The sequence below is a fragment of the Magallana gigas genome, chromosome 10, assembly GCF_963853765.1.
Source record: "Magallana gigas chromosome 10, xbMagGiga1.1, whole genome shotgun sequence".
NCBI classification, from domain to species: Eukaryota; Metazoa; Mollusca; class Bivalvia; order Ostreida; family Ostreidae; genus Magallana; species Magallana gigas.
In genome coordinates this window covers 28,009,821-28,153,999 of record NC_088862.1, presented here as the reverse complement: position 1 = coordinate 28,153,999, position 144,179 = coordinate 28,009,821, and the positions used below count along the sequence as shown (strand labels likewise).

At 30.8% G+C, this 144,179-nt stretch overlaps 5 protein-coding genes and 7 long non-coding RNA genes across 20 annotated transcripts; 1 reads left to right on the top strand and 11 right to left on the bottom strand.

Annotated features, from left to right (window-relative positions):
• Positions 1-27,718: 27,718 nt before the first annotated feature.
• Positions 27,719-30,517, bottom strand: LOC136272365 (uncharacterized). The gene is made up of 2 exons (XR_010710353.1): positions 30,214-30,517; positions 27,719-30,028 (listed from the first exon to the last, which is right to left on the bottom strand). It is a non-coding gene; the product is annotated as an uncharacterized lncRNA (long non-coding RNA).
• A 6,453-nt stretch (positions 30,518-36,970) lies between these two features.
• Positions 36,971-40,464, bottom strand: LOC136272029 (multiple epidermal growth factor-like domains protein 10). The gene is made up of 4 exons (XM_066072723.1): positions 40,122-40,464; positions 39,972-40,033; positions 39,409-39,546; positions 36,971-37,750 (listed from the first exon to the last, which is right to left on the bottom strand). Exons 1-4 carry the CDS (start codon positions 40,202-40,204, stop codon positions 37,542-37,544), a joined length of 492 nt encoding a protein of 163 aa, XP_065928795.1. The 5' UTR covers positions 40,205-40,464; the 3' UTR covers positions 36,971-37,541.
• Positions 40,465-43,453: 2,989 nt separating this feature from the next.
• On the bottom strand, positions 43,454-44,340 carry LOC136272051 (uncharacterized). Its single transcript, XR_010709932.1, has 3 exons — positions 43,916-44,340; positions 43,763-43,821; positions 43,454-43,657 (listed from the first exon to the last, which is right to left on the bottom strand). It is a non-coding gene; the product is annotated as an uncharacterized lncRNA (long non-coding RNA).
• Positions 44,341-52,869: 8,529 nt separating this feature from the next.
• Positions 52,870-58,082, bottom strand: LOC105339294 (uncharacterized). The gene is made up of 4 exons (XR_004597509.2): positions 57,891-58,082; positions 57,742-57,803; positions 57,472-57,609; positions 52,870-55,802 (listed from the first exon to the last, which is right to left on the bottom strand). It is a non-coding gene; the product is annotated as an uncharacterized lncRNA (long non-coding RNA).
• A 601-nt stretch (positions 58,083-58,683) lies between these two features.
• Positions 58,684-95,056, bottom strand: LOC105339293 (uncharacterized). Of its 5 annotated transcripts, XM_066073806.1 has the most exons (8): positions 94,635-95,056; positions 94,033-94,088; positions 93,638-93,684; positions 91,145-93,125; positions 90,971-91,032; positions 90,717-90,854; positions 90,455-90,535; positions 88,848-89,300 (listed from the first exon to the last, which is right to left on the bottom strand). In XM_066073806.1, the coding sequence occupies exons 4-8, from the start codon at positions 91,225-91,227 to the stop codon at positions 89,101-89,103; spliced, it is 564 nt and encodes a 187-aa protein (XP_065929878.1). In that variant the 5' UTR covers positions 91,228-93,125; positions 93,638-93,684; positions 94,033-94,088; positions 94,635-95,056; the 3' UTR covers positions 88,848-89,100. The 5 variants fall into 5 exon arrangements, with proteins under 5 accessions (XP_065929876.1, XP_065929877.1, XP_065929878.1 ...); XM_066073804.1 differs by lacking the exons at positions 88,848-89,300; positions 93,638-93,684 and adding an exon at positions 58,684-60,268 and having other exon boundaries at positions 94,635-94,943; XM_066073803.1 differs by lacking the exon at positions 93,638-93,684.
• LOC136272275 (uncharacterized) lies at positions 66,902-67,417 on the bottom strand. Its single transcript, XR_010710231.1, has 3 exons — positions 67,295-67,417; positions 67,157-67,218; positions 66,902-67,016 (listed from the first exon to the last, which is right to left on the bottom strand). It is a non-coding gene; the product is annotated as an uncharacterized lncRNA (long non-coding RNA).
• On the bottom strand, positions 69,431-73,567 carry LOC117683510 (uncharacterized). Its single transcript, XR_010710395.1, has 4 exons — positions 72,439-73,567; positions 72,289-72,350; positions 72,041-72,178; positions 69,431-70,171 (listed from the first exon to the last, which is right to left on the bottom strand). It is a non-coding gene; the product is annotated as an uncharacterized lncRNA (long non-coding RNA).
• Positions 74,356-78,196, bottom strand: LOC117683502 (uncharacterized). The gene is made up of 6 exons (XM_066073397.1): positions 76,749-78,196; positions 76,165-76,272; positions 75,998-76,059; positions 75,758-75,895; positions 75,293-75,376; positions 74,356-74,688 (listed from the first exon to the last, which is right to left on the bottom strand). The coding sequence occupies exons 2-6, from the start codon at positions 76,239-76,241 to the stop codon at positions 74,489-74,491; spliced, it is 561 nt and encodes a 186-aa protein (XP_065929469.1). The 5' UTR covers positions 76,242-76,272; positions 76,749-78,196; the 3' UTR covers positions 74,356-74,488.
• Positions 95,057-99,430: 4,374 nt separating the features above from the next.
• Positions 99,431-104,401, bottom strand: LOC109620119 (multiple epidermal growth factor-like domains protein 10). 2 transcript variants are annotated; one of them, XM_066073608.1, is made up of 7 exons: positions 103,146-104,401; positions 103,002-103,063; positions 102,156-102,293; positions 101,982-102,065; positions 101,363-101,518; positions 100,626-100,706; positions 99,431-100,497 (listed from the first exon to the last, which is right to left on the bottom strand). In XM_066073608.1, the coding sequence occupies exons 1-7, from the start codon at positions 103,226-103,228 to the stop codon at positions 100,352-100,354; spliced, it is 750 nt and encodes a 249-aa protein (XP_065929680.1). In that variant the 5' UTR covers positions 103,229-104,401; the 3' UTR covers positions 99,431-100,351. The 2 variants fall into 2 exon arrangements, with proteins under 2 accessions (XP_065929680.1, XP_065929679.1); XM_066073607.1 differs by having other exon boundaries at positions 101,982-102,080; positions 103,146-104,397.
• A 1,817-nt stretch (positions 104,402-106,218) lies between these two features.
• On the bottom strand, positions 106,219-107,669 carry LOC136272080 (uncharacterized). Its single transcript, XR_010709974.1, has 4 exons — positions 107,606-107,669; positions 107,372-107,509; positions 107,069-107,149; positions 106,219-106,380 (listed from the first exon to the last, which is right to left on the bottom strand). It is a non-coding gene; the product is annotated as an uncharacterized lncRNA (long non-coding RNA).
• Positions 107,670-110,472: 2,803 nt separating this feature from the next.
• On the bottom strand, positions 110,473-114,288 carry LOC136272083 (uncharacterized). Its single transcript, XR_010709985.1, has 5 exons — positions 114,144-114,288; positions 113,994-114,055; positions 113,445-113,585; positions 113,260-113,343; positions 110,473-110,615 (listed from the first exon to the last, which is right to left on the bottom strand). It is a non-coding gene; the product is annotated as an uncharacterized lncRNA (long non-coding RNA).
• Positions 114,289-119,595: 5,307 nt separating this feature from the next.
• On the top strand, positions 119,596-124,955 carry LOC136272228 (uncharacterized). 4 transcript variants are annotated; one of them, XM_066073465.1, is made up of 3 exons: positions 119,596-120,461; positions 121,183-121,609; positions 121,882-124,955. In XM_066073465.1, exons 2-3 carry the CDS (start codon positions 121,186-121,188, stop codon positions 121,893-121,895), a joined length of 438 nt encoding a protein of 145 aa, XP_065929537.1. In that variant the 5' UTR covers positions 119,596-120,461; positions 121,183-121,185; the 3' UTR covers positions 121,896-124,955. The 4 variants fall into 4 exon arrangements, with proteins under 4 accessions (XP_065929537.1, XP_065929534.1, XP_065929535.1 ...); XM_066073462.1 differs by having other exon boundaries at positions 121,183-124,955; XM_066073463.1 differs by having other exon boundaries at positions 119,597-120,409; positions 121,183-124,955.
• Positions 124,956-144,179: the final 19,224 nt, after the last annotated feature.

Below are 144,179 nucleotides of genomic sequence, written 5' to 3'. Positions count from 1 at the left end.
AATGCTTCTTTTATATGTATACTTTTGTTCCAAAACATGCATGTGCTTATGTGTATATCTAATAAATATTCATTATTGATGTGTGTTTTGGATGTAAATGTAATAGAAATGAACATGTCCAAATTATAATTTGATAAATGTGTAATTCATCATATTTTTTTAAGAAATGAATTTTTCATTTACATTATGGCATATCATGCAATAAAACAATATATTTAATTATCGGATGATAATCGGATGATAATTACCATTACATACCTATAAGCACACTCCTGTCTCATGTAAACATACTTTGGAAACAACATACTCGATGAATTTGATGAATTTGCAAATTCATATCCTGTTCGGGGTCATTTTCGATTTGTTAACAAGTGGAATTTAAACAAAATATATTAAAAGCCGTTTGGCCGTTTTACTTCACATACCATCGTTATACATGTACAACTACGAGTCATATCATTAGAATTGTATGCAGTGTATATTGGTAATAGGTTTGGATTCATGTTTAATATCTACCTAATTTTAGTTTTTTTTAATCTATTTACATGTATCATATTTTGATTTATCAGATTTAGTTTTTAAAAGCTCCTGGAACGATATTCCAAAGTATTATTAACCACACATATATAGGCCTGCTGAGAGGTGTTTGCAAGTCACTGTTTATAAGGTACTTTATGTTTACAATAAAGAAATATCGCAGTGTTTTGACGATAATAGTTTTGTGTAGTTACACAACTTTATGTATATTATCTAGCTACAGTTGTATCAGAAAATAATTAATACAAAATACCCCAAAAATTAATTTAATTTAAGAGCATGTCTACGAGAAAACCATGCAAAAGGTGGTGGGAGCAAGGTTCTCTGATCAACTTCATATTTTGTGTGTAACAATGTGCATCTATATGAATTAATTTGCCACAAATTTTTTTTGATGTGGTCAGTCTAAACTTGGTTCTGCAGCACTGTTACTAAAAATAGCATTTTGAACCTTTTAAGAATAACATTTTGTATAATTTACCAAATTAATGTTAAGAATTCCGAGTTTAGTTTAAATATGAATTCAAAAAGTCATTTAGAGTTAACACTAATAAGGTACACTTGTGTAATTCATTTTGTGAGAATTCCCATATATTCTTTCTGTTAAGTGCAGATAGGTCACGAATCTGGCATGTTTCCAACTTTTTGTAAAATTGTGAAAATATACATTTTTTAAATGCTTAAAAGTCAGAAAATGGCACTTTAAATTCACTAAATCTGTTTCTATTTATAAAAGGACATTTATCTTTACAATATATCAAAAATCTGTCTTTGGACTCTCAATAATATTGCAAATATATTGTCTTAAAGTTGGACATTTTTCTACTTTTAAAACTCTCCAGAATCTGTAGTTTGGCATAAGCTTTACATTGTAACATGTATATTATGGGGAAAAAACCAGACATATTCGCGAGCCAAACAATATTTTACTGAACTGAAGGATTGCTTCAACACATTTCATTTTTTTTTTAAATCAATGCCATTAAAACACGAGAAATCATGGGAAAATGGGAATTTGAATATACATGTAAGCTGAATTGGACTTATTTGCCAGTGCTACACATTCACTGGCGTCGGAAGCAAATTGAAAGTGGGGGGGGGGCTTGACTAATTCTTAGAAATATTGGGGAAAAAAACTAATTCCCCAAATCATGGAAATCCTAATCCGTGGGGGGGGGGGGGGTATACCTATACAAATCTTACCTACCAAAATGTTTTTCCCCAAATCATGAAATTCCTAATCCGGGGAGGGGGGGGGGGGGGGACTAGTATGCCTGTGACTCCAACTTCTCAATCGTTCAAGGTAAATGTAGGAACAATTATCTTTTCTGCTAGAAAAAGTGTGTGTGGGGGGGGGGGGGGCTGAATCCTCTATGATGCGATGTTCATAATGTTTAGGTCTAACTTTGCAGAAAAAGTGGGGGGGGGTGCTAAGCCCCCCCCCCCCCCTAGACCCCCCCCCCCCCCCGGTTCCGACGCCTATGACATTAAGACAAGCAGAGTGCCCATTAGATACACAAATGAATAATTACAGGGGCAAAACTACAAAATTCAAAGTACTGAAATACTTAGAGCCGGGCTCTTTTGGTGTGTAATTTTACATATTGTTTACCACAGATTGACAATCTCTCCTCCCTCTCTCTCTCTCTCTCTCTCTCTCTCTCTCTCTCTCTCTCTCTCTCTGTGTGTGCATGTATTATGTATTGATCATTTCATTTTTTATACTTGAACTAGTGATTTTTTAATTCAGGAAGTAGGACCAAATTTCAACCCCCCCCACCCCCCCCCAAAAAAAAACAAGCAAACAAACAAAAACAAAAAACAAAAGGATCACCTCCATGAAAAAATGATTAAACATATCTTTGTTGAATTTAACAGAATGTTTTTAAAAATGTGGAAGTGGTGTGGTATCAATTGCCAATGAATGTCCATCACATTAAATGATCATAGAATAAGGTAGATTTGGTAATTATTTTTGTCCGACAGTATAAAGGATTGAACTTTTATTGTTTGAGGGGTAGAGGGATCCGATATCAAGCCTGAAAAAATGTTTATAAAAAATATGATACATCATAAATTACACTTAAAATTAGTAAATATCAGCAGAATATCCGCGTAATATAATATAGACACCATTTTATTAGCATTTCATTTTTTCAATTTTTTTTAATCACAAGACAATAAGAGAGTGTAAAAATTTTGACTTTTTTATTAGACTGCTTCATAACTCTGGGACCAGGTCTTCTTATGATGGGTTATAATTAAATAACATCCCAAATAACAATCCCACAAAAACAAGTTATGATGTCTATTTTAATATTTGGGATAACTTTTTTATACCGGTAGTTTATGTTTGTATTCATCTGTGGTTTTCGCAGGTTGAGATCCCCGGGGGAAAGGGTAACCTAACACATCATTTTTTCCTTTACACCTATATTTTAATTTTAAGAAAACATACAAACTTTCATTTTTTCCAAGAGGAGATCAATTGCTTATAGAGAGGTAGGGAGTAGACCTCTCTATTAATTTCAGATGTACTTACTGTGTTACATTCTCAAGAACTTAAAAAACCCTGGCCCCCTCCCCGTCATTTCAAGATTCCATGAAGTCTAACCTTAACATCTAAAGGGTAATTTTTAGATGGCCAGTGAAATGTACACGAATAGAAATGTGATGTCTATTGCAACAGACTCCGATGATAACGATGAAAAATTGCACGAGGCATTCCTTGTGAATTCCGAATTATTTCAACATAGAAAGAATAATCTTAGCGTGACCAGGCTACGCTCAGGTCATACCCCATTATAAATTAAATCTTTGTAAGAAATCAGTTCTCGTTTTTGTGGATTTTTTCGAGCAAAATATGATAATCTGTGAATGAGATTATCTTGGAAAATTTCCCCTTCATCTATTTTAATTGTACTTCTATCACAAGTTTGTATATTTTGATTAAAATTCGTCCAAATGTGCTGCTTAATTATATTGGGACAGAAAATAGCAGTTTATAGACTAGATACAAGTCTCCATCAAACTGTGATATAGTGAATAACACTAACAAGATGGGGCAATTTTTGTGCAATTAAAATCATTCAATATCATAACATATATTAACAACACTCACAGCATTTCTCAATACTTACACATGTAGCCTGAACTTGAACTTGAATAGCTTTGTCAACATTCTGACTAGTTTACCTTCTCTACAGAAGAGCGCAACAGGGGAGACAATTCTAACAGTAGTAATGAAATGCAAATGTAATGAAAAAGAATTCTATGAGAAACAATGGTATCCACTAATTTTTTTTTAATTAAAAGCAAAATAGGGTGGTTTTTTCATGTTTAATTACAAATATTGACTTCAGTGGATTAAAATCACTTGTAAAATAAAATTTCAAAAACCAAAATGTTTTTTATTTTATTTGAAAATGGGATGTTTTTGTTAATTTATTACTTTTTAGTCCTTGAGAGTCCAAAGATGGATTTTATATATTTGTAACATTACATCAAACAGTTTCTTATTAACACAAAATTTCAAAAAATAATATGCCATTTTCTGAGAAATTCTTTCTGAAAAATTGACAAAAATGTATAATTATCATTTCTTGGCATCCTGCCAACATTTACACCCTTGGGACTTCATTGTGTAAATAGATATATGAAAAAAAATATGCAACGATTAAAGGTTTGAACTTCCTCTTTAAGAATATAGTCTTATTTTTTTCAAACATTGTTTATACATTTTGTAATTAATTACTGAATTTGACAATTTTTCTCTTAACTTTTTTAGATTTTAGAGGCTAATTAACCAGAATGCAATACTGGCCGTTACTATAAATAGAAACATCCAGTGCAAAAACAAACATCATATATCTGACTCTAGATGGGTATCCTTTAAATCTATGATAAAATTCTGTTCATTCTTGAGACTTGCTGCCGCAGCTTTTTTCCATATTTGCATGGTTTTCTCGTAGACATGCTCTTAAATAAACATTGTATTTAATGATGGCCACAATTTATCTTACCATTAAAGCTGTGATCATGCTCATTGAGTTCTGTTGTTTTAACATTGTTGTTTGAACCGATTGTAAAATTATATGGTTGATCTGAAATGATATACAAATAAAAACACGTAATGTATATGTAAGGTAGCAATTAATGTGTGTTAGCTTTCAGCTTAAGATACTCGAAACAAATAAAAGTTATTTAAACAGCATCATATTTGTCATTGATGAAGATAATAATACTAACTGTTTTAGATAAAAGATACTTTCTAGGAAAAAATACCTTTTGTTAATTGCCTACATCCGCTGATGTAATCACAGTCTTTGTTGGAACAGTTGCATTGTGACTGACATCCCAATCCAAAAAATGGGGGTGGGCATTTGGCGTCACAATTCTTACCTTGATATCCCTTTTTACATTCTTAAAATGTTTAACATAAAACATAAAAATATTGATCTAAATGTATAATAATTTGTTTTTCAAAATTTCATGAAATAAAGACATTTAAGTTACATCTACAGTATATGTAACAAGAATGTGACATACGTTTACACATTGATTGGTTCTGATCCCACTCGTAACCGAAACAACACATCGTTCCGTTCGGTCTACAATATATATATATATATATATATATATATATATATATATATATATATATATATATATATATATATATATATATATATATATATATATAGACATCAATATCTATTCATAAGTGTAGGTGTTTTTGAATTCATATTCAATATTTCCATTAAAAGGAGGTAAAATCCTACTACAATGCTACTCACCCTTGACAAATCTGCATATGTGCAACTTCAAAACTGTCCAGCAATAGCATTATCACAAAGTCAATCCTCACGTTATATTTCATGTTTTCTGATTCTATGTCTAGAGTTGCTAAGACAGATTTAGCTCAATTTGCTCTCTGATATGTTTCTTCCTTCTACCCATGTTAATGAGAAACTTATATATTTTGACAAAACATATTATAAGAGGAAATAGAATTTAATTTCAATTAGATACATCATGCATGTATTTGAATTCGGATTTTGATGCTAAATTGCAGACATGATAAGAATTTCATAATATTTACACTGCTTTCCATGTTTTATAGAGTCTCCTCCTTTAGGCGTGTTTTAAAGAAGTACATACATTGTTTTTAGCAATTGTAGCAGGTTAAGCATGAAAGAAGGAAAAACAGCAGCAAAGGTAATAAAGGTATTGAAGGTGTAAGGGAAAGATGTTTGGCTTATATACCTGTACGGCAAACATAGAGAAAGTTTTAAGACAGAAAACATGATGCGAGGGTTTTTTCAGCGCGTATTGGTATTTACCTTATCTTTTTAATATGCCAAAACACTTATACACCGAATGAATGTTTTCATTATGCATACACATGTATTCAGACTATCATATTTTTATTTATGAAAAACATCTTTAAAGTGAAAATTCATATATCCAAATACATGTATAAGGAAATTGACCTCAGCACATATGAATTCTTATATTCAGTATGTCATTCTGTATTTAGATTAAGCGCTAATCGAACAGGACGAAGCCCAATCACGATTTTTTAATTCTCTGATCTTATTGTGATTGGTATACATGTTAAGCTATTTGTTGTTTTTCGTTTTAAAACTCTTTTCTTCATTTCTGCGAAGCAAATTAAGCCACATGAAAAAAAATGTTAGGTTATCTGTCCACAAAACATTATTTTGTTTTTCAAAGATTGTAAAGTCTAGTGTTTTACAACTAAAATACCTTGCCATTAACTTTTTTCAGTGTATATTTGTTAAAATGCAACTGGTATTTTTTTCTTAGAGGTTTTGGCATAAACATCTTTTTTTACAATTAATCTTTTTTATATCTTCTACATATATTTTGTGAATAAAATTGCTTGTGTGACATAAATCTTGGTATGTCTTCCCAGTGTTTTCTTGTGAGGGGGGGGGGGGGGTACAACTCAAATCAACACCATTATATAGATAACATGTGCACGAGAAAATTTTAATTGTGTGAGGTTTTAATTGCCTTAAGATTTAAATTTGACCATATCCACTTCCTCTTCCCGTGTAAAAAATATTTACCTGGTATTCTTTTTATAAGAGGTTTTGGCGTGAACTTTTCTTCACAATTAATCTTTTTTAAAATCTTCTTCATATTTTTAATTGAAATTGCTTGTCTAACATAAATTTATCCTGGCTTGTCTTCCAGTGTTTTCTTCTGAGGGAGTACAACCCATATCCACACAGTCATATACTAGTTAAATTTTAACTGCCTTGATTGATTTGAATCAGGTTTAAATTTGACCATATATATTTTCTTTTCCAATTAGACACTTGTGACGTTAATAATACACTGATTGTTATTGTAGATTCATACTGTAACAAACTATAATATGCGCATAAAGATGGTATTTTAAATTTAAAAACATGACGTAAACTGACAGTGTTTTGATCCTGTTTTAGGTCCCCGTTCACAGCAATCAATGGCCTTCCCTGTATACTGATGAGGTCCCATTATCTGGTTTTATTTTTTGAATATCGTATTAAAAATAACAATACTGATGTTTGTTAATGATAATAATAATAGAGTGCATTAATGTTTGACATTTTGCAACAATTTTGCACACGGGTATAAATATATATCATACAAATAATTATTGACACTACTAAAAGTCCAATTATGATAATTTCAGTAGTATAGATGTTGCAACCACCTGTAAACGATTACCCTATCTATATCAACTGTTTAAAGAGGTTTTAAAATTGAAGATGAATTTCTAATAATACATACTATCTGAACTTACAATACTACAAAGGCTGATATTTAAAACAAATTGTAACAACGAATAAACAACTTATTCTTTAAAATGGTAATTACAAATATTAAAAATGGGAACTTATAATGTTGAATTGACCTTACTATTTTTGGAATTAACTACTGAATTTACTATTTAAAAAAAATAAAAATCAGGATTTGAATCTAGAAGAACCAAATTCCCTGGGTGTAATCAAAAGTTTGATTCAAGCTAAAATATATATATATATATACATATATATATACATTTCACATATATTTTGCATGGAAAGCTACTGCAGATGTAGCACCGTAACACAGACAGGGTACTAAAAGGTTAAATCACGAGTTTTAATTGTCACGTCACAAACGTTGAACGCTGATAAATACAACGTCACAAGCGAAAATCAAATATCACGCTTGTGGCTGTTACTGTGGCTCTTCCATTAATTTGAACTTACCCATAGGATAATACAGTAATTTGAGGTATAATTCGCATTTGCGTCCAAGGCAAGAAGGTAAAAAAATGTAAATATAAGTATTAAATCCTTATTTTTTGAAAGATATAGTCTCATAACTGCAACGCGCGTTATTCAATTTGTATGCACACACCGTTGCAGTTATGAGACTATATCTTTCAAAAAATAAGGATTCAATACTTAAAATATATATATATATATATATATATATATATATATATATATGCGTGTACATTAGTAAAATATATACAAAAAATAAGCCCTTCAAGTAGATACAGCACACTCACCAATTTTGATCCTAGAAATAAAATTTAAAAAAAATTTGGTTTGACTATATCATTTTCTTATTGTCGAACTCAATATACATGTGTATAATACAAAAATATACATAATATTTTTTTTTATTCCAGATATTAATAAGTAAACCTTCCTTTTCTAGCATTATGACTTTTGCTGGCAATTTATGATTTTGTAAGCTACAATTTAAATAAACAATGGTTATAATATTCAACTGGACTCATTCTGCAACATACGCTAAAACCAACAACCATTAAGGGTATCATAAAAGAACCGCAACGGTTCTTGTATGATTATATGAAATGTTAACTCAGAGTCAACGAAATATACATTACCACCTGCTGACCGCACACATCCGCTAGCGTGATCACTTTGTCAATACAGCCGTATTGTTTTCGCCAATCAAGTCAATACGAAGAACAAGGACACATTGTCTCACCGTTTGTTCAGTTATATCCCTTTTCACAGACTAAACAAATGTGAATTCTAAAACAACGATGATTTATATTATTTTGAAGTGCTTGTACATGCGAGTCCAGAAAATACTGCGTGATGTGTAAAAAAAATTCCGATCATTTCATCTACTTCATTAAGATGTGAAAAAGAACTTCACAATAATGTTAGAAATAAGAAAACATATTTGTTATAGCATAGATGTACATACGCAAGTTAAATAAAATCATTAAATCTGATATGGTTATAAATTTATCATTTAAATGTTCGAGGTAAATATTTTTAAAAATGAAAGAAAATATTAAAATTGCTTTAAAAAAAAAATAAACTGTAAACAGTCGTTTGTTTTAACTCAAATAACTAGCGTGACAATACAGTTCCATAAAGCCAGATTGTTTGTTGTGTTTATATGCATTTATATTTTAATGCACTGCAAATTTAAATAATCAAGTAAGTTTTGGTAATGTGTCATATCGAAAAGGGGGCTCGTCTATTTGCAAGTATCTCTTCGGAACACAAGGAGTATTACGCTGAATACGCATATTTGTCATTATTCCAGTTTCTTGTTGATTGTTGTCTTAACTTGAATGCCGTGCTTCCGTTGGTTTTTTTAATTATGTTTTGATTGTTTATGCACGGCGTGGATGTTTAAAAGTCTCACTCTATTGATAATGCAAACATTTTCCCAAAACGTCTATGTAAAGTACCTAAATTTAGATATTTAGATTGCAATGTAATGCTGTTTAAAAAGTCGAAATGTAAGTGTTTTGAATGTATCCAGGAAGCAAACTGTCAAACCATCGATAAATGACCTTTTCTGCACTTGCTATCCATTTTACAAACAAATCATATACATGTATATGTTTTAAATTGAAATTTATCATTTCTAGTGGACGTACTTTTATCCTCATCATTTTTTCGATCATTCATGGTGTATGGTTCTGCTAGATGTTCTACAGGAAGCAAATATTACTAAATATAAATTATTTTAATCAATGTACATGTACATTGAATTGATCTAAAAATCCATTTTACTTTTTGCAATCATGTCTTCAGATTCCAATAGACCTGTATTTATCGTCTTGGAATTCCAGCCTAATGAAGAAGTCATTTGATATCCTGAAATGAGTGATAGACACATAGGTTTGTATAGTGTACATTGTACAATAGCGTACTATATATTTATGTGAGAAAAATCTGCGTACCTGTTGTCGGTCGTTTACAGCCATTGACATGATCACAATCTTCGTTGATGCAGTCACATTTCATCTGACAGTCAACTCCATACGATGGAAAAGGACACTTCATTTCACAGTTAGGCACCGTATAACCCTTGTCGCATGCTATAAAAAACAATTATTGAAAACTGATTCAATTGGTGACGTACTAGCTTCATAATTTATATGACAAATACCTACTTTAACATGCTGTATCTAATATACTCATACTAGATAACGAAAAGTGAGTTAGATACAGTATTTACTAGTAAGCGATCAGTTACGAGTTCTCGAACTAAAGAGAATGTTTACATTTAATTTAATCTTAATAAGAATATTGCAAGAAATGCATTCATTAGCAAATTGACATGGGGTCTCTAAAACTTTTATTTCATTAAAAAAAACTATAAAACATGTTTATTAGTTCTATTTGCACATTAAAATGTAACATCTAATCTTAAATAATGTTTAAGATGAAACATTTAAATCGAAAATAAACCCCAATTATTTTATAAATTTAAACCAATAGTTTAGAACTGTTGTATATTTACGTATACACTTCTTTTGTGTATGATCCCACTTGAACCCGGCGCAACATGATGTTCCGTTTATCCTTCAATTATAATAGAACCATTTATCGCTATGAGTAAAAAACATTCTCAAAATGACAAGCTTAGCAACACAGATTACTTACCCGATACATATTCCTGTAGGCAAAGCTTGGGGAGACTGAAATAATGTTATATATGTTACACAAAAAAGTCACTCTATTTTCCATTTTTCTCTCCTGTATTTATTTTAATGATACGAGTGTTCTCTAGACATGAGGCTCCTAAAATTGAATCATGTTCCTGTTTATTTGTTTTGCGTTTATCTTATTCTGTCACCGCTTATAATCATAAAAATGAATTGTTCGCAGTGTTTTTAATTGAATACTGAAAACAATCTGCATACAATTACATCATTTTCTATAAACTACAATAAAGATAGTTTAATAATTTTAATGATTTTAAGCATAGTCATGTTAATTCATCAAAAAAATATTGTTAAAATCGTGTTTTTATAACCAAGGATTTATATATGCATATTAAAAAAACAATAAAAAATCCCAAAACCCCAAAAACATTTGGTAAGAAAAGAAAACTTTTAAGTAAATATAACATGCATAATAAACTGTTTACTTTCTAAGCTGATCATGATCAGGAGACCTTAAACATATTTTATTTCCATTTTACAAAAATTAAATCAAGGAAGGGCAGCACAAAAAACGTCAACATACTACTTAATTGAAAGTATGATGTGGAAATGATAATTGTTTTTGATACATGTACCACTGGCCCTTTAAGTATTTAGAGAAGTATTTTACCTCGATCCTAGCTGCAGGGCTGTTGCTACCGGTCTGAAGAAAAAAATCGGATTGACGACCTGAAAACTACAGTGTCTCCCATGATAGTAAAAAATACAAGGGTGTGCCAGTTTTGAACTGATTAACCTTATTTCCGAACATAGGCTATACAAATTTCATTCTAAAAATCCTTCAGACATTTTACTGCAGAAATCATCACCTTACTAGCCTCTGATACTATTTTAAACATCATCAATTGACCCGGAGAGTAAAGTGGTGCAGTTTGTTTGAATGGAAAAATAGCGTCATTCGATCTTGACAAAATCGACTTTTTTTTAGCGTGGTCAAATATCTGCCCCCCCCCCCCCCATGTTAACCCTTTTTTTAGTAGGGTGGTATGAAAGTCAAATCTTCATAAATCATTGTACAATGGATGCCTATTCTTTAATCTTGATTTTAGTCATCATTGCTCAGTCGCTATCTATCTATGACGTCTGTCACAATTAACGTCCATGCTTATTTTCCATACATTTTGTGCAATGTTTATAATATTACTAATTTATCACAGAGTTGTTTTTCAGAGTTTAAAGTTCATTCAGCTGGTTTTCACTTGGCGGGGTTTTAATCCGTGCATTTAGGAATTCAGTCTGGGCGTAGCAATTGCAGAGAGCAGACTTTTTTAACCAGTCCCTTTTTTATAAAGCATTTATTCATGTAACATATAAGTATTACTGACCAGAGTCAAACTGTTCTGGGTAAGTTTGTTTTTATTTCATTGAGACATATTTAATGCCGTATTTATTCCATAAATGGCCAGATAACCTTGTTTTATTTTTTCCGGAAGTAATTTAGAAGCATTTTGTAGTAAAGTGTGATAATGAGTATTTGCTCATATGAAAACATATTTAGTATAAAGTAAATGTATGTGTATTGTTGTACATTTGTAATGTTAACATATATTGTATGTATTTCAATGTAAGGCGCGTGAAATAGCTAAAAAGTCATCAATTCAGGTAACATTGATATTATACTTTCAGGAGCATTCACAGAGACCGGCGTTTGAAACTATATATATATATATATATATATATATATATATATATATATATATATATATATATATATATATATATATATATATATATATATATATATATGAAATATAAGTGATACACTTTTTTAAGATCGCTTAGAACTTAGTTTTGATTTATCGTTTGTTGCAATTTGTTTGGTAAATCATATTATATTATCAGTACTAAGCTTAGGATTTTAATTTACTGCATACACGTATCACAGATATATAATTTGCAATTTTATTTAATTTGATTATACAAAATAACTTTTTTTATCACCGCATTTTTGAATGAGAAGAACACTTAAATTATACTGTTATATGTGAAGTATTGTACACTGATGGGCTTTATTGCCCAGGGTTGAATATCTGAATAAATAACTATTATAAATATTTGTAATGTGGAAGTTTGTATTGTTTGCATTTCAGTTTGACAGCAGCAGCAAATTATTTTGATGTCAATACCTGTTGAGGAAATGAACATTATGTTTTAAAAACACAGTTATATTCTCATTGTTTGTTTTCTACAGCTTGGAAATAGGAGTAAAAAAAAATAATATATAACAATTTTTTTTACGTAGCTAAGCAGTTTAGTCATTTAACAAATGACCTAAAACAAGATTTCGAAATATGTTACATGTACAAAAAATATACTATTTAAATGAATGAGAAAAGTTAATAAATGAAAGTAATGCTTAACATGTGCAATGAGCCAGAATCACAAGCTCTTCATAACGCGCTATCGTTTATTGCAAACAACATAAATTGCTAGCTCTAACACTGCATACATGTATATAACTATGATCTTTGATTGCGCAGGTGACTTAATTTTTTTTTTTTAAATATTCAGTTAAAAAAAAGAACAGAACATACATGTTTTAAGACATAATGAATCAATATTATTAATAACATTAATCAAATAACAATTAAAAAATGTTCATGCTGTACTAGTACTAAATTCGTGCACAGCCTTTACATGTACATATAACATCATAATATATGTTTCTCCAAAAAGTTTGCTGTGAGCACAATACCTTCGGTGTTACTAGAAATGTTGTCAGTTTTCAACAATATAAGCGACACGTAAAATCTGAAAACTGGCATTTTGCAATCAAATACAGCCATACAGCTCTGCTAAGTGCACACAAATTTATAACAGCGACATGTCCGGATGGTCGAAATAAATTTAAAATATTTAAGGAATGAATTTAATTTTGACGTATATTGTACGATATAACATAACTTGGGACAGTTTACGATTTTTTATATACCGCTTCGCTTACGCTTACGCTAAGCTTTTTTAAAAACAGCTTCGCGGTTTATAAAGCGTAAACTGTTATGTTATATCGTATAACATACGTCAAAAATAAATTTATTTCTTATAATTTAATACTTCACACAAAACTAACTCTATGTACCATTGTCATGCTTTTGTTTTAACCGTAAATGACATTCTAAACTACCCGTGCATTAGTACAACATCCTTAGTAACATGTGACCCAGATAAGAACGAAGCGAGGGGTGGCGGCCATATTTGAATTTGGTGTTTGGACGCTGGTTCGCATCTTCACAGTTTACTTCTCAAAGTTAAAGGAACAGTTGATAAAAGTTTAATTAGACATAAAGTGCGAAAGAGTGGAGATTGCAGGGGCAGTCCTTTTGGGGCTTTTGATGAAACACGCGTCAAGTCCATGTTCAGAGATCGACTCGGTTATTAGGAGCGGTGTGTGTAAAACGACCGAGCATGCTGAAAGTGGATTGTTTGTATTTTCCCACTCTACATTAAGTACATATACACTCAGAAAGTCGCTCATTTGTTTTCTCTGAGCCATCAAGATTGTTACTGTTAACAGAGGATTCATATTTACAGTTTATGACTTATATCCCGACATAAATTATTTAACCTGTTAACAGTCTTTAGTAATGGGGGGAGGGGGCTAGCTCAATCACATGGAAATCTGCTCGCCACATGTTATTACGAAAGGAGGCAGCTGAATATTAAAACCACACCAAAATACCACCATAAACCTAGATAGTTTAAAAGTAAATGTCTCTTAAAAGACAAATTTGGGTGCAAATCCCATTCTGGGTTAAAATTTTGTGTTTTGGTAAATAAGGCGCTTATTTTTACTATGGTGTAAACTTTATTGATATTTGTTTATTCATCCTTTCCATACCTTGAAAAAGATTCCCACTCTCCCTGAAGTTTTGTGCTCCTTTTCTGAGAAATTCAATTTCATTTGTCTTGAAGTTGTTTCAGCTCCATTTGTAACACATTTTAAAATCGTTTTTAACATTTTTCAATTTGGAAAGATTGCAGCATAGTATTTTTAAAAATAAAGTTATAATAAACAAATGAAAAGAGATAAACTTGTTCAAATTCTATTTATTTACTATTATATACACATGTATGCAAGTGTACAGGTAAGGTTTACATGTAAAAAAAAAATAGTTCCGGATAGATGTTGTCAATTGGGTGTGTCTCCATACCAAGGTATGTTATACAAAATAATACATGTCCCTCCATCTGTTTCAGCCCATCAAATGAGACGTTATAACCGAAATTAAATTATTTGATATTGAGTCAAGTTTTAATTAAGTACTTGGTTACATATATAATCGTTGGAAACGATTTGACAATTGTAGTGAAAATCACAGTTTCAAGGATACGTACATTATTTACCAATAATACTACCAATAATTTTTTTTTATTAGAAATGTTGTTGTAATGAGCATTCAATTTCGTGGACAAACTCCATTTTTTTGTGTTTAGAATTGGTATGGACCGAATATTGATGACACGACATCATTATGTGTTTGCATGGAAGTGGTTTTGAAGATAAAACTTTTAATATACTTCAAATATAATATTTAATTACAAAAAAAATTTTGAAGTCGCGTTCACACATTTAGGGTTACCTTTTTAGTAAACTTTTCAATTTAAAGACATACTAAACTGCTTCAGTACATTCCAGTCGTAAAAGCTAGTATGCAGATAGTTACGTTCCTGTTTTCACTTCAAGTTTGAACTTTGTCATATTAATCAGAAAATGACTGGTATTGAGCTACATGGCTTTTCGTAAAAAAAAAAAACCCATAACAATATCTTAATCCTAAGCAGTCTATGGCTATAGTTGTCATTTATGCCATTTTACTAGTAGTACATGTAGGTTGAAAGTTTGATAGGCTATAGTTTGAGCACTAGTTTGATAACATATTATTAAAATATTGTAAAACAATGATTTGATCGTTTTCCTAATAATCATGCGTGGTTTGCAAGTTTTTCGACTGAAATATTATTTTAAATATTGACCTTCAAAAACAAATATTTTGTCACAAATACAAAATGAAGCAGTCATCCTCTAAAGTTGGTTTACAAAATTAAGTTTTACAAATTTTTTACAATTCATTTTTAAAATTAAAAAAAATCAGTGTGAATAAGATAACACACATAGATAAAGAATATGATTTCAATATTATTATATGATTGTCAAGAATCATAAGTCTTGTATCTTTTTTAACACAAAATATATTATTTTCCTAAAAGTTGAAAAAGAAATATAAAAATCAGAAGGACACGCCGTTTAGTTTTGTTAAAAAGGGATGAAAAGACTTTTGCAGATGATTTGCCCCCCCCCCCTCCCAACATAAATCGCTAAAATCACGCAGAATAAACAATGTCATAAAGTAATCTGTAAGGTGTAGGAAAGATGAATAAAATATGAATGAATAACATAGCTTTCTCATTTATTCACCTTTACAGACATTTGATTTAGAATTTAGTTGCCTGAATGGCAGACTTTTATCATGTGAATATGCTAGTATTTGTTTGACGTTTTTCTAGCATTCGTGTGTAAAAATACACTATATATAACATAACAGACACTGATGTTAGTCCAATTACTGCAAACATTAGACTGTGAATCCTACTTGAGTTCTTATTATAGCATGAAGAAGTGTGGTATTCCGTTGTATTGATCGTAACACTGGAAGTACCTATAAAATATCACAAATAAAATAAATAAATAAACAAATATAAACGATAGACAAGGTTGTTTTAATTTATAAAAAAAAGATTTGCTTTCGATACCTTAACAAAGATTTTATAAAAATAATTAGATATGTAATGGATAATTCCAGACCAAAAACGTCTGTTTTTGTTGTAAATATTGTTAGAGACACGTACGTATAAAGAATCATAAACATGTAAATGTAGACTATAATTACTACAAATATCATTAATAGATGTACTTATCCACTAGATATGTCATATATGAAATATAACACAAAATATATAATATAAACATCAATTTTATAAAAGGCATCTTTGATATAATGCTAATTAATAATTAATGTTGTCATATCTGATGCACATACAATGTGAAACTCTTTAGCGTTATTGAATATTTATTGTTATTATTTGGGGAATAGAAACCAGCATCTCTTTCTTCTCACCTAATTATTTGTTGTTATAAAATGGACTAAAGACGCCTTCCTGTTTTACTCGGAGGTAAAACAGTGTAAGGACCAAACCACAAATCATCATCGCTGACAAAACGTAGTACTTAAGAATAATCGATAAATTCGATTTAATGTAATTAGAGGCAGTATGTTCCAGAAAATTTACTTATACATACCTTTGCTTTGAAACACCTTTGCAAAAATATTTCGCTAACTGACAGACTATATACGTAGAGTGTGACAGCGTTATTGTACCTTGGATTTCTTGTCAGAAAAGCCCGATAATTCATGTAAGAAAACAATGTGCGTAATAATTCAAATACAGCTAAGAAAGTACTTGCCATGCGAAACATGTCAATTTTAAAATAAATAATAATCAATAAAATCAACTCCCGTCCGTATTCCAGTTCTTTGCATTCCAATCAAATCGCATAATAAAAGAGTATACTGTTTATAAGTTTAAAAAAAACCCATTCACTGTGGGGTCTCTGTATCACAAAAAAACCTGACGGAACGTGGTTCGACAAATTTGTGCACGGTGCTTACGAGACAAAAGCGGTATTATAATCTCTAAAACGGTGGCGCAACAAAACAATTCGGATTACATCTGAACATAACACCGGATATCGGAAAAATTCATAAGCAGATGTTATTGGAAACTTAAACCATATAATTGTGAATATTTAAAAATATAATAAGATGTCGTATTTCGAACTTAGCATTTCTCTAGTAGGTCTGTACACAGATATAGAATAATTAACAGAACAGAAGTTGCTGCTAGTACGATGATTGAGTATACAGCACCATTTATTTTGAATGGTTCCTCTTCTTTTTTGCTCATAACCGTCACAAATTCATCTAAATATTCAGTGGTGGTTACATTTGCTGTAAAAAAAAGTGTTTGATATGATTTTAAGTATAATAATAGCATTTCTGTTATAAAATGATTAAAATAATGTAATTACATACATGGGAATAGAGAGACAGATACAACTATTTTATTTGATTCCTCTTTGCTGGGTTTTTATACTATACTTGCTTTTAAAGAAAATATATCTTAATTCAGACAAATTAACCAGTATGAAATTTTGCTGTCAAGGAAAACGATCTGCTCACATTTGAATGTATTAACTTTTGCAAGAGTTTTCAAATGCATTGATTAACTAAATAATTTTCAGATTTGATAAAGTGCAGTACTGACCAGACCCAACCTAACACAAGAACAGACCCCAACTAAACCCCAAGTTTACTTCTGGGGTTTACTTGGGGTTTAATCTGGGTCTTGGAGTTTCGTTTGGGTTTGTGCGGGATCTAATTTTGGGGTCGACTGTGTACGCACTGAAGTGTGAATCAGACCCGTCTTTTATCTTATCATCTTACTGCCTGTAATTCCTGTCCTTGTATATTTCAAATACACGTGTAGTGTCTGCTTTAAAACTACTTCCGATCAGTGCTTTAGCTAAAATAAACGATTTTTAAATTGCTTTATGATATCGATTTTGTACTTGCTAACTTTGTGTACATTTTTTAGTTGTTGATCAAAAAAGAAGCTACAATGGGATAATGCAGTAAGCTTTACGGACTTGCAAGTAGTTATGGCTACAACAATATATTTTTTGTATATGTACAGTCGGTTCAAGCATATATTTTACAACATACACCATAGCATAGCATAGCATTGAAATCTCATAGCATAGCATTGGAATCTCATACCATAGCATACAATCTCATAGAATCGCATTCGTCATATCATACCATAGCATACCATAGCATAGCATACAACATTCTTTTAACTCGGTTTTAAATGTTTTTATTTTAAAAAATTAATGTTTACATAATAGATTTGTGGTAAACTTTGGCTTCTTATTATTTTACTTCGAAATGTGTGGAACTCTTCTGTGTATGGAGGCGTTTTTGTTCAAATCTCATAGCATACCATAGCATAGCATAGCATACCATATCATTCAGCCCTTCATTTCAATTTCTCATTGCATAGCATACAAATCTCATAGCATAGCATACAAATCTCATAGCATATAATTAAAGTCGCATACCATAGCATAGCATAAATTTGGAAAAGATATGCATGAAATGACTGTATCAAAAAATCTGTCCGTCTGTATTAAATGCTGACAAACAATTATGATACCAAGTTTCTTTTTTCTTTTTGTCATTGAGTGAAATCAATGGTTTAAAAGTAGATGAACTTATGAAAAGGTAAATCATTTCTTTTGTGTTCCATGCGTTCTATGAAGGTATTAATCAATGCAGAAAAACATACACATCCCGCTGAAAAGATTGTATTCTGCACAGCTCGATACCCTCTAAACTTTAATAGAACAGATATACACATGCAATTAAAATATCCTTGGTTTGATGAGGTATATGTTGATATATGTAAAATTAAAAGATGTGAATACAGTAGGAAATAAAAAAAATACAATACCTTCTTCAGACTTTACACAACCGTAGACATGGTGACAGTTGATTGCAGAACAGTTACAGTTTAACATACAGTTTACTCCATACCATGGAAAGAGGCACTTAGAGCTACAGTTACTTCCATTGTATCCCTCATCACACGCTAGTAAAAAAGATTAAAATGTTTAAGAAAAATAAAAGTATAAAAAAAATATAAATAAAATTATGTTTTTATCTCTAAATGTAAAATTAAAGCAAATAGTAAAGGCAGCAGAATAAATGTAATTGTACTTACGTAAACAATTCCCATGTACATCATTCCATTTGAATCCAATACAACATTTTTTACCATTTTCTCTTAAATATTAAACTTGAATGTTAGACAAATGTTGATGCCCCCCCCCCCAAATTGCTAAGTTTCAAGCAGTCAACATAAAATATCTTACCCTGGACACAGATCAGATTGAATTAGAAATATTTGATTTAGCAAAACAAAGCAAAACTTTTGTGTTGCCATTGTTTTGCCGAAGAAAAATTTGAAAAAAAAACTTTTACTTGTTTAAAATGAAAACTGGAATCTTTTATGTTTATAGTATAAAACCCAATCCTCATTTCCCTTATACTTGTATAACTTTGTGATTTTATAAACATCTCGAGGGGAAAAAGAGCAAATTAGTTGTAACATTCCAAAATGGTACTATTGGTATTTTAGTTTGTTTATGTACTTTTATTCATATCAATAAGTATTGTATTTCCTCGTTTGAAATCTTTTAAATTTCCTCTTGTATATTACATTACACATTTAACTTATAAATTTAGATAAACTTTTACTTCCTGTAGTTTCATCGTTATATCAATATGCAATCAATTTTTGGTTTCGTGTCTCCATACTTTTAAGTTTCTTACACAACAACAAATAGATTTTATAGATTTCCTGTAAATAAGTTCTATTTTGCCATAACAAATTTAATATCAGATAGCACATAGTCCTATGTACATGCACTTACCCATTGTCTGTTGCTCATAAGAAGCATTCTTTTTTTAAAAATAAATTGTCAATATGATAGATACAATTCGCAATGAGCATAACAGAGCTTTCTAAAAAGATATACGAGTATTAAAAAATTTACCCTTGTGTGATAAATACTGAAATTTTAGAGTACATTACACAAGTAAACACACGTTTGACAAATTAACACCCTTTATTTCATTCCATAACTTAAATATATGTCATATAAGAAATTATGCTTCACTCTACAATATTTGAAATACATTTTGTTTGGTAGTTACATGTAATATGATCTTATGTTTTAGGAAAAGCTATAACAAATCTTATTTCACTTTATCATTTTTTACAGGATTGACTTTGGTCGTTTGATAAATGAATGATAGCCAAACTGTCTTGAAAGGTGACTGAATGGCACAGCTTAGTTATGCAGACAATCTGAAGTAACTTTTAGTGGACTTTCACCTGATTATTAATGTCAGTGCTGTATCCTTTTTGAATTTGTGATATTTTGATATTCCTTCTAAAATACTTTAACTCTGATGTAATCACTAACATATTATGTGAAAACAAAAGTGATCTTAAAAAATGAATTGTCCTACATATGTGAATGTCGACTATTGTCCCAAGGTATACCAAATCTATGCTTTGATTTTTGTCTCTTTATTATACTTTAAAAGACAGATTAATAACAATTGAGTTAAGACTTGACGATAAAGATACATGTACCAATGCAATCACTGCAGATACCCCTCAGTCATCATCGCGGTCAATTGTCGCTTATCAAATAGCTGTGTGTAAAAAAATCAACTAATATTATGATGAGCACAGCAACAATTACAATCAGTGAAAACAAAAGAATGATTGTTGGCAGATGGTACACATTTTACAAAAAAGGTTGTAGTGTTGTAAATAAATTCGTTGTGATTTGATGATAAATCAATTGTAACATCTATTACACCTGAAAAATTTATTACTAAGCTTAGTAATTTTCTTTAAAACAATAAGTGTGGTGTGATATGTTTGTAATTATGCACAGCATGACTATTTTCACTTCTTTCTGCTACATCTCGTTGGTACCGTTTCCTTACTATTTTGTCTCGACAGTTAGGTTAACAATTCTGTATATACTTTTCCTGATTAAATATCTTATCAATAATCAAGTAAAACACATAGAATGAACACAGTTTAGATATCAGTTTATTATAAAAATCAAAATGATATAATAATTATTTTTACATTCGACTTTTTTTAATTCTAAAAATATGACATGTAATAAGTTGTTTACAATTAATAGGTTTCTTCAAATTCAAAAATTTAAACATGGAATCTGATATTAGGAATGTTAATCTTAATGAGCATCATACAAACATTATCAAGCTTTACATTGCAATACAGAATAATAGAAATGGAACAAAATCTTTTTTTGTCACTCCGTAGTATTTGTGTCACTTAAAATGATCAGAGAGAGATTATCTTAAGTTGGAATAAAAATAAGTTGAAAAATATTGATACATAAAAGTTGTAAGCATTGGTACATCATTTACAATGTAGCACCATCTTAAATAAAATAAAAAGCAAAACATCCAGGTATCAAACTGTGCTAGTAAAATTTTTACGCTTCTCTAGTTGACAAGTGTATATATAAGTAAGTGTTATCAAAACAGCCGCCACTGAAAGTCCGATCGTTGCATACATTAAACGCTTAGATTGATAATGAGCCGTGTCCTTGGATGTGAGTACAGTCTGCATTATCATTGTTCTGTCTTTAAATAGAGTATTTGGTTTCTCTGAAAATAAATTATATTACGCTATAAATTCAGTATGAAATATATTAATTATTGAAGTTAAAAATAATCTTTTTGATTTGATTATTTTAATAAAAAAAATACATTAATATGTATATTTTTGTTCCAAAACATGCTTGGTTTGTGTGTATATCTAATGAACATTTATTAATGATGTGTGTTTTTGGGATGTAAACGTACTAGAAACAACATGTCCAAATTCCGAGTTGATATTTGTATGATTAATATTTTTTAAAAATGCATTTTTCATTTAATTATGGCATATACGAGGGTTGTCCCAAAATAATGTAGACAGGACACATAATTTATAATCTGTTCACTGCACTTTCATTAGACTTCTATGTTTTCTCCAATGACCCTTTGGCAAACAATGCTGAAAAGTTCAAATCTGTACTTTATTTCTTTCTCGAGAAAATGAATAATTAGTAACATCAAGTTTTGTCAGGCGGCGCAATGTGCGACGTCGAAAATTTCCAGTTTTACGTTGTTGCTAAACCCTCCACATCGTTTACAATAACATTTACGTTTTATTTCCGAAAATGTCTTAGATTATATATTATCTTTGAACATGTACCCTGCGTGCACATTCAATAAATATTTCTAGTTTTTTTTTTTTTTTTTTTTTAAACATTTTCTAAGTACAAAGGATCTGTCGGCTCCAAACTTGCCCTGTATTACTTGTTGTCTGACGTCCGTCTTACCGAAATGTGTCGTTTAACATTTTGACGTCCATTGATATCGTTCGGGGTTTCTTTTTTCCACTTATTGTCTCATACTTGTTCAAATATTTTTAATGTTGTTTAACTACTTATTCACAAAACGCATATCTCATCGATTTTGTTAATTTCATTTAATTCCAAAACCGCTCAGGATTATTTTCATGGTCTTTACAAAATTGCATCAGTTACTGCTGCGCCGCCTTAAACGCTGACAACGTCATTTTATTACCAGATAACTTTTCAACTTGTCACAAAACGCGCTTTAAATAATTTAAAAGTTTTGTTATAGCCAAAACATTTTCTGAGTAAATAATAGAACTATTATAAAATATCAGTGTATGTTTTATTTGAATTTTTTTCATTCGAAAAGAACTTTTCCGCCCAATTTTCAATTCATTAAGTTGATTTTAACTTTTTGTTTTTGACATTGCGCCGCTTGTCGAATTTCTGATATAACATGCTTTCATTTAACTAATTTAATCTCAAGCAATATTCGATTTTAAAACATTATTTTAATGCAACTTTCTTGAAACCTTTGTGGCACAAATTTCATCTTCCTTTGTCTTCGATTAACTGAATAACGCCAATTGTCTACGCTATTTTGGGACAACCCTCGTAATGCAATATTACCATTACATACATACAGTCGGTTCAAGCATATCTTTTACAACATACACCATAGCATAGCATTGAAATCTCATAGCATAGCTTTGAAATCTCATAGCATAGCATTGTTATCTCATACCATAGCATATAATCTCATAGAATCGCATTCGTCATATCATACCATAGCATAGCATACAGCATTCTCTTAACTCGGTGTTAAATATTTTCATTTGAAAAAAAAAATTCCATAATAGATTTGTGGTAAACTTTGGCTTCTTATTATTTTACTTCGAAATGTGTGGAACTCCTCTGTGTATGGAGGCGTTTTTGTTCAAATCTCATAGCATACCATAGCATAGCATAGCACACCATATCATTAAGCCCTTCATTTCAATTTCTCATAGCATAGCATACAAATCTCATAGCATAGCAAACACATCTCATAGCATATCATTAAAATCGCATACCATAGCATAGCATCAATTTGTAAAAGATATGCATGAAATGACTTTATAAGCACACTCCTGTCTCATGTAAACATACTTTAGAAACAACATGCTTGATGTATTTATAAATGCGTATCTTGTTCGAGGTCATTTCTGTTTTGTTAACAAGTTGAATTTAATAATTTTTTTTAAAGCTGTTTGGCCTTTTTTAATCTTCACATGCCATCATTGTACAACTACGAGTCATATCATAAGAATGGCATGTAGCGTATAGTGATTATAGGTTTGGACTCATTTTTGATGTCCACTAATTTTTGTTTTGATCTATTTACATGTGTCATATTTTGATTTATGAGGCTGAGTTTTTAAAAGCTCCTATATAAATGGAACGATATTCCAAAGAGTTGATAAACAAATATCTGTGGAAGAGGTACAATAAAAATTATAATAGAAAATATGTCAAAAGATAATTTCAATCAAACATTATCATTTTATCTCTGGGAAAAATTCACAGAAACATATATATTGTGGTTTCATCAATATTTGTTGAATTCAAATTTTAGTGGATTTCGTTGTTAAGTTGATCCACACAATAACAAGTTCTTGAAGTGCATTTTCTATTAACATTTGTGTATTGATTGGGTCATTGGCCACGAATTGACTTATCATTGAATTGGTGATTTTCAATTTATCCACGAAAACTGATACCCTTGATTATTAATGAAACCACAGTAGGCCTGCTGAAAGGTGTTTTCAAGTAACTGTTAATACCGCACCTTATGTCTACAATAAAGAAATATTGCAGTATTTTGACGATAATAGTCCTTTGTAGTTATTCAACTAGAATACATGTATTAGAAAACAACTAAAACAAAAGTATACCTCCAAAAATTAATTTAAACAAACATTAAATTAAATAATGGTCACATTTTATCTTACCATTAAAGCTGTGTTCATAATCATTAAATTCTTCTTTTTTTTTTTTTTATTTATGTTTTTTATTCATGACTTTCACAGCTTTCTTACATAATACATTTCTTTTGGAATCTCAACATTTTTTTACATACAATATACATGCAAGAATAGATATATAATAGTTCACAATGGTGTGAAAGTTTGATTTTTATGTTTTTAGTGGGGGTGAGAAAGGACAGAAAACATTGAGTGAAATAATATGCATATAAACACAAACAAAAGAAACAAAAGAAGAAAAGCAAATAAAAAATATAACATGCACACCAACTTATAAATTGACAGCTCTAAATTTAAGGATTTTCCAATATGTGATTATAATATACACAAACACCAGCATGAACATAATATTTAGCACGTACATGTACATATATTTATTTATAAGAGAAAAGAAGGCGGAGAGAAAAAAGCTGACGGGGCAATGGTTGCTTTGCAGCATAGCTGTCTATTAGGGTTTGCTTATCAAAAAGATTTATTTAGATATTTTAAAAAAGCATCATACATTCTTTTAACAAATAGTTGGGGATATAGTAAATACTTGCTAAATTCTTTCAATAATATTCTCCAAGTGTCTCTCAAATTTTTCAAATTCACAGTTCTTTAAAAGTAAATATTTTTCCACAAGAAGCCTGTTTTCAATTTTCCTTTTGAGTTCCAACACATTTAAAGTTGGGTAAGTTTTAAGTCTACAAGTGAAAATATACTGTTTTACAATATAACTTAACAGGTTTTGTATTCTATACATATGGTAGTTTTTATATTTACCAAAAAGTATACTTTGCTTATCAAACATTAGGGACACCCTGTAGTTTCTTAAAAATAACTCTTCAATGTCACTCCATAGTTCTTTTACAAATGGGCATTCCACAAAAAGATGGCTGATTGTTTCAGAATCTTGTTTACAAAAAGAACATTTAGGGGATTCAATAAGTTTAAGCTTATGCAAGTAATAATTTGTTGGTAATATCCTGTGTAAAATTTGGAATTGTAACCAATGGAATTTAGATTCTTGGGTTGTCTTAAAAGGAAGTTCAAATATTTTATACCAATCATTCTCATTAAATATTGTGTCATTCTCTTCCCATTTTAGTATTGCTTTATTTTGGACCCTCTTTTCCCTTATCAATATATTATACATATCTTTACATCCTTTTCTATTTTTGTAGAATATGGCTAATGTGTTTGGGATATATGGTCCAACTGTTGGTTTAATTTCTTTTATATTGCATTCACCTATTCGTTTTAATATACTCTTTTTTAGACCATTATATTCAACAAAGTTAGTCTTAATACCAAGTTCAATTAAAGATTCAAAACTTCTAAAGTCACCATCTATATCAAAAAGGTCAATGATGCAAACAAAACCAGCATTAAAAAAACTTCTCAAAAATATACTTTCCTTGTTTATCTTTACCCTTGGGTTATACCATATGTGTTCAAAAAGTGGATTGGTGTTTTGGGAGATTGTCTCACTTATTTTTATGTAACTTAGGAACACCTCTGACCAAAATTTGTTACCTATACTTTTACTGTGTTTAAGTACAATATTTTTTTTTATTTTGTGGACTTTGCCACCCCATAGGAAATAATATAGTTCTTTATCAATTTCTTTTAACATTTCATTGTTGGGATTTGGTAAGGTAAGAATAAGGTGGTTAAATTTTGGAATAATTAAAGTTTTCAAAACCACTAATCGTCCAAAAGGTGTTAGTTTTCTGCGTTTCCATTGTTTCAAAGTACTTTGAATTTTTTGAAATATTGGGTTGTAATTTAAATCAATCATTTCAGTAAGATTTATGGAGAATTTAATTCCTAACAAGTCAAAAGTGTTATTTCCCCATTCTAACTTCCATCTTGAATGATGAAAAACCTCTTTTGAAAATTTTTTGCTCCCAATCCAAACAAGTTTTGTTTTAGAAAAATTTATTTTTAGTCCTGATAAGTCAGCAAAAAAATCTAGTTCTCTTAGAATTCCATCTAATGATTCTGGGGATCCATCTGAAAACAGAGTAGTATCATCTGCATACTGTGAAAGTTTATATTCTTCTCCTTCTATAATTATACCTTTAATATCTTTGTTATTTCTTATAAGAATCCCTAAAACTTCTGCACATAAAAGAAAAAGATATGGTGAAATTGGGTCACCCTGTCTACAGCCCCTTTGAGGGTAAAAATAATCTGACGCTATCCCATTTTGGATAACACATGACTTGATTCCACTATAGAAAGTTTTTACCCAATCTTTAATTGAATCACCAAAATTAAATAGATCAAGGGTCTGGTAAATAAATCTCCAAGATATGGAATCAAATGCTTTTTCAAAGTCTATCAACATTAATAATCCTGGTATTTGGTTTTGTTCAGTATAGTTCATTAAATCATACACTAGTCTAATATTTTCTCCTATGAATTTTTAAAAATCCTGTTTGGTCACTACTGATTAGTTTGTCTAAGACTTTTTTTAATCGTTCAGCTATACATCCAGAGGCTAATTTATAGACAACATTTAATAGACTTATTGGGCGCCAATTTTTTAAATATTGCTTAGGTTTTCCTTCTTTGGGAATACAGGTAATAATTCCTAATTTATTAGTTTCGGAAAAGTTTAACAATTCATATGAGTTATTTATTGCCCGTGTTATAAAGGAACCCAAGTCTTTCCAAAAAAATTTAAAAAACTCGCTAGAGAAACCATCCGGTCCAGGACTTTTATCATTCTTCATTTTTTTAAGAAAGTTTAATACTTCTGTTTTAATTAATGGGCCTTCAATGCATTGCAATTCCTTAGTATCTAATTTTGGAAAGTCAAACTGATTTATTTTTTCTTTAACAAAATTTTCTCCAGCTTCCTGTGTTTTTTTACTATACAGCTTCTCATAGAAGTTTTTTGTTTCATTTAAAATTTCATCTTGATCATATATTATTGTTTCGTCTTCTTGCACTAGTTTTGGTATTTGCTTATTGATAAAGTTTTTAGATTCTAAAGAAGTAAAGTACTTAGAAGGCTTTTCACCTTCCTCTATCCATTTGCTTCTTGACCGTAAACACTGTCCTTTAAGCCTTTCTTTTCTAATATTCTCAAGTTCATTTTGTTTACTGGTAATATCAGGCAAGGATTGTTCTCCTAAGTTTTGTTCCAGAATTAGTATTTCTTTTTCTAATTGTGATTCTCGCTTACTTGCATTTTTCTTCTTAAAAGTAGAGTATGAGATTGTTTTTCCTCTTATTTCCATTAACAAGATGTCTAGAAATATTTGGTCATTTATTGTAAAAGATATTATGTCATTGTCTATCTCTGGGATTAATTCTCTATTATAGACTAAACAGGCATATTGTAGCTTAACCTTGCAAATCTTTTCCTTAATTAGTTTAACATAATCCTTGTCTGTTAGTAGTGAATTATTAAATTTCCAAAAACCTTTACCCCTCTTAAATTCATTTGTTTTAAAAATTAATACTACTGGTGAATGGTCTGATCGATAACTATTTTCAAACTTTATTTGTGGAGCCAGAGATAAAAAAGATTGTGAGATCAAAAAAAAAATCAAGTCTTCCCTGTTTAATTGGGTTTCTTTTTCTCCAGGTGTATCTTCTTAATGTGGGAGTATTTTCTCTAAAAATATCAATTAAGTCAAGAGTCTCCATGAGTTTATGAACTTCTACTTGTGCCTTAGGATTATTTATTCTTTTATAGTTCATTGTATCTAGGTCTTGATTCAATACTAAGTTAAAATCCCCACCTATTATAACATATTGGCCTGAGTAAATTTCTTCTATCTTTCCTAACAATTGGGAATAAAACTCTGGGGTATCAGAATTTGGGCCATATAAGTTGACTAGTAAAAATTGTAGGTTGTCGATTGTAGCCTCTAAAATAAGATAATTTCCATTTTCATCTCTGTAATTTTTATGTACTTTAACTTCACAATTATCATTAAAGAGAATTGCAATTCCCCTTGAATTTGACTTATATGAACTAAAAAAGACCTCATGACCCCACATTGTTTCTATATAATTTTCTTCTTCAGTTGTAAAATGTGTATCTTGAATAAAATAAACATTATATTTTTTCAGTTTTAAATTCATTAAAACATCTTGACATTTTCTTTTATCCCCTAGTCCTTGACAATTTACAGAGATGATTTTCAGTTGGTTGGTCATATAATCATCTGTTAATTTAACCATTGTCAAACACAAAATACATAACAAATATCATGCCCCGATAGAGAGAAGAGAGGGATATTATGTTCCCTATTGAAAATAAAAGGCTGTGCATATTAGAAAAGGTACATATTGCGCAGACTGGCAAATGCATGGTAGTTTATTTTAACTAGTTTTTAACATGACCCTGTACTTGGTTATACACATATATGAAAAAAGATTGTAATATTAGCTTTAAAATAGGGACGTTTGAAGAGACAGCAGTGCTTATCCTCATGTACAGTTATGTTTAGAAGTTAATTGTGAGGATGTAATTCAATTGGAGAATTACTTATTATTTGTAAAATTAAACGCATAATTACATCCTCCCGACTCATGTACATAAGCATGTAATAAAGAACAGAATCACGTCTAAAAGTAACACTTACTCTTTAAAGGATAACGCACGCATATCTCTCAGGTGTTGTCAAAGTGTTGTGACTTTATATAAAAACAAAAAAGGGGGAAAAACGGAAAAGAACAGAGAAAAGATCCATTCTCTGATTCCCAGCTGTTAAACCGGATACGACTCTGCTGATACTAAATATAAAACCCGAATTGTACACTGAGAAATTCCGGCGTAACATACACAATGAAAGAAAATTGGCGGACGATAGCGCATTATTAATAACACTTTAAACAGAATAAAATAGGGAAAAATGCAGAAAAAATGGAAAAATCATAGAAAATTTACAAATCAGGTAGATTGAAGGTAATCATGAAAAAGGTCATACAATTGTGAGAACAATAAAGTAAAAAAAAGTCTCTTTTTAAATATATATATTATATATCCATAAGAGGAAAATGGTCATTAAGTTACACAGGGAAATACCGTATTTTGTTCTTCGCCACCACTATTGTTTACCCGGAGTCAGTATTGATGTTTTTCACTGCGCTCAATCCGACATCCTTTATATGAACGAATCTGCGTGCACCTATTTTGCTTCCATACCATCTTGATACTACGACAGTTACATTTAGATGTTCATTGTCGACAAGGGATCTCAGCAAGGCTCTCCCTGCCCCGTGTTCTCCGTCGTCGTCCGCCCCCTCGTGAATGGTTCCGTCGTTACTCTTAAATCGATAGGCAAACACATTGTGGCTCGCACTTGACACTGTAATCATTAAATTCTGGTGTTTTGACGTTGTAGTTTAAACCGATTGTAAAAGTATTTGGTTGTTCTGAAATGATATACAATCAAACACTTTATCATGTATATTAAAGGTAGGAATTATTTTGTGTTAACTCTCAGCCTAAAAAAAACTCAAAAAAATAATGAAAGTTATTTAAACAGCATAATATTTTTCTTTGATAAAGACAATTTGCTAATTGTTCTAAATAAAAATTACTTTCTTAGAAAAAGTACCTTCTGTTAATTGCCTACATCCGCTGATGTAATCACAGTCTTTGTCGGAACAGTTGCATTGCGACTGACATCCTAATCCAAAAAATAGGGGTGGGCATTTGGCGTCACAATTCTTACCATGATATCCCTTTTTACAAGCTTAAAATGTTTAACATAAAAGTATTGATCTAAATTTATGATAATTTTTTTTTCAAAATTTCATGAAATAAAGACATTTAAGTTACATCTACAGTATATGTAACAAGAATGTAACACATACGTATACACATTGATTGGTTCTGATCCCACTCGTAACCGAAACAACACATCGTTCAGTCTACAATATATGTATTTAAACATCTCTATCTATTCACCAGTGTAAGTGTTTTTGAATTCATATTCAATATTTCCATTAAAAGGAGGTAAAATCCTACTACAATACTACTCACCCTTGACAAATCTGCATATGTGCAACTTCAAAACTGTCCAGCAATAGCATTATTACAAAGTCAATCCTCACGTTATATTTCATGTTTTCTGATTCTATGTCTAGAGTTGCTAAGACAGATTTAGCTTAATGTACACTCTGTTATTTTTCTTCCTTCTATACATGTTAATGAGGAACTTATATATTTTGACAAACATATTATAAGAGGAAATATAATTTGATTTCAATAAGATACATCCTGTATGTATTTAAATTTGGATCTTGATGCTAAATTGCAGACATGATAATGATTGCATAATATCTACACTGCGTTCCATGTTTTATAGAGTCTCCTCTTTCAGGCGTGTTTTAAAGAAGTACATACATCGTTTTTAGCAATTTTAACAGGTTAAACATGTAAGAAAGAAAAACAGCAGCAAAGGTAAAAAAGTAATGAAGGTGTAAAAAAAAAAGGTGTTTGGGTAATATACATGTACGGCAAACATAGAGAAAGCTTCAAGACAGAAAACATGATGCAAGAGGGTTTTTTTTCAGCGCTTATCAGTATATACCTTATCATTTTGATATACCAAATGAATTTTTTCATTGTGCGGATACATGTATTCAGAATATCATATCTTTATTTATGAAAAAATCTTTTTCATCATATCTTTTATTTATGAAAATTCATGTCTCCAAATACATGTATAAGGACATCGACCTCAGCACATATGCATTTTTATATTCAGTACGTCATTCTGTGCTTAGATTAAGTGCTAATCGAATAAGACGAAGCCCAATCACGATTTTTTGATTCTCTGATCTTTATTGTGATTGCTATACATGTTAAGCTATTTGTTTTAAAGATTGTTTTTTTGTTGTTAAACTCTTTTCTTCATTCCTGCGAAACCACATGAAAATTTTGTTTTAGGTTATCTGTCCACTAAACATCATTTTGTTTTTCAAAGATTGTAAAATTCTTGTGATTTAATTAAACGTAAGTTTTGTTCTTCAAACCGGATGCACAACAAATGAATCCGGATAATATCTGCACACAACAAACAATTCCAGAATGATCCAAGAACAGATACTACCGGAAACATAAATCATACAAATACGTCAAAAAGGAGATCATGTTTTGCACATAGCATTTCTTTAGTATGTGTGTACAAAGATAGAAAGTTATAAATAGAAAAAAGCGGCTGCAAATCCGATTATTGAGTACACAACACCATGAATTTTGAATGGTTCCTCTTCTCTTATTCTGATAACCGTCACAAATCCATCTATATCGTCAATGAGGGTGCCATTTGCTTTTAAAACGAGTGTTAGATATGATGTTACATATTTAAAGTACATTAATTTTGGGTTTATACAAACTGACAGGTAAAACCCCTGTCAAACCGGAGCTGCGTCCTCACGGCGATCCCGCTGCGTCCTTCAATGATGTAAAACGCCAAGGTAAACGCAGTAGAGTCTCCTACAGCGCCGTAAGAATGCAACAGCATTTTCGTCCGTCGCGGTGGGATCGCCTTGAACATTGAAGAACGCCATGCGACGGCGCGCACTTTGAACATGCAAAAAGTACGCGCCGTGGCTCGGCGTTCTGATAAACACGCCGTAGAAGCGTAGTGAGATCGCCGTGACAACGCCGTAAGATCTCCAACAGTGCCACGAAAGCTCCGTCGGCGCGCTCAAGGAACGCAGCTAATCGCAGTGTAGACGCAGTGATAAGTCAATTGCGCTTTCAAGGAAACCTCACGGAGTCCTTTGAGATCCAACTGCGTCTCTATCGCGCTCTCGCTGCGCTCTCACTGCGCATCCACAGCGTTTGAACAAGCTGTTTTCCATTTGGATGCGTTCACACAGCGACCCAAAGAGATGTTGCTGCGTTCATCGCGCTCTCGTGACATTTCTTCTGCGTCTTTACCGCGCTCCCACGGCGTTTCTACTTCGTTGTCATCAAGACCACGAAAACTAAAAATAATTGCTGTTGTACAATAGCAAGCGATGTAATAAATATCAAACTGGATGTAGATGACTATTTAAAAAGTAGAATTTACTAATATTCCAAGACCTATCAATGGACGTAGATGCAATTAATGCCATATACATTTGTAGTTATGATGTTTTCAAATCTTTTCTATGTTTTCTAACAACGAATAACGGATCTTTCTTGTAGACCAGACTACTGAGAGTTTAATCCTAGTCCTTCACAAATTGTTTAAAAGTAACTTTGTTTCAATTACAATGTACCTTTTCACAAAATCAAAACAATGTTTTAATCATTTGTTTACTAGTTGTAAATTCTTGTTTGTTTCCCACTTCCCATTCAATTGTACAACATATTAACCTACCAAGAAGTAAAGAACGTCTTGTGAACGCAGTCAGCATGCAGAGTACGCCGTGGACGCGCGGTAAAATCTCCTAGCACGCCATGAGCGCGCGGCGGAGACTCAGTGAGAGGGCAGTTAATCGCCAAGTAGAACTCCGTGGAAACGCAGTTACACGCAGTGTGAGCTCCGTAAGAACGCCTCGGTCGCCGTCAGGACGCCGTGACAACTCCACTTGTAAATTTTTCAAATAAAACTGTACATTTTTTCTTAATTTTCCTTGCGATCCTACGGCGATTCAATGAATTTTACAACGCCGTAAACACGCCGCGGGGACGCGGTTGGTGTGACAGGGCCTTAATCGACATAAATAACGTAAACAAACCGAAGGCTTTGTTTATCTAAATTATTGTCAACTTAAAGAATTTAGCTATAACTGAAAAAATGTTAAATTTGTGTGTATTTTTTATCGGTCGAAAATAAAGCTTAAATAATACAATTGTTATAGACTTTGCACATATGGAAAAGACTGAACCTAGAATTGCCAGTAGTCGTAGATATTAGGGTGTTTATCATATTTATAAAAAAAAATGTAATATTTTTCCTCTGTGATGCTGATCAACAATAATTACAAATGCACTTGTCTTTTATGGATGCTTGTATTTGACCAAACGATTTTTAAAACCTAAGTAATACGTAGAAAAGGAAAGTGTTTTCTTTTGTGTTTTATACGGTGTAAGAACGCAACAATCATTGCAAAAATACACATCTCACTAAGTTAGCTAGTTTTAATTTTCAGCAATAAACGCCAAAGCGTTATCAACAGCAGATATATTATACACCGATGTCAGTGTTTTTGTTTTAAAACTTCAGACAAAGACAATTATCATGTTTTATAAAGTAAAGTTTTAAGACGAGGTAAATTTAAGTAAAATTTAAAGATTTAAATCCTGTACGAAATGAGAAAAGGTAATACGGAATGTATACCTTCATTAGACATTAAACAACCGTACACACGATTACAGTCGTTCTCAGAGCAGTTACAGTTTGATATACAGTGCAGTCCATACAGAGGAAAGCTGCACTCCGAGCTACAGTTAATTCCATAATATCCGCTAACACATGCTGGCAATGTAATAAAACGTTTAAATAAAATGTGTAGTAGTTGTAATAATAATAAATGAATGAAACACTCATTCGTTATATATAACTAAAGACCAAAACAAATATAATTTAAAGAAAACAACTAGAAAAATTAGTGTACTTACGTAAACATTTTTTTTGTGTATCGTTCCATCTAAATCCAACACAGCAATGTTTTCCGGATTCACTTTAATATTGAACGTATAAGTAAAACAAGCCGTTTAATTATAAAAGACAATAAACTATTACAATAAAAAAGAAAAATCTTACCCAAGACAAATTTCAGATTGAAAGAGAGAAATCTGATGAACCAGCAAAACAAAGCAAATCAATTGTTGTGTCATTATTTCAACGCAAACGATGGCAAAGACAATACACGACTTGTTCTTATTTTGAATGAAATTAAGAATGTTTATATTATTTAACTTAATAATTATAATGGAATGCAGTTGTTAATAAAATATCATATATCGTGATAAGGAAAAATTAATACCCATTAAATGCCTTTTAAACATTTTGATTCATTACTATTGATTGTTTAAGTTTTTCCTTCAATTTTTAATATTTGAAACCCAACTACATTTCCCCGTTTAAAATCTTTCATCTTTTCAAAACAAAACAAAACAACAAAAATAACCAAATGACGTTCGGTTAAATTTTAATGACTTGAAGGTTGACCGTTATACTAAGATTGCTTCTTGTTTTACAACTACAACTATTAACTCAAAATTCACATTTCGTTCATCTTGATTATATCCTAAATTTATTATTGCATCCACATACCTCCACTTATATCAGGCGTAAAAGCCACTGCGTGGGATAAAAGAATGAGATTAACCTACAGAGTCTTCAAGAAAAAAATTGATGGCTACAATGGTAGCATTCCTACTAGCTCTATTAGTGCTAAGCCCCAAAAGACTGGCCTTTTCGTCATACAGCATAAAGTTGCTCAATTCCTCCATGGCACCTGATCCTACCTCTAAATTAGAGGTCTGTGTTTGCCCTGCTTTTATTTCGTATATTGCTTTGTACTTTTGATGTTGAACACTGTTTGTGTTTACCAAATGTCCTGCACATGTAACCAACGGCTCTGTAGACTTTGAAGACTCAACTCGAGGATCGCACAAGCTTTGGTAAGAACAAAAAAATATACTACGCCCCAGTGCCATTCTCCTTTCGTAAACAAAACAAAAAAAGTTTGTTTGACTTCAAAGTTATCTCGGGCTATGTTTTCCGCTATACATTTAGATGTTAGTCGTCGAACATCTGTTCTACGTGATACGTGTAAAAACTACTCGCTTGATATAGTGATATATTTAAAGATGTATACAGTCATTTCATGCACATATTTTACAAATTAATGCTATGCTATGGTATGCGATTTTAATGATATTCTATGAGATTTGTATGCTATGTTATGAGATTTGTATGCTTTGCTGAGAAATTGAACTGAAGGGCTTAATGATATGGTATGCTATGGTATGCCATGTGATTTGAACAAAAACGCCCCCATACACAGAAGAGTTCCATACATTTCGAAGTAAAATAATAAGAAGCCAAAGTTTACCACAAATCTATCATGTAAACATTTATTTTTTCAAATAAAAACATTTAAAACCGAGTTAAAATAATGTTGTATGCAATGCTTTGGTATGTTATGGTATGATATGACGAATGCAGTTCTATGAGATCGTATGCTATGGTATGAGATTCCAATGCTATGCTATGAGATTTCAATGCTTTGCTATGCTATGGTGTATGTTGTAAAAGATATGCTTGAACTGACTGTAATTTCTTCTAGCTATAATTTGCATATCTTACAAGTGTGAAAAATATGCATGCTGCCCTTTATTCCATAACTTTACTATATCTTGTATAAGAAAACTTACTTTACTGACAATATTCATTTGGTAATTCTTGTTGTGTAGGCAATGCTATTTTTGAAGGCAAGTGCATAACACAATATAAGACTTGATTTGTAACATTCATATACACAATGCATACTATATATGTAATAATAGACCAAAATAAAATAATCAGAATAGTTTTCCTTCATATATTTCATATCTTAAAGTGCTAGTTTTTATAGAGTTAGCGTATACATTTTCTTGTATGTTATCCTCGATAGAGGCGATAATAAAAGACATGTATTTGATTGATAAAAATTATGAAGTTATCAAAAGGTTACGACTAATTTCTTAAATTGGATATAATTATCTGTTTTGAAAATACAGTACCGATCAGACCCGATCTTACAGAAAGTAAACTTCAAGTAAACCCTGGGTTTACTTTCTGGGTTTACTCTAGGTTTACTTCGCGTTTACTAGAGTGGACCCAGTGTAAACCCATAGTAAACCCAGAGTGGACACAGAGAGTACACCCAGTCAGAAATATACCCCTTAAACACACGCTAACTGTGTATTCGGAGTATACAAGGGGCAGAAATTACAGGCAGTAGGATGATTACATAAAAGACGGGTCTGCTTCACACTTCAGTGCGTACAGTTGACCTCAAAAGCAATATCCTAGTAAACCCAAAGTAAACCCCGACTGAACCCAAAGTAAACCCTGAGTGGACCCACATTTTCAAAAATAAACCCAGAGTAAACCCAAAGTAAACCCCAAAGGTAAACCCGGGGTTTAGTTGGGGTTTACTCTGGTGTTAGATTGGGTCTGATCGGTACTATACATGTTATACCCTTTATGAAATATAAGTGCAAACAACTGAATTTTTTGATCTTCTTATTTCCAGAATAAATATGCATGAACTCGAATAAAATGCATCGACAACGGTTAGTTTTTTTTTAATCCAATAGTTTGTCAAATTGATCACCAAGAAGTTTAAAATATACATATATAGCTATATACCTATATTTAGGTATCAATTTACGGATAGTGAGCTACAACAACAAGACTTATTTTCTTAAAGTTGTGACATTGCATTTAATCATGGACAGAATTGACTTCTCTTGCAAAACTAAAAAAAAAATATTGCATGTAATTTCACTTTTCAATTTATATCCAATTTGGGATTTTATATCCATAACAAGAGACTGTGGTATCCTTGTAGTTTGAGAGAGATAAATTCGTCGATTGTGGATTCTTTTGTTATTCCTTAGGAATCCGATGTTATTTCCTGGATGCATTGGTTTTTGGTTTCAGTAAGATAACTAAAAACTCGATTAAAGTTTGTTTTCCACGGAGATGTAAGTTCGCTGAGGAGGGCTACCCACAAATACAACAAAAACTGAGCCATCATGAATTCTAACGATTCAACAGTAATATAATCCATGGTTGATGATCACTTACAAGTCTACGTGCCATTTTTTCTCGATTATCTCTCCTCCCTTTAAAAAAATACTTTAAGCTGGGTAGGACAATAGTGAAGTTAAGTAAGTTAAAAATACGAAAAAGCTTGACTATAAAGATAAAAATAGTGTAGTCGGTCACAAATTAGCGACAACTCGTCGCTTTTCAAATAGCTGAGTGTAAAGGAAAATAACAAATATGATGATTAACACTGCAATAACTACAATCATAGAAAATAAGAAGGAACGACTGTTGGCAGATGGTTCACGTTTTGGAGTAATGTTTGGGGTATTGGAGACTGATTTGTTGAATCTTGGTGATTTGTTTGTTGTATGATTTAACACATCTACAAAAATAAAAGGAAAATGTATTTTATTTAGTTTTTGTTATCATTATAGACATTGTTTTATATGGAACATCACTGCTTTTATAGATTAAAATCCAGCGTTACATCACATTATTTGCTCCTCTTTCATACTTTGTCACAGTGTTTGGAATTAAAGAAAAGCAGCATGTGTTATTTAAGACAGTTTTATTGTTAAGTTAAACTACAAAACTTTGCAAAATGCTGATCTCTTTTTCCTTTCAATTGTAACTGTAAAAATGTAGAAAGTTAAAGTGTATTTTACATGTAACTATCACAACTGGTATCTGTATATTATTTGCGATTAATAAAACATGATTTCATACATGATGAAAATGTATTGTAAAAGTTGAAGATTTTCTTTTAACATTTCTTCAAAATCGTTTCCTTACGTGAATTATTTCAGATCGAATAGTACGTTAAATTTTAGGAAAACATTCTATGTAATCTTCATTTCAGATTGAGTATCTAGTATGTTTACGTAATTAATAATAGACTCATTATTTAAATCTCAAATTAAGTTTAATTACATGAACTTAATATTTTAATGACTTCATTTTCTCTCTTTGTCTTTCTCTCTCTCTCTCTCTCTCTCTCTCTCTCTCTCTCTCTCTCTCTCTCTCTCTCTCTCTCTCTCTCTCATATTGTTTTGAATAATTACAAAGTACAATAAGGGTTGTATCATCAATTGTGATATCCTTATTTTACGAATATTAACTGGGTACGGAGTTGACATTTGTTGGACTTTTAGACAGATATGTTGGCTTCAGCCTTTGATCATCGGTAAAAATTTTACAGCATTGATGTAGGAAGGTCCCATACATCATATAATGTCGTAACCCCATTCATTAACTTTTTGGTATATACATGTATAGTGAATAATATATCAAGTAACAAACTGCTGTTAAAGTCCTTTATAACTGGCTTTTCAGCTATTTTTACTTCGTTTTACCATTTAACAAAATGTGTTTACCGGTTGAATCACCATTCTGTCTTTTAACAGACAGGTACAAAGTACAAGGTATCGTCGGAAACTGTTTAATAATAGCAAAAGTGTCCTCACAAACATGGTTTCATATTTAAAACCAAAAAAATGTTTTATGAGTATATGCATAGCTACTTATTTTTCTTACTTAATGCATCTGGTTCTCTTGTCGATATATTGATAATTAAACAGCTTCTAGTGAAAGTCTTATGAAATGGATCTTTTCGTTACGGTAAAAAGAATGAAAAACCTATCCTGTTACATGTTTTCTGAAACATTGTTTTACCTTCACATGTATATGTTTACATCTACCAAGTATGGTCCCCTCTATTTCTCACGGAAACCTATTGTAATTCATAGTAATGAAAAAAAAAACACTGACAGAACTGAAATCTACTCGTCCCATTTAATGATTGGTTAAAATCTTCACCGACCTAAAACAACTACGGATTGTGCAAATAATAACGAGGATATCAGACTCAAATTTCAAAAATACGATTTGTTTATTTCTTTAAGCTAATTATAACGAGCTGAGGTACACTAACAATAATTAAGTTAATAACAGTTTGAAAAAATTGAACATAAATTTGTTGCAAGAAGAAAAAATTACCAAATGAGATGAAAAGATTGTCAATGAAAACAGTTTAATACATACCTCCAGCAAGATGTTTACATCCAGTGACATAATTACAGTCTTCATCAGTACATCTGCATGTCGACTGACAGTTTAGTCCATATGAAGGGAAAGGACATGCAATTGTACAGTGTATTCCTGTATATCCTTCTTTACAATCTGAAGAAAAAACCGTAGAAGTTCATTAAGTGTGTGTTTGAATAGAATAAAATGGTAAGATATAACTAAAGATACTATATAAATAGTGCCTGTTTGGGAGGGTTACTGTTGAAATTGACACCCCAAAACAACCATTGTCAACCGACGCGAAGCAGGCACTTTTTATTTTATTATTCTGAATGTCTTAATTTTAAAGAACATTTTACTGCTTTTATATAGAAATGAAGTGAATTTTACGGTGAACCGTACGCGCATAATTTACGCGCATGTAACAATTTGTTGTATTACCCGTTGCCAAGTGTGTTGCAAACGCTGAGGGTAATAGAACGGATTACCAACTGCGTCTAAACCAATCAGATTTCAGTATTAAACATAAGTATAATAATTATTATTATCACATATATGTATATTACATTGGCACTTACTTATGCACTGTTCTTTCAAGGAATCCCACATGTACCCAGCACAACATCTGGTTCCATTTATGCTACAACAATGACACAGCCAGCATTATATACAAATATACATATTATAAATGTTTTTGTGAATGTTTTGTTTTAATTAATAACTTCTACCTATCACAGTTGTTTGTTGAGTTCTTTCCAAAACGTCCAAGAACTGTCACTGTTGCAATGCACAACGTCAATAAAGTTTCCATTTTAACTTTTTCTTGTGGTTTCAATAAGATTGAGTTCCTTGAGGCATTGTGTTAATCATTTGACTTAATGTGTCCGTTTCCTTGTATAATACAATTTTAAAATAAAAATGACTTTGGTGTTATTAAAATAAGGAAATGAGAGTTCAGTTAAATAGATGGTTCATTGATAATGATTATAATATATCAATATCATAATAATTTACATCAGATTTCAAAGATAGCAAACGTGATAATTGCCATTTATAAAAGAATTAAGGATTCGCTTAATCAAGATTATGTAATAGTAAAAAATATAATTCCCTATTTACTTCCCCCAAAAAGTAAGTACAGTATGACCTACATAAGCCTAAAACGTGTGTTGTTTTAAATATAATTGATGAATTTGCCTATTGTCTACATTCTTGTGAACATTTGTGTTTCAGGTATAAAAAAGTCGAAAACCAAATTCCATCTTCTATCTTCAATGTCGACAGATACACGCACATCTACCTTAACCTTAGAAAGAAGAAATGTTTAATGTTCTCTAGATTTGTATATATGTATTTAGAAGTCTCTTCTTCTGCTAATGAATAGTTTTTCTTTGCACGGTAGTGATTAGGCGGATAAAGGGTCAATATATGGCTTGGTATTTAAAATGGGATGCTGACTTAATAAATTGTTGACAATGATATGCATCAATCTTTGCACATCATATGTATCAATCAATCCATTATTTTAAAATATTTTAATTTTTGTTCAATATGTAAACAAATACATGTATCATACTTGTAATCAATTTGATTCGATTTATTTTTATTAATATATAAATTATTTTGACTACATTCTGTAATTAGTTCTGAAATCTGAAAATTGGTTTTGTAAATTTACTCGTGACCTAATAAGATCTTATTTACAATATGATACAAAAATTGGTACATGTACATGTATAATGTACAATAAATCTTTTATAGACTTAAGACCTCACAAATGAAACGTATAGCAGGGTGTTGACTATTACTTATTAGGTTAGTTACTGACTCACTACGGAAATATTTCCGTAGCGAGTCAGTAACTAACATAATAAGTGTTTTGTTTTCACAAGGACTATCAAGCGACATATTTATTCACAAATAGCGATAATCTACGCAAAGCCATGTCCAAGATGCTTTACATCTCGTCCAATTTAACTCATTTAAACTCTTCAAAATTTTCAATCTCATCTTTCAAATACTCTTTAAAATTTTTTGCTTCACCCATGTTTACTTACAATGGTTTGTTGCTATTCAATTTTACATGTTTTCTCCCTTTCCTCTGCAGAGATTTGAGCAAATTTCGAAGCTGTCATTTTTTTCTGCTCCAGACAAAACAATGTGACGTCAATATTCTTAGAGCAACTACTCTAATTTTTCAGAATTTCAAAGGGCAACTACTAAAAATACTTTAAGAACTTACGGCAGGCGGTTTATGTATTAAATACTATGAAATGTCGAAATGAGTAAGCGAAGCGTCGGTTTTGAAGGCCATATTGCCTAATACTATTTCTCACCGAACAAATCAAGTGCTATGTGTAAACCAATTAAGGTGTGACTTTTCAGTCCAAGGGAAAACAATATAAGATATGGAAAGGATTTATGATAAAAATTTTATCTATCAGGCGCTTGAGTGGAAACATGCCTACTACATGAAGCCAACGGAAGGTATTTTTATTACTATTAAACTGATTGCGTAACTGTTCCGCTATAAAAGGTCGTGTGAGAATTACTAATATTTACGTTCTTGATAAAACATCTCCTAGGTTTGTGATTTAATTGCAATAGAAATCATAATATAGAAACAATTAATTATAGATATTCAAATTAATCAAATACAGGCATTATGCTTTATTTTAAAGTTATACCTGAAAGATTAATAAGCTAATTTTAGCGTCAATTATCATCAGAAAAATGAATGGATTTATAACACAGTACATGTACCACCTTTAATTTCATTGCATAAATTAAACTGCGTAAGTGGTTAATTTACGCTTCTCTACTCTCCGTGTGTATATGTATATTACAGTTATTATAACAGTTGTCACTGAAAGTCCGACTGTTGGATAAATTAAACGTTTTGCTTCATAAGGTGCTCTCTCCATGGTTTTGAGATCCATCTGTAAATCTTTTGCACCGCCTTTAACTACGGTTACTTTGAAACTCTCTGTAAAATAAGTCTTACATCAGTATATTTGATTTTAAACATTTAATGTTATACAAATCAAGAAAACATGTTTAACAAAAGGTCAAAGTATGCGCCAAAATTATATAATTGTATCTTATGTGAAACGCAAAAATCTGATTGTCTTTGGATATTTCGAAAATAATACTTACTAGATAAAAGGAACAGAAGTGAACATACCTGCTACGCCCGGAACCGTTATTTGTTTCAAAAAATAACTTTTATTACAATATGCTTGATTTTTTTCTTTGAAATCAGGGTATATAAATACACCTGTTCAAGTATTACTTGTACACATTTTGCGATTAATTTCCTTTCAAAAAATAACTTTACATTGTGCTTGATTGTTTTTTTCTGTAAAATCAGGTGTATATAAATACACCTGTTCAAGTATTACTTGAACACATTTTGCGATTAATTTCCTGTGCTTTTTCAAGCCATTTTATTTCAAATGTTGCAAATAAAGAAGACCTATTAATCAATAGATGAAAATTTCATCAAATAAATTTTTGTTGATCTAAATACGTTTTATGATTGCAATTGACATTTTGAAATTATGATAAAGGCTTGTTTTGTTATCAAGACGTCGGTCCAGCCCCTTCATTAAAAATAATAACAAAATATAAAGAAAATAATATCAATTTCAGATAAAGATTACATTAGATGTTTGAGGGATTTCAACTTACTTTTATGATTGCCAATGGTATCTTGTGTTGTGATGATCGCTTTGAAGTTGAACTTTCTGTATATAGACGAAGAACGTGGATGTTCTAAGGGAAAAAATGAAAATAGTAAGAAAGATATAGATGAAAATGTATTGGTGTTTTGAAAAAAAAATCCAATATTGTCTGTTATGAAATAATCAATATAATATGATGAAACGATATTAAATGCGGTTTCGTCCTTTTTTCATTATTCAGTCAAAAAATGTCACAGACACACACGTTTGTTTGGTACATGTATCAGAATTTCAATTTCAAAATATATAAATGAAAAAAAAAATGTTTTTTCTCCCTAGAAATGTGACATCTTTAAAGTATGTATGTTTAAGATCCTAGTCAGATAATACATATAAATTAGCATATATTTCGATTGGTATATTCGGATATACATAAAACATACCTTTTGTTGAATGTCTACATCCGTTGACATTATCACAGTTTTTCTCCGAACAATTACATTTTGACTGGCAGTCCAATCCATAATAAGGGAAAGGACATCTTACGGTACAGTCAATTCCAATATATCCTATGTTACAACCTAACGAATATTGAATAAAGATAGATCTAACTATAAATGATTTTGTGCTGAATTGATCAGTTTAGATATACAGTTGCGATCTGTATTTATTGTAGTGTCACATACGTATACGCATAGCTTGGTCCTGGTCCCACTTGAATCCTGAACAACACGGTGAATTAATTCTACAATGTTGGTACATTTGTCCATTAATAAAGCAAGGAATGCAATATTAAAATGAAAATTATAGCGCCTGTATCAGAGTAAATAAATACTCACCCTTTACACATGTCTTTGCAGGTATACTCATACATACTATGCAACATCACTACAACATTGATTATTTTCACTTTTACTGTCATATTTTCTGATTCCGAGTTATTAAAAGATCTGTTTAATTTATCTACTTGTATAAACACACAACGAATTCCCCCTCTAAATATTAAATAAAATGACAGCAATATGGGGAATCAAACGTTTAATTAAAATTGTAATTAAGAGGAAATAAAACATTGTTTTCCACCCAATGCATCCCGTATTTATATTGATGATATCAATAATACTGTCTAAAAAATTTGATATTGTGCTTTCATATTTTTGACTGCCACTTACATGCTTGTAAAAATCCTGATCAGTAAAATTTTCAAACGCGACCACTGTTACTTTTATGTGAGAAGAAGAAGAAGAAGAAGAAGAACAAGAAGAAGAAGAAGAACAAGAAGAACAAGAAGAAGAACAAGAACAAGAACAAGAAGAACAAGAAGAAGAAGAAGAAGGGATAGAGAGAGATATGGAGGAAGACAGGGAGGGAGGTGATAGATAGAAGATTGACATGACCACCGTACGTAACACAAGAGTAACATATTTTTTATTCCATAGCATCACCTGGCATAAGAGATAATGATAACATAGTTGTAAACGTTTGATCATCCTTGCATGTAAAAAAAATTATTACGATACGCAATTACCCGATGATGCAAACGCCAGGTCAATCTTTGATAAAGCACAAGTATAAAATTCATTTTAAAAAAATACAAAAAACCCCCAAAAAACAAAAAAAAAAACAAAAACACGTCCGTTTAGATCTGTTCTATACGAAAGCCGAGAAGGATCATTCGAGATTCGAGATTCAAAATACGAGATTCGAAATACGAGATTCGAGATTCGAAATTCGAGATTCAATATCTAAATTAACCAATCAAATCATGGATCTGAAACCTGTATCCTAGCAACATCAAACTGTTCTAAATAAGGATTATTCGTACATGCTCTTTCCTACAAATAAATGTCTTAATAGCTCTTGATAAATGCTATGTTCACTTCTCCCTACCTAACTAAATAATTATGTGTATTTACTTTTACACAGAATATCTAAGTAGACTAGTAATAATGCAGTGTGCTTCGCGGATCTAAGTGATTTTGTTTGCCCTGGTGCATTTCCACCTGATGCGTTTGAACCCTGGGGTATTTCACGACCAGCAATAGTTTAAAACCCGGGTTTATTCACCTCTTTTGTGTAAAAATGCGGTTATGGTAGAGAACTTCATAAGCGTAGCTAATTTTTTCTGTAGGGGGTCCTAGGCCAATTTTAAAAAAATTACTATGTAAATTTAATAAGCTCCAATTTTCCCGAGAAGGGGGTCCAGATCCCCTGACCCCCTCCTTTCTAGATCCCCGCATGAAGATTAGTACATGTATCTAAATAATCTAAATATAAATAATCTGTCCTGTTTCACTAATAAATATAAGCATTACTTATCGTTTTTATGTATGCATACAGTGATACACTAGTACTATGATTATAAACAAATCATTGAGATATTATCACATCATACGGAATTATTAATAAATACAATTTTTTTCCTTTTCCTCAGTAAACAACTTATTATGAGTCTTACTTTTGGAATTGTTTTTAATATAGAAGGATACCTACTCTCTACAATTAAAGGTAGGGATGATAGGGTGCCAATTTGTTCACATTGCCGATTTCTTGTGCAGAGAACAGTAAAACTTTTTAAAAATTTGATTGTGCATGAATATTTCAAAATTAATTATTGTACATGTATTTTGTTTTAATTCATTCATTGATATATCAACAAGAAAGAATAAAAGCATATGTTTCACAGCCAATTTAAGTTTCTCTGTAGTTTCCTACCCCCCCCCCCCCCCCCCCCCCCACACACACCAAAATTGACAATAATTACATATAAGTCATACAAATGTTTACTTTTTTTGTAAGTAAATCTCTAAAGATGTAAATAAGCACTGCAAACAAAGATGTGTGTATTTAATATACTACTACATTACACTTAGCCAGATAAAATGTAATCAGGATGAAGCTACAAGGGGTGAGTGGTGCAAAGTTACCAATTTGTCGCCATACACACAGAACACCAAATAAAGAAACTGTGAGTGGTGTGTGGAACGAATAAAAGATGGCGGCAAATTATCTCAAATAATCAGTGCAAAAACCAACAAATAGACTGTTATTTGTTACATATCCTGCAAAAACATTGATAAAAAATGGTATCGTCCCATAACATAGCCGATTATGTTAATGTGTACATATGGTCAACGTACATGTAATTCTAATATACAAGAAGGCTGACGTATTAGGCGGGGATCCAGAAAATTAAATTTCAAAAATGATTGGTTGAATTACATTAAATGCTTTGAAAATTGTTTTAAACTATCGCACGGGTCAAAATGCATGATAGAAGCTATGTACAGTGTAATTGGAAACTTTCATTTTATATCAATATGTAGTATTACCTATTATAACAAATGAGAGTATAGCACAACTGCCACAAGCAATACATGTCCTTTACCGGCACCACCTCCCTCCCCATAAAAAATGAAACAATTGTCGTTTTATTTGCTAAAATGTGTGTGGTTCAAGATTGTTCTAAAGGACATACCCGATTAGAATTGAAAAAGAGTCGTACGTTTAAAACTAATTTTGTCATATTTTTTAGATTCATTTGGTTATATTTTGGTCCATTTGGGTAAATAGATGCACCAGCGCAGCTCTTATTTATATATAATCAGGCCATAAATTCAAAATATTTTCAAACATTAATAGCTTTAAATCCAGTGGATGATAAAAAGGAAAGCAAGTTGAACTCGATGAGTGCTAATATCTGTGTTGAATGAATGGTACAGTAGGATATGCGCAAAAAAGTCCCGTCTACTCTTTCCTATCCTATATTTATTGGAATATTAAATCCGATTATAAGAGTCAAATTAAAATCAAGTACGGATATGTACCTGTTTATCAAAGGTAAAACTACTCATAATTTATCTACAGTGCATCGTTATGGAGCTACACAGAAAGTTTTATATTAATTTGCCGAGCCAAATAAAAAAAACCTGGAAAACGAATTATTATTGGAGTACAACATCCGCACACAATTTAAAGAAAATTTCATGTTTTTTTTTTTATCATTTTCGCTAGCTATTGTAAGACATCACAATGAATGATCCTTCTCGGCTTTCGTAGTTTTAAGCAAGATCTGTTTCACGTGTACTCAAGGTAGCAGAGTTTTCCACACATCCAACATATATTAAACTATAAATGAGTGACTGCATGTAACAACAGTTATTAACAGTTATTGATAAATATATAATTCTACATACCCAAAGATATGTATTCATTACAAACATTTTCATCAAATCACAGATTATTGATATCGAACATTTACGAATTAGGTAAATCGACGCACCGTATTACATATCGTTGACATTTACATAACCAAGCTTTAAGACTACAAAATGCTATTAATTTCACTACACTCTGCTTAGTTAGAAAAATCGAACTGTCTCGGAACAGGCCTTCACCTAATTTAGGATGCCAACCATATACCCGTAATGTAGCAAAAAAATGCAGAATCGCTCCGAAACGATTATGGAGAAAATTAATGGGGCTGCATTGAAAAAAAGAGTCAAATTTTCATCTTAAAATTTAGTTCATCTTAATGAAGAAATCAACACTATTTCACCACCGTTTTTTCTCGCTTCGAATTTACACACCATGTTGACATTCGGAACTTTTGCGATATTTCATATTAAATGCACTGAGTTAGAGATATCTCCTGTATTCCTTTGATGAACAGAATATAAGACAAATGTTCAATGAAAATTTACATGTACTTGTAATTATCCGTGCAAATTTGATATTGTGGAAACATAAACTAAAGAGCCTCCCGTGATTTAGCGTGAATGTAATGCGCATATGCAAGATTGTAAAATCAAAAAAATTCAGATTATTTCCGGATTTTTAAAATGAATTTTCGTTATTAATTTGCAAAGCTTGATTGAGAAAAAATAAAGATAAATTGGTAATCTTAAAGTACCAATGATGTTTAAATTATATAAGACAAAGGACAGTACTCTTCCAATTTCTCGGTATTAAAGCCTAAAACATTCGAGTCAATTATTATGATATAGTAGTATAGATGTACAAGAGTGAATTACTCTTCTCATAGAATGGATACGCCGGTCTTTGTGCGTTTTCAAATACAAAAAAGATATATATTTGTAATATTGGAGTTTGGGTTTTTTGAATTTTAGTTTGAAAGAAGCTGAAAATTCTTTTTTTTTTCAATACTTTAGGGTAAATTACTGTTATGCTTTAAACAATAAACAATGAATTCCTAACTGTTGTTTCTTTTAGCTTGAAAATATAAGTAAATGAGAAAGTATCAGATTTTTAAGTGAAGCATTTTGAACGTTAGATAATGATATAAACAAGATTTTTAGTATTTGTTAAAGGTACAGGGATATATTATTTAAAGAAAATAAAACTCAAACCGATGTATTACATGTACAATGAGCACAGAATCCCCATCACGCGCTACCGTTTATAGCCTACAATACATATTTCTAGCTCTAACACATTATATACAACAATGAATATTGATTATTTAATTTTTTCATGAAAATTTAATTTAAAAACAAGAACAGTACATTCATGTATAAAAACATTGATCCAAAAGTTGATAAAATTAAATCAAATAACAAAAAAAGAACAGTTCATGCTTTACTAAATCCGTGCACAGAAAATGATTTTGTATATAGTTATAACAACTAAAACGAAAATTAAGGCAAACAAAGTTTACTTTTCATACATGTTTATATTATAATGAATTAATCTATCCAAAAGGTGTCTTATAAGCGCAACACCTTTTTTGTCTCAATGCATGAATGTCAGTTTCAAACAATTTAGCGACACATTGAATCGCAAAAACACAATTCGCAATCAGATACAGTCATACAGTCTTGGTAAGAGCACGCAAAGTTTATAACGGCGACCTTTTCGGAAAATAGGAAGAAATCTAAGATATTTAAGATTGTGTCAAGTTCAGACTGAGCACCGTGGTTACACTGGTATTCGTGGATGTCAATTTTAAGAAATTTAGATAAAATCACAGTTTAAGGATACGAAAATTCCTTGCCAATAATTATATTTTTACAATGCGATATTAGAAATAACGTTTCAATGATCAATTAATTCTAGGTATTAACTCCAAACAAAATCCGCTAAAATTGGTTTACAACTTACATTGATGACTGAACAGCATTATATGTATGCACGGAAATGGTTCTGAAGATAATACATTTTTTCGGAATAAACTTGTATCATACTTCAAATATAATATCTAATTACAAAAATATAAATTCACGTTCACACGTTAACTTCTTTTTAATAGACGTTCTTAGGATTTGTATTAAACTGCTTCAGTACAATGTAGCAGTAGTTGGCCATAATTTAGTTCCCAAAATGGCCGCCGTAACATTTTTTTCCCCTGTAAGATACATTTTAAAAGGAAATAAAGCATCTATTTCTTTGATGGCCAGAATTAAAAAAGTGCCAAGTGATTTTACGACTTTTTTTCTGCTTTTGTCAATTTAATTTTTGTAGTTATTCCCCTTTGGTAAACATTTATCATCTGCAAAACAACATTGCGACGAACCACAGAAAAAGTCTAGGAAGACAGAAACAAGTCGTAATACAGATGTCAGATTTGGGACTTTTACATAAATAAAACTGGAAGGATCAACTGAATAAACAGCCGACACAGTTATGCAAAGCTTAAAAATACAGAAGACCGGAATAATGGTAAAATCGTAACTCGAACTGGAAGTTGTAAGATTAGGTAACCACGAGATGACTGAATCCCATTTCAATGTCCCCAGACCCAACCCAAAACATGCTTTCAAAAATCAAACAGCTTGATTAACAGCAAGACCAAAGTATAATGTGATGAATAAAACAGAAAGACAGTATCAACACAGATTTGGCTTACATACTGTTCAGACATTAATATCTTTGAAATTATATGAAAAATGCTAATAATACGGTTTCAAAGGTCAAAAATGAAATCCGAATTTTCCATGACCTAGAAAAAGTTGTAGTTGACATTTCGTGTAGTCTCACTTTATATTGAATGCGAGCCTTTACATCGTTAAACGAGTACAATTGCAAGAATATTTCATATCCTAGGATATAATACAAAGTAATATATATGTTTGCCTAGTCATTTTTACTTTGTTGTTAGGAGTAGTTAGCCAAAAAACTTCAGGTGATATGAAGAGATCTACGTTAACATCGGCCATTTTGGGAATATACTTATGGCCAACTACTGTAGTTGTAAAAGAAAATATGCGTAAAGTCAAGATCATGTTTCACTCCAAGTTTGAATTTCATGTCACATTTATTAGGAAACTACTTTGATGATAAGCTACGTGACGTTTAAATAAAAAGCCAAAAAAATCATCTACATTCAAAGCAGGCCTGTTATGCCATTCTACTAGTTGTAATTCTAATGATTGCAATCGATGTTAAGTTTGAGTACTAGTTTTATATCATATTATTTGAATAATAAAATAAAACGAAATATTTCGCGTGGTTTGTAAGATTTGTTTTCGACGTAAAACTTACCTTAAATGTTGACCACAAACCAAAATACTTTAACATTAATATAAGAAACTGCATACAATTCGATCGCTTGAGAATAAAAAAAAGTGAAGCAGTCACCAACAAAAGTTGGTTTACAACATATTGTGTCATAATTTTTTACTTCATTTTAAAAACCAGAAAAACTTTAAGAGAAAAAGGATATCATAATAATATTATTATGGAAGCCAAGTACTGGCCATTTAATAAACAAAAAAATTAAAATAACGTTTAATGGATCAAAATCGTTGCCGTTTGTCAAGTAATCAATTTTGTATCTTGTTTAACATAGAGATACATCATTTACCTTAAAGTTGAAATCAATACTTAAATCAATTGGACACGTTACTCTTTTTTAATTTGGTTAAAAAAAGCTAAACAAAAAAATTCGGACCATTTAGAAAAAATTGTCCGCAAAAATCATATTGAATAAAACAACAGCAAGGTGTCTTAAAGGTAAATAAAACGTGATTTAATAGCATAATTTTGCCATTTGATAAACTTCACAGACATTAAATTGAGTATTCAGTTGACTGAATAATAGACTTTCATCCTAAGAATGTGCGATTATTTGTTTGACGCTTTCCTAGTACTCGTGTGTAAATATACACCATATAAATGATAAAAGACACTGATGTAAGTCCAAATACTGCAAACATTAAACTGTGAACCCTACTGGATTCCGTCTCCTTATTATAGCATGAAAAAGTGTAGGTTTTTGCTGTATTGTCCATAACATTGGAAGTACCTGAAAAATACCACAAATAAAAAAAAACATACATAAACATAAACATTTGACATGGTTAATTTGTAAAGTCAGATTAACATTGCATGCCAAAAGAGGATTTTGTTAAAGTATGTAAGCATTTTATAGATAATTTCACACCGAAAACGAATGGTCTCATTGACAATTTTTTTTAAGACATGTATACAGAAATGTACGAATATGTGAATGTAGTCTATAATTACTAAAAATATCATTAATGAATGTACAAATGCCGTACCGATGTCATATATTAAATATACCATTAAATGTACAATGCAAATCATTATATAAAAGGTATATTATGATATAATGATACTTGATGTTATCATATATGATGCACAAACAAAAAGAAACTGTTCAGCATTATTGCATTTTATATTGTTAGTATTTGGGGAATACAAACCAGCCTCTTTTTGTTCTCACCTAATTATTTATTGTTACAAAATGGATTAAAGACGAATTTCACAGTACAATTTCTATTAGTAATTATATGATACGTTGTTATAGTCATGTAAATTGTATGAGTGTAAGACACACATAAGCATTAATTAAAATCAAAGTATAAGAGATAAAAAATAATTCTACCACTAGGAGTGATATTTAAAAACATATAATGACATTTCGTAACGCTTTCTTGTACAAGTTGTTGTAACCAGGGAATGTGTGTCTTTCTGTCTGTCACATGCACGTGTCCTCGTTAAGCAGTATAACTCTGCCGTTCCAAATAGGCACAAAACAAACACATCAAATAATATTTGACTTATGCAGAATAGTACTTACTTTCACCATTAATGACGTTATCTTTCACAGTCATCATAAGTTCTTTAGTGGCATTCTTGTAGTTTATGTGAATTGTAGATTGGATCTGATGATCTACAACAAAAAAGTGTTTATGCCAAAAAAAACAAAAAAAAACCAAACAAAAAACAAACAAAAACAAAAATAAAACCAAATCACACTTTTTACATACAATTATTCTTTATATTCTTCACAGAAATTTAAAAAAAAATATATTTTTGTACATCAGATCAGTACATCAAATACTATTAAAAAACAAGAATATATTGCTATAATAAGACAATTGTATAAAATCCTCAATTTTATTGTTATTATTTGAAATCACATTTCAAATAGTGCTTAATGGAAAATACTGGTATGGAATCTTACTTTCTGAAGCATTAATACAACCATTGACACAATCACAAACTGTAGCATTACAGTCACACAAAGACTGACAGCCTTGTCCATACGTAGGATATTGACACTTGGTGACACAGTTTATTCAAGTAAATCCGTTATCACATGCTTAGTAAACGATAATAAAGTTCAGTGAATTTGTAATAATGTGGACATGTTTCATGATATACAGTTAATCAATCATACATTCAATTAATTTTCCTCTTGAAGATACTGTAAAAGGCTCTCTGGAAAACGTTTACGCTTGGGAATTAAATAAAATGCCCCTGATTCTTTAGCATACTTGTATGAAATAGAAAAGAACATACATATACATGTATTTTGTGCACGATCCAACTTGTACCCTTGGTAACAACTCAATGTTCCATCTATGCTACAAAGTTGAGAAATACAGTTGTGAGTGATTAAATTAAACACAAATATTCTGAAACAGTAATTGAAAAAAATGTAGTTTTGACTTACTTGCCACATAAATGCAAGGACCCAACTACAAAAATTTGAAACAATATTACAAAAAACAGTGCAAATCGTCATTATATTCGTAGCTGTCGCTGAATATTTCTTTGTGTACATTTTATTCCGCATGAAAGAAAAACTTGTATAAACCTTTCACATTGATTATTATGTTCAATATGTATGTTATTTATCCTTATTCCTTGTCTGTAATATCGACTGAAATGAATTGTTTTGATGTAAATACTTAAATTCGGATATAATTAATGATGATACCAAACAATTAATTTGAAACATGAGTTATGCAATTGCATTGATTAAGCCGAAAAACAAGTAATATCGCTGGAACTTTGAACGACAGAGCACCAAGAGATCTAATAAAACACTCGTTTGAATAACGCTTATGTCAGTATAAAATGAGAAATAAGGGTTTTAATGTGAAGAGTCATTTACTCTATATGTTATAAACGTAATACTATAAGTAATGAAAGAGTAAACATTGTGATTAAAAGTTATCTCGTCGTCTTCAAAATTTTTTTTACATATGTAAGTTAAACACAACAAAATACTTGCTCTATAGTTATGTGTTGGTTGGAGCATATTTCATTAAACTGTTTACTGAATAGAGACTGTTTTTACTTTTTGTGTGATTCGTATTTTAAAGTAATACTTCTAAAGAACAGTTTACCAATAGATGAAATTTATAGTTTAACTCTTCAAGAAAACTGTTTCTGTAGCAATGGAGTGGACGATAGAATAGCTTAAGGTATGATCAAGATCTTTGCCCAATAACGAATGTTTTAATATTTTTCGAAGCAAATTACAAATCTGACAAATTGTGCAGACTTTACGCTTTAAAATAATTTAGTATTTTCTGAAAGTCTTGTGAAAATTTGCACTTACGTGCTTTATTTTAAAAAGACTCATTTACATTGTTACATTTGTTACATTCATTAAAATTAACATTAGTAAAACGATTCAACAGACAAAAACAATATTATAAAAAACCAACATAAAAACAACTAAATGATAAAAAAAATAATGATACATAACACTGTAAAAGGCAACAATTGCCTCCAGAGATTGAAATACTTAGGTGTGTAATGACTGCAATATTAAAAAACATGAACTCTAAAAGTATTATTATTAGCTTCACCAAGATCGATAACTATTTACTAAATGCCACACTTAAACACAAAACATCACATTTAATTAATACAGAAAGATGTTGAAAACAAACCCTACAAAAAAAGTTGTTTTTATGATATGCATAGATAAAAAAAAAAATAATCAATTTAAAATCAGATTACTCAATTTCCTATGTCGGGTTTTTTAGTGGACGAAAGAAGATGTTATTAATCGCATGATTTTCATGGTTCATTTATATATAATCAATTCTTAAACAAGGAACTTAAACAATGATCCATATTGCAGATATATGGTCATACAGCATATCGGAGTGACCTATTTTAACTAGAGACGATTTTAGAATAACAATTTCACTAAACACAATAGTTTTTTTTTTTATTTCGCAAGTTGTAAGATGATTTGTTGCATTGCAAAACAGTAATGGGAAAGTTGTTTAGAATATTTCACTGTTATATATGTCAGCTGTATATTTATACAAAAGAAAAAAAAATGTATTTCATATCAAAAAATAACTGTGTTATCAATTATCATTTTACATTCTAGTTAGAATATTTGGTAATATCATTATATCAGTCTACTTCTATTTAACCTAGACAAAACAGGGAAATGCGTGAACGGGTAACTTAATAATTAAAACAAAATTGACAATTAATAAGTTTTTATTGATTAATAAACTTGGTTTAATTTTGAGGAGTTGATTTTAATCAACTCTCCCATGCAGTTACATGTACTCTGGCAAACCGGAAGTAAAAAAGTGTTTGGACCAAACCACAAATCATCACCGCTGACGAAACGTAGTACTTAAGAATAATCGATAAATTCGATTTCATGTATTTAGAGGCAGTGTGTTCCAGAAATTTTACTCATAAATAACTTTGCTTTGATACACTTGTGCAAAAAAATTTTGGTAACTGACACACTATATACGTAGAGTGTGACAGCGTTATTGTACCTTTGAATATTACACAACGTAACTTACAGTGTATTTTTTGGCTATAGCTCGAAATCCATGTCAGAATAGTCCGATAATTCAAATAAGAAAACAATTTAAATTAATAATGAATCAAGTACAGCTAAGAAAGTACTTGCCATGCGAAACATGTTCCTATCAAAATAAATAATAATCAATTAAATCAACTCCCTTAGTACATCAGTACTTTGTATACCAATTAAATCGCATAATAAAGGAGTATACCGTTTATCAGTTTTTAAGTTATATGAAAAATACAAAAAAACATACACTGGGGTCTCTGTATCACACAAAATAACTGACGGAAAAATGGTTCGACAAATTTTGCACGGTGCTTACGAAGTGAAAGCTGTATTATAATCTCAAAAAAGGTTGTGCAGCAATTAAATCCGGATTATATCTGGACATAACAAACAATTCCGAAAAAATTCAATAGCAGATGCTATTGGAAACTTAATTCATATAATTATAAATGTTTAAGAATATAAAAAGATGTTTTATTTTTAAACTTAGTATTTCTCTAGTAGGTGTGAACACAGATATAGAATTATCAACAGAACAGAAATTGCTGCGAGTCCGATGATGGAGTACACAACACCATTAGTTTTGAATGGTTCCTTTTCTTTTTCAGTGAGCAGTGTCAATTCATCTAAATAGTCAGTGGTGGTTACATTTGCTGTAAAAAAGGTGTTGGATATGATAATATGTATAATAATAGCATTTCTGTTATAAAATGATTAAAATAATGTAATAACATACATGGGAATAGAGAGACAGATACAACTATTTTATTTTATTCCTCTTTGGTGGGTTTTTATACTATTATTGCCTTTATAGAAAATATATCTTAATTCATACAAACTAATCAGTATCAAATTTTGCTGTAAAGGAAAACGATCTGCTCAAAGAACTATATATGATATGAGTTAAATTTTGCCCCCGTTATTTGCCATTTTTTAAAGTGTTTCGGGTACAATAAAATGTTATGTCATTTTTTAGAAGAGTTTATGTAAAATATATTTTTCACATATTAATTTGATTTAATTGCACTTAGTGGCAGTATATGACGTCAGAAGTGACGCTATTTCTATAATTTAATCAAAATTAGTCAAAAATTGACATTTTTCTTATATTTTTATGAATGGGAAATAAAGAGCGCATGCTTGAACAAGAAAAATATTTTTGTCACTTATAAGTCTTGGCTAAATACATCACTGATTAAAGTATTTTGTTTGTTCAAGAATGCGCTCTTTGTTTTCTGAAAGAAAAACTGCTTGAAAACAAGCTGTTTTATGCTAAAAATGCAAAAATGGCGGGAAAAGATTGTCTTTACGATGTAATATTTCTAAATTATGGGCAGTTGAATCAAAATGAACATTATGTAAAAACATCACAAATATATTTACAAATCACAAATATATATTTTAGGGGGCATTTTAGGCCGATATCATATATAGTCCTTTGAATGTACTTACTTTTTTGACTAAATGATTTTCAGATTTGATAAAGTGCAGTGCTGACCAGACCCAACCTAACACCAGAACAGATCCCAACTAAACCCGAAGTTTACTTTCGGGGTTTACTTGGGGTTTAATTTGGGTCAGCTTTTTGAAAATTTGCGTCCACTGGGTTTTTTAGGTCCACTTTGGGTTTCGTTTGGGTTTGTTAGGATTTACTTTAGGGGTCGAGCTTGAACGCACTTAAGTGTAAAGCAGACCCGTCTTTTATCTTATTATCTTGCTGCCTGTAATTCCTGCCCCTTGTATATTTCAAATACACATGTAGTGTCTTCTTTTAAAACTACTTCTGACCATTAATGTAGCTACAATAAACGATTTTTAAATTGCTTAATGATATTGATTTTGTACTTGCTAACTTTGTGTACATTTTTCGTTGTCAATAAAAAATGAAGCTACAATGGGATAATGCGGTAAGCTTTACGGACTTGCAAGTAGTTATGGATGCAACAATCTATTTTTTTATATTTATCAAAAAATACGATTCCTTCTGTCTTAAATGCTGATAGACAATTATGATACCAAGTTCTTTTTTTTCTGTCATTAATTTAAATTAATGATTTAAAAGTAGATGAACATATGAAAAGATAAATCATTTCTTTTGTGTTCCATGCGTACTATGAAGGTATTAATCAATGCAGAAAAACATACACATCCCTCTGAAAAGAGTTACCTGTATTCTGCAAAGCGCGATACCTTCAAAACTTTAATACGACAGATATACACGTGCAATTAAATAATCCTTTGCTTAATGAGGTATATGTTGATATATGTAAAGTTAAAAAATGTGACTACAGTAGGACATAAAAAATAGAAAGAATGTAATACCTTCTTCAGACTTTACACAACCGTAGACATGGTGACAGTTGATTGCAGAACAGTTACAGGTTGACATACAGTTTACTCCATACATAGGAAAACGGCACTTTGAGCTACAGTTACTCCCATAATATCCCTCATCACACGCTAATAAAAAGGATAAAAATGTTAAAGAAAAATAAGTGTATGAATAATATATAAATACAATTTGGTTTGTATCTCTAAATGTAACATTAAAACAAATAGTAAGGACAGCATACTACATGTAATTGTACTTACGTAAACAATTCCCGTGTGCATCATTCCATTTGAATCCAATACAACATTTTTTACCATTTTCTCTTAAATATTAAACTTGAATGTTATACAAACGTTGATGTCCCCCCCAAAATTGCTAAGTTTGAAGCGGCCAAAATAAAATATCTTACCCTGGACACAGATCAGATTGAATTAGAAATATTTGATTTAGCAAAACAAAGCAAAACGTTTGTGTTGCCATTGTTTTGCCGAAGAAAAATTTGTAAAAAAAAACTTCTACTTGTTTAAAATGAAAACTGGAATCTTTTATGTTTATAGTATAAAACCCAATCCTCATTTCCCTTATACTTGTATAACTTTGTGATTTTATAAACATCTCGAGGGGAAAAAGAGCAAATTAATTGTAACATTCCAAAATGGTACTATTGGTATTTTAGTTTGTTTATGTACTTTTATTCATATCAATAAGTATTGTATTTCCTCGTTTGCAATCTTTTAAATTTCCTCTTGTATATTACATTACACATTTAACTTACAAATTTAGATAAACTTTTACTTCCCGTAGTTTCATCGTTGTATCAATATGCAATCAATTTTTGGTTTCGTGTCTCCATACTTTTAAATTTCTTCCACAACAACAAAATAGATTTTATAGATTTCCTGTAAATAAGTTCTATTTTGCCATAACAAATTTAATATCAGATAGCACATAGTCTGATAATATAACTTGATCCTATGTACATGCACTTACCCATTGTCTGTTGCTCATAAGAAGCATTCTTTTTTTAAAAATAAATTTTCAATATGATAGATACAATTCGCAATGAGCATAACAGAGCTTTCTAAAAAGATATACGAGTATTAAAAAATTTACCCTTGTGTGATAAATACTGAAATTTTAGAGTACATTACACAAGTAAACACACGTTTGACAAATTAACACCCTTTATTTCATTACATAACTTAAATATATGTCATATAAGAAATTATGCTTCACTTTACAATATTTGAAATACATTTTTTTTTGTAGTTACATGTAATATGATCTTATGTTTTAGGAAAAGCTATAATAAATCTTATTTCACTTAGTCTGTCATAATTTACAGGATTGACTTTGGTCGTTTAATAAATGAATGATAGCCAAACTGACTTGAAAGGTGACTGAATGGCACAGCTTAGTTATGCAGACACTCTGAAGTAACTTTTAGTGGACTTTCACCTGATTATTAATGTCAGTGCTATATCCGTTTTGAATTTGTGATAATTTGATATTCCTTCTAAAATACTTTTACTTTGATGTAATCACTAACAGATAATGTGAAAACAAAAGTGATCTTAAAAAATGAATTGTCCTACATATGTGAATGTCGACTATTGTCCCAAGGTATACCAAATCTATGCTTTGATTTTTGTCTCTTTATTACTTTAAAAGACAGATTAATAGCAAATGAGTTAAGACTTGACGATAAAGATACATGTACAAATGCAGTCACTGCAGATACCCCTCAGTCATCATCGCGGTCAATTGTCGCTAATCAAATAGCTGTGTGTAAAAAAATCAACTAATATTATGATGAGCACAACAACAATTGCAATCAGTGAAAAAAATAAGAATGATTGTTGACAGATGGTACACATTTTACAAAAAAGGTTTTAGTGTTGTAAATAAATTCGTTGTAATTTGATGATAAATCAACTGTAACATCTATTACACCTGAAAAATTTATTACTAAGCTTAGTAATTTTCTTTAAAACAATAAGTATGGTGTGATATGTTTTGTAATAATGCACAACATGACTATTTTCTTTTCTTTCTGTTTCATCTCGTTGGTACCGTTTCCTTAATATTTTGTCTCGACAGTTAGGTTAACAATTCTGTATATACTTTTCCTGATTAAATATCTTATCAATAATCAAGTAAAACATATAGAATGAACACAATTTCGATATCAGTTCATTATAAAAATCAAAATAATATATGATGATTATTTTTACATTCGACTTTTTTTTAAGTCTAAAAATATGACATGTAATAAGTTGTTTACAATTAATATGTTTCTTCAAATTCAAAAATTTAAACATGAAATCTGATATTAGGAATGTTAATCTTAATGAGCATTATACAAACATTATCAAGCTTTACATTGCAATACAGAATAATAGAAATGGATCAAAATCTTTTTTGTCACTCCGTAGTATTTGTGTCACTTAAAATGATCAGAGAGAGATTATCTTAAGTTGGAATAAAAATAAGTTGAAAAATATTGATACATAAAAGTTGTAAGCATTGGTACATCATTTACAATGTAGCACCATCTTAAAAAAAATAAAAAGCAAAATTCCAGGTATCAAACTGTGCTAGTAAAAATTTTACGCTTCTCTAGTTGACAAGTGTATATATAAGTAATTGTTATCAAAACAGCAGCCACTGAAAGTCCGAAAATAGCATACATTAAACGCTTCGATTGATAATGAGCCGTGTCCTTGGATGTGAGTACGGTCTGCATTATTATCGTTCTGTCTTTAAATAGAGTATCGTTGTGTTTCTCTGAAAATAAATTATATTACTGTATAAATTAAGTATGAAATATATTGCTTATTGAAGTTAAATATGATCCTTTTGATTTGATTATTTTAATAAAAAAATACATTAATATGTATATTTTTGTTCCAAAACATGCTTGGTTTGTGTGTATATCTAATAAACATTTATTAATGATGTGTGTTTTTGGGATGTAAACGTACTAGAAACAACATGTCCAAATTCCAAGTTGATATTTGTATGATTAATATTTTTAAAAAATGCATTTTTCATTTAATTATGGCATATAATGCAATATTACCATTACATACATACAGTCGGTTCAAGCATATCTTTTACAACATACACCATAGCATAGCATTGAAATCTCATAGCATAGCTTTGAAATCTCATAGCATAGCATTGTTATCTCATACCATAGCATATAATCTCATAGAATCGCATTCGTCATATCATACCATAGCATAGCATACAGCATTCTCTTAACTCGGTTTTAAATATTTTCATTTGAAAAAAAAAAAAATTCCATAATAGATTAACGCGGGGGTGTTAAGGAAGCATATGGGCAATTTAGCGTCTTATTTTGACTGTTATATTCAAAATCGTGAAATTAAATAACTATTTTGAATACGATCAAAAACTTTGTATTATCCTTTGAAATAGATGTCAGTGCAATAAAATCGGGTAGTACATTACTGCCACATTGGTGCATGATCACGTGACAACTATAAATAGCTTACGTATATTCCTTAACATAAAATGAGATAGAACAACACTACCCCGCAGTTTCCAAAATAAAATAAACATACTAAGTGAAGGCAAAACATCTCAGTTTAATCAAAACTGCTGCTAGAATCCTATGTTTTTCTTGATTCAATAGTTATTCATCCGGTTCTCGTAAAACCTTCCCAACTTTAATAAAGTTTGTACGGAAAACGGCAGGTTGCATCAAAACAACACACAACATGGGATTCTAGCAGCATTTTTCAATTCAAGCATTGATCAAACTAACGATACATATAAAATTCTAAGTTCAATATATGCGGGGTAGTGTTGTTCTAGTCGGATTTTTATATCGTAAACAACGACAGAGGAAAGCCTGGCCGAGAAATAAAAGCAAATTTACATACCTTTTAGCGAATGATTGATAAAACTATTATCTCTCCCAGTATTCTTATGTTCCATTCTCAATAAATCACACCACAATATTTTATTAGAGTTCTTAGATTAGTTATTTTTTGAATATGTTTACAATGCCTTCCGATCAAATTCACACGACATTCAACTTTTAGTCATGACGTCATCAATGTGTAAATCTACGTAATACAAACTAATTTCTGAAAAAAAAATTGACCTCAGTATTTTTATTTGCTTTTGTTCTACGTTTCGTTGCTTAGATAATTAAATATGTACATAATAACTAAGATTTGTGATTTCACAAAATTACATGTAACTCAGAATCCATATGCTTCCTTAACACCCCCGCGAATTTGTGGTAAACTTTGGCTTCTTATTATTTTACTTCGAAATGTGTGGAACTCCTCTGTGTATGGAGCCGTTTTTGTTCAAATCTCATAGCATACCATAGCATAGCATAGCATACCATATCATTAAGCCCTTCATTTCAATTTCTCATAGCATAGCATACAAATCTCATAGCATAGCATACACATCTCATAGCATATCATTAAAATCGCATACCATAGCATAGCATCAATTTGTAAAAGATATGCATAAAATGACTTTATAAGCACACTCCTGTCTCATGTAAACATACTTTAGAAACAACATGCTTGATGTATTTACAAATGCGTATCTTGTTCGAGGTCATTTCTGTTTTGTTAACAAGTTGAATTTAATAAAAAAATTTAAAGCTGTTTGGCCTTTTTTAATCTCCACATGCCATCATTGTACAACTACGAGTCATATCATAAGAATGGCATGTAGCGTATAGTGATTAAAGGTTTGGACTCATTTTTGATGTCCACTAATTTTTGTTTCGATCTATTTACATGTGTCATATTTTGATTTATGAGGCTGAGTTTTTAAAAGCTCCTATATAAATGGAACGATATTCCAAAGAGTTGATAAACAAATATCTGTGGAAGAGGTACAATAAAAATTATAATAGAAAATATGTCAAAGATAATTTCAATCAAACATTATCATTTTATTTCTGGGAAAAATTCACAGAAACATATATATTGTGGTTTCATCAATATTTGTTGAATTCAAATTTTAGTGGATTTCGTTGTTAAGTTGATCCACACAATTACAAGTTCTTGAAGTGCATTTTCTATTAACATTTGTGTATTGATTGGGTCATTGGCCACGAATTGACTTATCATTGAATTGGTGATTTTCAATTTATCCACGAAAACTGATACCCTTGATTATTAATGAAACCACAGTAGGCCTGATGAAAGGTGTTTTCAAGTAACTGTTAATACCGCACCTTATGTCTACAATAAAGAAATATTGCAGTATTTTGACGATAATAGTCCTTTGTAGTTATTCAACTAGAATACATGTATTAGAAAACAACTAAAACAAAAGTATACCTCCAAAAATTAATTTAAACAAACATTAAATTAAATAATGGTCACATTTTATCTTACCATTAAAGCTGTGATCATAATCATTAAATTCTGGTGTTTTGACGTTGTAGTTTAAACCGATTGTAAAAGTATTTGGTTGTTCTGAAATGATATACAATCAAACACTTTATCATGTATATTTAAGGTAGGAATTATTTTGTGTTAACTCTCAGCCTAAAAAAAACTCAAAATAATAATGAAAGTTATTTAAACAGCATAATATTTTTCTTTGATAAAGACAATTTGCGAATTGTTTTAAATAAAAATTACTTTCTTAGAAAAAATACCTTCTGTTAATTGCCTACATCCGCTGATGTAATCACAGTCTTTGTCGGAACAGTTGCATTGCGACTGACATCCCAATCCAAAAAATAGGGGTGGGCATTTGGCGTCACAATTCTTACCATGATATCCCTTTTTACAAGCTTAAAATGTTTAACATAAAAGTATTGATCTAAATGTATGATAATTTTTTTTTTCAAAATTTCATGAAATAAAGACATTTAAGTTACATCTACAGTATATGTAACAAGAATGTAACACATACGTATACACATTGATTGGTTCTGATCCCACTCGTAACCGAAACAACACATCGTTCCGTTCAGTCTACAATATATGTATTTAAACATCTCTATCTATTCACCAGTGTAAGTGTTTTTGAATTCATATTCAATATTTCCATTAAAAGGAGGTAAAATCCTACTACAATACTACTCACCCTTGACAAATCTGCATATGTGCAACTTCAAAACTGTCCAGCAATAGCATTATTACAAAGTCAATCCTCACGTTATATTTCATGTTTTCTGATTCTATGTCTAGAGTTGCTAAGACAGATATAACTTAATGTACACTCTGATATTTTTCTTCCTTCTATACATGTTAATGAGGAACTTATATATTTTGACAAACATATTATAAGAGGAAATATAATTTGATTTCAATAAGATACATCCTGTATATATTTAAATTTGGATCTTGATGCTAAATTGCAGACATGATAATGATTGCATAATATCTACACTGCGTTCCATGTTTTATAGAGTCTCCTCTTTCAGGCGTGTTTTAAAGAAGTACATACATCGTTTTTAGCAATTTTAACAGGTTAAACATGTAAGAAAGAAAAACAGCAGCAAAGGTAAAAAAGTAATGAAGGTGTAAAAAAAAAGGTGTCTGGGTAATATACATGTACGGCAAACATAGAGAAAGCTTCAAGACAGAAAACATGATGCAAGAGGTTTTTTTTCAGCGCTTATCAGTATATACCTTATCATTTTGATATAGCAAATGAATGTTTTCATTGTGCGGATACATGTATTCAGAATATCATATCTTTATTTATGAAAAAATCTTTTTCATCATATCTTTTATTTATGAAAATCCATGTCTCCAAATACATGTATAAGGACATCGACCTCAGCACATATACATTTTTATATTCAGTACGTCATTCTGTGCTTAGATTAAGTGCTAATCGAATAAGACGAAGCCCAATCACGATTTTTTGATTCTCCGATCTTTATTGTGATTGCTATACATGTTAAGCTATTTGTTTTAAAGATTGTTTTTTTGTTGTTAAACTCTTTTCTTCATTCCTGCGAAACCACATGAAAATTTTGTTTTAGGTTATCTGTCCACTAAACATCATTTTGTTTTTCAAAGATTGTAAATTCTTGTGATTTAATTAAGCGTAAGTTTTGTTCTTCAAACCGGATGCACAACAAATGAATCCGGATAATATCTGCACACAACAAACAATTCCAGAATGATCCCAGAACAGATACTACCGGAAACATAAATCATACAAATACGTCAAAAAGGAGATCATGTTTTGCACATAGCATTTCTTTAGTATGTGTGTACAAAGATATAAAGTTATAAATAGAAAAAAGCGGCTGCAAATCCGATTATTGAGTACACAACACCATGAATTTTGAATGGTTCCTCTTCTCTTATTCTGATAACCGTCACAAATCCATCTATATCGTCAATGAGGGTGCCATTTGCTTTTAAAACGAGTGTTAGATATGATGTTACATATTTAAAGTACATTAATTTTGGGTTTATACAAACTGACAGGTAAAACCCCTGTCACACCGGAGCTGCGTCCTCACGGCGATCCCGCTGCGTCCTTCAATAATGTAAAACGCCAAGGTAAACGCAGTAGAGTCTCCTACAGCGCCGTAAGAATGCAACAGCATTTTCGTCCGTCGCGGTGGGATCGCCTTGAACATTGAAGAACGCCATGCGACGGCGCGCACTTTGAACATGCACAAAGTACGCGCCGTGGCTCGGCGTTCTGATAAACACGCCGTAGAAGCGTAGTGAGATCGCCGTGACAACGCCGTAAGATCTCCAACAGTGCCACGAGAGCTCCGTCGGCGCGCTCAAGGAACGCAGCTAATCGCAGTGTAGACGCAGTGATAAGTCAATTGCGCTTTCAAAGAAACCTCACGGAGTCCTTTGAGATCCAACTGCGTCTCTATCGCGCTCTCGCTGCGCTCTCACTGCGCATCCACAGCGTTTGAACAAGCTGTTTTCCATTTGGATGCGTTCACATAGCGACCCAAAGAGATGTTGCTGCGTTCATCGCGCTCTCGTGACATTTCTTCTGCGTCTTTACCGCGGTCCCACGGCGTTTCTACTTCGTTGTCATCAAGACCACGAAAACTAAAAATAATTGCTGTTGTACAATAGCAAGCGATGTAATAAATATCAAACTGGATGTAGATGACTATTTAAAAAGTAGAATTTACTAATATTCCAAGACCTATCAATGGACGTAGATGCAATTAATGCCATATACATTTGTAGTTATGATGTTTTCAAATCTTTTCTATGTTTTCTAACAACGAATAACGGATCTTTCTTGTAGACCAGACTACTGAGAGTTTAATCCTAGTCCTTCACAAATTGTTTAAAAGTAACTTTGTTTCAATTACAATGTACCTTTTCACAAAATCAAAACAATGTTTTAATCATTTGCTTACTAGTTGTAAATTCTTGTTTGTTTACCACTTCCCATTCAATTGTACAACATATTAACCTACCAAGAAGTAAAGAACGTCTTGTGCACGCAGTCAGCATGCAGAGTACGCCGTGGACGCGCGGTAAAATCTCCTAGCACGCCATGAGCGCGCGGCGGAGACTCAGTGAGAGGGCAGTTAATCGCCAAGTAGAACTCCGTGGAAACGCAGTTACACGCAGTGTGAGCTCCGTAAGAACGCCTCGGTCGCCGTCAGGACGCCGTGACAACTCCACTTGTAAATTTTTCAAATAAAACTGTACATTTTTTCTTAATTTTCCTTGCGATCCTACAGCGATTCAATGAATTTTACAACGCCGTAAACACGCCGCGGGGACGCGGTTGGTGTGACAGGGCCTTAAACGACATAAATAACGTAAACAAACCGAAGGCTTTGTTTATCTAAATTATTGTCAACTTAAAGAATTTAGCCATAACTGAAAAAATGTTAAATTTGTGTGTATTTTTTATCGGTCGAAAATAAAGCTAAGATAATACAATTGTTATAGACTTTGCACATATTAAAAGACTGAACCTAGAATTGCCAGTAGTCGTAGATATTAGGGTGTTTATCATATTTATAAAAAAAAAATGTAATATTTTTCCTCTGTGATGCTGATCAACAATAATTACAAATGCACTTGTCTTTTATGGATGCTTGTATTTGACCAAACGATTTTTAAAACCTAAGTTATACGTATAAAAAGGAAAGTGTTTTCTTTTGTGTTTAATACGGTGTAAGAACGCAACAATCATTGCAAAAATACACATCTCACTAAGTTAGCTAGTTTTAATTTTCAGCAATAAACGCCAAAGCGTTATCAACAGCAGATATATTATACACGGATGTCAGTGTTTTTGTTTTAAAACTTCAGACAAAGACAAGTATCATGTTTTATAAAGTGAAATTTTAAGACGTGAGGTAAATTTAAGTAAAATGCAAAGATTTATATTCTGTACCAAATGAGAAAAGTAAAAACGGAATTTATACCTTCATTAGACTTTAAACAATCGTACACACGATCACAGTCGTTCTCAGAGCAGTTACGGTTTGACATACAGTTCATTCCATACAGAGGAAATATGCAATCCGAGCTACAGTTAATTCCATAATATCCGCTAACACATGCTGGTGATGTAATAAAATGTTTAGTTAAAACATCATTGTAATAGTAACGAATGAATGAAACACTCATTCGTTAAATATAACTTTTAACCAAAACAAATATAATTTAAAGAAGAAAAAAAAAGAAAAATTATTATACTTACGTAAACATATCTTTTGTGTATCGTTCCATCTAAATCCAACACAGCAATGTTTTCCGGATTCACTTTAATATTGAACGTATAAGTAAAAAAATCCGTTTAATTATAAAAGACAATTACAATAACAAAGAAAAATCTTACCCAAGACAAATTTCAGACTGAAAGAGAGAAATCTGAACCAGCAAAACAAAGCAAAGCAAATGTTTTGTCATTATTTCAACGCAAACGATGGCAAAGACAATACACGACTTGTTCTTATTTTGAATGAAATTAAAAATGTTTATATTATTTAACTTAATACATATAATTGAGTACAGTTGTTTATAAAATATAAAGTATCGTGATAAGGAAAACATAATACCCATTAAATGCCTTTTAAACATTTTGATTCATTACTATTGATATTTTAGGTTTTTCCTTCAATTTTTAATATTTGAAACCAAACTACATTTCCCCGTTTAAAATCTTTCATCTTTTCAAAGCAAAACAAAACAACCCAACCCCCCAACCCCCCGAAAAAAAAACAAAAAAAACAACAAACCAAGAACCCCCCCCCAAAAAAAAAAAAAACCAAAAAAAAAAACAAACGAATGATGTTCGGTTAAATTTTCATGACCGTTATACTAAGATTGTTTCTATTCCACTTATCTCAGGCTTAAAAGCCAGTGCGTGGGATAAAAGAATGAGATTAAACTACAGATTCTTCAGGAAAAAAAAAATGATGGCTGCAATGGTAGCATTCCTACTAGCTCTTGTAGTGCTAAGCCCCAAAAGACTGGCCTTTTCATCATACAACATACAGTTGCTCACTCCTCCATGGCACCTGACCCTACCCCTAAATTAGAGGTCCATGTTTGCTCTGCTCTTATTTTTTCTTTTTTGTTTGGACTTTTGATGTCGAACATTGTTCGTTTTTACCACATGTCCTGTACATGTAATTAACGGATCTGTAAACTTTGAAGACTCAACTTGAGTATTGCACAAGCTTTGGTAAGAACCAAAAAATCTACTACGCCCCAGTGCCATTCTCCTTTTGTACAAAAAAAAGAAGTTTATGTTTGACTTCAAAGTTATCCCGGGCTATATTTTCCGCGGTAAATTTAGATGTTAGTCGTCCAACATCTGTTCTACGTGATACGTGTAAAAACTACTCGCTTGATATAATTATATTTTTAAAAATGTATAATTCCTTCTAGCTATAGTGTGCATATCTTACAAGTGTGAAAAATATGCATGCTGTCCTTTATTCCATAACTTTACTATATCTTGTATAAGAAGACTTACTTCACTGACAATATTCATTTGGTAATTCTTGTTGTGTAGGCAATGATATTTCTGAAGGCAAGTGCATTACACAATATAAGACTTGATTTGTAACATTCATAGACACAATGCATACTATATATGTAATAAAAGACCAAAAAAAATAATCTGAATAGTTTTCCTTCATATATTTCATATCTTTAAAAAGTGCTAGTTTTTATAGAGTTAGCGTATACATGTTCTTGTATGTTATCCTCGATAGAGGCGATAAAGAAAGACATGTATTTGATTGATAAAAATTATTAAGTTATCAAAAGGTTACGACCAATCTCTTAAATTGGATATAATTATCTGTTGTGGATATACAGTACCGATCAGACCCAACTTAACAGAAAGTAAACCCTTGGTTTACTTTCTGGGTTTACTCCGCGTTTACTAGAGTGGACCCAATGTAAACCCAAAGTAAACCCAGAGTGGAAACAGAGAGTACACCCAGTCAGAAGTATACCCCTTAAACAGACGCTAACTGTGTATTCGGAGTATACAAGGGGCAGAAATTACAGGTAGTAGGATGATTACATAAAAGACGGGTCTGCTTCACACTTAAGTGCGTACAGTTGACCTCAAAAGCAATATCCTAGTAAACCCAAAGTAAACCCCGACTAAACCCAAAGTAAACCCTGAGTGGACCCAAATTTTCAAAAAATAAACCTAGAGTAAACCCAAAGTAAACCCTAAAAGTAAACCCGGGGTTTAGTTGGGGTTTACTCTGGTGTTAGATTGGGTCTGATCGGTATTATACATGTTATACCCTTTATGAAATATAAATGCAAACAAATAAATTTTTTGATCTTCTTATTTCCAGAATAAATATGCATAAACTCGAATCAAATGCGTCGACAATGAGTTAGTTTTTTTTAATCCAGAAGTTTGTCAAATTGATCACCAAGAAGTTTGAAATATACATATATAGCTATATACCTATATTTAGGTATCAATTTACGGATAGTAAGCTACAACAACAAGACTTATTTTCTTAAAGTTGTGACATTGCATTTAATCATAGACAGAATTGACTTCTCTTGCAAAACTAAAAAAAAAATATTGCATGTAATTTCACTTTTCAATTTATATCCAATTTGGGATTTTATATCCATAACAAGTGACTGTGGTATCCTTGTAGTTTGAGAGAGATAAATTCGTGGATTGTGGATTCTTTTGTTATTCCTTAGGAATCCGATGTTATTTCGTGGATGCATTGGTTTTTGGTTTCAGTAAGATAACTAAAAACTCTTTTAAAGTTTGTTTTCCTCGGAGATGTAAGTTCGTTGAGTAGGGCTATTCACAAATACAACAAAAACTGAGCCACCATGAATTCTAACGATTCCACAGTAATATAATCCATGGTTGATGGTCATTTACAAGTCTACGTGCCATTTTTTCTCGATTATCTCTCCTCCCTCGTCCCTGGGTAGGACGTTATTGAAGTTAAGTAAGTTAAAATTACGGAATAGCTTGACTATGAAGATAAAAATATTATAGTTGGTCACAAATTAGCGACAACTCGTCGCTTTTCAAATAGCTGAGTGTTAAGGAAAATAACAAATATGATGATTAGCACTGCAATAACTACAATCATTGAAAATAAAAAGAAACGATTGTTGGCAGATGGTTCACGTTTTGGAGTAATGTTTGGAATATTGGAGACTGATTTGTTGAATCTTGATGATTTGTCTGTTGTATGATATAACAAATCTACAAAAATGAAAGGAAAATTGTATTTAGGTTTTGTTATCATTACATATATTGTATAGACATTGTTTTATAAAGAACATGACTGGTTCAATAAATTACAATCCAGCATTACATTACATTATTTGCGTCTCTTTCATACTTTATTTGTCACAGTGTTTGGAATTAAAGAAAAGCAGCATGTGTTGTTTTAGACAATTGTATTGTTAAGTTAACTTACGAAACTTTGCAAAATGATGATCTCTTTTTCCTTTCAATCGTAACTATAAAAATGTAAGAAGTTAAAGTGTATTTTACATTTAACTATCAAAACTGGTACCTGTATATTATTTGCGATCAATAAAACATGATTTCATACATGATGAAAATGTATTGTAAAAATTGAATATTTTCTTCTAACATTTCTGCTAATTTCTTTGTGTACGTGATTTATTTCACATCGAATAATGCGTGGAATTTTACGAAAATATTCTTTGTAATCTTTATTTCAGATTGAGTGTCTAGTACGTTTACGTATTTTATAGTAGAGTCATTATTTAAATTACAAAGGACTATGTGCGGTATCATGCATTTTTTGCCCCCCAATATTAAAGTTTCATAACGAGCTTTAAAAACAAGGAGGAAGATAGTTGAAATCATATTGAAAATAAGGGTGTAAAAGGTTATCACAACACTGACGTCATAATGTAGAAATGACGTCATGAAGATGCCTTATTTTGATAAATTGATGTTTTGTAGCAAAAAGTGGGTGTTTTCCGATGGTTTTCCGACTTGCTCAAGTACCGGTTTTTAGCATAAGGTGTATATTTATCTGGAGATAAACATATGTTAAAATCGTACTTGAGCAGATCTGCGCTCTATATATCTGAATGCAAAATATAAAGCAAAAATGAGAAAATTTTCATTTGTTTGAAAATTTGCGGGAATTAGGTCATTTGGGTGACGTCATAGAAAAACAGCGAATGAGCAATGATGACTAAATCAAGATTAAAGATAGGCGTCCACTGTACAATTATTTATGACGATTTGATCTTAGAACGATACTATTTAGATATTGGTTAAAATTGGGGGCAGATATTTGACCATACCCCACATAGTCCTTTAGTTTAATTTCACGCTCTTAATAAATGTTTAATGACTTCATTTTTTTCGTAACACACAAACTCTCTCTCTCTCTCTCTCTCTCTCTCTCTCTCTCTCTCTCTCTCTCTCTCTCTCTCTCTCTCTCTCTCTCTCTCTCTCTCTCTGATAGTGTTCTGAAAAGTTACATAGTACAATAAGGGTTGTAACATCAATAGCGATATCCATCCTTTTTTACAATTATTAACTGGGTACGAAGATAACATTTGTTGGACTTTTAGACAGAAATGTTGGCTTCGGCCTTTAACGACTGGGAACAATTTTACAGCATTGATGTATGAAGGTCCCATACATCATAAAATGTAATCCCATTCATCAACGTTTTGGTATATTTTCACCCCAAATGCAAGTATGATATAAGTAGCAAACTGCTGTTAAAGTCCAAGTGTGATCCCTTCTATTTCTTACGGAAACTTATTGTAATTCATAGTAATGAAAAAAAGTAAAACCTTGATAGATCTAAAATCTACTCGTCCTGTTTATTGATTGGTCAAAGCCTACACCAACCTAAAACAACCACGGACTGTGCAAAATAATCATGATGATATCATACTCAAATTGTCAAAATATGATATGTTTGTTTTTTAAGCAAATGAGCCGAGGTTAATGTACACTAACAATAATTAGGTTAATAACATTTTGAAGATATTGAACAAAGAGAAATTTGTTCTGGGAAGAAAACATTACCAAATGAGATGAAAAGATTGTCAATGAAAACATTTTAATAGATACCTCCAGCATGATATTTACATCCGGTGACATAATTACAGTCTTCATCAGTACAACTACATGTCGACTGACAGTTCAGTCCATATGAAGGTAAAGGACATGCAATTGAACAGTGTATTCCTGTATATCCTTCTTTACAATCTGAAAAAAACCCGTAGAAGTTCATTAAGTGTGTGTTTGAATAGAATAAAATGGTAATATATAACTAAAGATACTTATTATTATCACATGCATATTGCATTGGCACTTACTTATGCACTGTTCTTTCAAGGAATCCCACATGTACCCAGAGCAACATCTGGTTCCATTTATGCTACAATAATGACACAGTCAACATTATATACAAATATACATATTATAAATGTTTTCGTGAATTTTTTGTTTTAATTAATAACTTCTACCTATCACAGTTGTTTGTCGAGTTATTTCCAAATAGTCCCAGAACTGTCACTGTTGCAATGCACAACGTCAATAAAGTTTCCATTTTAACTTTTTCTTGTGGTTTCAAAAAGATTGAGTTCCTTGAGGCATTGGTTTAATTATTTTGATTTAATGTGTCCGTTTCCTTGTATACAATTTAAAAAAAATGACTTTGTTATTATCAAAATAAGGAAATGAGAATTCAGTTAAATAGATGTATTCATTGATAATGATTATAATATATCAACATCATAATAATTTACACCAGATTTCATAGATAGCAAACGTGATAATTGCAATTTATAAAAGAACTAAGGATTCGCTTAATCAAGATTATGTAATAGTAAAAAATATAATTCCCTTCCTACTACCCAAAAAAATAAGTACAGTATGACCTACATAAGCATAAAACGTGCATTGTTTTAAATATAATTGATGAATTTGCCTGGTGTCTATAGTCTTGTGAACATTTGTGTTTAAGGTATAAAAAAAGTCGAAAACCAAATTCCATCTACTATTTTCAATGTCGACAAATACACGAACATCTGCCTTAACCTTAGAAAGAAGAAATGTTTAATGTTCATTAGATTTGTATATAGGTATTTAGAAGTCTCTTCTTCTGCTAGTTTTTCTTGGCACGGTAGTGATTTAGTCGGATAAATGGTCAATATATGGCTTGGTATTTAAAACGGGATATTGACGTAAAGAATTGTTGATAGTGACATGCATCAATCTTTGCACGTCATATGTATCAATCAATCCATTATTTTAAAATGTGTTAAATTGTTTTCAATATGTTAACAAATACATGCATTATACTTATCAATTTATATCGATTAATTTTTATTAATATCTAAATTAGTTGACTACATTCCGTAATTAGTTCTGAAATCTGAAAATTGGTTTTGTAAATACTCATGACCTAATAATATCTTAATTACAATATGGTACAAAAATTGGTACATGTATAATGTACTATAAATCTTTTATAGACTTACGACCTCACAAATGAAACGTATATCAGGGTTTTGACTATTACTTATTAGGTTAGTTACTGACTCACTACGGAAATATGTCCGTAGTGAGTCAGTAACTAACCTTATAAGTGTTTTGTTTTCCAAAGGACTATCAAGCGACATATTTATTCACAAATAGCGATAATCTTCGCAAAGCCATTCACAAGATGCTTAATATCTCGTTCAATCTTACTCATTTAAACTCTTCAACATTTTCAATTTCACTTTTCAAATACTCTTTAAATTGTTTTGCTTCACCCATGTTTACTTACAATGGTTTGTTGCTATTCGATTTTAAATATTTTCTCCCTTTCCTTTGCAGCGATTTGAGCAAATTTTGAGCAAAGTTCTGCTCCAGACAAAACAATGTGACGTCAATATTCTTAGGGCAACTACTCTAATTTTTTAGAATTTCAAAGGGCAACTACTCCAAACACTTTAAGAACTTACGGCAGGCGGTTTATGTATTAAATTCTATGAAATGTCAAAATGAGTAACCGAAGCGTCGGCCAATGACGGCCATATTGCCTAATATTATTTCTCACCGAACAAATAAAGAGATATATGAGGCAATCAAGTGCTATGTGTAAACCAATGAAAGTGAGACATTTCAGTCCAAGGGAAAACAATATAAGATATGGGATGGATTTATGATAGCAATTTTATCTACCACGCGCTTCTGTGGAAATATTGGTACTATATGTAGCTAAAGGACGATATTTCTATTACTATTAAACTGATTGCGTAACTGTTCCGCTACAATAGGTCGTGTGAGAATTACTAATATTTACGTTCTTGATAAAACATCTCCTTGGTTTGTGATTCAATTGCAACAGAAAACACAATATAGAAACAATTAATTATAGAAATTCAAATTAATAAAATACAGGAATTATGCTTTATTTTAAAGTTATGCCTGAAAGATCAATAAGCTAATTTTAGCGTCAATCATCATCATAAAAATAAATGGATTTATAACACAATACATGTACAAACTTTAATTTCATTGCATAAATTAAACTGAGTAAGTGTGTAATCTACGCTTCTCTACTCTCCATGTGTATATGTATAATACAGTTATTATAACAGCTGTCACTGAAAGTCCGACTATTGGATAAATTAAACTATTTGCTTCATAAGGTGCTGTCTCCGTGGTTTTGAGATCCATCTGTAAATCTTTTGCACCGCCTTTAACTACGGTTACGTTGAAACTCTCTGTAAAATAAATCTTACATCAGTATATTTGATGTTAAACATTTAATGTTATACAAATCAAGAAAACATGTTTAACAATATGCTAAAGTATGGGCCAAAATTATGTAATAGTATCTTATGCGAAACACAAAATTCTGATTGTCGTTGGATATTTTGATAAGAAATACTTACTAGATAAAGGGAACAGAAGTTAACATACCTGCTACGTCCGGACTCTTTTTTTTTCAAAAAGAACTTTTTTTACAATATGCTTGTTTTTATTTTAATCTGTGAAATCAGACGTTTATATATACATCTGTTCAAGTATAACTTGTACACATTTTGAGATTATTTTCCTGTGCTTTTTTTAATCCTTTTTATTTCAAATTTTGCAAATAAAAAAAAACAAACTATTAATCAGTAAGTGTTAATTTTATCGAACATATGTTTGTTTATCTAAATACGTTTTATGATTGCAATTAAGATTTTGATATTATGATAAAGGTTTGTTTTGTTATTAAGACGTTAGTCCAACCCTTTCGTCTAAAATAATAACAAAATATGAAGAAAACAATATCAATACAAGATAAAGATTACATTAGATGTTAGAGGGATTTCAATTTACTTTTATGATTGCCAATGGTATATTGTGTTGTTATGATAGCTATGAAGTTGAACTCCCTGTATCTAGACGAAGAAGGTGGATGTTCTAGGGGAAAAAAATGAAAACAGTAAGAAAGATATAGATAACAATGTATTGGTGTATTGAATAAAACAATCATGTCTGTGTTATGAAATTGTCCATATAATATTAATGAAAAGATTATAAAATGTGTTTTTGTCCTTTTTTTCATTAACCAGTCCAAAATTGGCACAGAAACACACACCTTGTTTGGTACATGTATTATGATCTTGATTTCAAAACCTCTAAATCGAAAAAAAATTGAACGTTATTGGTTTCCATTCATTGCATGTTTCCTAGAAATGTAACATTTTGAAATTATGTATGTTTATAAAATCCCAGTCAGAAGATAAATTAACATATATTTGGATTGGTACAATCAGTCATACATAAAACATACACATCTACCTTTTGTTGAATGTGTACATCCGTTGACATTATCACAGATTTTCTCCAAACAATTACATTTTGACTGGCAGTCCAATCCATAATAAGGGAAAGGGCATCTTATGGCACAGTTTATTCCAACATATCCTATGTTACAACCTAAGGAACATTGTATAAGATAGAAGTAACTATAAAACAATTTCATTTAATAATGTGTTTTATATATTGGTATTAATCTGTATAAATGGTAGTATAACATACGTGTACACATTGCTTGATCCTGGTCCCACTTGTATCCAGAACAACACAGTGTTCCATTTATTCTACAATATTCGTACATTTCTCTATTTATAGAATCAACATTTGTAAAACTTAATTGAAAAATTAAAAGAAATTGCGTTAGTAACACAATGTACAAATTAACCTACCCTTTACACAGGTCCAGGCATGCATACTCATACATGAACACACAATGCAACATAACTACAACATTGATTGTTTTCATTTTTTCTGTTATATTTTCTGATCCCGAGACTCTAAAAAATATGTTTAAATTATCTAGTCGTATTAACATACAACGAATTCCCCTCTAAATATTAAATAGAATGACAGCGATATGGGGAATTGCAAGTTTTAATTAAAATTGTAATAAAGAGGAAATAAAACATTGTTTTCACCCAATGCATCCTGTATCTATATTGATGATATCAATAATACTGTCTGAAAAATATAATATTTTGCTTACATATTTTTGACTGCCATTTACATGCTTGTGAAAATCCTGATCAGTAAAATTTTCAAACGCAACCACTGTTATCTTTATGTGAGAAGAAGAAGAAGAAGAAGAAGAAGAAGAAGAAGAAGAAGAAGAAGAAGAAGAAGAAGAAGAAGAAGAAGAAGAAGAAGAAGAAGAAGAAGAAGAAGAAGAAGAAGAAGAAAAAAGAGAGAGGAGAGAGGAAGAGACAGAGGAGATAGATAGAGGAAGGGAGATTGACATGACTAATATACGTACATGTTACACGAGAGTTACACATTTTTATTCAATTGCATCACCTGGCATAAAATATATTGAAAACAAAAGTCTAATCGTTTGGACAACCATGTATGCAAAAAAAAAACCCATAACGATTTGCAATAAACTGATGATGCAAACATCAGGAAACCCTTGATGTTGCACATGTAAGTAATTTATAAAAAAAAACCCATTTACAACGTACATTTACATCTGTTTTGTGCAAGGTCTGTCTCACCCTAACCCTAATCTAAACCATGGTACATGTAGCAGGATTTACCCTCATATTCAAACATAAATTAAGCTATAACGGAGAGACTTTGTGTTTCAAAATTTTTTAACAATTTTTGATATAATCAATATGAATATTTTATTTATTCACCCTAAAATATATATTCACTTCAAGCATGTCCATCAAATCACAGATTCAATTCAAAACGACGATATTTTCTATTGCATCTAAATTTTGTTATACATGTACAGTGTATGTACAAGAGTTTGAATTACTTTTCAAAATTGTGGAATTGATTTTCTTTCTTTAAATCATATTCCGGTCTCTGACAACGTTTCTTTTAAATGAGTATCAGAGTTACCTGTATTAAATGACTTTTATGGCTATTTAATACGATTGACAAGTGCTTTTTTCTCTTAAAACGTTTTTTTTTTTACAGATGTCCCGAACAAATGACATAACATTGTGAAACATTGAGTTGCACTGTATCACTAAAGATACTATAAAACAAACTAACAATGTATCATAAATGTATCATAAATGTAGCATAAAATGAAAAAAAAAGTTGATGAAAAGAGAATTTTGAATACTTCTTACAGTAATAGTGAAAGTTATGTCGATATGTATGTCGTGTGATTAAAGTATACCTACTTAACTGTATTTTTTAGAATCAAGACTTGTAATATATGATCGGTTTATTATGATATATATATTTGACTTGACCATGTTATATTTATAAGATATCAAATACAACAGCATAGCAAGTCAAAAAGTGATACCTTTTTTGGAAACGGTTAGAACTTGTATTCATTTATCATTTGTTCACCTGTTTTTAATTGAGCAATCCGTTTGGTATGTTTTATTCTTTTATTATTAATAAGAAGCTTCAGATTGTTAATTACATACTGGCATTGCAGATATAAAAATTGGAAGTTTAATCTTATTCTAATTTGTTCAAAAATATCTTGGAACATACCGATACTTCCTGTTTTTCTGTGCGTGTTCAAATGAGTGGCAAATACACTAAAATGGCATATATTTGTAATGCGGGAGATTGGTTTGTGTGAATTTTAGTTTGATTGAAGATGCAAATTATTTTTATTTCAATGCATTTTGCGTAAACTACCATTTTGTTTTAAAAAACAATGATATCCCTTTTTTTTTTGCTTTAGCATGAAAAACGAAGAACACGAGAATGTATAACAATCTACACGCAGTTAAGCATTTTGACCTAAACAAGATTTTTAATATTAGTTAAATGTACATGTAATACACGATTAAAGCAATATGAGCTGTATTTTTTGAAATTTATTTTGCTGCAATAAATTATAACCTGCTACATGTAGTATGATAAGTCTGCATGTAACTTAAACTTTTATGATATTCAAGACTTTTATAAATCATTAATTTTTGTGAAAAGGGAGATTTCTCCTCTTAGGAACATATAGTAGATCAATTTTTGTACAGGACGACAATAATTTAGTTTTGCTTTCATTAAACATTCTTAAAGGCTTTCCCCACAAAATTATGGTTAACAGAAATTTTTAAGACCATAACATTTTTTGTCATGTTAGTAAAAAAATAACATTTTCGTAAAAGAAAATCAGCATTAAAAAAGGCAGCTTATATTGCTTTAAAATAAAAGAAATATCAAACCGATGCATAACATGTTCAATGAGCACGAATCAAATACCCCCATCATGCGCTACCGTTTATTGCCTACAATATAAATTTCTAGCTTTCAAACTGTATATACATGTACAAATATTAATATTGATTACTTCAATTTTTTTTTAATGAAAATTTAATCTTAATAAGAAAAGGAAGTGTACAAACATATATAGAGATATTAATCCATTAGATGATTAAAATAAATAAAAAAACAAATGAAGCAAAGTTCACACTATACTTAATCCGATCACAGAAAATGATTTGGTATTTTGGTTTAAGAACTATTAATTCAAATTTAATTAATAAAGTTAGATTAAATCAAAGCAAATTAAAGGAAGGTAACCTTACATGCATATTTATAATACCATGATATATGCTTCTAAAAAGAGTCTCTTGTGAGCACAATACCTTTTTTGTGTCAATACATGTTTGTCGGTTTCATTTTCAACCAATTTAGCGACACATAAAATCGCAAAACTGCCATTTCGCAATCAGATACAGTCATACAGTCCAGGTAAGAGCACGAACAATTCATAACGGCGACATTTTCGGAAAACAGAAAGAAATCTAAGATATCTGAGATTATGTCAAGTTTAGACTGAGCACTGTGGTTACACTGATATTCGTCAATTTTAAGAAATTTAGATAAAATCACAGTTTTAAAGATACGAAAACTCCTTGCCAACAATTCTCTTAATACAATGCGCTATTAAAAATAACGATTCAATGATCAATTAATTCGAGGGATAAACTCCAAACAAAATCCGCTAAAATTGGTCCACAAATTACATTGGTGACTGAACAGCGTTATATGTTTGAACGGAAGTTGTTCTGGAGATAATACATTTTCTCGGAATAAACTCGTATCGTACATCAAATATGATATTTTATTGCAAAAATCTAAATTCATGTTCACACGTTAACTTCTTTTTAGTAGACGTTTTAATTAGGATACATATTAGACTGCTTCAGTACAATGTAGTTGTAAAACAAAATATGCATAAAGTCAAGATCATGTTTTCACTCCCAGTTTGAATTTCATGTCACATTTATCAGGAAATTACTATGATATTAAGCTACATGACTTAAAAAAAATATTTATCTAGAACCAATCTTTTTATCTTTTTATGCCATTGTACTAGCAGTAAATAACATGATTCCAATAGATGTTTAGTTTGAGTACTACATGTAGTTTTATACCATATTATTTGAATATTGTAAAATCATCTTTTGATCGTTTGCCGATATATCACGAGTGGTTTGCAAGATTTGTTTTTGTCGTGAAACTTACCTTGAATGTTGACCACAAACCGAAATACTTTGACACGAATATAAAAAACTGCATACAATTCGATCGCTTGAGAATAAAAAAAGGAAGCAGTCACCAATAACAGTTGGTTTACAACATATTGTTTCGTAATTTTTTACTTCATTTTTAAAATCAGCAAATCAGTGTAAGATATCTTCCGGAGAAAAAGGATATCATATCAATATTATTAAGAAAGTCAAGTACTGGCCGTTTAATAAGCAAAAAAAAAAATATATATAATATAACGTTCAATGGCTCAAAATCGTTGTCGTTTGTAAAGTAATCAATTTTGTATCTTGTTTAACACACATAAATATGATTTACCTTGAAGTTGAAATCAAAACTTCAATCAATTGGACACGTTGCTTTTTTTTATTTGCTTAAAAAGGCAAAAATTGTTTCGGACCATTTAAAAACGTATTACGCAAAAATCACACGGAATAAAACAACTGCAAGCTGTCTAAAAGGTAAATAAAATGTGATTGAATAGCATAACTTTGCCATTTAATAAATTTCACAGACAGATAATTGAGCATTCAGTTGACTGAGTGACAGACTTTCATCCTTCGAATGCGCTAGTATTTGTTTGACGTTTTCCTAGTACTCGTGTGTAAATATACACCATATAAATGATAAAAGACACTGATGTTAGTCCAATTACTGCAAACATTAATCTGTGAACCCTACTAGATTCCGTTTCCTTATAGCACGAAGAAGTGTCGTTTTTTGCTGTATTGTCCGTAACATTGGAAGTACCTAAAAAAATACCACAAATAAAAAAAACCCATAAATATTAACGGTCGATATGTTTATTTCAATTTGTAAAGTCAAGATTGGCATGCATACCTAAAAAGGATTTTTCAAAAGTATTTAAGCATTTCATGGATAATTTCACACCGAAAACATCTGGTCTCATTGTAAATATTTTTAAAAGACACTTACGTATTCAGAAATATGAATATGTGAATGTAGTCTATAATTACTAAAAATATCATTAATGAATGTATAAATGCTGTACCGATATCATATATGACGTATAACATTAGATATACAATACAAACAATTCTATTAACAGTATGTTTTGATATAACGATACTTGATGTAATCATATCTTATGCACATATAATAAGAAACTCTTTAGCATTAATACATTTTATATTCAATTTGTTAGTATTTGGGGAATAGAAACCAGCCTCTCTTTGTTCTCACCTAATTCTTTAATGTTATAAATGGATTAAAGACGACTTTCACAGAAAAATTATTATTAGTAATTAAATGATACGCTGTTATAGTTGATCATATACTTTGTATGAGTGTAACACACACATACACTTTAATTATAATCAAAGTATATATATATAAAATAATTCTACCCCGAGGAGTGATATTGAAAAATGTCATGAAATTTCGCAACGCTTTCTTGTACAAGTTGTTGTAGCCAGGGAATGCGTGTCTTTCTAAATCTGTCACATGTATGTGTTCTCGTTCAGTAGTAATACTCTGCCGTTCAAAATAGGCAAAATACAGACAAATTTAAAAAATTAAATGATATTTGACTAATGCAGAATAGTACCTACTTTGACCATTATTGACATTATCTTTCATAGTAATCATAAGTTCTTTTGTGGCATTCTTGTAGTTTATGTGTATTGTAGATTGAATCTGATGATCTACAATATAAATAACACGCTTTTATGCAAAACAATCATAATTTCTTACACAGAATTATTTTTATCTTTGTTACATCACAGGAATTGCAAAACAATTATTCTTTATGTACAACAAATATTATGGGGGAAAAAAAGGATAGATTGCTATTATACGCAAACGTATGAAATCCTCAACTTTATTATTATTATTTGAAATCATGTGTCAAATAGAGCTCAATGGATAATACTGATATGGAATCTTACTTTCTGAAGCATTAATACAACCATTGACAGAATCACAAACTGTAGCATTACAGTCACACAAAGACTGACAGCCTTGTCCATACGAAGGATATTGACACTTGGTGACACAGTTTATTCCAGTAAATCCGTTATCACATGCTAAATCAAATGACAATAATGTTCAATGAATTTGTTATAATGTTGACATGTTTCATGAAATACGTTTAATTAATAATATATTCAATCAATTTTCCTGTTCAAGATGCTGTTCATGTGAAAGGCTCTTAAGAAAATGTTTACGCTTTGGAATTAGATAGATTACCCCTGATTATTTAGCATATTTGTATGGAATAAAAAAACCATACGTATACATCTTGTTTGTGCATGATCCAACTTGTACGCTTGGCAACAACTCAACGTTCCATCTGTGCTACAAAGTTGTAAAAAATACAGTTGTGAGTAGTTAGGTTAAACACAATTCTGAAATAGTCATTAAAAAAGTAATTTTTACTCACTTGCTGCATAAGTGCAAGGACCCAACTACAAAGATTTGAAACAGTATAACAAAAACAGTGTAAATCGTCCTCATATTTGTTACTGGTTCTGAATATTTCTTCTTGTCCATTTTAATCCATATGAAAGAAAACGTTGATAAACCGTTCACGTGGATTAGTGATATTTAATATTACGCTCTTTGTCCTTGTTCATTGTTATAATATTGACTGAAACAAATTGTTTTAATGTAAATACTTAAAAGCGGAAATAGGTAATGATGATACTTCATTAAACTTTTAAATTGACACATGTGTTATGCAATTGCATTTATAAAGCCGAAGAAACGAATAATATCGCTGGAAATATTCTCAACTTTAAACAACAGAACACTAAGAGCTTTAATAAAAAAAAAACTCTTTAAAATAACGCTAATGGTAGTTGATAAAATGCAAAATAAAGGATTTTAATGTGAAGAGTCATTTACTGTACATGTTATAGGCGTAAAATTATCAGTAATGAAAGAGTACACATTGTGATTGACACTTATATATATGTAAATTAATCTCAACCAAATAATTGCTCTTGAGTAATGTGTTGTTTGTAACATATTTCATTGAAATGTGGTTTTGTTGAATATAGACTGTTTTGACTTTTTGAGCGATTTTTATTATAAAGTAATACTTCTAAAGAACTGTTTACATATAGATGGAATTCATTTATTTAATCTACAAGAAAAACGTTTCTGTAACAATCGAGTGGACGATAGAATATCTTTAGGTATAATAAAGATCTTTGCCCAATCGCAAATGTTTTGATATTATTTTGAAACAAAATACTTTAATATTTACTGAAAGCCTTGTGCAAACATGCATTCACGTGCTTTATTTTAAAGAGACCCAATTACATTGTTACATTTATTACATTACGCGTACTAATGAAGTCATATTAGTAATACGATTCAACACACGAAAACATTGTTATAAAAAAACCAAAATCAATACAACTAAATAAAAAAAATGATTAAAAAAAATTAATGATACATAACACTGAAAAAGGCAACAATTGCCTACAGAGGTGTGTAATGGCTGCAATAAAAAAAGAACATGAACTCTCAAAGTACTATTATTAGTCTCATCAAGATCGATAACTATTTACTCAATGTCACACTTAAACACAAAACATCATATCTATTTAGTATAGAAATATGATGAAAACAAACCCTACAAAGTAAAAAGTTGTTTTTATGATATGCATAGATATGAAAAAAATAATCAATTAAAAATCAGCTTATCAATTTCCTATGTAGGGTTTTTGTGGACAAAGGGGATGTTATTAATCGCATAATTTTCATGGCTTATTTATATATCATCATTTCTAAAACAAGGAACTTAAACAATGATTTATAATGTAGATATATGGTCATACAGCATATCGGAGTGATCTATTTTTACACTAAACACAAAAGTTTATTTATTTCGCAAGTTGTAAAATGATTAGATGCATTTGTTGCATTGCAAAACAGTAATGGGAAATCACTGTTATATATGTCAGATGGATATTTATACAAAAGAAACAAAGGTATTTCATATCAATAAATAACTGTGTTATCAAGTATTATTTTACATTCCTAGCTAGAATATTTGTTAGTACTATAATTGTATCAGTCTACTTCTATTTAATTTACACAAAACGAGGAAATGCGTGAACGGGTAACTTAATATTTCAAACAAAATTGACAACCAATAAGTTTTTATTAATTAACAAACTTGGTTTAATTTTTTGGAGTTGATTTTAATCAACTCTCCCATGCAGTTACTCTGGCAAACCGGAAGTAAAACAATGTTTGGATTAAACCACAAATAATCAACTCTGACGAAACGTAGTACTTAAGAATAATCTATAAATTCGATTCAATGTATTTAGAGGCATTGTTTTCCAGGAAACTTACTTATAAATATCCTAAAACTAATCAGGTTTTTTAAAAGTATGAACAATTTAGATATTTTTGTTGTCGTATGTATTCCTACGCCAGAGTTTGATTACAGTGGTAGCGAGAGACTATCCAATATAAAGTTAGAACTAGTACTGAAACCTTATTATCATTTTATTAAATATTGCTTAGATACACTTTTGCAGAAATATTTCGCTTACTGACACACAATATACGTAGAGTGTGACGGTGTTATTCTACCTTTGAATATTACACAACGTGACTCACAGTGAATTTTTCGTCTATAGCTCGGAATTCTTGTCAGAAAAGCCCGATAATTCACGTAAGATAACAATGTGCGTAATAATTCAAATACACCTAAAAACGTACTTGCCATGCGAAACATGTTCATATCAAAATAAATAATAATCAATAAATTCAACCTCTTGTCAGTACTTCAGTTCTTTGCATACCAATCAAATCGCATAATAAAAGAGTTTACTGTTTATAAGTTAAAAAAAACCATACACTGTGGGGTGTCTGTATCACAAATAAAACCTGACGGAACGTGGTTCGACAAATTTGTGCACGGTGCTTACGAGGCAAAAGCTGTATTATAATCTCTAAAACGGTTGCGCAACAAATAAATCCAGATTACATCTGAACATAACACAGAATCTCGGAAAAATTCATAAGCAGATGCTATTGGAAACTTAAATCATATAATTGTGAATATTTAAAAATATAATAAGAGGTCTTATTTCGAACCTAGCTTTTCTCTAGTACATTGTAGGTGTGAACACAGATATAGAATTATTAACAGAACAGAAGTTGCTGCAAGTCCGATGATTGAGTATACAGCACCATTAATTTTGAATGGTTCCTCTTCTTTTTTGCTGATAACCGTCACAAATTCATATAAATAGTCAGTAGTGGTTACATTTGCTGTAAAAAAAAATGTAAAAAAAGTTTTGATATGATTTTAGGTATAATAATAGCATTTCTGTTATAAAATGATTAAAATAATGTAATAACATACATGGGAATAGAGAGACAGATACAACTATTTTATTTGATTACTCTTTGCTGGGTTTTTATACTATACTTGCCTTTAAAGAAAATATATCTTCATTCATATAAACTAACCAGTATGACATTTTGCTATCAAGGAAAACGATCTGCTCACATTTGAATGTACTTACTTTTGCAAGAGTTTTTAAATGCATTGTTTGACTAAATAATTTTCAGATTTGATAAAGTCCAGTACTGACCAGACCCAACCTAACACCAAAGCAGAGCCCAACTAAACCCTACGTTTACTTCCGGGGTTTACTTGGGGTTTAATCTGGGTCAGCTTTTTTTAAAATTTGCGTCCACTAGGTTTTTAGGTCCACTTGGGGTTTCGTTTGGGTTTGCTAGGGATTTAATTTTGGAGTTTTGGTGTACGCACTGGAGCATGAAGCAGACCCGTCTTTTATTTTATCATCTTACTGTCTGTAATTCCTGCCCTTGTATGTTTCAAATACACGTATAGTGTCTGCTTTCAAAACTACTTCTGATCAGTACTGTAGCTACAATAAACGATATCTAAATTGGTTAATGATATTGATTTTGTACTTGCTAACTTTATGTACATTTTTTGTTGTCGATCAAAAATGAAGCTACAATGGGATAATGCAGTAAACTTAATGGACTTGCAAGTAGTTATGGATACAACAATCTATCTTTTTTTATCTATCAAAAATACTATTCCGTCTGTCTAAAATGCTGATAGACAATACTGATACTAATTTTTTTTTTTTTGTCATTGATTGAAATTAATAATTTAAAAGTAGATAAAATTATAAAAAGGTAAATCACTTCTGTTGTGTTCCATGCGTTCTATGAAGGTATTAATCAATGCAGAAAAACATACAAATCTATTGTGCAAAGCTCGATACCTTCATAACTTTTATACAACAGATATACACGTGCAATTAAAATATCCCTGGTTTAATGAGGTATATGTTGTTATCATACTTTAATGTTAAATACTGAAATCTGATTCTTTGAAATTAAGACATTCAGTATAATAAAATAAATGGTGCCTATTTAGGAAGGTAGGAATTGAAATTAACAACCCTCAAAAACCATTGTCAACCTCCGCTTCGCGTCGGTTTTCTCGGGGTGTCAATTTCAACTCTTACCCTCCCAAACAGGCACTTTTTATATGATAAATGTAAAATTAAAAGATGTGAATACAGTAGGAAATAAAAAAAAGAAAAAATACAATACCATCATCGGACTTCACACATCCGTAGACATGGTGACAGTCGATTGCAGAACAGTTACAGTATGATATACAGTTTAATCCATACCAAGGGAAGCGGCACTTTGAGCTACAGTTACGTCCATAATATCCCGCATCACACGCTAGTAAACAAGATTAAAATGTTAAAGAAAAATAAGTGTATGAATAATATATAAATACAATTTGGTCGTTATCTCTAAATTTAAAATTAATACAAATAGTAAGGACAGCATAATACATGTAATTGTACTTACGTAAACATATCTTAAGTGCACCATTCCACTTGAATCCAATACAACATTTTCTGTCATTTTCTCTTAAATATTGAACTTAAAATGTTAGACAAAAGTTGATTCCCCCCCCAAAAAAATTGATAAGTTTCAAGCAGCCAAAATAAAATATCTTACCCTGGACACAGGTCAGATTGAATTAGAAATATTTGATTTAGCAAAACAAAGCAAAACTTTTGTATTGTCATTGTTTTGCCGAAGAAAAATCGGTTTAAAAAACTGTACTTGTTTAAATATAAAATGAAAATCAGAATCTTTTATGTTAATAGAATACAACTCAATCCACATTTTCCTTATACTTGTAAAACTTTGTAATTATATAAACATCTCGAGGAAAAAAATACAGCAAATTAATTGTAACATTCCGAAATGGTACTGTTGGTATTTTGGTTTGTTTATGTATTTTTGATTTTATCAATTTATATTGTATTTCCTCGTTTGAAATCTTTTAAATTTTCTCTTGTGAATTACATGTACAAATAAATTTAGATAAACTTGTATTCCCTGTAGTTTCATCGTTCTATCAATATGCAATTAAATTTTGGTTTCGTTTTTCCATAATTTTAAGTATCCTACACCACAACAATAAAGATTTTAAAGATCTCCTGTATATAAGATATATTTGGTCATAAAAAAAATAAATATCAAATGGCACATGGTCTGATAATTTAATTTGATCATATACAAATGCACTTATCCGTTCCCTGTTGCTCATAAGAAAAAGTGCTTTAAAAAATAAATTTTCAATATGATGTTCACAATTCGCATTGAGCATAACAGAACCATCCAAAAATATTTACTAGTGTAATACAGAAAGATGACCTTTTGTGTGATAAATACTAGAAGTTTAGAGTACATCACACAAGTGCACACACGTGTGACAAATTGAAATATTTTCTTTTATTCCATAACTTATATATATGTCATATAAGAAATTATGCTTCACTTTACCATATTTGAAATACATTTTTTTGGTGGTTACATGTAATATGATCTTATGTTTTAGGAAAAAAAAAAATAAATCTTATTTCACTTTGTCTGTCATTATTTACAGGATTGACTTTGGTCGTTTAATCGATGAATGATAACCAAACTGTCTTGAAAGGTGACTGAATGGCACAGCTTAGTTATGCAGACACTCTGAAGTAACTTTTAGTGGACTTTCACCTGATTATTAATGTCAGTGCTGTATCCGTTTTCAATTTGTGATATTTTGATATTCCTTCTAAAATACTTTTACTTTGATGGAATCACTAACAGATTATGTGAAAACAAAAGTGATCTTAAAAATGAATTGTCCTACATATGTGAATGTCGACTATTGTCCCAATCTATACCAAATCTATGCTTTGATTTTTGTCTCTTTATTACTTTAAAAGACAGATTAATTGAGTTAAGACGATAAAAATACATGTACCAATGCAATCATTGCCTATACCCCTCAGTCATCATGGCGATCAGTTGTCGCTTTCAAATAGCTGTGTGTAAAACAATCAACTAATATTATGATGAGCACAGCAATAATTGCAATCAGTGAAATAAATAAGAATGATTGTTACAGATGGTTGTGATTTGATGATAAATCAATTGTAACATCTATTACACCTGAAAAATTTAATTCTAAGCTTAGTCATTTTCTTTAAAACAATAAGTGTGGTGTGATATGTTTGTAATAATTCACAGCATGACTATTTTCTTTTCTTTCAGTTACATCTCGTAGGAACCGTTTCCTTCCTATTTTGTCTCCACAGTTAGGTTAACAATTCTGTATATACTTTTCCTGATTAAATATCTTATCAATAATCAAGTAAAACATATAGAATGAACACAATTTAGATATCAGTTTACTATAACAATCAAAATAATATATGATGATTATTTTTACATTCGACTTTTTTTTATTCTAAAGATATTACAAGTAATAAGTTGTTTACAATTGATATTTTTCTTCAAATTAAAAAATTGAAATATGAAATCTGATATTAGGAATGTTGATCTTAATGAGCATCATACAAACAATATGAAGCTTTACATTGCAATACACAATAATAGAAATGAATCAAAAAAAATTTTTGTCACTTTGTAGCATTTGTGTCACTTAAAATGATCAGAGAGAGATCATCTTAAGTTGGAATAAAAATAAATTGAAAAATATTGATAGATTACATAAAAGTTGTAAGCATTGGTGCATCATTTACAATGTAGCACCATCTTAAAAAAATAAAAAGCAAAACATCCAGGTTTCAAACTGTGCTAGTAAACATTTTACGCTTCTCTAGTTGACAAATGTATACATAAGTAATTGTTATCAAAACAGCAGCCACTGAAAGTCCGATAATAGCATACATTAAACTATTAGATTGATAATGAGCCGTGTCCTTGGATGTGAGTAACGTCTGTATTATTATTGTTCTGTCTTCAAATAGAGTATCGTTGGGTTTCTCTGAAAAACAAATATATTACTGCATAAATGTAGTAAAAATAGAATGCTTATTAAAGCTACAAAATATGCATCTGCTTATGTGTATATCTAATAAACATTTATTAATGTTATGTACGTGTTTTTATGATATAAACGTAATAGAAATGAACATGTCCAAATTCCGAGTTGATATTTGTATGATTTATTTTCTAAAAAAAAAATGTATTTTTCATTTAATTATGGCATATTATGCAATATATAAAATATATAATTACCATTACATACCTATAGGCACACTCCTGTCTCATGTAAACATGCTTTAGAAACAACATACTTGATGTATTTACAAATGCGTATACTGTTCGAGGTCATTTTTGTTTTGTTAACAAGTGGAATTAAAAAAAAATATTAAAGCTGTTTGGCCTTTTTTAATCTTTGCATGCCATCATTGTACGACTACGAGTCATATCATTAGAATTGCATGTAGTGTATAGTGATTATAAGTTTGGACTCATTTTTGATGTCCCCTAATTTTTTTTGGATCTATTTACACGTGTCATATTTTGATATATGAGACTGAGTTTTTAAAAGCTCCTATATGAATGGAACGATATTCCAAAGAGTTAAAATACAAATATCTGTGGAAGAAGTACAATAAAAATTATAAAAGAAAATATGTCAAAGATAATTTTAATCAAACATTATGATTTTTTCTCTGGGAAAAATTCACAGGAACATATATACTGTGGTTTCATCAATATTTGTTGAATACAAATTTCCTTGGATTTCGTTGTTAAGTTTATCCACACAATTAAAAGTTCTTGAAGTGCGTTTTCTATTAACATTTTGTATTGATTGGGTCAATGGCCACGAATTAACTTTTCATTGAATTGGTGATTTTCACTTTATCTACGAAAACTGATACCCTTAATTATTAATGAAACCACAGTAGGCCTGCTGAAAGGTGTTTCCAAGTTACTGTTAATACGGCCCCTTATGTTTACAATAAAGAAATATCGCAGTATTTTGACGATAGTAGTTCTTTGTAGCTATACAACTGGTATATGTATAATATCTAGCTACAGTTGTATTAGAAGACAACTAAAACAAACGTTTACCTCGCAAAATTAATTTTAACAAACATTATATTAAATAATGGTCACATTTTATCTTACCATTAAAGCTGTGTTCATAATCATTAAGTTCTGATGTTTTAACGTTGTAGTTTGGACCGATTGCAAAAGTATATGGTTGTTCTGAAATGATATACAATTAAACACTTTGTTATGTATATGTAAGGTAGGAATTATTTTGTGTTAACTTTCAGCCTTAAAAACTCGAAACAGATGAAAGTTATTTAAACAGCATCATATTTTGCATTGATAAAGATAATTGTACTAACTGTTTAAATAAAAATTACTTTGTTTGAAAAAATACCTTCTGTTAATTGCCTACATCCGCTGATGTAATCACAGTCTTTGTCGGAACAGTTGCATCGTGACTGACATCCCAATCCAAAAAATAGGGGTGGACATTTCACGTCACAATTCTTACCATGATATCCTTTTTTACAAGCTTAAAATGTTTAACATAAAAGTATTGATCTAAATGTATGGTATTTTTTTAATCTCATGAAATAAAGACATCTAAAGTTACATATACATTATATGTAAGAAGAATGTAAAACATACGTATACACATTGATTGGTTCTGATCCCACTCGTAACCGAAACAACACATCGTTCCGTTCAGTCTACAATATACGTATTAAAACATCTATATATATTCACTTGTGTAAGTGGTTTTGAATTTATTTTCAAGATTTCCATTAAAAGGAGGTAAAATCCTTCTATAGTACTACTCACCCTTGACAAATCTGCATATGTGCAACTTCAAAACTGTCCAGCAATAGCACTATTACAAAGTCAATCCTCACGTTATATTTCATGTTTTCTTATTTTATGTCTAGAGTTGCTAAGACAGATTTAGCTTAATTTACACTCTGATATTTTTCTTCCTTATATCCATGTTAGTGAGGAACTTATATATTTTGAGAAAACATATTATTAGAGGAATTAAAATTTAATTTCAATTAGATACATCCTGTATGTAGTTGTATTTGAATGTTGATGCTAAATTGCAGACATGATAAGGATTACATACTATTTACACTGCTTTCCATGTTTTATAGAGTCTCATTTCAGGCGTGTTTTAAAGAAGTACATACATTGTTTTAAGCAACTGTTACAGGTTAAGCACGTAAGAAGGAAAAACAGCAGCAAAGGTAATAACAGTATTGAAAGTGTTAGAAAAAGGTGTTTGGCTTATATACATGTACGGCAAACATAGAGAAAGCTTGAAGACAGAAAACATGATGCGAGAGGTTTTTTTCAGCGCATATTAGTATTTTCCTTATCATTTTGATATGCCAGAACACTTATACAACAAATGAATGTTTTCATTATGCAGACACATGTATTCAGACTATCATATTTTTATTTATGAAAAAAATCTTTAAAGGGAAAATTCATATATCCAAATACATGTATAAGGAAATTGACCTCAGCACATATGAATTCTTATATTCAGTACGTCATTCTGTATTTAGATTAAGTGCTAATCGAACAGGACGAAGCCCAATCACGATTTTTTAATTCTCTGATCTTATTGTGATTGGTATACATGCTAAGCTATTTGTTGTTTTTCGTTTTAAAACTCTTTTCTTCATTTCTGCGAAGCAAATTAAGCCACATGAAAAAAATTGTTAGGTTATCTGTCCACAACACATTATTTTGTTTTTCAAAGATTCTAGTGATTTACAAATAAAATACCTTGCCATTAGCTTTTTTCAGTGTATATTTGTTAAAATGCAACTGGTATTTTTTTCTTAGAGGTTTTGGCATAAACATCTTTTTTTACAATTAATCTTTTTTATATCTTTTTCATATATTTTTTTATTAAAATTGCTTGTGTGACATAAATCTTGGTATGTCTTCCCAGAGTTTTCTTGTGAGGGGGGTACAACTCAAATCAACACAGTTATATAGAAAACATGTGCACGAGAAAATTTAAATTGTGTGAAGTTTGATTGCCTTAAGATTTAATTTTGCATATCCATTTCCTTTTCCCGTGTAAAAAAATATTTAACTGGTATTCTTTTTCTAAGAGGTTTTGGCGTGAACTTTTCTTCACAATTAATCTTTTTTAAAATCTTCTTCATATTTTTTAATTGAAATTGCTTGTCTAACATAAATTTATCTTGGCTTGTCTTTCCAGTGTTTTCTTCTGAGTTATAGTACAACCCAAATCACCACAGTCATATAGATAAATTTTAACTGTCTTGATTGATTTGAATCAGGTTTAAATTTGACCATATATATTTTCCCTTCCAATTAGACACATGTGACATTAATAATACACAGATTGTTATTGTAGATTCATACTGTAACAAACTATAATATGCACATAAAAATGATAGTTCAAAATTTAAAAACATGATGTAAACTGACAGTGTTTTGATTCTGTTTTAGGTCCCCTTAACAACAATCAATGGCCTTCCCTGAATACTGCTGAGGTCCCATTATTTGGTTTTATATTTTGAATACCGTGTTAAAAACAACAATACTAATGTTTGTGAATGATAATAATATTAGAGTGAATTGATGTTTGACATTTTGCAACAATTTTGCACACGGGTGTAAATATATATCATACAAATAATTATTGACACTATTGAAAGTCCGATTATGATAACTTCAGTATAAACACTTGACGTATCTGTTTTCTTTGTAACACAATCCAATGAGCTGTTATTCATAGCATTCTCTAGCATGGCATGTGAAGTATCTGTAAAATGCAATTAAAAAAGGTTGACGTAAAGGATGATAAGATTCAGACACGGAAGTAATTCCGAATTTCAATCAACTGATAATGTGTTTTCAAGAGTATTAAATCAATATGATTTTGATATGCTTTGTTGAACATATTGTATTGTTAATGTATTGTTAAAAATAAACAACCGTGCTATTGTTGATTTCATGTTATACATTAACAGGGATCCAATTACCCTATCCCCGATCCGAATAATATTAAACTTTGTACGTGCGTCATTGTATGCCACATATATAGAACATTGTATCTATCAATGATCATATGTACGATTACATGTAATACTGCAATATGCATTCCTGTACATTCATTTTACCCGAACATACATTCTGATACTCACATCATAATAAATTAGATTCCAACTTTCTTTCGTAAATATTAGTTTTGAGAATGAAATTTAACAGTGTTCCCTGTTTCTGACGCAAGAGTTGATATGTAAAAATTGTGAATATATTATTGAGAATGCTTACGGTATAAAATTTGAATCGGCAGCGATAACAAATTCCATTTCTAGTACCTTTAACGTAAACTCGTACATGTGAGAATGATGCAAATGAGGCATTGTACATGTAAATGCATAAAATGGTCAAAAATTAAAATAAATACATTTTTGCTTTTATATATGGGCATATATCTAGTTCTAAACTTTTTTTCATATTAGACTGAACGTATTACTTCATAGTAATATTCATTAAAACTAAAACAAATTAGGGAAATTAATTACATTCACTGTTTTTCTTTTTCAAATCAAATACTGTGTACTCATTTTCTTTTTTCAATATGTTACAGTGTAAATTACGATCAAATTAGATTCAAAGACATTCATTATAAATGTCATAGTTATGTAAGAAATTTATTTACTAACCCTTTCGGTTGTATACGTCCAGTTTTCCAAAGGCAACATAGAATTAGTCTTATATTCTAAAAAAGAAAGAAAGATGAACAGTCATATACAATATATGTTTCCCTCCCTTTTTTAACAAACACCTGAAAAGTATTAAATTTATTTTTACTTGATGTATGGTTAATTGACTTTAAAAAAAACCCCGAAATTCTTCATTGTTGCCGTTTATTGCAATATCAGTAACAATGTAGGTAACAGTGAAATAGTGTATATAACCTGTAGCATGATCACAGTTTGAGCTATCACATGTACATTCACATGAAGACCAATTTTCTTTACATACGTCGGGTCGGGCATTTGGCGTCACGGTTAACTACATAAAATCCCTTGTCACAGGCTGAGTATTTAATTGTACGCTTTACTAAGTTTTGAACGAGAGAATCATTAAAATACATAACAATTTTACCACTTACTTATACATTTATTAGGAGTATAATCCAACATAAAAAGTCCATAACAACACAAGATTTCGTATGTTCTACGTATTTACCACATTATGAATTCGAAATGTGCTGGTGGGAAATGGAATTGATCAAATTTTCATTTGAAAGCACTTTACTTACCCATTACAAACATACATAGAAACTGCCGCACAATTTTGAAGCATCATCACTTTTGCAATACGAAACATCACATAATCCGTTTTCTACGAATGCTCACAAGGATAACTCCTTTGAAATGTGTAATATACTTGGCTTTAGTTGATTACAGCGTTTAATATCCCTATATTTTTTTTTAAAAACGTATAGGGTTTATTATACTAATTGGATTTTCTGAAACTGATTAAATGAGGACATTTATAAAACAATAAATTATGATCATGTATTGTAATGCTTGATCAATTCATACACACATGGTGACGCTGAGTATAGACATCCTTATCGTACCAGTAGACAACTTCCCTGTGATACATAAAACAGCACTGTTGTTTCCTTCTCACATTTCCCCTTTTCTCCTGACCACGTAGTCAAACTTTTTATTTATTTACATGGTATATTTAATTTTTCGTTAAATCGTTATTTAATAGTATATTAATCATAGAGTATAGATTAGATGTTTTAGATATCAGTACAAGTGAGTCTGATACTTTTGGAATGACTTTAAGCATTATAATGAGTGCAATGTTTAATTTGTTCATAATGCAGGACGTTATCCACAAGGTAGTTTCATTCATGACGGTGGTCTGCTGTTGAATAAAGAGTATGATTAAGATATATCAAAATGCCAGCCAAAACATCTTGACATTCTAACGTGAAAATTACATGATGCATCTTCCCGAACTGTATTTGCCTGAATACCTGTATACAAATGGCAGACATTGAGCCCGATATCCTGATCTCAAAGAGATATTGAACTTAAGTGATACATGTAACCAGTGGCGTGTATTCTCTTCTATTGTGTAGGCAAATGTGAATGGGAGATTCACCTGAGGCGTGAAGCGCCGAAGGGGGGTGGGTGGTACGGAAGGGGTTGCCCCCTTCCTTTAGTGCCGTTTAGGGAGCATCTCCGAGAAAAAATTGAAAAATAGACACGAATCACGCAATTTTATGATATCAAGATTGGAAAAATTTAGTATATTTAAAATTATAAAAGAATAAAATACTTGCTGTACATGTCACAGGATGAATGACCATCTTTAAGTCCTCCTTAAAGATAGCTTAAAGGTGTTTAAAGGTAGCTTAAAGACGATCTTTAAGCCACCTTTAAGCTACCTTTAAGCTATAAGTATTGCTTAAAGGTGGCTTAAAGAAAGCGTAAAGATGGCTTAAAGGCAGCTTAAAGACTATCTTTAAGCCACCTTTAAGCCACCTTTAAGGACAACTTATAGGTCCTTAATGTCCAAACTTCTTTAAGCCACCTTTAAGCCACCTTTAAGCTTCCTTTAAGCCACCTTTAAGCCATTAAAAAAAAATTAATTCAATATTGTGCTTAATTTCCAACAAAATGTATTAACTTTATGAAAGAAAAGGTATTAAAACGGTTTTTGTTCTAGAAAGAAAAATGAAAAAAAAAACCGGCCACGGCGAGAATTGAACCCGGGACCCTTAGCTTACTAGCATCACCACACGTCCTCTGCGCCACGGCAACTTACATATATAGAAGCGTTTTAATATCCTATATATCAGTGGATATTGAATCACTGTATTGAATGTGTTTACTTGAAAACATTTTGACAAACCATTCAGTTTGTAACAATCAATTATATCTAATTTATAAATTACATGCATGCATGTATTTAGAAGAAATACGGAACTTGGTCTTCAGGGAACAAAAATATATTATACCTAAATGGAAACCGTTAGGTTCACTATAGTAGGCTTTCTTAGTTAATAAATTTAAACCGAGTAGATATACGTTCATCTAATTTATAGCTATAAAAATGTAAGAAAGAAAATGAAATTATTTCTTTTATTAAATGCATTGATACTTTTAGGGTATTTGTTCAATTTCCCGCAATTTCCCGGTTTTCATGATCGCGGCGCCGTTCCAATATGTTCAAATATTTACATGTAATTGTATGTACATGTACATGATTTTTAAACTATCAATTCTATAACAAATAAAATTACCAATTACCGGTGACGTATTTACTGCATGTGGCAATTGCAAATGACTTGTACATACAATTGTATGATGTGCCAGGCCGGGTATATTTGACATATTTACCCTTATACATATATTTAAATAATCAACTCCTATTTATGATCACCGGTACATTAATTAATTAGCCTCAAGATTTTACTCTTACATACATGTATCGTTAATTTGTAGACGTAACATCTTTGAAACCCAGAGCTAGGAAATAATACTTTGAAAATGAATTACAAATGTAAATTAACTTTTATTCACTAGACTTATCGTATACTCGTACATACTAAGATTCAACGCCTTTAGAAACCCTAACGTGCACCTGGGCACACGACACACCTGTTGTGTATATCTTGTATATTCTGTGTTAGTTCCAGGGGTTTTCTTAAGTTGGACAAACAATAGACTTTAATTAGATATACACAAACATGCACCTGGGCACACGACACAACTGCTCTGTATATCTTGTATATTCTGTGTTAGTTCCAGGGGTTTTCTTAAGTTGGACAAACAATAGACTCTAATTAGATATACACAAACGAACAAAACTATGTCTAGACAAACAAAGCAGTAATATCCTGCCCGATATAACAAAGGCAGTTGAGAGTCTTTTCATCTTTAACATGTATCTAGCAGTTAGAAATAATGAAAATTGAAAAAAAAATACAAACCTTAAACCGATTAACAAATTAAATCATGCATTTTTGGTTCATTATCTTTATTTTGTTTAATAACCGGATGAACTGAGAGAGAGAGAGAGAGAGAGAGAGAGAGAGAGAGAGAGAGAGAGAGAGAGAGAGAGAGAGATATTTTTTTCACCGATTAATTTATAATAGGAAACAAACATACTTTAATTAGTTTTATGCACATATTAAGATACAGAAACTGCGCTCATACCTACAATAATTTTGAAACCCCCCAAAAATTATAAAGAATTTTATAACGGCAATCTGTGTCCATCAGACCGGTGCACGTGCTGATGATAGCGATCTGTGTTTAATGGAGCGACGATTAAAACCGCCTGGAACACCCCCCCTTCCTTGGAAATTATATTATCACTCGGATGACCCCCTCCCATCTCTATAAAAGAGCTTTTGCATTTAATATATGTTTTTATTGTTCAGCTTGATCAATATTGACTTAAAGGCCACTTAAAGACAGTGTAAAGGCAGTGTAAAGAGAGCGTAAATGCCACTTAAAGATGCTTAAAGGTGGCTTAAAGGTGGCTTAAAGGTAGCTTAAAGAAGTTTGGACATTAAGGACCTATAAGCACTTGCTTAAAGGTGACTTAAAGGCGGCTTAAAGGTTGTATAGCCTTTAAGCTCCTTTAAGTCACTTTTAAGCCACCTTTAAGGACTTGCTTAAAGATGGTTTTTCGCCCTGTGTGTAGTACCACATAAAGAAGGAAAAAATCGTTCGATAGGAAAATAGAATTTTTTCTCGAATTTGAACACATATTGTTAATTGCTTGATGATTATAATAATTTAAGGACAACATATTTTAGGTCAACATGATTCAGAAATTAAAACCGTTGTATACCACTTGCCAAAGTTAACATTTGAACCTTTTTTTAGTACCTAGTAAACATGGAAAATTCCACCCTAAAAAATCATTCCGAATTGAATTACCTGTATAATACCTTGTTCATGCTTCCCTCCTGAAAATTATTCCGAATGCAAATGATGATTTATTTTAAAGTTATATATGGCGTATTGTTGATAAATCTAAATGACCAAAATTAAAAAGATCTTTATGTTTGTTCCATTACCTTATCTAAAGATTTGACTTTTTCTGCAAACTACACTCGCGTTTCTAAGATATCAGAAATTTAAAACAATGACAGGTTTATATAACGACTCCACGAAGATGATAGATATTTGAATAAAGAAGTCTAAAGTCAATTTAACTATAGAAACGTGGGGTTATCTGAGTTCAAAACTGTTGAAATATAATATATATTGTCTGTTTCTACAATCAAATTCGTGTTACATGTGTATTATTTTTTTAAGTCATAAACGCCATAAAGCTTTAACATTTGCATTATAACCACAATATTTTGTCTAGTAATCAGTATTTATTCTAGCAATAGGCGCATTCGTTTGTTTTTTTTTTAAGACAAAAACCTTGTTTTGATATTATCAGAATCAGACACAAAGTCTGTGAACATGAATTAAACCAAGATTATCGAGTTCATTTTTTTTCAATTTTAAGATGATATATCTATATATTTTTAACACCTGGATAAAATTATGTGTAGGCAGCAGCCATTTAGCCTATATGGACGCTATTGGTAACAATATGTTCATTTTTAAATGTAACGAATACAAATACATGTATAATGAATAATCCTATGTTATCAAAAGATTTCGTTTAGTACGTCATTAACCTTCAGACTATTTTATGTACTGCTAGTGTTTTAGTGTATATAATAAAATTACATGTAATGATTACAGTTCTGCTACTGTATGTATATGTATTCAAATGAATTCTCCCATTTCTTTCACTATACACACTTCCAATTTTTTTATTTCTGATTCAGATAAAATATGTAATGGATTTAAAAGATGCCTTATATTGTATTATTATATCAAATAGTATAACACATATGTCAGCATCTCAGCTATTCCAGGTCGTTGTGTTTATATTATCATGCTTTATGTATTGCTGAATGAATCACACCCCGAATTAAATTGATAATGTATGAATAGAGATATAACAAAAAATTAATTATGAAATTCTCTTAGGAAAATTGTAACGGTCATATATAAAACAATTGCCTAACGATCAGCATAATTATTACAGATATTTCCTTAGATCCTTAGTGATAAAAAGATAAGAAGCTGTTCGATAAACATAATTATGATTGAATATTTTGGTTGACCTATGGAGATAGATTTTCAGGGCTTTCAATTAAAATCTAACGGCAAATGTTTATTAGCACACGTTTGAAAAGTTAACTGCATGTCACAACAATTCATTCGTTAAATATTTATACTGGACATGTAATAAAATAATAACATCATGACAAAATAGTACTGGGCATAATGGGCACTAGTTAATTAACACACAAAAGACGCTAAAAATAATAAGTGATTGCGATGAATATGAGTTATAGTTACCGGGGTTTTGATAAAGTCAATTAAGGCGCTTAATATTGTTTCTGTGCCAAACACAAGAGGAAAGGATTTCTATAAACATACGGAAACTTTCATTGCTGTTAAATTATAATCAAGTTAATTTCCTTTCATTGCCACATTTAAATTTAATGAAAACATTAATTAATACATACGATTTTTTTTTAATATTGACATTTTTGATATCAAACTTTGTTTCCTTGATCCTTGTTTGATTCTTGATTTTCATTGAAATTTCAACAAATAATGAAACAAATGAGATAAAATAAATGGGTTGCACTTATAATATACAGTATATGAATAATTGAACAGCTGACTTACACTGATGCCTTAAAAATTATTCTATCAGTGACAAGATGATGACGCATTTTAAAATAAGATTGTTTCCTCATTTAAAAGTGTCTATGTCGTACGATTTATGCAGCTTTAACTTTTTAAACTTAGAAATGAAAGACAACTGAAATAGAAGAAATGTTTCTTTTAATACGCAAAAGATGCACAATGCACGTAGCTAAGTTATATTAATTATAATACATGTATCATAGCAAATGTTTCGCTAATAGTCGAGCATGAAAATAAAAAAGACTATGATCAAAGCAACAATAGATAGTCCAATGAGTGCAAACATGAGAGATTTATTCCGTTTAGCGGGTTGATTCGACGTCGTACATGTAGTTGTTTTATCAATGTATGATTTGCTATCTGTAAATATAAGTTGATTGTTATTTAATTTATTTTCAATGAAATACTTCTTTTAATAAATTATCCATCCATCCATCGATTCACCCATACATCAAATAAGTCTTATTTCAGATAGAATGAATTTTTACTTTCAAAAGTATTGACTTCAGACTTGAAAATGTAAGCTGTTACGGTCTGGCGTTTAAGGCTGGTGGAAGGACTGGGGTAGTCTAGAAAGAAAAACAATTAATCAATCTAAATCTTGTAAAACAATCTTGGTTTGATTAATTAACTCAGCATAAATTAGTGAATATTTTAAAAGTAATAAACCTAACATTTGTTTGTTGTCAGTAAAAGATGTAAAGTGTAAAAGAAAAACAATGCAATGACTTTAAAAATTATGTCCTATGAATATAGTTCCACACTATATTGATGATTTTCAATGGCTTTTTGCTGCATCATCTATCATTGAAATATATTTGTAATTGTCACATCGTGACTTAGTTTTTGAAAACCTGAGGTAAAATATTACTTATACAACATTGTTTTATCGTTTAAGAAAGGTGAAACTTGTTTCTCCTCTTAACTCAGTCATTAATTGGATATTATTATCATACATTTAAGGCAAAAATCATGCAAATCATTAATTCCAATCCCATAATTGATTTCAAAACTAATCAAACAGTATAAAAAGACAAAATTAATAAACAAATGGATTCTTTTGTGTTTGATTATCAAATTCAGAATCATTTTTATATTCTATCTTTAAAATTTATAAATACACTCTTCTACAAACGGATTTTGCTTGATACTTCAAACTATTGTTTGAAGAAAAAGAAGCATGATTCTTAGTCATTTAAGTTTGAAATGATTAAAAAAATATTACCTTTGATAACAAATGTGTATCTAGTTGGTTGCATACATCCGTTGATATGGTCACATACTTTGTCAATACAGTTGCATTTTCTCTGACAGCCTAGTCCATACGAAGGAAAGGGGCATTTTTGCTTGCAGTTTGTTCCATTATATCCCTTTTTACAAGCTAAATAAATATTGTTTTGTACACAACAATGATCGAAATTTCATTGATATTGATAAGTAAACAAAATACAGCACAATATATGTTAAAAATACTCATTCTATCATCTGTCAAGTTTACAAAAAATAATGCGCTGTCGGTTTTGAAAGATAACAGAATGAAAACTATTTCTTTCATCATAATTTTCTTTTAAAATGGTGTATATCGAATTTATATCAACATTAAACTGCATTTTCAAGAACAAATATTTCAAAATGACATTCATGTAACGTACCAAAATATTTCTACGCATAAACTAGTTTTGTTATATAAGTCTAGACATAAGTATGTTTAGAATTTACTATCAAAAAGGTATTGTACAATGAGAGTACATCTGGAAATTCTCTCCAATATGAGTATAATCTACAAGGATATGTGAGTACAGGAATACTTGTTCTCATGTACGTTTGTTTGAAATCATATTTACGTTCAGAAGTGTGGACTTTGGGATTCAAAACTTCTGTTGTAACAATCTTGTCGTCCAAGCCTATTGAAGAAGTGTTCGGATCCCCTGAAGAAGTGATGCCTACGACATTTTACATGAAATTGTATATAGAAGCAAATTGCATACTAGATATACTGTAGTTTGAAGCATATGTACCTCTAGACGAATGTCTACAGCCATTGGCAGGATCACAGTCTTTGTCAATACAGTTACAATGTGACTGACATCCAAGCCCATAAGAGGGAAATGGGCACTTGCTTTCACAACTTAATCCCGTATACCCCTTGGCACAAGCTAAAGATATGAGTATTGAATGATGAATGTGATGTTTTCAGTTTGATGCGTTCGACTAGCCTATAAGATGGAGCTTTATTAAGTACCTTGAATATTATACAAGTGTACAATATTGTTTATCAACAGAAACTAAAGTGATTTAAGTGTTGACTTATAAGCGACGCGACAGTTCTTATAAAATTTAATGGCCGGAAATCTTTATACATTTAATTTTGTTAATAATGTTGAAACTTCATTTAATGTCCAAAGTTGATATTTTAAATTAAAACATTCCACATTTTGTGATGCTTGAATAAAATATTAGCACATAAAAGAAACATATTTGATATGCATTTTACATGATTAAAGCAATATGAGCTGTATTTTTTAGAATTTTATTTTGCTGCTAAAACCCGCTTGTATGATAAGTCTGCATATAACGTAAACTTTCTTATAAATAACATTTGAAAACATCATTAATTTTTGTCAAAGGAAATATTTCTCTTCTCAGGAATATATGGCATATCAATTTTTTTACAGGACGACAATAATTCAATTGTGCTCCAAATAAAGCTTCTTAACGGCCTTTTCCACAAAAATATGACTAACAGAAATTTAAAACCCATGATATTTTTGTCATTTTAGTAGGAAAGAACATTTAAGTAAAATAAAATTCAACATGAAAAATGCAGCTTATAATGCTTTATATAGTTTAGTTCTTATATTTACGTAAACATTTCTTTTGTGTGAGATCCCACTTGAACCTGTTGCAACATGATGTTCCGTTAATTCTACAAGAAAAGTTTTTCTATAATTGTGATTACAGACAACAGTTAGCAAAACCAGAAATTTCATTTTTCAAAGTTTACTTACCCATTACAAGTCTTCGCAAGTCTGGCTTGAAAAGACCCAAACAGTATCATAAAAACAACGCATCCGTTTACTATTTTTTTCATGGTATCCAAACGTATGTTTTTTTAAAAGGCACTCAAACTCGAGTCTGGAGCTTTATGAATGTATTAATGTCCGTTTTAATTGTTCCGTGTTCTATAAATTATCCGATCGAATAGAAACATTGCAAATAGTGGCGAAAAGTGGATAAAAATGAATATTTCAATGAAAACGCAATGCCATGTATATACAATCTGACTTTTATGGTATTACATGAATCCTGTTGAGGCACTATTTGATCGATATCCTTGAAACTACATTCATGAAACAACTTTATTTATATGATTTATATAACATAACAGTTCAAAATTATTATGCAGTAAAATGTAACTCTGTATGATATTATATAAAAAATCACGTTCCTCTTTTATGCAATAAATCTTTAAAAACATATAGCATGTTTTCGATAGTTTCTGTATACAAGGCATTTTTGTTTTACATATTCTGATTAATGGAGTGAACTTCCATTGTGTTTTATTGTAATAAGTGACGAAGAATCGACGATTCTATAGACTTAATTGCGTATTTTGTTTTGGTTTGGGAACTTTCCCGTTTGATAAATAAAATAAAAAAGCATACGCGGGATTGAGTACAATGGGGGATAAGTATATGAAAAAAATAATCGGACAAAACTAGTTCAATATCACGTGGCATGTATCGCTAAATGTTCACCATTGAGGAAACATTTAGTGATAATGCCAAATAATGCATTTGCATAAACAAATGTTAAAACATATGTAAGACTCCAAACTGTGAAGGTCGCCCAACCGTCCGATGGTTTGCCTCAAACCCCGATGGTATGATACGCTATAGTCCGAAAGTTTAATGTAGCTTGCGGATTTGCTGAAGCCAAAATAAATTTCGCACGTTAAGAATGTTACAGATGAAACACTTTGCCAAACATTTCGTTTTTGTCCGATTTTATAAAAAAAGTCTTATTGTTTCAAAAATGCTTCTTGCACTGTCTTCCGAAAAATAATTCTGTTAAGACCACCTTGTACCTGTATATTTAAAACCTTTATTCTAATAAACACGGACATTATAGAAAACAGAAACTGAATGAGTGTATCAATGTTTTGAAAGAACACCATTTATATATTAAGCATTATTTGTGAAGTTTATCCTGTCCGTTTGAGTCAGTGATTGATTTAAAATTTTGGAGAAAGCAACACTATTGAAACTGATGCATTAACCTTACACCAGATACAAAATTCAAACCCAATCACTGACTCAAACGAACAGGATAAAGTCATAAACTGGACTAATATTTTTTTAATCAGTGATGTGATTATTATTTTAGTATTTCATAAAGTTTATCCAGGAAGGATTGAAACATATACTTTAAAAGGATAAACTCCAAAATTAATGCTTCATATATAAATGATGTTCCACCCAAACATAAAAGCACCTTTCATTTTGAATTTTGTATCCGGTGTTTTGTGAATGCATCAATTTTGATTGTTTTGCTTTCTCTATGCATTATGAAAGATGCCTTCACAGTTTATAACCACAGCTAAGAACCATAATGAAAAAACCATCACAAGTATTCGTTGACTCCATTCGTAAAATCCCATGAGTTGCCATAATAACAATGTGACCATAATTTTTATAATTCAATTTGAAGTTGTCTTCTGATTTCGAAATGGATGAGTTTCCAAGGCATTTTGTTAAACATTTCAACTTATGTGTCAATTTCGTTATGAAATACAATGGCATAATTGATAACTAAGATTAAATTTCAATTACATAGATGCACACATTGATAATGACGATTATAGTTTAATGTCATTACAAAGTATATTACAGATTCTCTAAAAAGCAAATGTGACTTTCACAGTTTTAGTATGGATTCAGAATTCTCTTATCATAATCAATTAAAATTATAGCTAATTAAATGTCAAATTCCTTCTCAGTTCCTTTGAACATGTTTGTCCTTTAAAAAGCCTTTTTGCAATGTTAAATGTCAATTGATGCACGCAAACTCGCATCATATTTAAAAACGGGACATGTTAATGCTATGATAATTTCCATCTAAATTGTTCGAAATCAGTTCATTCTTCTGCTAGTAGAACTTCCGTCCTGGTTTGTTAGTGTCAAAGTATGATGATCGATTATATATATATGGTTAGTAGTTTTCATACGAGGATAATTATAATGATAGTAAAGTTATGGAGACAATTAATTATGCATCATAGACTTTACATGGATATCAAATACCGTGCTATGCTGTGATATTAGATGTTGGATATCTGTAATTAATATTAAACAACTTTACTTTTTTACAGATAGTACAATCAATAAAAGATTAACTGTTCTTGATTAAAATAGACATATACTTCTAATTGACTCGGTCATCTTAAAAAATGGAATGTTTTACTTTATTCATAACATGTAAGATCTCGAGAAGTTGAGTCTGTACGAAGAAAACATGAAATATAAATGACAGTTTTTCGTGTAAAAAAAATGTGCATAATCTGAATGCATGTAAAATATAATTAAGTGGGGTTTTGACAAACATGCTAAAAAAAGAGTATAACATTCATTTTCTTTAAAAACGCATTCTTATTGCAGTGACATTCACCTATCTGCTCATATAAAAACACCAATGGACAAATTTTGACGCCAATGATATTTTAAATTTAACACATTATGACATTTTACGTATGCATGTATGCATTACATGTACCTGTTTATCAATCTGAAAAGCAAACATGAATAAGTGTCCTCCAAAAAATATGTCAAATAATTGTTTTTGGAAAATGATTGAGGCAAAAATTTTAAACAGACACAGCTATTATGTTCAAGATTTAAGTTTCAAGATTTATAAAAAGATTTATTTTAGCTACTTACTACTGAGAGGAATCTGATTGATGATTGATAAAAAAAAAGGAGCTGATTTTTTTTAAAAATAATTATTTAATCCATAATATATATACACCTTTCATGTATAATAAATAGGACTAATCTTTGTTGATGTCTTTTTGGCGTTTTTCTAGCACTCTGGTGTAAAGATATATCATCCATGTGCACAAAAACACGACCGTTATTCCAATTAGGGCAAATGTTAAAAAAGAAATCCTTTTAGATTTCTTTTTGCTTGGGACAAAATCCATTGAGCTCTTATTCGTACCATTTTTTATCCTGGCATTTGTTGTATCTGTAAATGGAATACAAAAGCGATTTATAAAAAGTGAAATAAACTTTCTCAAGCAGCGAAACAGATGTAAGGGTTCCTGAAACAAATAACAGATATTGAATACTTTTGATATGTTTTGTTGTGATCCTAAAAAAAATGGTATTCATTTGTTGGCGCTATGCAATGCATTAGTACAATTTTAAAGTCGCAGAGCATAAAAATTAAAGCAATAAATTTTATTGTTAACGATACCTGTACATTGTAAGCTACAATTAATGGAAATAGAAACAGTTGCGGAAGAATGTGCTAATGTATTCCCTTTCAGCGTTTCCTACATAATTTTGTTTTTTGTACATACCAAATAATAAATTCATTATCAAATTAGCTAGCACCATAGATTTTTCCTGTTTCTATTGCTTTTGTTTATTTGTGAAAGTGCTATGTTAATATATCTGAGTGCGCCAACGTACATTTCAAGCTATTGAAATGTTTAAGAATTTACTTCTTTACTTTGCTTGTAAATTTTTTTTTATATAATAAATGTAGATACTTGCAGAATTATATTTAAAATACATAAATAAAGCGTAAAGACGTTAACTAACATTAAAAGAAAAAAAAAATTAATGAATGTTATGATTGGATTTTAACACACTTAGTATTAATATGAACGAATTACATTAAAAAAGTTTAAAACGAAAACAATACTTACTTTTAATTTCAGTGAATGTATTGGCTAACTCGGCTGTAGTAGCCTGGTAGTCCAAATGCAGTGTAGAATAAATGTTATACACTGCAAAAAAATAATAATCAATTATACAAAGGTAATCGGTTTCTCTCTTTCAAAAAACATCCTCAATCTATTAAATCTGAAAAAATATATTAAACAGAAAACGCAAATTCTTTGGGGAAACATGATTAGTAACTATATCGTTGACTATTACACTATAGTATGATTAGATTTACTGCAAATAATGAAATTACATAGTAAGAAAAACGTGATGAAGAATAATACTTCCGAAAGACTGCGTACAGCCGTTGACATGGTCACAATATCCGACACTACAGACACAAACAGACTGACAGGCTTGTCCAAACGCTGGATAAGGGCACTTGATATCACATTCTGCTCCATAAAAACCCTTGGCACAGGCTATACATGACATTTGTAAAGTTTGATTAATTTTTAATCATTTTCTGCTATGCCGATGTTTTAAACTATATGTATTCACTTTTGATGAAAACTTACGTATACATTTGTTTGAGATAGGATCCAGCATATATCCTTCACAACATGAGATTCCCTTAATTCCAAATAAAAAATATTGCACATTTTATAAGTGGTTGCGTGAAACAAATTTGATCGGGATCGAACTCTCTAAAAAACATTTTCTCAATTAGTGTTAACATGTATCGCTTTAAACATATTTGTAAATGCGAAATTATAATATAATTCCTTTATCTTATCCAATTTGACTATTTTATTTCTTAAAAGTGAAAAGGAATTCATGGAAATTTTCAAAAAGAATTTATTACCTGGAAAATGTTTTATTCGACTGATACCAATTCTAGTATTCCAATCAACTAAAGTAAAGTTTACAAATAACAATTTCATAGACATGTGAATATTCAAGTATTCCAGAAATGATCGTGACCAAATACATACTCAAAAGTATTTTTACTTACCCATCACACAAATGAATAGAATTAACGTTGAACATTGTAAACAATATCACAAAACAAATGCCAAACATCATTCTAATATCTTTGCCAACTGAACATCGATAAGTCCACCAGAAATAATATTCTGAACTTAATAAAAAGATAGGATTAGTTCACTGTTTGCGAGTTTGTATCCTTGTTCTTTGTAAAGGAAATACAATACGGGCAACTAAAACAAATGTCGCTATGACAGGTGATAAGATCAGGAACTCATTATGACAAATACCAGTAGACTTTGAACAAACAAATACAGCGAGGCTTTATCATGTCATGTTCGTATTGAAAACAATAGATATAATTATTCACGTCCCTTTCGTACCAGTAAATGGCAGACATCTAATATAACAGTTGAGTTTTCCAATCCCATTACCCCAAAAGATAAATGCTACAAATTTTGCATGCATATGACAATCACATAACAAAATAAAAATCTAACATTTATTTGTCCATAATAATATAAAAAATATTATGGTTTCTGTTAAGTACAATGTATTTGAAAATATAAATGTCCTAGCAGTTGTCATGTTTTTTTTTTCTAGCAGCTGTTTTCATCATAAACTAGTATAAGCTCGACGTATATAACGTTTTGAATACAGTTTATCATATCGACAATTCTATTCTTGAAAACGGAAACTCACACAACTAAAGAACAAAGTTTTAAAATGTAGAGTTCTGAATAGATATAATAATGGTTTTATGTGGCAAGGCTAAATAGTGTAATATAAATGTCTTTTTATGAAAATCCTACTAGTAATGGATCACCAACAGACGCCCAGTCCTTTAATAGTAAACGTAATACACAATAGTATGATGACAATATTTGAACATTATACTAAAACATTGGACATAATAAAAAAAAACATCCAATATAACAGTGAAATATTATGACTATGATTTTAAGTGCAAAGAAATTTAAAAGTTGCGCTAAGTATTTGTCTGTGTTGCAGAAAAGGATTTATGAGACTATTTGGTACTATTATGCTATCATTATAAAACTCTTCCAAAGCACACGGAAACGACACGTTTTTTATCATATTTGTTAAACGTATTTCCTCCCATACCCGAAATGCTCTGATAGCATTACATGCAAAAATACAGATACATGTAGACTGGTATTTTATGTTTTATTTGTTTTATCCTTGAATTATGTTTCCTTGTTTAATTTCAAGGACACAATCATTTTATTTAAAGTTGTCCCCGTTAATACTAGGAGGTAGAGGAAATAAATGGGACTTCTTAATTTACAGAAAAGTATGTGTACATATATAAGAATTGTTTAGTAGATGATTTCTCTGTCTTCAAATATGTTTCAATCACTGCCAAATAATATTACATGTATGGACATATAATAAAAATCAAATGAAAGTTACCTATCGATATTTTAAAACATCGAATATTAAAAACAATTTGAGTTTGCTTCGAATACAGCTTGTCAAAAATTAACTCAAATATACTACAGTAAAGTACAGTTATTGGCAGTGTGTATATATATATATATATATTTCATTGGATAGATATTGTTGATTTGATTCTTGTATATATATGGAATATATTTTGGGGGTTTTCTTTTCATGAACGACATTATCAACTAAACTCAATGACACAATCATTGAATATCATTTTATTCTTTCTGCCAAATGTTTTTTTTCTGTGTTAAGCTTCTTGATCCAATTTTTAGATGGAAGTTTTTGTTAGCGAAACTGTGTATTTACCAGGTTTAAATGTATGGCAAAGCAGTATTTTCCCGATATTTTGAGTGACTCTTTTATGCTTAAATAAGGTACAAAGATTGTCTTTTTAAATTTACAAAACACGGTAACGCGTGATTTTGTCCCTTGACGACTTATGCCGATGTCGATGCCGGTATAATTGCATTATTGATTCGACATTTGAAAGCTTTAGAAAATAAGCATTGATTAATAACCTGTGTTACTTTTGTTTGCATGTTATCTGTTGTTTGTTTTCCCTTGAACCAATGTATAATATGCAGGATGAATAACCCCAAGCAGTTAGGGGACGTATTCAACCGATACCTTTTTATGAACATGGTAGTTACAATAAACTTTATTTTATTATATTTGTATTTTCCCTCCAAGACACAGATTTTGTTGATTTATTATAGGTGAAAGTCTATAACTTTCTTAGGTATATGGTTTGTATGATAAAGTTATTTGACAGAAATGCCCCCCCCCCCCCCCAAAAAAAAAAAAAAAAAAAAAAAAAACCAGCAGCTGATTAGCATAAACATTTTTTAACCTAAGTTTGATGCTGTAAAACGGCATATGCATTTGAAAAAAATATCAGATACTTAAGGATAGATAATGCATTCGCATGTTAACAGCATGCTAATTATACAATCCTAGTTACTTTAAAACGTTTTACTAACAACCGCGTGTAAAAGTAGGCAACAATTATTATAAAAGCAACAATTAAAAGTCCAATGAGTGCAAATGTAAGAAAATTAATCTTTTCACGTTCTTGGTTCGAAGTCTTACATGTTGTTGTTCCGTCATTGTGTGGTGTGTTATCAGGATAGTCTGCAAATAAAGATATAATTTAAGTCATTTTTAATTAATCATTTATAAATTAAAATGGGTTTCTCTCTCTCTCTTTCTCTCTCTCTCTCTCTCTCTCTCCGTATGTTTGCTTTGTATGTTTTTCTCTGTTTGGAGATCTTTTGAAGTTAAGCGGTCTATTAAACATAAAATACAAAACTGCAATGACGGTTTTAGTGACCAACCTAACGTTAGAGAAATATATACAATAAGCAAAAAGTCATGTCAACATCGATATCCAAGATAATTGTCCACATGTCAGAAAACTATAAATGTTATTAATATGATACAAATTTTCCTGATGAATATATCGTAATAACCGGACATTATTCTTGTAACATATTCGTGTTGACTTTGACTTCTTTATATCTACATGTGAGTTAAATATGATAAAGTTATGTCAAAATGCATTATAATTTTATTAACAAGCAACCTTTTTGTCAACATGCAAAATAACAGTATTGACAGGTAAATTATCTATTTCAGTATGATTCATATTACAAATGATAATGCCCATATGATTTAAAAGAAGTTTTCATGTCAACAAAACCATCTTGTATGATGGAAGATATGAGTCACATGTTAACTTATCTGCCGCATGTTTGCATAAATAATTCGCATGTTTCCATAACTGTGTTGCAGTTTTATTCATTTTTTAAGCAGACGCCACTAGTTGCTGTCTTAACTTGGACGCCGTGCTTCTGTTTGTTTTTTTAAGAAAGAAGTCTTTTCTGGTTTTCGACTTGTCAAACGTAAATTTGATTAATTGTTCATTAAATGAATATCAAAGAAAATGAAAAAAAGTATATTTTTCTTTCTTATTTATTATCATACAACTTGGCATAGAGAAACTAATCAATTTTAAGAATCTAACAAGGACTATATTTTTGGCCGGCGTAATATTGGCGAAGGAAAATATCACATGTTTTGCAATTGAGGATTGCTGCAATTAATGAGTCTGTTTTAGCATTTTAAAAACAATAACATTAATGTTTGATTTTTTTACCAATGTGAACTAATAATAGGTACTTGGGTTTAAATATATGTTTTTAAAATATAATTTGCCTATCAAATTACCTTTTTAAAGTGTTTTATAGATCCTATTCTATACATTGATTTTTGTGATGGTCAATATACCAGTTTTTCTGTCAATTTATATCTTTATATAAAGTCTTCATAATACATAAAAATCAGAAATATTTTATTATTGGATTCATAAAAAATAATCAAAACTTCAAAATTTAAGAAAACTAGAAGAAATGCGGGCTAAGCAATATCAATTTTAGCATAACTATTTATTCCAATTTAGTAGTATAATCTGATGACATTATGACATTCTGATGTTCTTTCATTTCATTGAAGAATAGAATCTTCAAATCTTAAATAGATGTCTACAGAACTACAAAGAGCTACATTTTTTTTTATCATCTTTTACGTTGAGGAAAAATGTAATGACTTTGACCTGACCTTTATGCAAAAACAAAAAGGTCAAATTTGAATAAACTGATAGAATCATTTTGTAATATGATCCGTTTGACTGTGTCAAAATTTCATGAATATCTTATTATAAAAAAGTATGTTTAATGACGAGAAGACTCCTTCCTTAAGTATGGTTTGAGTCTTCATATATATGCTCAGAGATCAAACTGTGTTTACGAAGTAATAGTTTATTGTTTGTTTAAAAATCATGATGTAAAATATCTAAAAGAAGGTGAAGTGTCTTTCAATATTTGCCCTTTAAAAAGTTCATTAAATCTGATGAAAAGTCACACATAATATATGAAAAACGATCATACAAAGTGCCAAGTTCAGCACTTTTATCATATTTTACACACACAAAAAATTGAATTTAAAATTTTGAAATTTTTCTAAGATGTAGTCAAAAATGATAAATAATGGCATATTTTCTCATATTTTTATGAAGGGGAAGTGTTCGAAACTGTTGCCTACTACGAAACAAAAATACTTTTTTGTAAAATGACATGATAAAGTGATAATATGTTTCATAGTGGGCGACGGCTGCGGTCATCGTTTTCTATTCACAATGACACTGAACATTTTGTGTCTTCTACTCAGTTTAGATTTTGAGAAAAGTACGAAAAAATGCACTGTTTATGACGTCACAAATACCCTTGAGAAAGTCTAAACAGATAATTATTAATAGATTCTTAATTAATAGGTATTCTTGTTGAAATAAATTGTAAATTTTATTTTTTGTAAAGATTTTAAACATCACTTTTAAACAGAGCAAAATATTACAGTAAATAACTGTTACCGTACCCACATGTGATTCAAATAATTAGATTGCACTGTTCTGTTGTGAAAGGGGCCAATTGAAAGTATTTGAGAGTTTCTAGGAAGTTTTAGTCGATTCGTGTTCAAAGTCTTAATAATTTAACATTTCCGCACTGAGCATTTCACAAACATATAATACATGTATACACAAAAAAGTCATTCTAAATTATAATTGAACATTTTAAGCGGAAATACTTTATATCTAAACCTGCTGGCTCTTTTATATGAATGAAAGCGTATTTTTCTGCCAGATGTTTTTGTAAAGAGCAAATACTAATTACTGCATACACATTCTTTTAATTACATTGATTTGATCTAAAAATTAATTTACTTTCAGAAATGCTGACTTTAGATTCCAATAGTTTTGTTGTAACCATCTTGTAGTCGAATTCTTTTAAATGAGTCGTTGGATACTCTGAAATAAGTGATGTATACAAAACTTAACATACAGCTGTGTGTTTGTAAATAGCTAAAATTGGCATATTAGATATAATGAAATTAAAATCATATCGATACCTGTTGACAGCCATTGATTACATCCATTGACAGGATCACAGACTTCGTCAATACAGTCACATCTCATTTGACAGTCTTCTCCATACAATGGATATGGGCACTTTATTTCACAGTTAAACCCCGTATGTCCCTTGCCACATGCTTGACAAAAAATAATGAAAAATGATTCGATTTGTGGCGTATTACATGTAGCCATATCACATGTAATTATACGGTTGGGCCACATTTTTCTATTATCAGTATTATCATTATTCAATCGGGCTAGTCAACAAAAAGTGAAGTTAGTTACAGTATAAACAAGTTAATTAACGATATACTTGAGCTACTCGTATTTTCACCCTTTTTTAACCTTTTTAAGAATTTTTACCTTTTATTTCATGATAAAGAGTCTGAGAAAGTCGAATATCTATTCAAAAATATGTATAAGTATTTTCAGTTTTCGCCTCTCAAATTGTAACATTCAACCTTTTGATTAGATTTGTGTTTATAAATTATTTGCACCAAAAAGCATTATTTTAGATGGGAAAGTTTTGAATGTCGTATATTTACCTATACACTTCTTTTGTGCAAGGTCCCACTTGAATCCGAAACAACATGAAGTTCCATTTATTCTGCAATAACAGTGGTTACAGTTTATTATTGTAGAATAAAGGCAATCCTCTCAATTATCGACAGTTCAAGCGATACAGTTTTACTTACCCTTCACAAATTCCTTCAGGCATAGTTTGAAAAGACTCAGACAGTGTGATATATGCAATACTAAAGGTCACTATATTTTCCATTTTGTACCTATGCATTTGCTTGAAATGAAACACGAGTTCTCTATCTGAAACCCTTCGAATTGATTTATTTCCCTGTTTGTTTGTTCCGTGTCCATAAAAAAATGTATGAATTACATGTAATTAATTTTGATTGCCATCTTGCAAACCAAAATTATTAAATCACATTATCGACGCGAAGCAGAGGTTGACAATGGTTACCCTCCCAAACAGGCACTGTTTCTTTTATTTTACTGAATGTCTTAATTTAAGAAAAATTAAATTGCTTTAAATTAGAGATGACGCGAATTCTACGGCGAACCAAAAGCTCAAAATATACGCGCATGTTACAAATTTGATAGGTTGTTTGGACTGAGTTTTGATAAAATTCGGCCACAATGTTGTTTATTTTTTTTTAAACTGAATCTTTCATTTAAGGTAATAGCCTTAAAAATTATTCTATATGCGACTAGATGGTGACGCATTTTAATATAAGATTGTTTTCTTATTTAAAAGTGTCTACGTCGTACGATTTATGCAGCTTTAACTTTTTAAACTTGAAAATGAAAGATAATTGAAATAGAAGAGATATTTCTTTTAATACGCAAAAGATGCACAATGCATGTAGCTAGGTTATATAAATTTTGATATCATAGCGAATGTTTCGCTATAAGTCAAGCATGAGAATAAATAAGAATATGATCAAAGCAACAATAAATAGTCCGATGAGTGCAAACATAAGAGATTTATTCGGTTCAGCAGGTTGATTCGACGTCGTACAGGTAGTTGTTTTATCAATATATGATTTGCTATCTGTGAATATAAGTTGATTGTTATTTAATTTCTTTTATATGAAATACTTCCTTTTTATGAATTATCCATCCATCCATCCATCCATCAATTAAATAAGTCTTATTTTAGCTAAAATACATTTTTACTTTCAAAGGTATTGACTTCAGACTTGAAAATGTAAGCTGTTACGATCTGGCGTTTAAGGCTCATGGAAGGACTGGGGTAGTATAGAAAGAAAAACAATAAATAAAACTTAAATTATATTTTCTCTTGTTAAACAATCCTGGTTTGATTAATTAACTCAACATAAATAAGTGATTATTTTAAAAGTAATAAACCTAATATTTGTTTTTTGTCAGTAAAAGATGTAAAGTGTGAAAAAGAAACAAAGCAATGTCTTTAAAAATTATATCCTATAAAAATAGTTCCACACAATATTGATTATTTTCAAAATATATTGGTAACTGTCACATCGTGACTTAGTTTTAGAAAACCTGAGGTAAAATGTTGCTTGTACAACTTTGTTTTATCGTTTAAAAAAAAAGTGATACTCGTTTCTCCTCTTAACTCAATCATTAATTGGATATTATTATCATACATTTAAATCAAAAATCATGCAAATCATTAATTCCGATCCCATAATTGATTTCAAAACTAAGCAAACAGTATAAAAAGACAAAATTAATTTTAAAAAACGGATTTTTTTGTGTTTGATTATTAAATTCAGAATCATTTTTATATTCTATCTTTAAAATTTATAAATACAATCTTCTACAAACGGATTTTGCTTGATTCTTAGTCATTTAAGTTTGAAATGATTAAAAAAAATATTATCTTTGATAACAAATGTATATCTAGTTTGGTGCACACATCCGTTGATATGGTCACATACTTTGTCAATACAGTTGCATTTTCTCTGACAGCCAAGTCCGTACGAAGGAAAGGGACATTTTTGCCTGCAGTTTGTTCCATTATATCCCTTTTTACACGCTAAATACATATTGTTTTGTACACAACAATGACCGAAATGTTTTATTGATATCGATAGGTAAACAAAATACAGCACAATATATGTTACTAATACTTATTCTGTCATCTGCCAAGTTTACAAAAAAATATTGCGCCGCGGTTTTGAAAGATAACAGAGATAAAGCTATTTATTTCATCATATTTTTTTTTCTTTTAAAATGGTGTATTTCGAATTTTTACCAACATTAAACTGCATTTTCCAAAAGAGCTATTCCAAAATGACATTCATGTAACGTACCAAAATATTTCTACGCTTAAACTAGTTTTTTTTATGTAAGTCTAGACATAAGTATTTTTAGAATTTACTATTAAAATGTTGTTGTAACTTGATAGTACATCTGGAAAATTTCCGAAATTCTCTCAAATATGAGTATAATCTACAAGGATATGTTAGTAGAGAAATACTTGTTCTCATGGACGTTTGATTGAAATCATATTTACGTTCAGAGGTTTGGACTTTGGGATTCAAAACTTCTGTTGTAACAATCTTGTAGTCCAAGCCTATTAAAGAAGTGTTCGGATCCCCTGAAGAAGTGATGTCTACAACATTTTACATGAAATTGTATAAAAGACGCAAATTGCATACTTGATATGCTGTAGTTTGAAGCATATGTACCTCGTGACAAATGTCTACAGCCATTGGCAGGATCACAGTCTTTGTCAATACAGGTACAATGTGACTGACATCTAAACCCATAAGAAGGAAATGGGCACTTGCTTTCACAACTTAATCCCCAATACCCCTTGGCACAAGCTAAAGATATAAGTATTGAATAATGAATATGATGTTTTCAGTTTGATGCGTTCTATCAACTAACCTATAAGATGGAGCTTTACTAAGTACCTTAGATATTATACATGTGTACACTATTGTTTATTAACAGAAACTAAAGTGATTTAAGTGTTACCTTATAAGCGATAGTTCTTATAAAATTTAATGCCCGGAAATCTTTATACATTTAATTTTGTTAATAATGTTGAAAGTTCATTTAATGCCCATAGTTGGTATTTTAAATTGAAACATTCAACCTTTTGTAATGCTTGAATAAAATATTAGCACATGAAAAGAAACATATTTGATATGCCATTTACACGATTAAATAGTTTAGTTCTTATATTTACGTAAACATTTTTTTTTCTGTAAGATCCCACTTGAACCCCATGCAACATGATGTTCCGTTAATTCTACAAGAAAAGTTTTTCTATAATTATGATAACAGACAAAAATTAGCAAAACCAGAAATGTTATGCTTCATAGTTTACTTACCCATCACAAGTCTTCGTAAGTCTGGCTTGAAAAGACCCAAACAGTATCATAAAAACAACGCATCCAGTCACTATTTTTTTCATGGTATTCAAACGTATGCGTTTTTAAAAGACACTCAAACTCAAGTCTGGAACTTTCAGAATGTATTTTTGTCCGTTTTAATTGTTCCGTGTTCAATAAATTATCCGATCGAATAGAAACATTGCAAATAGTGGCGAAACGTTTATGAAAATTAATAGTTAATTGAAAACGCATGTTTATACAATCCGACTTTTACCATGAATCCCGTTGCGGAACTATTTGATCGATATCCTTGGAACTTCATTCATGAAATAACTTTATTTATATGAAATAAATGACAAAACAGTTCAAAAGTATCATGCAGTAAAATGTAACTCTGTATAATACATGTAATATATAAAAAATGTCACTGCTCTTTTAATCAATGAATCTTTAAAAAAATATATAACATGTTGATAGTTACTGTATAAGAGTTGTTTTTTTTTTTTACAGATTCTGATTAATGGAGTGAACTTCCATTGTGTTTTATTTTGTAATTAATGACGAATAATCGACGATTCTATTGACTTAATTGCGTATTTTGTTTTGGTTTAGGACCTTTCCCCTTTGATAAATAAAAAAACAAAAGGACATGTGGGCTTGAGTACAATGGGGAATATGTATATAAAAATGAAACCAAATCGGACACAACTAGTTTAGTATCACGTGGTATGTATCGCCAAAATTCCACCATATGAGGAAAAACTTAGTGATCAGTGATAGCCAAATAATTCATTTGCATAATCGAATGTTAAAACATATCTAAGACTCCAAAGTGTGATGGTCGCGCCAACATCCGATGGTCTGCGTCAAACCCCGAAGGTATGATACGCTATAGTCCAAAAGTTAATGTAGCTTGCGGATTTGCTGACGCCACAAAAAATTTCGCACGAAACGAATGTTACGGATGACACATTTTGTCAAAAATTTCTTTTTTGGCCGATTTTTAAAAAAAGTATCAATTTTTTAAAAAATGCTTTCACTGTCTTCCGCAAAATAATTCTGCTAAGACCACCTTGTACCTGTATATTTTATAACCTTTATTCTAATAAACATGGAAATTACAGGAAACAGAAACTAAATGAGTGTATCAATATTTTGACGGAACACCATTTAAATATTAATCATTATTTGTAGAGTTTATCCTGTCCGTTTCAGTCAGTGATTGATTTTGAATTTTGGAGTACCCACAATAATTGAAATTGATGCATTAACATTACACCAGATACAAAATTCAAACTCAATCACTGACTCAAACGGACAGGATAAATTTATAAACTGGACTTATTTTTTTAATTAGTGATGTGATAAGTATTTTATTATTTCATAAAGTTTATCCAGGAGGGATTCAAACATATACTTAAAACGGATAAACTTAAAAAAAATAATGCTTTATATATAAATGGTGTTTCATCAAAACATAAAAGCACCTTCCATTTTGAATTTGGTATCTGGTGTTTTAATTTGTGAATGCATCAATTTCAATTGTTTTGCTTTCTCCATGCATTATGGACGATGCCATCACAGTGTATAACCACAGTTTATAACTATTTCAATGGTAAAGTCAAATACTAAAAACCACCCTATCATTGTTTATTAAAAAAAAAAGAAATTAAATTTCAATTACATAGATACATACATTGATATCGATTATCTTTTAATGTCATTAAAAAGAGCATTACAGATTCTCTAAAGGCAAATGTGACTTTCACAATTTTAGTACGGATTTAGCATTCTCTTATTATAATCAATTATAATATTATAACGTCAGATTCCTTCTCACTACCTTTGAACATATTTTCCTTAAAAGGCCTTTTCGCCGTGTTAAATGTCAATTGATACACAGAAACTCGCATCATATTCAAAAAAAGGACATGATAAAGTTTTGATAATTTATATCTAAGTTTTTCGAAATCAGTTCTTTCTTCTGCTAGTAGAACTTCCGTCTTGGTTTGTTAGTTTCGAAGTCTGATGATCAGATAATATATGGTTAGTAGTTTTCGCACGAGGATAATTATAAAAGATATTGACGTATAAATAGGGTTTATTTTGTAAATAAAGCAATTTATGTTAATCCTTGATTTATTAATTGTTATATCTTATTGTTTTTAATTACATACCATGTTATTTATACTTGTGTAACATTTTTTAAGGACTTGCGTAGTTGTTTGTTGTACATCACCGTTTTTATCCGGTCGTAAGGTTTTCTATTACCGTATGCAAATTCTATGACCGATCAGCCAATCAGAAAGCCGCACTCTCTGGGGCTATTTTTACATTCTTTGTTTATGCTAGGGGAAGCTGCACCGATATTTTTGATCGTTCAAGACAGAGCTTTAATTTTATTTTCATGCTTGTGCATGGGTGGAATTTGAGTTATACTTAGATACTATCTATCTGGATACAGTATTCATTCGTCTTTCGGGACTTTCAGGTCAGTATTTTTGACTCTTTTACTCGTTCCAACATCTAGGCGTGTGTTTACGTCTTTTACCAAGATGGCGGGAACACCGAGGGCGAATGGTAGAGACCCCCTGCGTGTAACTTTGGTGGGTCATTCCTTCATACGTCGCCTCAGAGATTTCATGAACAATAGTCCTGAGGACAACAATCTACGTTTAAATCGGGATCAATATTATGTAACTTGTGTGGCAAGAGGAGGTTTGACAATTTCTAGACTTTGTGCACTACGTGAGTTTACCTATTTTGTTGCGCGACCCAACATTGTGTTCATTCAAATTGGAGGAAATGACCTGTGCTGCAGCTCCCCTAACATACCCAAATAGGCGCAAGAAATCCTTTCGTATGCGCAATATTTGTTGCACGGTTGTAACGTACAACATGTAGTGATTGGACAAATTCTCAGGCGCAATTCCCAACGCGTGTCAGCAGCATTCAACTCGGAGGTGATTTCTCTGAACCTTCAACTCGCTTCGGCGTGTGCATTACATGATAACATTTCCTTTTGGAAGCACCGAGGTTTTTTGGGCGTCCCTTGATTTTCTGTCTTCCGACGGAGTGCATATTCGTGAAGACATGAATGGGAAATACTCCAGAAAGTATATACAAAGCATTAAATCTGCTTTTCTGCATGTTACCCAATACCTTTAGGTGGGGTTTTTTAGTTCACAATTATAGCAAACAGCTATCTACTTGGAATATTATAAAGAAAATGCATGTAATTTTCTTGTAAATTGTTAACTTATTTTATGTGTAATGTTTTGTCGCATTACTCCACAAGTTAACATTAAGTTTTCAATACTTACATCACTTCACTTGTTTCACTTTATTAAGGTCTATTTGCCTTAATCTGACTTTGGTCAATTATTATGAGTTTGTGCTTTAAATTGCAAGTGTGTGCCTGATTTGTTCTTATTACATTAAGTTTATTTGCAATTCAAGTCTGCTGCTTGATTCCTATAATTTACTGAGTATGCGCTCAGTTGTTCATTTATGCGAATCCGAACACATTGGTTGTGTTTTCCCATGCTTACTGAACTAAACAACTCAAAATTTCCTGAGTATGAGCTCAGTTTGTTTATTTGCACAGAGTTTGAGCTCTTCTATCAATTATCATAACCCTTATGAACTTTTGTGTTCGGTTATTTATCTGCACAGAGTTTGAGCTCTAAAGTGCCATTGCATTTAGGCACAAATTTGTTCTACTTATTATCATTGTCTTGAAGCAGTATCAATTGTTGCCAAATTTTTATTATTTTTTTTTTTTTTTTACATTGAAATACTAGATTTCTCTGGGTATGAGCTCAGTTTGTTTCTTGCTGCAGACTAACAGCGCTTCTAAATTATTGATTGTTACTCTCTTTTTCCTTAGACAATGCCTCCAAAAAGAAGTAGACGACCTGTTTTATCAACAACATCACCACCTCCTGAGATTGATCCACCCTCTAAACGACAGAAGAAAGGAAGTCAAAGTCAAAGTTTAACAATTGACTATGATCTGCTCGCCGACGCGATCCTGAAGAAACAAAACCAATTCAACCCAAACCCATCAACCATAGTACATCACAATGTGCCACCACCAGTCACTGAACAAATCAGCACATCCTCAGTAGTGCCAAGCGGAAATGCATGCGAACAGAATCACCCATCTGCAGTGTTAAGCCAAAATGACACCATCCCAGCAAGTCAAACTGTGTCACTACAGGTATCATCGGAGCCTAACCAACAACCCTGCCCTCAACCCTCCGTGGAGCCAGACACACTATCAGTCCCTGCAGTGCTAAATACTTTATTTGGAGGTGAGTCAGCAACCAACCATGACCCCCAACCCCTAAATTTCTCCAACAATATTCCCCTGGGGGCCACTGTGTCAGCTAAACTTAAGCAAAAAATTTGGGACAACTCATATTTTGATATTCGGCTGTTGCTCCCCAATCAACAAGATGACAATTTTTCTGTGTCAGTTGAAAGAGGGGCAATTAATTTCCAACAAGGTAAATTTCAAAAATTTCCCATTTCCATTAACCAATGGACATCAGCATTTCTCATATATGCAACCATCTTCATTCAGAAAACACCTTCTGATGCAGCTCATCTCTTTAAATACATCTACATGATCAGAGACATGAGTTTTACCACCAAGACCGACTCCTGGCGGTATTATGATGAAGAGTTTCGTAAATTACGACAGTCTGCCCCTTTGCCTTGGCAAGAGCCATTACAGGAGTTAGTTATGATGGCAAATCTTCAACCCTTTAAATTTCGTCCCTCAAACCAGTCCTTTCTTGCAAAATCCAAATCCAACAACTTTCAAACCTCCAAAGCAAAATTTTGCTACTCATTCAATCAAGGACAGGAATGTAGATCTGACCCATGCACCTACAAGCATGCCTGTCAGTACTGTAAAGAGCAGCACCCTCGGTTCAAGTGCCCCAAACTCCCCTCAAATGAGGAACGATTACCCTCAAAAAATGCCCACTCCAGTAAAGCCAGAAATTCTTAAAGCATACTTAGAGGGTTATGATCAAGACTTAGCAAACTACCTCATTTCAGGCTTTACTTATGGTTTTCAGTTAGGCTGCCTTAATACCCCTTCTTCAACCCCTTCCAAAAACCATGGGTCAACTAATAAACATCCTGAAATTGTTCTTAACAAAATTAAGAAAGAACAAAGTTATGGTAGAATATCCGAGGCATCTACAAATCCCCAATACCCTAATCTGGTCATCTCCCCTCTGGGAGTGGTCCCTAAAAAAGCTCAAGGCCAATTTCGTTTGATTCATGATTTATCCTATCCTGAAAATAACTCTGTTAATTCTCAAATACCTGCAGTTAACAGCCAGGTCTCCTATGACTCAATCGACACGGTTATAAACCTTGTCAAACAGTTTGGTAGTGGAGCTTTGATGGCAAAGTGTGACATTCAGGATGGATTTAGGAATATTCCCATACACCCCGATGATTATCATTTACTGGGTTTTATGTGGGATAATTTGTATTATTATGACAAGTGTCTCCCTATGGGTGCCAGTAGCTCATGTCAGATTTTTGAAAAACTAAGCAGTTCTTTACAGTGGATTATGCTCAACAAATTTTTTGCCAAAGGCATGTCTCACATGATTGATGACTTTTTCTTTATTGGCCCTCCTGCATCCAAAAGCTGTTTTCAGATTTAAACAATTTCATTACTCTTTGTGACAGAATAGGAGTCCCTTTGAACCCAGATAAAACTTGTCTCCCAACCACAAATATTATCATTTATGGTATTGAAGTTGACTCTATTGCAATGGAATGTCGTTTACCAAATGATAAAGTATTGAAAATTCAAACCCATTTAGCAAACATGTCTCATCGTAAAAAGGTCACTTTGCATGACCTGCAATCTCTCATTGGTTTGCTCAATTTTGCATGTGTAGTCATTGCACCTGGTAGGGCTTTTCTACGTAGGTTAATTGACCTGACTGTAAAAGTTACCAATCCTCGGCATTTCATACTCCTCACATGTGAAGCCAGAGCAGACATTCAATGTTGGCTTCAGTTCATTTCACATTTTAATGGCAAGTCTGTTTTTCTGAATGACACATGGTCCTCTTCTGACCATCTTACATTGCATACGGATGCTGCATCTACAAAAGGTTATGCAGCCGTTTTAGGTTCAACTTGGTTTGCATCTGAATGGTTAGAACCATTCAAACAGTTTCACATCACAGTTTTGGAACTTTTCCCGATTGTGCTAGCTCTAGAGATGTGGGGTTCCCAATTTCAAAACCACAAAATTTTATTTCTCACTGACAATGAAGCAGTGGTGGCAATTATCAATAAAACTTCAAGTAAAGACAAGACAATCATGAAGTTAGTAAGGAGATAAGTTATTTCTTGTTTACAAAATAACATTTTTTTCAAAGCAAAACATGTCCCTGGAAAATTCAATGTGTTAGCTGACAGATTGTCTCGCCTCGAATTTCAGGAAGCACTAACTCTTGCACCATGGCTGAACAAAACACCAGTGCAAATTCCAGCCAACCTACTTCACATTTGAGTACCACAGCCCTAGCTTTGCTTCATTCCTCACTTTCAGAGTCAACAAAGGCTTCATATAAGCGCAGCTGGATGCTTTTTCAACAGTTTTGTTTACAAGGAAATGTAAGCAATAAATTACCAATATCTGAAATTACTCTTTGCAATTTTATTGCTTATCTTTTCGAACAAAACTATAGCCCATCTTCGATTACCTCCATGGTGTCAGCTATTAGCTATGTTCACAAAATTTTTAACATACAAGACCATTCCCAATCATTTTTGGTCAGAAAAATTATTTTTGGGGCGAACAAGTCGGCAAAAGCACCTGATTACAGACTACCGATCACATCTTCAATTTTAGTCAAACTAGTCAATGCCCTGCAATTTACTATTCCAATTTTTTTTCAATAGACTCTTGCTTCAATGTCTTTTTTTTGTAGCTTTTCATGGGTTTTTTCGCATGGGGGAACTGATTGCTAAAACATCATCAAATCATGCATGCATAATTCAACGGAAAGATGTTAGTTTCAATGGAAACTCTTCAGTTAAATTAATATTGCGACATTCAAAAACCATGCATAATACCCACCCTATAACCATATCTCTCTCTAAAGTCTCCCCACCACAAGTTTGCCCAGTCACAACCCTCCAACTATATTTGTCCGCTCACAAACACAGTAATGGACCCTTGTTTCAATTTCATTCAGGTTCCCCAGTATCTTATCAATTTGTTTCAACTAACCTTCAAAACACTGTGAAGTTTATAGGGCTTAATTCACAATGGTACAAAGGTCACAGTTTTCGAATAGGAGCAGCCACTGAGGCAGCTAAGCGAGGACTTTCACAAATTGAAATTCAAAAACTTGGTAGGTGGAAAGCAGATGCTGTACAAAAATATATTCGCATTAATTCCTTACTTTGTTAGTTTCCTTGTCCTATTACAGTGTTCATTTAGGTTGCTGACTTGCCGTCCAATCCGTTTGTGTATTGTGTTTTTGATGTTCAGCATTTGTCTGCATCAAAGTATTTGACTTGTCTTTACCTCAATTATGTATTTTTTAATCCATTGTAGTTCCTGGTTTTTTTTTCTAAGTTTGCATATCATGTCCAGCAATTGTCTGAATCCAACTACCGGTATTGACTTGTTTTTACCTTAGTTGTGTGTCTATCAGTTCAATACAGCTGGTTTTTTTTTTATTATCTATGTTTATATATCATGTTCAGCAATTGTCTGCATCAGATTTCAGGTTATAATATCTGTGCTTTGTTGTAAGCCTACTCCACAATTTTTAAGAAATATATAATTTGATTACAACTTGATGTTTTAATCATTTTTCCTGATGGCTAGGAAACGATATATTTTATATTCCTTTCATTTTTGATGTATGCCATTGTTGTATTTTGCTTTCCATCGTGCATTGCTTTCCATGAATGTCAGGTTCAGCAATTGGCTGTCTGGCTTTGTTACTCTTATATATTTTTTGGTGCTGTATTGTATTAACTTTTTACAATGGTACTCAATATTTTACCAAGGCAACATTTTGAGTGGTGCTTCAACCTTTCAGGTTGATGGCCTTTTTTAATGCACCACTTTTGTTTCCATTGTATTTCATTAATGGTAGTTTTTTAGCATGTGAACTAGTTTTAGCAATTTTGCGGATGGGAGTCCCCTATTGTTTTTTACTCTCCAATTTGTTTTCTAGTCAAATGTTCGGGGATCTTCCAGCCGCTTTTGTTTATGTTTATATGTTCTATAATTTTGCGTCATTTTTAAATAAATGACAAAATTTTAACAATCAAGAGGTGTTACTGTTTTTATTCAAATGGAAACAAACAAGCGTCAATGCTGCCTTGAAAAGTAAAGAAGGGGTTTAACATAAATAAAGTTATGGAAACAATTAATTATGCATCATAGATTTTACATGAATATCAAATACAGTGCCATGCTGTGATATTAGATGTTGGATATCTGTAATCAATATTACATGTAAACAACTTTACTTTGTTTACAAATGGTACAATCAATAAAAGATTAACTGTTCTTGATTGAAATAGACATATACATGTAATTCTAATTGACTCGGTCATCTAAAAAAATGGAATGTTTTACTTAATTCATAACATGTAAGATCTCTAGTAGTTGAGTCTGTACGAAGAAAACATGCAATATAAATTACAGCTTTTCCTGTAAAAAAAAATGTACATAATCCAAATGCATGTAAAATATAATTCTATGGGGTTTTGACAAACATGCTAAAAAAACAGTATACTATGCATTTTCTTTAAAGAACTCATTCGTATTGCAATGACGTTCACCTATCTGCTTATATAAAAACACCTAAAGGGACGCATTTTGACGCCAATGATATTGTTAAAATATATCATATTATGACATTTTACGTATACATGTATGCATTACATGTACCTGTTTATCAATATAAAAAAGCAAACATGACTAAATATCCTTCAAAATTTATGTCAAATTAGTGGTTTTGGAAAATGATTGAGGCAATTTTTTTTAAAAAGACACAGCTATTAAGTTCATAGTAAAGATTTATTTTAGCTTCTTACTCCTGAGAGGAATCTGATTGATGATTTATTAAAAAAGGAGCTGATTTTTAAAAAAAATAATCATTTAATCTATAATATATATACACCTTTTATGTATAATAAATAGGACTAATCTTTTTTTATGTCTATTTGGCGTTTTTCTAGCATTTTGATGTAAATATATATCATCCATGTGAACAAAAACACGACCGTTAGTCTGATAAGCGCAACTTTAAAAGAAAAAAATCCTTTTAGATTCGTTTTTGTTTAGGACAACACCCATTGAGCTCTTATTCGTACCATTTTTCATTCTGGCATTTGTAGTAACTGTAAAAGGAATACTAAAGCAATTTACAAAAGGTGAAAAAAACATGCTTAAGCAGCAAAACAGATATAAGGGTTCCTTAAGACAAATAACAGATATAGAATACTTCTGATATGTTTCGTTGCAATTCTAAAAAAAGGTATTCATTTGTTGGCGCTTTGCAATGCATTAGTACAATTTTGATTCGCAAACTCCTGATACAATGTAAGCATAAAATTAAAGCAATTGTTAATGATACTTGTACATTGTATGCTACAATCAATGGAAATAGAAACAGCTACGGGAGAATGTGCTAATGTTTTTCCTTTTAGCGTTCGTTTCATACATAATTTTATATACCAAATAATAAATTCCATATCAATTCAGTTAGAACCATAGGTTTTTTATGTTTCTATTGCTTTTGTTTATATGTAAAGGGCTATGTTAATATATTTTACTGCGCCAACGTACATTTCAAGCTGTTGAAATGTTTAAGCATTTGCTGTTTAGATTTTGTTTTATAAATAATAAATTTGGATACTTGGAGAGTAACATTTAAAATACATGAATAAAGAGTAAAGACGTAAACTAACATTAAAAGAAAAAAAATCAATGATTTTTATAATTGGTTCTTACCAAACTAAGTACACATATGAACGAATTACATAAAAACATAACTAAAAAATAGTTATAAAAAGTTTAAAACGAATACAATACTTACTTTTAAATTCAGTGAATGTATTGGCCAACTCGGTTGTAGTAGCCTGGTAGTCCAAATGCAGTGTAGAATAAATCTTATATACTGCCAAAAAAAAAACCCCCAAAATAATCAATCATTCACATGTAATCGGTCTCTCTTTCAAAAAAAATCCTAAATCTATTAAATCTAAAAAGAAAATATTAAACAGCTAGAACGCAAATTCTTTGGAGAAAAATGATAAGTAACTATATTGTTGACTTTACCACTATAATATGTTTTGATTTACCGCAAATAATGAAATTACATCTTCTGAAAAATTAAGAAACAAAAGGCCCGTGGGCCACATCGCTCACCTGAACAGCAGTTCCTTGTGACATTCTATTTCGTAGCATATGCTTTTTTTTCCCTATTCCTAAACATTGACACCTTTATGGGGCCCCAGTATTGGTCCGAGGTTTATAGTTGGCTTTAACAACATAAATAGTAACATAGGAATGAAAATGTGTAGCACTGTGGCGAAACTGCACGTACAAAGCCTGAAAAAATGAACGTAGAAGAGTTCCACATCAAGAGGAATAACTCTCAGACTGTACAGAACAACATCAAGAAAGATAATTTTTTGTTCCACTACATTAGAGTTTACACAATTTGAGGATCATTGCATAGTAATCTCACAAATTGTAGCATTATAGTTCTCGAGAAAAACTTTTAAAAAACATTTTCAATATATCTTTCTAGGTTAAACTTTGAACCCATCTTGGGGCCCCAGTATCAGTCCAGTACTAAAGCTTTATTTATTTGGAATCTACATTATTTAAGGATGCTTGCATAGTAATCTCACAAGCTGAAGCATTATAGTTCCCTACACAAGATTTTTAAACATTTTCCCTCTATATTTCTATGCTAAACTTTGAACACCTCTTGGGGCCCAGTATTAGATCGAGGGTCACGGCTTTTATTATTTCGAATCTACACTATTTAAGAATGCTTACGTTATCTGACAAATTGAAGCATTGTAGTTCTTGAAAAGAAGATTTTAAAACATTTTCCATTTATACTTCTACATTTAACTTTTAATCCAGCTTGGGTCCCCAGTATTAGTCCAGGGGTCACTATTTTAAAACTATCAAACCTACATTATCCACGGTCTTAGGCATGCTAGTAATTTCGCAAATTTAAGCATTGTAACTCTTGAGAAGAAAATTTTTTAACATGTTACCTTTATATTTCTATAATAAACTTTGACCTCCTCTTGGGGCCCCAGCATCGGTCCGGGGGTCATGATTTTACCAATTAAAAATATACATAAGCCAGGGATGCATGCATAGTAATTCCACAAACTATAACATTGCAGTTCTTGAGAAGAACATTTTTAAACGTTTCCTTTATATTTTTTAAAATGATTAAATTTTGAACCCCCCTTGGAGCCCCATTATTTGTCCGGGAGTCACGATTTTTCAAATTAGAATCTACATTACTTAAGGATGTACATGTATGCACAGTAATATCCCAAACTGTTGCATTATAGTTCTTGAGAAGAAGATTTTAAAACATTTTTCTATATATGTTAAAATTTAAACCTTTCCTGGGGCCCCACTTTTTGTCCGGGGTCACGATTTATACAAATTAGAATCTTCACTATATATAAAACCTTTTGTGTAAATATTTGCATTTTTGGTGCAGAAGTTATTGAGAAGAACATTTTTAAACATTTTTCCTATGTAGTTCTATGTTAAATTTTGAACCCCACCTTGGGCTCCAGTTTTGGTCCGAGGGTCACGATTTGTACAATTTAGAGTCTTCACTATACATATCAAAGGCCAGAACGCCCACAACGGCCTCAGGCTGAAATTTTCTTTAAGATAGGTATCATTAATTTAAATTTCTGTATCTATAGTCGTATATCAATTAATATCAGAATAAAAATATTTTGTGTCACCAAATTCGTACATATTATAGTATTTTTGCCAAGCAGACAACATACAAATACACATAAAACATGGGTTCATCAACAAGAGTTCACAATAGCCCTCGCCGTGCACTGGGACACATCCGTCTTCGACCAGGGTGCCCGCGGAGATCCGTGCAGGTGTCACTACAATATTAAATTTTACTATATATTCTTACCAAAGTTGCACAACTTTACATACAGATTAAAAATTCAAAACGAACTTCTCGAAAAAATCCTCTTGACATATTTTTAAACAATGCTTCTAGCAAAATACACACGTGCATCCGGCAAGGCGTGAGCCTTTGTTTACCTCCAAGTTACACATGTGTTTGCAAATCAAGCCCGGGCCTTTAACCCCCCCCCCCCCTCCGGAAATAATACACATCAAAAATTCAAATGACCTCGCATTATTACAAAACTGGGATAGTTAGACCTCTTACACATTGTTTTTTTTTATCTTATAAAAAATGTGCTCCTGTTGCGTGCGGAAACGCCCCGAATTCAAAGGAAAATTCGGGAATTATTTTGCCTCAGCCATGTCAGTGAAATACTGTTATGACACCTGCACGCGCTGTCTGAGTTAGGTCGTACTTACAATAAGTCCATAAATACCACAACATGCAACTATATTTTTATATGCAATTTTAACGTCACCATGTGACTGTATACTCAGGACATTTCCTTATAAAATACGTGGTGATGCATTTGTAATACAATGAATCATAACTCATCATGGTTTCAAAAATCGAAGAAATGTCAAAGTTCATAATATAAATAAATTATCTTCTTTCTGCTTCAAACACTCTTTGAAAAAAATTTACGGGTCCATCATTTGTATACGAGGATAACACATAAACAGTGTTTCCCTAATTATAATAAAACATACTTGTTTTTAAATTGAATTCCCGTGTACAACAAGATTATCTATGGTATGGTTGTTTACAAATAAATCCACACCACGTGCGTTGATCTGCCGTATCTATAATGCTCAACCAAACTAGCTGCATTCTTGCAACAAAATCACAAGATAAATTTATCGCTTATAATTATTTTGGAGACCCTGCCCGATAAATAATAATTTTATAAATTTATTTTTATTTTTATCGGGCACGGTATCCAAATAAAATGTAAGCGATGAATTAAAATAATATTTAGTGAATTTTTACACCTTATCGTACAAATGTATCCATCCGTCATTTCTTATTTAAACATTCAACCTTTTATACTTATGCAATGAGTTGTCTATAATCAGGGAGCCACAGGTGGGTTTTTTGGTGCAAAATTTAGTTGAATAAATGGAACAAAAGTCTTCTAAACATTTTTCCTATGTATTTGTATGTTTAACTTTGAACCCCGCCTGGGGCCCCAATTTTGGTCCGGGGGTCACAATTTTTACAATTTAGAATCTTCACTATACATACAAGCTTTTGTGTTAATATTGGCATTTCTGGTGCAGTGGTTCTTGAGAAGAAGATTTTTTTAACATTTTCCTATGTATTTCTATGTTAAACTTTGAACCCCGCCTGAGTCCCCAGTTTTAATCTGAGGGTCACGATTTTTACAATTTAGAATCTTAACTATATATACAAGCTTTTGTGTAAAAATTGGCATTTCTGGTGCAGTGGTTCTTGAGAAGAAGATTTTTAAAGACACGCACCCTTTACTCACTGTTTCGCAATTATCTCCCTTTTGAAAAGGGCTGTACCCTTTATTTTAACAATTTATAATCCCCTTCTCAGAAGGATGTTTGTACCAAATTTGGTTAAATTTTGCTTAGTGGTTTTTGAGAAGAAGTCGAAAATGTGAAAAGTTTACAGACGGACGGACAGACAGACAGACGGACGGACGAACGGACGGACGGACGACAGACAACAGGTGATCAGAAAAGCTCACTTGAACCTTCGGTTCAGGTGAACTAAAAACGTGATGAAGAATCGTACTACCTGGAGACTGCGTACAACCGTTGGCATGGTCACAATATCCGACACTACAGACACAAAACAACTGACAGGCCTGTCCAAACGCTGGATAAGGGCACTTGATATCACAGTTTGTTCCATAAAAACCCTTGGCGCAGGCTATACATGACATACATGTATGTAAAGTTTGATTAGTTTAAAATGAAATGAAACAATTATTTTATGTTATGCCGATATTTTATACGTATTCACTTTTGATGAAAAGAAACTTACATACATATAATATGCTGTTTACTCATTTTATTAAGATACAGATAATCCTTATAAGACTTGATTTCTACTTGTATGTAAGATAAAACAGGTTTTGTTAAAACATAAAAAAATTTCAATATCAAGTGTAAGTGTTAACACTAACATACATCTCCTACAACATATTTGTAAACGTGAAATGATAATAGAATTCCCCTATTTGAACAAATTTGATTTTTTTTCTTAAAAATGCAAAGGAAGACATGGACAATTTCAAAATATTTTTTTAACTGAAAAATGTTGTATTCGACTGATACCAATTGTAGTATTCCAATCAGCTAACGAAAAGTTTAAGAATAACAATTTCAGTAAATTCTCAACTAGATAAGTTTTTAGGATTGAGCTAATCTCATAGACATGTGAATATATGACCAGATCCATGCTTAAAAAATATTTTTACTTACACTTGACACATGGATAGAATTAACTTTGAGCATTTTAAACAATATCACAAAAGAAATGCCAAGCATTATTTTAATAGCCTTGCCAACCGAATGTAAATTCTACAAGGATTTATCTTCTAAAATTTATGATAAGATAGAATTGGTTCACTGCTCACAAATTTGTATCCTTGTTCTTGGTAAAGGCGATACAGTATGGGACAAACCAAAATAGTTTATAATTGGTGATTAAATCAGGATCTTATCGCGATAAATATATGTACTAATAAACTTTGAACAATCAAATACAGCGATCTTTTAAAATTTAATGTTCCTGTTGAAAAGCATAAATATAATTATTTGAGTCCTTTTCGTACCAGTTAATGGCAGCCATGTGAATCACCACCTGAGTTTTCGAATTATTTCCTCCCAAAAAATAAATGCTACATTGTATTAGGTATAGATGCATATGACAAATGCATAACAAATACACATTTTTTTTTTAAATGTCACTGGCTGTAGTCAAAGTGTTTCTGGTAGCTGTTTTCATCATAAACTTCTATAAGCTTGTCGCTTATAACTTTTCTTTGTAAAATTAAGATTCATTCCATGATACTGATAAAATATCCTACTTTTTTTTTATATAAATCATAATTTGAATTATGAAAAGAAAGCTTGCACAGTTTTAAAAGAATAGAGGGCTACATTTTTGAAGACATTTTAACATTGTAGAGTTAAAAAAATATAATAATGGTTTTATGGGGTCAATCTAAAGAGTGTATTATTTTTTATTCAAATCCTACAAGTGAGGGGGTCACAAACAGACGTTCAGGCTTTACGAGCATAATGCATGTACAACGTCCAGTCTTGTTATAGTTATTAATAATATATACTAATAATATGATAACCTTTCAACATTATAAAAATGAACACAGTAGAAACATGCAATATAGCCTAAAGATGATTGATTCTAACGAAATATTCGGACTCTATTTAAAGTATGAAGAATGTCAATTGCTGTACTAAATATTTTTTTTGTGCATAAAAGGATTTCTGTAAGTAATTGCCCCTCTTATACATCCATTAAGAGTTCTTTAGACAGCCTCATCAAAACGCACGGAAACGACACGTTATGTATCATATTAATAAAACGTATTTTCTTTCCTAGCCGGAATGCTCTAAAAAGATTACATGTATAAGTACAACTTTCTGAGTACTGTCTTTTTAAATTTTATTTTTGAATGATTTTTCCTTGTTCAATTTTAATGACAAAAGGATTTTACTTAAAATTTTCCTCATTATAATTAGGGAGTAGAAAAAATAAATAAGACGTTATTTTGCAGAAAAAGTGGAAGTACATGTATAAGAATTGTCAAGGGAGTCGACCTTTAACTGAGGTAATTTTAAGAAGTTTGATTGCACTAAACTACAGGTACTACATTGAATACGGATTAAAACGTTTATGTGAGGCTGACATAATACAAACTTAGAAGTATGTAATACTATGTAGTCAATTAAATAAACTTTTTACACATGAAGTTTTTGTAAAGATTTGTATGTATTTTAAATTATATGTGGTAATGTTTTTATTGGCTTGTTTAAAGAAAGGAAACGCTTATGTGAAACTTTCGTATCAATATTTAAAAACATCGAATGTTGAAAGAAAACTCTTGCTTCGAATACAACTAAGCGAAAAATTTGCTCAAATTAAATGTACCACAGATGAAGTAAGGATGTCGGCAGAAACTGAAGTATATTTATTTCACCGAACATTTATTGTTGATTTGATATTTGCATATGTATGGCATGCATGTTTTTTTTTCATGAACTCCGACATCATAAGCGGAAAACATTTGACCATGTGAAAATCAAACAGTTTTCTGTTTAAAATGCTTGATCCAGGGTTCTTTTTTCATCCAATTTTAAGTACGTTGTATATGTAAACCGATGTTTTATTACGTATAAAAGAATGACAAAGCAACAATTTCGCAGATTATCAGGGCGATATTTCTACATCTATGTTCAAAATAAGGTACAACGGCTGTTTTTAAACTTTACAAAACAAGATAACATGTGATTTTACCCCTTACAAAGACTGACCCGAGGCTGATATGATTGCATTACGAATTTGACATATTTACCTGAGTGTCACCTAAGATAGCTTTAAAACAAAATCGAAATATAAAATTAACCTTTATTACTTTTTGTTCACAAATCATTTGTTGTTTATTTTACCTTAACAACTGATGCATCCTATGTGTTACCTTAGTATACGTAGAAATTATGAACTTCATTTACTATGTTACCATACATAAATAATTTATATTTGCTTTGCATATTTCTATCTTTGAAAGATACCGATTCTGTAGGCTTTAAGAGATGAAAGACTAGAACTTTCCAAGTTATATGGTTTATGTAAAAAAAAATTATTTGATATAGTAATTGCCAAACAAATCGGATCAGCAGCTGAACAAGTAAACATAATTTTTATCTAAATGAGATGCTGAAAAACCGCAGATACATTGAAAGAAAAAAAGATAAGATATTATAGGATAGAAAACACCATCACATAAGTACAGCATGGTAATTATACAATCCTAGTTACTTTAATACGTTTTTCTAACAGTTGTGTGTAAAAGTAGGCAAACAAAATAATAAAAGCAACAATTAAAAGTCCAATGAGTGCAAATTTAAGAGAATTAATATTTTCAGGTTCTTGGTTCCAAGTCTTACATGTAGTTGTTTTGTCACTTGGTGGTATGTCATCAGAATTATCTGCAAAAAACATATCATCTAAATTAATCTTTGATTATTTATTTAATGTTTTGCATGTTTTCAATGAAATTCCGCTATCTGCCTGTTTGTCTAACAAAAAAATTATTTGAACAATCATAAAGCATTTAAGCGCTCTTTTTTTATTGATATAGTTTTTTCTTGAATAGTTGATTTCTTTACAATAACTTTTCTTTACAATTAATTATATTGTATTCAGATTCCATATACTCCGCCGTGGCAGTAATATGTTGGAAGTCTATTGATGTTGGATGGTCTAAAATTGAAGAAAAAAAGTAGAAAATACAAAACGCCAATAATGGTTTTTATGAGCAACTTAAAGTTAAAGAAATATATACATTAAGCTATAGATCATGTCAACATGCAAAATAAATATCCACGTCCAAGAAAACTATGTTCTTATTGATGATATCAAAGCAACATCACTTTCCTAATTACGTCGGACACCGGACATACGACATCTCTTTTTTTCTTTATGCATGTTTACTATTAAAACTATGCTGCGTGAAATGGTTAAAATCACACAATTACCTTTTCACAAACCTATCTTTTATTAGTACTTAAAATTTTTCTAAAATCAGAACTATAAAATTACAGAATCTATAGATGCCTACATTTCAGTCAAATTGAGCTCTGATGACGCATTTACGTGTATGACTTTGTAAAACTTTTTTTTTTTTTTTTTTTTTGCAACACAACATTGACATACGTTTTATATAAATTTAATGTGAGTTGAATACGGTAACATGAACTAGAGCTAAAGATAATGTCAAAATGCATGATAATATAATTCATATTACCACTGAGAAAGCGCACATGGATATTAAAAAAGTTACATATTAGATATCGCAAAATTAACATTAAACAAAATTATTTTTTTATTATTACTTTAATATTCCTCGGAATCGTAACTATAATAACCCAGAATCTATAAATACCTACATGTACCATACAGTCAAATTGAGGTCTGATGACGTATTTAAGTCTTACAAGAATCGTTAGTAAAAGAACTGGTACTTTTTAATACAAATGACTGATTATATTAATAATAATTTAAAAGATAAATAGGTTATTAAAAAAACTGGTACTTTTTAATACAAATGACTGATTATATTAATAATAATTTAAGTGATACATGTAAATAAGTTTTAAAAAAAAACGGATAAGCTTTAAAATAAAAGCTAAGAAAACAGTTTAAATTAATAATAATAATAACTACTAATAATATGATAACCTTTCAACATTATAAAAATGAACACAGTAGAAACATGCAATATAGCCTAAAGATGATTGATTCTAACGAAATATTCGGACTCTATTTAAAGTATGAAGAATGTCAATTGCTGTACTAAATATTTTTTTTGTGCATAAAAGGATTTCTGTAAGTAATTGCCCCTCTTATACATCCATTAAGAGTTCTTTAGACAGCCTCATCAAAACGCACGGAAACGACACGTTATGTATCATATTAATAAAACGTATTTTCTTTCCTAGCCGGAATGCTCTAAAAAGATTACATGTATAAGTACAACTTTCTGAGTACTGTCTTTTTAAATTTTATTTTTGAATGATTTTTCCTTGTTCAATTTTAATGACAAAAGGATTTTACTTAAAATTTTCCTCATTATAATTAGGGAGTAGAAAAAATAAATAAGACGTTATTTTGCAGAAAAAGTGGAAGTACATGTATAAGAATTGTCAAGGGAGTCGACCTTTAACTGAGGTAATTTTAAGAAGTTTGATTGCACTAAACTACAGGTACTACATTGAATACGGATTAAAACGTTTATGTGAGGCTGACATAATACAAACTTAGAAGTATGTAATACTATGTAGTCAATTAAATAAACTTTTTACACATGAAGTTTTTGTAAAGATTTGTATGTATTTTAAATTATATGTGGTAATGTTTTTATTGGCTTGTTTAAAGAAAGGAAACGCTTATGTGAAACTTTCGTATCAATATTTAAAAACATCGAATGTTGAAAGAAAACTCTTGCTTCGAATACAACTAAGCGAAAAATTTGCTCAAATTAAATGTACCACAGATGAAGTAAGGATGTCGGCAGAAACTGAAGTATATTTATTTCACCGAACATTTATTGTTGATTTGATATTTGCATATGTATGGCATGCATGTTTTTTTTTCATGAACTCCGACATCATAAGCGGAAAACATTTGACCATGTGAAAATCAAACAGTTTTCTGTTTAAAATGCTTGATCCAGGGTTCTTTTTTCATCCAATTTTAAGTACGTTGTATATGTAAACCGATGTTTTATTACGTATAAAAGAATGACAAAGCAACAATTTCGCAGATTATCAGGGCGATATTTCTACATCTATGTTCAAAATAAGGTACAACGGCTGTTTTTAAACTTTACAAAACAAGATAACATGTGATTTTACCCCTTACAAAGACTGACCCGAGGCTGATATGATTGCATTACGAATTTGACATATTTACCTGAGTGTCACCTAAGATAGCTTTAAAACAAAATCGAAATATAAAATTAACCTTTATTACTTTTTGTTCACAAATCATTTGTTGTTTATTTTACCTTAACAACTGATGCATCCTATGTGTTACCTTAGTATACGTAGAAATTATGAACTTCATTTACTATGTTACCATACATAAATAATTTATATTTGCTTTGCATATTTCTATCTTTGAAAGATACCGATTCTGTAGGCTTTAAGAGATGAAAGACTAGAACTTTCCAAGTTATATGGTTTATGTAAAAAAAAATTATTTGATATAGTAATTGCCAAACAAATCGGATCAGCAGCTGAACAAGTAAACATAATTTTTATCTAAATGAGATGCTGAAAAACCGCAGATACATTGAAAGAAAAAAAGATAAGATATTATAGGATAGAAAACACCATCACATAAGTACAGCATGGTAATTATACAATCCTAGTTACTTTAATACGTTTTTCTAACAGTTGTGTGTAAAAGTAGGCAAACAAAATAATAAAAGCAACAATTAAAAGTCCAATGAGTGCAAATTTAAGAGAATTAATATTTTCAGGTTCTTGGTTCCAAGTCTTACATGTAGTTGTTTTGTCACTTGGTGGTATGTCATCAGAATTATCTGCAAAAAACATATCATCTAAATTAATCTTTGATTATTTATTTAATGTTTTGCATGTTTTCAATGAAATTCCGCTATCTGCCTGTTTGTCTAACAAAAAAATTATTTGAACAATCATAAAGCATTTAAGCGCTCTTTTTTTATTGATATAGTTTTTTCTTGAATAGTTGATTTCTTTACAATAACTTTTCTTTACAATTAATTATATTGTATTCAGATTCCATATACTCCGCCGTGGCAGTAATATGTTGGAAGTCTATTGATGTTGGATGGTCTAAAATTGAAGAAAAAAAGTAGAAAATACAAAACGCCAATAATGGTTTTTATGAGCAACTTAAAGTTAAAGAAATATATACATTAAGCTATAGATCATGTCAACATGCAAAATAAATATCCACGTCCAAGAAAACTATGTTCTTATTGATGATATCAAAGCAACATCACTTTCCTAATTACGTCGGACACCGGACATACGACATCTCTTTTTTTCTTTATGCATGTTTACTATTAAAACTATGCTGCGTGAAATGGTTAAAATCACACAATTACCTTTTCACAAACCTATCTTTTATTAGTACTTAAAATTTTTCTAAAATCAGAACTATAAAATTACAGAATCTATAGATGCCTACATTTCAGTCAAATTGAGCTCTGATGACGCATTTACGTGTATGACTTTGTAAAACTTTTTTTTTTTTTTTTTTTTTGCAACACAACATTGACATACGTTTTATATAAATTTAATGTGAGTTGAATACGGTAACATGAACTAGAGCTAAAGATAATGTCAAAATGCATGATAATATAATTCATATTACCACTGAGAAAGCGCACATGGATATTAAAAAAGTTACATATTAGATATCGCAAAATTAACATTAAACAAAATTATTTTTTTATTATTACTTTAATATTCCTCGGAATCGTAACTATAATAACCCAGAATCTATAAATACCTACATGTACCATACAGTCAAATTGAGGTCTGATGACGTATTTAAGTCTTACAAGAATCGTTAGTAAAAGAACTGGTACTTTTTAATACAAATGACTGATTATATTAATAATAATTTAAAAGATAAATAGGTTATTAAAAAAACTGGTACTTTTTAATACAAATGACTGATTATATTAATAATAATTTAAGTGATACATGTAAATAAGTTTTAAAAAAAAACGGATAAGCTTTAAAATAAAAGCTAAGAAAACAGTTTAAATTTTATATTCAAAATTTTTTGTCACATTTATGTAAACTATCATTTTTTAAATTTTGATGAATCATACAATCAAAAACTTATGACGTCCAACTTCGTTAGTCAAATGCGGAATTCAATATACTTTTAGGTATAAACTGCATTTAATGTCAACTAAGTTTGATTTCGTTTCGGCGATTGTTGATGCAATGTCTTAGATTAAATCTTTTAGACAGATATACGATCTGTATGGTTTTCTTAAGCAATTCGTTACTAGCACGTCGACTTATATAATAATTTTGCGTAAATACATAAAACTGTTTCTATTAAGAAAGAGGATTTTCTATTCGTGTCCTCTTTTTTTCAGTGCAAAATGAAAAATGAACACAATGCAAAAACAGAAATGAACATGAATTTTATTCATTTTGGTCGTTGAAGACAACATAAATCGGTGAACCCACCATCTTTTTTTACACAAAAGCACATTTTACAGTATCTTTAAACCTTCATATTCCACAATGACAGTCATAATATTGGTGATTCCACCAATTTCATTCATCGATTGTTTCACTTACGAAAAAACTTAGTGGGTCCACCAAAAATAAGATAATGGCGATTCTGTTATTTAAAACTGCATCATATATATCAAATACACATGACCCTGGTGATTCCACCAATTTTATTCATCGACTATCTCACTTTCAAATAAACTTGGTGGGTCCACCAATAATAAGATATTGGCGATTCTATTATTTTGAAAAGCATAAAATATCTCATTCACACAGGCCCCTGGTGGTTCCACCAAAATCAATTGTGAATTTGTCTGCATACAGTTTTGTATTTCATTCAAAGAATTGGTGAACCCACCAACAAAGCATATTGCAAACATTGTTTGGTGATTCAACCAATAGTCAAAGAGGTAAAATTTTCTAATATGTCAATAATATGTCAATATATAAATACTTCACTGAACAAATTTTAGGAACTTTTCCAAATTGTAAATGCTGTCGCTATTTCAATACTTGGTGGATCCACCAATATAAAATTGTGCGAAATGTGAAATGAAACTAGAGTTCCAAATTGGTGGACTCACCAAGAATTTTTAAAAGATTAAAAGCTGTTAATAAATCGCTGTGTTAAATAGAGCAGGTTTGGCAACCAAAAAAGATGAAATTTGTTTGCTTCTATACAAGACAAGAAAGTTGGTGAGTCCACCAGAAAGATCACATTAACATATTTTTAGTTTTCGCTGATGCAGACTAGTGGAATGAATTTACCTTGTTGGACTCACCAAAACAAGCACTTTCACTTTAGATTTACATACTTGGTGGATCTACGGTGACTTATTATCCAAAATAGATTACATAGCTGGTGCATGCACACAAAAAAAAAAAATCCCTCAAAAACACTTTGTTTATCAGTCAAATAAAAATATAGTTTTGTCGGAGTCTGCTCTTTCTGTGGGTCAAAATACGTTTTCCTTTTTAACGGGATTATCAATAACAGAAAAGAATTATATTATAAAAGATAAAAGCAAAAATTATCATCACTAACTCCTAGGTGCAACTTATAAGGATTTCCACCGATGGTAGGTGTTGTAAATAAACTAGTCACCGTCACTATTCATCATTTCAATAATTCGTTGATTATTATCCCTTAGAAAATCACCAATACTACTCTCTGGTCATGTTTTAAAGAGTTCTCGAATTATCGACATACGCATAGTGTGTCTTTCCTCCTCAGGCTTCTAGATGGAGGTGGTGCCACAGGGATTTTATGTGTAAACCAACACAGCGATCTGTAAAAAAGTACAAAACTAATTACTTTACTGAATAATTATGAAAATGGAAAGAAATTTTCAACTTTCTTCTTGATATGATAAACTTTCACAAAGATGATTCTACTTGATTTTGTCAGCTCAAGTACAGAGAAAATGAAAGAAAATATAATCACATAAAGTCAATGTAGAGGTTATGCGTTGAAGTTTAAAATAATCAAAAAAATGTTGATATCACGAACAAAATTGCATAAAGAAAACTAGGTACTCAGTTTCAGTTTCGTATATAAATAATGACAATAAATAATAATCAATATGTAATCAATAAATGTTTTAAAAATTGCTAGTCTCTCATGATTGTAAATAATATTTCCTAATTTCTTTGCTGGAAAGGTAGTTTTACATAGGTATTGTTTCATTAAGATGGCTATAGAATATATATTTTAACTAAACAACCCCTCCAATTATCCAGGGGCCGGAGAGCAATTGTACCGGATTAAATGAAAATAAAAAAATATAATGCTTCATATTTCAGTTAATTTGCACTTCTTCTCGTATCAACATATCTAAGAACAGAATTCGGCTCTTCCTTAGCACATTGTATTGTATTAGACCATGACCAGGCGTCTCAGTCCGTACCCGCTTCACCCGAATTTTATACGAAATGCGAAAAAGAATTACGTAATAATGGCAGCTACCAAGTGCCTCTTGGACAAACGAAAAAGCTTTCATTCAATACATACAAATATTCCGTTTGCCTCGTGGTTATTTTAACGTCAATCGACCTTGCAACCGACAAGGCAACTTGTCATCTAACGCCTGGATATTCTACTTGGCGATGTCACTTATTTAAACAAAAAGATATTGCAACTTATCACTGCACAGTTCTCTACCTAATGTTAAATTGTAATCAAATTATACAGATTCTACCACAGTGATATTCTTTTTCTGCGTACATGTACTTCTTCTGCATCTTATATTCAGTTTATTGAATATTAGACAACATAGCTTAAGCTTTCAGTATTCATTCTTACACTTTAATAGAAATACAAACAACCATATATGTATATTGGTGAAAATATCTGGCATTTTAGTCCAAAAATCTTTTTATAACATATTATGCAGTGTTTTGGGGTAATAAATTGTTAATTTTCTATATATTTACACCCACCAAGTATGATTACCTCAAATTTTAACAGAAAGGATGACTGCACTTAAGGAAATGCGATATTTGCGAGAAAATAAACTTTTAAAACAAGAAGTTTCTTTAAATTGCAGAAATGGTCAACATATAAACTGCAACTTTACGTAATTGCGTTAAATAAATGTATGTGTTAACAAGTACGAATTTTTTTATAGGCGGGGGTCATCACGATTTCTTGAATATCCTTATGATAATGAGGACATCCACTTTTACACTGACTTCATACAAAATCAGTGCATGTTTGTCTATTGTATTACGTTTAACAGTAGTTATATATTTGCATCATCAATTTCCTAAACCCGATAACGCGAATTCTAGCCACACCCTGCGATAAGAAACCCTACCCTGTGGTTGTTGAATTCATAATTTTGGACTTAATAGTCTTTCTTTCTTAAAATTCATTCAGTTTCAGTAGAGAAAAAGAAGAAGAGTTTCAACCATTTTACGTGTATATTACACTGCATGACCATATTGGCCTACTGAGTGCATCAGGTGACAAAACCAAAATCATATTTGCGCGTATGTTGAATTTTAAATCTGTTAAAGAAAGTGGGCGCTAAAGATGTACATTCGGCGGGAATCTGGGCGCACACGGAGAATGAAAATTCCATCGATCAATTTTGCACATTTTCCGAATTATAACGGTTATTTGGTTTTTGTTGGACGTGAAATGGGTAGAAAAATGTTTGTAATGCAAAGGTTTTATTATAATATGGGTCTACATGTTAATATAGCAAAACGATTCAGTTCATGCAAAATCCTACTTATTTACTGCTGTCTTTGAATGATTTTGTCGTCTCTGGGTCTTCTCTTTTAGTAATAATAGTTATGGTTGTTTACGTGATGAAAAGTTGCAATTCACGTGGCTTAATAGCTAAAGCTAATTTTTGAACTCATTAATCTGAAGCTTACTTTCACAAGGTCTGTGGATATGATTAGTACCATCGATATCTCTAGACAAGTTTTTGCTTTAAAAGCCTCGTAATATCTCTAAAAACCGTTAACCGACCTCTGAAAAAAGTAAGCTGAATTCGCGTGCAGATCAAGTGTCGTCATTTATACGTGTTAACAAACTACAATACTTCACTTACATGTAAGTTATTTTGGCTAAGCGAACATAGTGGTTAAAATATAATTATTTAGTTTGATTGATCATTCCTGTCTCCTTATATATTTTTCCATCATTTTCCTGATTATTTTTGTAAATGAGAAAATATTTTTTAGGCATATTATAATTCAATTTAACTGCACTGAAACTATAGAAAAAAATAGCTATGTATACTTACACTAGTTATTAACTATTCTTTTTCAATGGAAATTTATTTCGCGCGTGTTAAAGACTTACATTTAGAACAAATAAAATAAAAAAACACTTAATATTTTTAAAAAACCATTATGACAGCAGTTACAGGCACGTATCATCGTTATTGAAAGTGTGTGGGGGCAAACTCATTCCAAGCAAAAAAAAGGAACTTTCAAAATCATAAAAATCCTAACCCGTGGGAGGGGGGGGGGGGGGGGTTCAGAACATAGCATATCTATAACTTCATATAACATCAACTTCCTTTCAATTAATTTTTTACATTCTCCCAAAAAGGGGGAGACAACTCCATTTTAATTTCCCTCTTTATATGTAGATTTAAAAAAATGTTTACTGCGCAAAAAAGCAGGGGAGATGCTGCCACCCTCATCCCTACTCCACCCTCAGCCCCGATGCTACGTGCCTTAGCTACAAGGTGCTTGTATAAAGGCCAGGTCAATGATACAGATATAGCTGTTGCATTTGTAATGTTTATACTTCTATAACTTTAGCAATCGTCATACCTTCGCATTTTTTTCTGCAGTTAATTGTGGACACGGTTAAGTAACATATTCACAAAAATTCCAAGTATTAATGTTGATGTAGTATATTACTTACCATAACTAGGCCGACTTCATTTGTTGTCTATTTCTTTTTTTCTTTCTTCATTTATCCCACCATCGGCTTCCCTTTCACACACAATATCCAATATTTCGGTCATTATTCAAACAGATGAATCATTATATTTCGTGGTAATTCAAAATTCCGTTGTTGTTAATCCGTTTGTCCTATTTTAGAATGTTGATCATTCGTACTGTAAACTGTTCTGTGCATGCCCCATTCACCCAGCCTTCCATTGGTTGATGGT

Excerpts from the sequence above, each read along its gene's own strand:
- LOC136272029 (XM_066072723.1), bottom strand. The coding sequence starts at position 40,204 with ATGGAAACTTTATTGACGTTGTGCATTGCAACAGTGACAGTTCTTGGA. Across the intron at positions 40,034-40,121 it reads TCAACAAACAACTGTGATAG|CATAAATGGAACCAGATGTT; the intron begins GTAGAAGTTATT and ends TCATTGTTGTAG. Across the intron at positions 39,547-39,971 it reads CTTGAAAGAACAGTGCATAA|ATTGTAAAGAAGGATATACA; the intron begins GTAAGTGCCAAT and ends TTTTTTCTTCAG.
- LOC109620119 (XM_066073607.1), bottom strand. The coding sequence starts at position 103,228 with ATGAAAAAAATAGTAAACGGATGCGTTGTTTTTATGATACTGTTTGGG. Across the intron at positions 102,081-102,155 it reads CTGTAGACATTCGTCTAGAG|GCATCACTTCTTCAGGGGAT; the intron begins GTACATATGCTT and ends AAAATGTCGTAG. Across the intron at positions 100,498-100,625 it reads TGAAGTCAATACTTTTGAAA|ATAGCAAATCATACATTGAT; the intron begins GTAAAAATTCAT and ends TTATATTTACAG.
- LOC117683502 (XM_066073397.1), bottom strand. The coding sequence starts at position 76,241 with ATGAAAACAATCAATGTTGTAGTTATGTTGCATTGTGTGTTCATGTAT. Across the intron at positions 76,060-76,164 it reads TGCCTGGACCTGTGTAAAGG|AATAAATGGAACACTGTGTT; the intron begins GTAGGTTAATTT and ends CGAATATTGTAG. Across the intron at positions 75,896-75,997 it reads GGATCAAGCAATGTGTACAC|GTTGTAACATAGGATATGTT; the intron begins GTATGTTATACT and ends AATGTTCCTTAG.
- LOC136272228 (XM_066073462.1), top strand. The coding sequence starts at position 121,186 with ATGCCTCCAAAAAGAAGTAGACGACCTGTTTTATCAACAACATCACCA.
- LOC105339293 (XM_066073806.1), bottom strand. The coding sequence starts at position 91,227 with ATGAAATATAACGTGAGGATTGACTTTGTAATAGTGCTATTGCTGGAC. Across the intron at positions 91,033-91,144 it reads CATATGCAGATTTGTCAAGG|ACTGAACGGAACGATGTGTT; the intron begins GTGAGTAGTACT and ends CGTATATTGTAG. Across the intron at positions 89,301-90,454 it reads TTATGAACACAGCTTTAATG|AGAAACCCAACGATACTCTA; the intron begins GTAAGATAAAAT and ends TTTGTTTTTCAG.